The sequence below is a fragment of the Acomys minous genome (assembly GCF_964271855.1).
Source record: "Acomys minous genome assembly, chromosome: 12".
Classification (NCBI taxonomy): domain Eukaryota; kingdom Metazoa; phylum Chordata; class Mammalia; order Rodentia; family Muridae; genus Acomys; species Acomys minous.
This window is the reverse complement of record NC_140493.1, coordinates 36501840-36607211: the sequence shown is the minus strand read 5'-3', so window position 1 is coordinate 36607211 and position 105372 is coordinate 36501840. Positions and strand designations below refer to the sequence as shown.

Sequence of the window (105372 nt, the reverse complement as noted above, 5' to 3'; positions counted from 1 at the left end):
TTCTAACACAAATGTGAAAGGTGAGATAATCTGTCTAAATTTGCCGGGTGTGGTGGTGCATGCCTTTAATCCCAGCACTCGGGAGGCAGAGGCAGGCAGATCGCTGTGAGTTCGAGACCAGCCTGATCTACGAAGTGAGTCCAGGACAGCCAAGGCTAACACAGAGGGACCCTGTCTCCAAAAACCAAAAACCAACCAAATAAAAAAATCTGTCTAAGCTTCACGATTAGAGAGTTATGCAGTCCTTCAATGCTTATCCTACAAATTCTCAAGACAGGCTCTGCCATAGTCCAGGAAGGAAATAATGCCCCTTAACAAAATATCTTAGTACCAAGAAGAGACTTGATACCCTATGAGCATATAAAGGGGGAGGAATTCCCCCTCAGTCACAGTCATAGGGGAGGGGAGTAAGGGGAAAATGGGAGGGAGGGAGGAATGGGAGGATACAAGGGATGGGATAACCATTGAGATGTAATAAGAATAAATTAATAATAGAAAAAGGAAAAAAAATCTTAGGCAATTCTTTGCCAAAAGAGATTATTTAAGCTTATTAACTTTTTTTTTAAGGTTTTTCAAGACAGGATGTCTCTGTGTAACAGTCCTGGCTATGCTGGACTCACTTTTGTAGACCAGGCTGGCCTCGAACTCACAGGGATCCACCTGCCTCTGCCTCCAGAGTGCTAGGATAAAAGGTGTGTGCCACCACGCCCAGCATATTAACTTTTATAAACAGACAATATTTTAAAAGGTGGCCCAAGAGACACAGGTTTTAGTTTCATGTGATTCTAAGAGCCCCGTTCTGTTAGTATAAACATCGAGTAACAGGTAGATGGCCTAGATTTAATGAGAGTTACAGCTGTCTGGTTTTCTTGTTGTTTTGTTTCCCAAGACAGGGTTCCTCTGTGTAGCCCTGGCTGTCCTGGGAGTCACTCTGTAGACTAGGCTGACCTTGAACTCAGAGTCTGCCCGCCTCTGTCCCCAGAGTGCTGGGATTGCCGTCATGCGCCACTGTACCCAGCTGTTGTTTCTCATGTCTTAAGTCTTAAAGCTTGTCATACTTAGTACATAGAAATTTGAGGTTTTTTTTTTTCCACAGCTGTTCCACTGAGTCCTGCAGTCTTGATCCCTCATCTATCACTGTCAAGTTTACTCTTTCATGCCAGTCACTAAATCGCTTTGGTTCTCAATTCTCTTTTGGTAAAACAGGAAGAGTCATTCTTTCTAGGGATGGTCTGTGACACTCATGAAATAACAGTTCAACTAAATAAAGTTTTGAAGATCCATTTTAATAACAAAAAATGTGTACACTTATGATTTAAAAAAAAAATCCCCACACTTTAAGGCTAAATATTTTCAGATTAGGGCTGGAGAGATGGCTCAGAGGTTAAGAGCACCGGCTACTCTTCCAGAGGTCCTGAGTTCAATTGCCAGCAACTACATGGTGACTCACAATGAGATCTGGTGCCCTCTTCTGGTGTGCAGGAAGAACACTATACTTAATATATATATTAAATATATATATATCTCACTTTGTAGACCAGGCTGGCCTCGAACTCACAGCGATCCTCCTGCCCCTGCCTCCTGAGTGCTGGAATTAAAGGCATGCGCCACCACACTGGGCTTTAAACTTTCATATGATACATGGAATAGATCATACTCAACTGCAGAAAATACTCTCTTAACTGGGACATTTGGGGGAACTTAGTGCTGAGGGCATTTAAGCACTGATGGCTGTGATTGTGAGTCCTGGAGCAATTGGTTCTGAAGAGACTGTACCTGTGGCACTGCTGTGACAACTAACCCACCACCAAGAATTCAGGAGAGCTGAGAATCCCAAGAGGCTTCTACTTGAGAGCTGATTACCCTCTCAGAGTGGTCTGTTCTCGGAGGGGAAGGTAATACACCATCAGCCTCATCAGTGATTTAGTAAATCATTGCAGGTGGAAACTAGCAACCAAGAAGCATCTTTTCCAGCTCTCCTCACTCACCCCTGTTATGCCTCCTGGATGTTTTATGGCAATAGCAAAGTTTGGATGAGGAAGGTCCAGCTGGGTGTGTGTATATGATTCCAGGCCATCAAAGTGTAATATTTTAGTGGGGGTAGGGGTGGGGGTGGGGGAGGCATGCTCAACTCCATCCAAACCATATGGACGCAGGTAGACAAAGCACACTCTGTAAAATTGCTGTGAATGTTTCTTACTGATTTCTCTCAGTAGCAAACATGTATCTCCTTTTTCATTTAGGCTAATGGCCACTCAGTGGTCACCTGTATTTTGAACAGTGCTGGTTTAATGAGTTCTTCCTCCAGGTGAGTCACAAAGTCAAGAGAGGAGCTTGCATTCCTGAAAAAGTGAAAGTATAGTGACAGCCATAAAGCCTAATGATAGGGTAGGGGTTAACTGGGCTTGGGGCTACACACTCAAATCCTAGAAAAGAGGTGAGTAGTTCAAAGTCAACCTTAGCTACTTAACAAGTTCAAGGTTAGCCTGGAACACATGCTATCCTGTCTGAAAAACAAACTGACAAAACACTATTGCTGTTGATTTTTTTTTCCCTTTGGTTTTTTGAGACAGGGTTTCTCTGTGTAGTCTTGGCTGTCCTAGACTCCCTTTGTAGACCAGGCTGGCCTCGAACTCACAGAGATCCACCTGCCTTTGCCTCTTGAGTGCTGGGGTTAAAGGCATGCGACACCACGCCCGGCCCTTGCTGTTTATTCTAATGGCCTGTTTGTCTTAATGAGGTGACAGCTTCTGGAGTCTGTTCTCAGGCTTGGCATCCAGTGCCTTTACTGGCTAAGTCATCTCCCCACCTCCTGAATATACATCTTCTTATAAACGAGTTAAGAGTATTCTCAAATAATAATGGGAAGGAAGCTGTTTCACCAGTTCAGCCTTCCCTACGGCCCAGATTGTTTAACATATTGGTATGTGCTGCCATCTGCTGGTTACTTATGCAATGACTAAATGATTGTGAATTGCTTATGGAGAAATGGCTGCCTCCCAGAGTTTCTGTTGGGACATTTACAGTGTATTACATTTTTTTGGGATGATACTGGCCCAAGGTACTAGATGCTGCATATCACACTCCCCTAGGACAATAAGTCATAAAGAATTAGGTTATCCCACTGTCTTTCTTAGGAGGTAGTTTTTAACAAAAACCAGAATGGTCAGGAATGTTGTCTATTGTGTGTATTGACAAAGAATTGTGCCTTGTGCTGTTACAGTCTTAATCATTTTGCATTTGGGCTAAATGACTCTCTTTGCCATTTGTATGATATACACAGGGCAAACAGTACTTCAGTTTGCATATGGTAGCTGTAGCATGCAGCAAGATTGTATCTATGCTAAAGTGTGTGTGTGTGTGTCTAGAGAAATGGTCCAGTGGTTAAGAGCACATATTGCTCTTGCAGAGGACCAAAGTCTGATTCCCAGTACTCACTTCGGGTAGCTTCCAACCACCCAGCCCCAGGGGATCTGATGCTGTCTCTGGGCTTCTGCAAGCACCTGCACTCACATGCACACATTCACACAAACATGTACATCTGTGAGTTCGAGGCCAGCCTGGTCTAAAGCAAGTCCAGGACAACCAAGGCTACAAGAGAAACCCTGCTCAAAAATCAAAACAAAACAAAAGGAAGACTATTTATTGCCAGGCATGGTGGCATACACCTTTAATCCCAACACTCCAGAGGCACAGGCAGGTGGATCTCTGTGAGTTCAAGCCCAGCTTGCTCTATTAAGTGAGTCTAGGATAGCCAGGGCTGTTACACAGAGAAACCTTGTCTTGAAAGGCCTAAAACAAAGCTGGGGGGTGGTGGCGCACGCCTTTAATCCCAGCACTCATGAGGCAGAGGCAGGTGGATCGCTGTGAGTTTGAGGCAAGCCTGGTCTACAGAGCAAGTCTAGGACAGCCAACTCTACACAGAGAAACAATGTCTTGAAAAAAAAAATGAACAACAACAACAACAACAGAAAAGAATGAAAGAAAAGAAGAAGAACCTAAAACAAAGAAAGAAGCAAATATCCATAAACATATCGGTCTGGGCTGGCAAAGGTCCTTACTGCCAAGCTTAGATTCTTGCTTGAGTTACTGCTGGGTTCTATGATGACTTCAGAACCTACATTGCAGAAGGAGCGAACTGATTGCTGCTACTTGTCCTGATTCCAGGCCTCGTGTGGGCCCACACACAAATACAAATACTAATTAAGTAAAGAGCTTTTATATATTTATATTTATATGTATTTTGAGTTGAGGCAGGGTCTCATTGTATATTCCTAGCTGGACTGGAACTTAATATGCAAAGCAGACTGTTTTCAAACTTGCAATGATCTCTCTGCTTCCCAAGTGCTGGGATTGTAGGTATATTATCCCACCACGATAGCTCAGAGCATATTATTTAGTCAAAATTTAAACTGTCAAATAGAAAGAAACAAAACGTGGTTTTTAATTCTCTTAATCTAAAATTATTTGAGACACAGAGAAACCGTGTCTCAAACAACCAACAAAACCAAACCAACTACATCATGAAGCCTTATTTCATTTTATTTGTCTATTTTTAAAAAGATTTATTTATTATGTATACAGTGCTTTGCCTGCATGTATACCTGCAGACCAGAAGAGGGCATCAGAGCAGATTGTAGATGGTTGTAAGCCACCATGTAACCACATGGTGAGAACTGAACTCAGGACCTCTGGAAGAGCAGTTAGTGCTCTTAACCTCTCAGCCATCTCTCCAGCCCTATCTGTCTATTTTTGGTTTTTGTTTGTTTGTTTGTTTTCCGATACAGGGTCTCTCTGTGTAGTCTTGGCTGTCCTAGACTCACTTTATAGACCAGGCTGGCCTCTAACTCACAGCGATCCACCTGCCTCTGCCTCCCGAGTGCTGGGATTAAAGGCGTGTGCCACCACCGCCCGGCTTAAAATTGTATTTTTTGTTTTTATTTTCTTTATTTATTCTATGTATATGAGTGTTCTCCCTGCATGTATGTCTGCAGGCCAGATCTCATTATAGATGGTTGTGAGCCACCATGTGGGTGCTGGGAATTGAACTCAGGACCTCGTAAAGAGCAGACACTGCTCTTAACCTCTGAGCTATCTCTCCAGCCCCTATTTTAACATTTATATCTTATTAATTATTTAGGGCTCACACATCACACACTTTGACCTTGCTAATCTCCCAGTCCCCCCATGTCTGTCCCCTCCCCCAAGGCTCCCCCCACCAAAAAAAAAAAAGACTCCATTTTTTGTTGTCCATATGCTCACTGGAGCATGGGCAAGCTCTTCGTGGCCAGCCTCCCAAGGGAAGCTGGGCCCATCTCCACCTGCACATCCACCAGAAGCCATCAACTGTGGAGAGCTACACCTCACCAACCCCAATACCTCTCCACGTTGCAACGTCACTATCACTGCCTGCTGCAGGGAGGGATGGGCATAGCTGTTATGCCTATTTTGCTTCTTTGTTTATTTACTTGTTTATTTGAAATAGGTTTTTACTTTGTAGCCCAGGCTAGCCTTGAAATTGTGACCTTCCTGCCTCAGCCTTCTGACTATGGAATGCTAGGCATGAACTACCATGCCTGGCAGAGATGTGTTGTTTAATTAATTTATTTGTTAGAATTTTTTTAACATTCTGTTAACATTTTAACAGTCAGAGGACAACTTGAAGTAGACAACTCTTTTTTTTTTATTTATTTTATTTTATTTTATTTTTTTTAGGATTTTTAGACAGGGTTTCTCTGTGTAGGTCTGGCTGTCCTGGACTCACTTTGTTTTCTTAACACAGGATAAAGAGGGGGCATCCTCTAAGGCAGGGATATCACAAGCTCCAGGGCTGCCTGGACTCAGTGGGTTTAAGCCAGCTCCACAATAAAGTCCTCTCTGAGGGTATGAAACACCCGGTACCAACCCTCCCCCCCCCACACTCCCCCACCACACCCCCATAATCCCCCCACCCCCGCACACCACACCACCGGAAGCTGCACTGGTCTTCCAAGATCTACCTAAACTCATTCTTTGCCTATTGTCACCATCCTACATTATGATCCTCTGTTTTATTTTGAGACAGGGATGTTACTGTGTCCAGATTGGCCTCTAGGTCACTCTGTAGATCAGGCTGTTCAAACGTGTGTCAGTCCTCTGGCCTCAACCCCTGAGTACTGGGATTTCAGATGGTTTTGTGGTTTTTTTTAAAAAATAAGATTTATTTATTATGGATACAGTGTTCTGTCTGCATATACACCTGCATGACAGAAGAGGACACCAGATCTCATTGTAGATGGTTGTGAGCCACCATGTGATTGCTGGGAATTGAACTCAGGATCTTTGAAAGAGCAGACAGTGCTCTTAACCTCTAAGATATCTCTCCAGCCCGGTTTTGTGGGGTTTTTTTGTTTGTTTGTTTGTTTGTTTTTTTGAGGGGTTTTGTTCTGGTTTGTTTTTTGGTTTTTCGAGACACAGTTTCTCTGTGTAGCCTTGACTATCGAGGACTCACTTCGTAGACCAGGCTGTCCTCGAACTCACAGCGACCCGCCTGCCTCTGCCTCCTGAGTGCTGGGATTAAACATGTGCGCCACCATCGCCCGGCCTTAGTTTGGTTTTTCAAGACAGGGTTTCTCTTGGTGTTTGTTCTAGCTGTCCTGGACTCACTCTGTAGACCAGGCTGGCCTTGAACTCACAGAAATCCACCTGCTTCTGCCTCCCGAGTGCTGGGAATAAAGGCGCATGCCACCACACCATGCTGGGCTGTCAGGTGTGAGCCACTCTGCCCAGCTAGTTAGGGTCTCCAGCACAGTGTGAATCAGCTTCCCCCCTCTGTTCCTGCTCAGTCCATCTATGTTATAAGTGAACTTACGGTCCTCATCCTTCACTGCGGTTTCTTCACCCGAGTTCAAGGCCCAGGAAATGCACTTCAAGTTGAAGGCATATTACAGTTTGCTTTCCAAGTGGAAAAAAAGCATCAACTAAGATGCTATTAGATCTCTCTCCCTTCTTTGCTGACAAGAGATGGCCTGGGAAATTGTTGCGTTTTTATATAAGCAAGCACTCGTGCACTGTAAGGTTCTGTGATGCGCAGAAGAGTTCTCTCAATAGATACTCTGAGCAAAGGGAAGCGTAGAGCCTTCCGGTTGTTGACAGTAGAAAAGGCATCATATTTAAGGCCTGGCGAAGAAACTCAGCTGTCAGTGTTTGCTGAGGATGCATGAAGCCCTAGATTTGATCCCTAGAATCATGGTACTCATCCTGCCTGTATTCCTAGCACTTGGGAGGCAGAGGCAGGGGGATCAGTAATCCATAGTCATCCTTGGCTACATAAAGAGTGCGAGGCTAGCCAGGGCTACGTGAGACCCTGTCCTAATATTTAAAACAAAACAGATATAAAGCCAGTGTCATGAATGTAACAGCTGCAAGTAACGCTGCCTTTATCCTTGTCCTTCCACATTCAGCAGGAGTCTGGGGGTTGTCACGTATTCTCCCAGGACATTTGGCTCCTAGAACCCAGAAGTGCATGCTCCAGGGTAGAAAAGGCGAAGCCAGGGTCAGGGTACCAGAAACTGGAGCCAGGAGGCAAAGAGGGCCCCCGGCCTGAGCAGCTGGTAATGGAAGAGGCTTGCTCAGAGAGAGGCAGAGGCAGGAGCCCCCCCTCACCCCCCCCCCCACCCCCGTTTTGTCCAGGCAGACAAAATGTCTGCTTTCAGAACAGCCATCCACTTGCTCCTACAGAGAGGCACTGTGGTGGGTGGCGCTGCACTAGACAGATGGTGGCAGCGGTTGCTGACACACTGGTGAATGGCAGAAACTTGTGGCTGCCCTGGGAGTCCAGTGATGAATTCTTCTTCAGGGAGAAGGGGGAAGCCCTTCCTTCCTCAGAATAAACGAGTATCAGGTGATCTTTGATGAAACAGATGGGGCTGGCCCCTTTATATTTTGTGTGAAACAGCGATTTATAAACCTTGGGCAGTGGGAGGGGTTTTGAGTGTGAATGTGTGTGATTCGCTGGGCCTAGGGGCATGGGGATACTTCGTGTACAACACAGCTCTATCATAAGAGGGGCAAAGCAGTACTTAATCATCCTGTGGGTGGAGGTGTAGGAACCAGGCTTGACTGGGCTGCCTGCCTGTCTTGCTGTTTCATGTCCTGTTTCTAGCAGCTTCCATGTCTGTGTTTATCTTGGTTAGCTAGTCATGTTTACTGCTCTGAGAATGCTCCCCTTCCTTCCTCGAGACTTGTCCTCCTGTGTGCAATCACCTCTTGAGGGATTTCACCTGGGAGGAGGATTCCTGTTTGGCTGTCTATAAGAAGGCTCTTTGGAACTCGGGAGAATTCCACTGCCACGGCTGCTGCTGCGGCTGCTGCTCTCTTAGCACGAAGGACCTGCTGTGTACTGTGTGTGTGTGCGTGTGTGTGCATGAGTTAAATCCGCAGTCCCTTGCCCTCGACTCGGTACCGCGGTGGTGCAGGCGTCACTTGGAGGCAGAACTCCAGGAACAGTTAAAGGTCATTTGCTGAAAGCTAAGGTCTCATTAGCATAAGGTGGGTGTTTCCAGGAATCCCCAGGTGCACACAGAACTAAGGGTTGAGCTTGTAATCTTCCTGAGGCCTATGTGACACTCCTTAGAAGATCTGAGTCCTCCACATCAGGTAGAGAGGGAACCCAGCTGAAAAAGGGAGTCTGTCCTCTTATACTGAGCTCAGAGGCTGTCTGGAAATGCCAGACTTTCTTCTTAATAGCAATCTCCCACAATTTTAACAAGTCGTTGTGAAATCCTACCTCATGTGTTTTATAATTAATTGATTAAATTAAATTATTTCATTGAAAGAGCTTCACGAGGGCTGGGAAATATAAGACCAGTGGAAGAATAGCTGCCTAGCTTGTGTGACACTTGGGTTCAGTGTTCACTCAAAAACAAACAAAACAAAGGGAAAAACAAACACGGCAGAGAGTAAGCCAAAGTGATGGGCTCAGAAGCAAGTTTCTTTTCCTGTTGATTACTCCTCATTTTCTATCAAAAGTGAACTTGAAAACCAGAATTCCTCTTCTCCAAAGCGGGTCATGAAAACTAAGACCCCACCCCCTACCTCCAAATCCAGCCACAAAACCTGGGAACTTGGCTCTAATTCTGCCCTATCTTTCTGTGGGACAGCTACACATGAAGTATTCTCTGAGGCTGGAAAGATGGCTCAGCTTTAAGAGCACTGGGTGCTCTTCCAGAGGACTTGGGTTCAATTCTTAGAACCCACACGGTAACTCACAACTGTCTGTAACTGTAGTTCCAGGGTATCTGGTACACAGACATACACGCAGGCAAAACCACCAATGCACATAAAATAAGATTTTTTTAAAAGAAAGAAAGAGCTGGGCTTGGTGGCGCACGCCTTTAATCCCAGCACTCGGGAGGCAGAGGCAGGCGGATCGCTGTGAGTTCAAGGCCAGCCTGGTCTACAAAGTTAGTCCAGGACAGCCAAGGCTACACAGAGAAACCCTGTCTCGAAAAACCAAAAAAAAAAAAAAAAAAAAAAAAAAGAAAGAAAGAAATTCTCTGATCTCACTTGTTCAATTGTAGGCTGCCATTCTAGCAGGCTGGAAGATGGATTCTCTGTTAAAGTGTTTGCTATGCACGCGTGAGGAACCAAGTTTGATCCCCGGCACAGAAGTTCAGTGAGAGACTCTGCCAAAAAATAAAGTGGAAAGTATTTGAGAAAACAATATTAATATCTGGTCTCTGCATACAGACACAGAGACACAAAGAGAAGAGGGGAGAGATCGTACAGCCCCGGTGAATTCACACACACATGCATTCATCCTAATACGATTTGCACTAAACTGGGCAGAGCGATTTTGGAGCCAATATAGACTAAGCTGGATCCAGGCTGTGCCACCACTGGCAAGCATCCTCTTTCCTTTTGCATGAGGGGATCACCAGGATCCCTGAGTTACGGCAACGGGTTAAAGAAATTCTGCACGCAAATAGCTCATCACATGATCCACCACAGCAGGCAAGAAGAGAGCTTTGGCGGGAAAGAAGGGGGGCGGGCACAGAGCAGCGGAAGGGGTGGGTGCAAGTTCCGAGCTCGCAGAACATCTAACACGACCTCCCTGGAGTCCTAAGCGGGAAACCGTGTTACCCCTCAGCAAGCTGGGACTTGCTGCAGTGAGTCCACTGTCCAGGCACTCAGACAGCGCATCCGGACGCTTTCCGACTTTCCCGGGACACGCCTCGCTCCGCCCCGGAAACCGGCTCCAGTAGATTTGGCGCGCTTTTAAAGTCCCGGGAGTTCGGGTCTCTTCGGGCGAGGACACGCCCCTCTCGGCGCTGCGGGATGTCCCCGCCGTCCGCTCCACGCAGGACCCGGGAGGAGGTGGACGCGACGCTGCAGGTCGCCAAGATAAACGCCGCGGAGCTGCTGCCCACCGTGCACTGTCTGAGCTTCAGCCCCGGGACCAGCGGCGCGGCGGCCGGCGACTTCTGCCTGCTGGAACTGGAACCCGCACTGTGCCAGCAGCTGGAGGCCGGGCATAGGTGAGCGGGGATCCCGGGGCTCGGGATGCGGGGACCCCGAGCCTCGCCCACGCCACCTAACTGCGGCGTTTTGTAACCAGAGGAACTCAGAAAAGTGGAACTGGTCCAGAGAGGTGCTTTGATTGGGCCCTACAGGCTGGTGGGCGGAGGCTTAGCTTGCTGTCGTCGCCCGCCAGGAGGAATCCATGCCTCTGCTAGACTGACTTGTTAGTAGGATTCCGCTGAGCTTGGAGAGGGGTGCCAGCGGGAGAAAGTAAAGAGGGGCGCTCCAGGGCGTTTTGAAGGCCTTAGTAGTGATGCTAGGGACTCTACAGAACACTTAGTTTATCTCACAATACAGTGCAGTATCTATATAAAGAATTCCTGCCTGTCACTTGGGTAGGTAGGACATATGCGACAAAAGGTTAAAGCCCAATGAAAACTTGGTTGGGGCCACATACTAAATTGTTTATTATCCCGGTTCAATTACAAATTAATGCCCAAAACCTTGGATTTTAAAACCGGGGGGCTCTGGCTGGGAACTGGTCTGGGTTTAGTGGTAGAGTGTTTTTATGTTGTAGGCGTCAAGCTGTAGGCTGGATCCCCAGTCCTGCGGGATGCTGGGAGAAGATGAAAACTGTGGGCTGCCTGAAGAGATGAATCATATAGTTAAGAGTACTTGTGGAAGCTGATAGGTGGAGGCGCACACCTTTGATCCTAGCAGATGCAAGCAGAGGCAGGCAGCTCTCTGAGTTCAGGCAACCTGGTCTACAGAGTGAGTTTCAGAACAGCCAGGGCTACACAGAGAAACCCTGTCTCGAAAAACAAAATGTTGTGTATAGCTTATTTTACTTAATAGAAAGGGGAAGATGAAAGAGAGATAAGCATGTTTTTTGTTTAGCTCACAAGTGGGGGGATGAGAAAAAGACTTGTGAGAGAGCAGGTGATGTTTATCCCCTAAAAAGTCAAACCACTGGGGGTGGTGGTGGGGGGAGAGATTGGTTGTTAACCAGCTGAAAAACATCCTTGAACAAACTCTAAGAGGAGATATAAATGTGAGCCAAAAACAAGAGGCTGCGCTTTTGGAGACTTGGGATAGTTTTGGCTGTTCATCACTCCACTTAGAGATGCTCCTAGAGAGAACCGCTCAAGGGAAGGCTTCAGGCGGTTCCAGGTTCTAGTTGCTCCAGGTTCCAGGAGAAGAAACCAAGCTGGTTACCACAGGAGAATTGTTCCTCGGAACTGGTATCCTAAAGGTTTCATTATTGTATTCTTTTTTTTATTAATTTATTCAGATTACAACTAAATTGTTATCCCATTATTGTATTCTTTTTGTTGTTGTTGTTGTTGTTTTGTTTTTCGAGACAGGGTTTCTCTGTGTTAGCCTTGGCTGTCCTAGACTCACTTTGTAGACCAGGCTGGCCTCGAACTCACAGCGATCCGCCTGCCTCTGCCTCCCGAGTGCTGGGATTAAAGGTGTGTGCCACCACGCCTGGCCTCATTATTGTATTCTTTAATCTTCTTTTCCTATTGTTTAGGTTAGTCGGTTTATAAGTGAGGTACTCTCTGTTAATATGTTTGTAATAAAATATATTTGCTGAGAAAATTGAGCCTACAACAAAACAAAACAAAACAAAAAGGTACTTGGAGCTAAACGAGCCTTCCTCCTCAGCTGGTTTTGGATTAAGAAAAAAGAAAAGAAGGACTTCAAGTGTGAAGGATATTTTCTTTGTTCGCTATCATTTTCTTTCCTTTTGCTATGTTTGCTTGTTTGGTATTTTGTTTCATCATTTTAAGAAAGGATCTTAAGTCGATTGGGCTGACCTCATCCCCACCAGGTACCATTACACTGTGTGGCTGAGGATGGCCTTGAAACTTCTGATCCTTCCTCCCTCTCCTAATGCTAGGATTGCTAGTGAGTGTCACCGTGGGCCCTTCAGACAGCCGAATGCCCCAGCGTCATGCCTAAAGCAGCTGGATAAATCATCTTCTGATTTCCTCAGCATGTTTGTGGTGATATTTGGCCTCCTGGTCTCCTTGAGTCTTTCTTGCGTGTATTTAGTTATTTGTCCGTGGTTAGGTACCAGATAGACAGACAGCTCTCTCTCACATGCCCCCGTTATTCTACGGAGTCCATCATTGTACGGTGCAGACCTGTATCGGTTTCTTTGCTCTTCAGCTTATAGAAGGAAAAGTGTATTTGGGTTTATGGTTCCAAAGAGGTAAGAGTCCATCATGGTGGAAAGTATGGCAGCAAGCTGCAGGCGTGCGGTGGGAGGGGGGAGTTGAGGTTACGTCTCTTATGGGAAGCACAAAGGTGAGAGAATGAACTGGAAGCAGGCAAGGCTCTGCTCACCCGCAGAGACATACTTCTTCCAGCAAACCTACACCCGCTAGGCCTTCTCAATTATCATCCCCAACTGGGGACCAAGGGATCAAATGCCTGAGCTGTGTTGGGAGTTGGAGGATGGGTGGGAGATATTTCTCTTTTAAAGCACTGTAGGAGCAGCCTTAAGGCTTAGTTTTAAATCAAGAAGCCAGAAGATTTGGGAATTATTTAAATCGAGATATCACATCCACTAGAGTCTCAATAAGCTGCATCTTCCCCACCCCCACCTCTCTTTACCTGTAGTTTTGTCATTCGAGGAGATAAAGATGAACAAGCTGTGTTGTGCAGTAAAGACAAGACCTACGACTTGAAGATAGCGGACACGTCCAACATGCTGCTTCTCATCCCTGGCTGCAGAACTGCAGAGCAGCTGAATCGGGAGGAAGCAGAGAGGACCATTGTTCACACCGAGGTAACTGTACCTGAGTCTGAGAGTGGCAGTTGCGGTTCCAAGCTTGCCTTTGGGCTAAAAACTTCCGGTGTTACGATTATGTGCTAGCATGGGGGAAATCTAAAACTCTCTTTACTGAAGTTTGAAGTTTCTCAGCATTGTTTTAGTTTTGTTCGAATTTGTGGATTCTCTTTTATTTTTCCACTTTGCCTTTCCCTGCCTCTCAGACACATCCGACTTTTCTCTTAATGTGGTTAAGTTGGCTATGAAGTATTCGTTTTTGTTTTTATTGTTGTTTTCCTTTGCTTTCATTTATTTATTTTTTTTTTTAGGTTTTTCAAGACAGGGATTCTTGTGTATTCTGGGCTGTCCTGGGCTCACTTTGTAGACCAGGCTGGCCTCGAACTCACAGAGATCCACCTGTCTCTTCCTCCTGAGTGCTGGGATTAAAGGCGTGTGCCATTACACCAGGCTTCTTCTTCTTCTTCTTTTTTTAAAAATAAGATTTATTTACTTAATTTTATGTATATGAGTGCTCTACCTGCATGTACACCTGCATGCCAGAAGACAGGGTTTCTCTGTGTAGTCTTGGCTGTCCTGGACTTGCTCTGTAGACCAGACTGGCCTTGTACTTACAGAAATCTGCCTGCCTCTTCTTCCCGAGTGCTGGGATTAAAGGTGTGCACTACCATGCTGTCTAACTCATTCTTTTTAAAAAACAAAATTATTTTGTTTTTTTATTTTGTAAAAATTTTATATGTGGGCGTGTCTTGCCTGCATGTATGTCTGTGAACCATGTGCATGCAGCACCCTTTGGAGAGCAGGAGAGGATGTCAGATCTCACTGGAACTGGACTTGAGATGGTTGTGACCTGCAGCATGTTCTGGCAATCAAACCTGGATCCTCTGGAAGAACAACCAGTTCTTTAACTACTGAGTCATCTCCCCAGACCTAAGTGACCCCTTCTTAAAGTTTCACTTATTTTTAGTAAATTATGCTGCAGATACGTTTTGAAAAATGAATCCCTCAAACCATTACATTTGGTAATATTTATGAGGTAGAGAAATGAAAAAATTTGAGGTTGGAAGGAAATTTCTTTCTTTCTTTCTTTCTTTCTTTCTTTCTTTCTTTCTTTCTTTCTTTCTTTCCTTTTTGGTTTTTCGACACAGGGTTTCTCTGTGTAGTCTTGACTGTCCTGAACCAAGCTGTCCTCTAACTCCTAGAGATCTGCTTGCCTCTGCCTCCCGAGGGCTGGGACTAAAGGCCTGCACCACCACACAGTCGGGGATGCGTTTCGTTCCTTTGAAGTTAGGTTAGTTTGTTGGTACAGAGGCAAGGATAACGTTCATTATTTTGGAGAATGCTGAAGGTGTTAACAAATAAGAGTGTCCAGCCTGTCTTGGGTGTCACACACACCAGAGGTGAAGCACGGCCCTTAATTCTCTCAGGTTAGCTACTTCCTAAAAAATACAATCGGGGAAGACAGAACAGAATATGCTGGGAAGTTTTAATGCCTTATGTGGTGCTTGAAGAGAGGAACTCTCAGTAAATTTCATGTATATTTGTGATGTATTTGTGTGTGTGTGTGTGTGTGTGTGTGTGTGTGTGTGTGTGTGTGTGTAATGGAGTATCATGTAGCGTCATGTAGCCCAGGCTAGTCTTGAACCTTATATAGCTGAGGATGACCCTGAACTTCTGTCTCTCCTCCTCCCAGCTCCCAAGTGCCGTGATTATAGGCATAGACCACCAAGCCACCACCAAGCTAGTAGTGGCTCAGGGTCAAATCCAGGGCTTTCTTGCATGCCCAGCAAGCACTCCACCAACTGAGCTACCTTCCAGCATACTGTTTTAGAGTTTTGTTTTTGTTTTTTAAGATTTAATTATTTATTAAGTATACGATGTTTTGCCTGAGTGTACACCTGCATGCCGGAAAAGGGCACCGGATCTCACTATAGATGGTTGTGAGCCACCACGTGGTTACTGGGAATTGAACTCAGGACCTTTGGAAAAGCAGGCAGTGCTCTTAACCTCTGAGCCATCTCTCTAGCCCTAGAGTTGATTTTTTTTGAGACAGACTTTCTGTGTAGTCCACGCTGATCTTGAACTCTTGATCATATCTCATCCTCTTCCAAGTGCTAGGACTAGGCAAGCACTTTACTACCTGAGATATATCCCTAGCTGTAGTTGGCTACTTTTATTCCCTTTTTTTTTTGAGACAAAGTCTCACTATAGATCCCTGGCTGTCCTGGAACTCTATGTATAGACCAAGCTGGCCAGGAATTCATAAAGAGCCACTGCCTTTTCTCTCCTAAGTGCTGGGATAAAAAACATGTGCTTCCAGGCCAACCCTGTTTTCTTTTTCTGTTTGTTTGTTTGCTTGGTTTTGGAGGTTTTATTTATTTTTATTTTATGTGTATAGGTGTTTGCCCTTTATGTATTCTATGCACCACCATGTGTACCACCAGGCTTGGCATTTCTCTTATTTATTTTGTTTTTGGTTGTTTCCATCTAGTTGGTGGAATTGTCACCATCCCACTAATTTTTTTCTGGTAGTTTTACAGTTTCTAGAGTATTCTTGAGACATGATGTTCAGGTATTGATCATCATTTTGTTGGGAGGGCTTTTTCTTTTTCTTTCTTTGTTTTGTTTTTTGTTTGTTTTTGTTTGTTTGGGTTTCTCTGTGTAGCTATGGCTGTCCTGGACTCATTTTGTAGACCAGGCTGGCCTTGAACTCACAGTGATCCACCTGCCTCTGCCTCCCGAGTACTGGGATTAAAGGTGTGTGCCACCAAGCCGGGCTGTTTTTGTTTTTTGAGACAGGGTTTATCCATGTAGCCATGGCTGTCCTGGACTCACTTTGTAGACCAGGCTGGCTTTGATCTCACAGCAATCCACCTGCCTCTGCCTCCCTGAGTGCTGGGATTAAAGGTGTGTGCCACCACTGGGACCACCTGCACCACCGGGCTTTTTCAAAGTAGTTGAAATGGCTGGAAATGTCTCACAGCTTCCTTTTGTGTGTTCTTGAGCAAAGATGGCTCTGTAGGGATATTTTATCTTTTGCAAAGGTCACTAAAGGCTTGTGTTGCATTGCAATTTCTAGATCTTCGGTTTCTCTAATAATTATTGGGAATTAAGAAGATGCAGACCTAAATTAAAAAAACTAAAGAAACTTCTAATGGAAAATACCTACGAAGGCCCTGACAGCCATAAAGAAGAGGATTCAAGCCGCTCAAAAGTAAGAAAAGTATTTCCTGGTTTTATTTGAAATTTTAAAATGTAATTAATTTTCGTAAAAACTTGCTGTTGGGGGACGGGTTAAGAATCTTGCTGTGTAGACTTGACAGGCCTGGAAGTCACGGCCATCCTCCTACCTCTGCTTCTTCACATGCTAGGCTTATAGGTGTGTACTACCATAACTTGTTGTTATTGGTAACAGTTTTAGGTTTGTTTGTTTGTTTGTTTTAGTAGCACTAAGTTTGTGCTATAAAAGATTCAAACATAAAGCAATCTGGCTAGATAGAAAGTGACATGCGGTCCAGGGCTCTGCCATTTCAATGTCCTCCATTTCATGTGACCTCTGAAGAGGAGGCCTGGACTGGCCCTTGTGATCCCAGTCTCACCTTGAGTGGATTAGAGTTTACCAGGTCAAAAAAAGCTGAGCAGGGTTGGTCAGGTTAGTGCGTGGATGGGAGACCACATGGGACTAGGGCTTTACGCAAGTATGTCAAGTGATACATCACTGTGGTTTCAGCATCCGCTTCCTCCTAAGTAGTGATGCTCACATCTTTCTTGTTCTGTCTTTTTTGAGACGAGATCTGATTGAGCACAGGCTGGCTATGCTATGTAGCTGAAGATGGCCTTGGAATTCCGATCCTCCATGGGGCACACGCCCCACCCCCACCCCCACCCCCCAGAGCTTCTCTGTGTAGCCTTGGCTGTCCTGGACTTGCTTTGTAGATCAGGCTGGCGTGGAACTCACAGAGATCCGCCTGCCTCTGCCTCCCTGAGTGCTGGGGTTACAGGTGTGCGCCACAGTGCAGTTTATTGGGTACTGGAGATGGAAGGCAGAGCTTCATGCATGCTATGAAAACATTCTTCCTGAGTTGCACCCCTAAGCCCTGATTGTCTACTTTTGTCTGTTTTGTTTTGTTTTTGTGTTTTGGAGATTTTATTTACTTTTATTTTATGGGTAGGGGTGCTTTGCCTGCATATCTGTCAGGGCACTGTGTTTGCAGTACCCATGGAAGCCAGAAGAGGGCACCATAGATCCTGAGAAACGAGTTATAGACAGCTTTGTGACCCATCATGTATGTGGGGGCTGGGAATTGAATCCTGGGTGCTCTGGAAGAGCAGCCAATGCTGCTTTTGTTTTGTTTTTGAGACTGGGTCTTTGTTTGTAACCCCAAGTTAGTCTTTCTACCTTAATACTGTTCCTGAAGGCTAGGATTTTAGGTGTGTGCGCTCAGCTTTATTGACAATTTATGTATCTTTGGAGAAGTGTTCATTCAATTCTTTTTCCTCATTTTTAGCTGTGGTCCTTACTTGTCTTTCATATAAAAAGGAAGGATATAAGCTAGGCACAGTGGTGTACACTCAGGGAGGCGGAGGCAGGTGACCTCTGTGAGTTTGAGGCTAGCCTGGGCTAGAAAGAGAGTCCAGGGAAACCAAAAAGAAGAAAGAGAAAAGAGAGAAGAAATAAAATAAAATAAAGGATATATAGTCTCTCTTGTTTTGTTTTTGTTTTTGTTTTTGTTTTTTGTTTGTTTTTTCAAGACAGGATTTTTCCGTGTACCCTTGGCTATCCTAGACTCCCTTTGTAGACCAGGCTGTCCTCGAACTCACAGAGATCTGCCTGCCTCTATCTCCTGAGTGCTAGGATCAAAGTCCTGTACCACCACTGCCTAGCCTAGCCTAGAACTCCTGGTTCCCCTTCAGAGGACTTCAATCACAGGTGTGTAACACCATAACCAGCAACAGTATTCTCAACTACAAAATGTTTATTTATTTATTTTTTGAGACAGCGTTTCTCTGTGTAACAGCCCTGGCTGTCCTGGACTCACTTTGTAGACCAGGCTGGCCTTGAATTCACAGTGATCCACCTGCCTCTGCCTCCCGAGTACTGTGAACTAACTACAAAACTTAATTTTTTTTTTTATATATAAAGTCTTGTTTGTGACTCTACTCTTTATCATCATTTTCTTCCTCCTATTTTTCTTGTTCTTTCTTTGTTTTTTAGTTAGGATCCCACTGTATAGCCCAGGCTAACTCAAAATTTTCTTCCTTTAGCTTCGAAAGTGCTAGGATTACAGGTGTCTCCCACCACACCTGACTATATCTTTTCTTTTGTTGTGTTTTTAGTGTCCTATTCAAGAACCCATTTCCAAGAGCAATGACATCAAGATTTGCCCCTGTTTTAATACATATTTAAATTTTGTATTATGATAATTATGCATTTACAAAAGAAACTATTAGTGCTTTAGCCAGCTCTATTTATTTATTCTCCAAAACTCAAAAAGAAAACTGAGAAAGTTATAGGTTCCAAATCATTAAAAATATGTACCTAGGGGCTGGTGAGGTGGCTCAGTGGTTAAGAGCACTGTCTGCTCTTCCAAAGGACCCAGGTTCAATTTCCAGCATCCACATGGCAGCTCACGACTGTCTGTAACTCCAATCCCAGGGATTCTGACACCTTCATACCAATGCAAATAGAATAAAATTAAGTACATTATTTTAAATGTATGTATCTATTTTGTTTGTTTCAGTATACAACTGAAGATTTACTTGATCAAATTCAGGCAAGTGAGGAAGAAATAATGGCCCAGTTACAAGCCCTAAATGCCTGTGAGATTGGAGGTAGTGTAACTATTGCCGTGCATAGTGATGGAACTATATCGTATGCAAGGGAGAAGCTTGGGGGACCATTCGCCATGTTGCATGCTTGTTTAATTTCCTTTCAGCCTCAAAGGTAATAATGTTAGAAGCAGAAGAGCACTTGCTGAGTAAGCATGAGGCTTCATGTTTTTATCTCACCACATAACCACACCACACGTGTGCGCGCGTGCACGCGCACACACACACACACATACACACAGGCACACCCTCACCTCACAATGATATTTGCCTTTCGGATATAAGATAGACTATAAGATGATCCTTACATGAGGTCAGTCTGTCCGTGTGTCAGCAGTGACATCTTAACTCCTCACTACATTCCCTTTAAAGGTTCTTAAATATCAAGTAATCTGATCAATTTTTAAAATAGGTAAGAAAATTAAGGCCTAGCAAGGCGGTGGGGTGTGTGTGTGGAGTTAGTGACAGTCATGACATCAGAATTGTCATTTCTCCTGTGAGCTGGCCTCCTCTTCCTCCTTCTTCTTCCTTTGTGTGTGTGTGTGTGTGTGTGTGTGTGTGTGTGTGTGTGTAGGGGAGGGGAGGTAGAAAGTGCAAACAAGGAAAGCCTAAAACTTTATTTTGATAGAAAAAAGAATTTTGCCGTGCGAGCACGTTGTTTTCAGACAGCTGCGATCGGAGGAGAGTTATGGTCAACAGTTTCACACCACCACCGATGACGTCAGGCCATCCCTCGCAGAGGGTCTCTTCCCAGGGGACTCTAGATTGTGTCTAGTTGACAATTTACAGTAGTCACCACAATGTCTTATGGGTAACCTGGGTGTTACTGCTTTATTTATTGACTGTCTAACCACGTCACTTCAGTGTCCTTTGGTAAGTTTGATATTTGGAATTTGTAGGTTACTGGAGGATTCTTGAATTTGATTATGAGATCAAACTTTTGAATCATGTCACTCAGCTTGTGGATTCTGAGTCTTGGGCTTTTAATAAAGTTCCCTTGACTGTATGCCTGCAGGAGCTTGGACCTTTGGAGCCAGAGTGAGTATTTTCATCATTTGTATCTGTAGACTTCTTTCAGACAATGGGCATTTTTCCCCCGCCAGACTAGAAGTAAACTGAGGGCATAGTACTTACACTGAAGTCTGATGTAGAAATTTTGGGGGCAGGGGATTTCGAGACAGGGTTTCTCTGTGTAGCCTTGGCTGTCCTGGACTCGCTTTGTAGACCAGGCTAGCCTCAAACACACAGCGATCCACCTGCCTCTGCCTCCCGAGTGCTGGGATTAAAGGCGTGCACCACCACGCCCGGCTCAGAAAATTTTTTTTAAGTCATTATTTTTGTTTTATGTGTATGAGTTTTTGTCTGCATGTATGTGTGTGCACTGTGTACATATCTGTTGCCTGCACAGGTCACAAGAGGGCATCAGATCCTCTGGAGTTGACTGATGGTTCTGAGCCACAAAGTGGGTGCTGGGAGCTGAATCTGGTAAAAACATCAAGTGCTCTTAACCTCTGAGTTGTTCTGTAGCCTCGGGCAGGGGGATTGGGGTGGGGAGATTAAAACTAGAAAGGACTGGGGACTTTTGATCACTGGGGTGAAAACCTCTGCATTATCTTTTCAACTTTTTATCTTGGTCACAAAAAAATTAATAGTTGTATTTGAGCTATTGATAACAACAATATGAATATGAATTATGACTACAAAAATTCATGCAAAAACTATAGAACAAGCCTTGCCATATAGCAGTTTCCAGAATATTCAAATTAATTCTTTTTTTTATTATTTGTTATTTATTTATTTATTTATTTTGAGGCAGGGTTTCTCTGTATAGCCTTGGATGTCATGAACTCCCTTTGTAGACCAGATTGGCCTAGAACACACAGAGATCTGCCTGCCTTGTGCCTTCACGAGTATTGGGGTTATAGGAGTGTGCCATCATGCCCAGCTTTTAATTAGTTCTTAAGTATTATTTGCCATCAAATTAATTTGATATTTCAAATTCTTAATTTATATCTAAGTTTATAGTTGGCAACTGGGTTTAAAATATCTATAAAATGTTTTCTTGTATGTTTTAAATTTTCAGGGAAATGATAGAACACTGTCTTAAGTGCTATGGAAAGAAATATGTGGACAACGGTAAGAACAGGAAAGTATTCTGATGTGCATGTTAAACTGTGTGATGAACCACTATGTTGGTGTTAATAAGAGCCATGGGACTTTGCGAGGGGAGCAGAGACACGTGATTCCTTCCAAGGCACTCTGTTGTGGTCAAGGAAGTGCTGATAGTTTACTGGAAAATAAGGAGATAAAGTGTCAGTGAGATGGCTTAACCAAGCCTGATGACCCGAGTGTTATCCCTGGGACAAAGTGAAAGTTGTCATCTGACCTCCACATTCATGCAGTGGCACATGCAAGCCCACACATATATATGCATGTACACACAAATAAATAAATATGCCATTGAAGAAGGAGGAGGTTGGAGAGATGGCTTAGAGGTTAAGAGCGCTGGCTGCTCTTCCAGAGGTCCTGAGTTCAACTCCCAGTGACCACATGGTGGCTCACAACCATCTATAATGAGATCTGGTGCCCTCTTCTGGCCTGTAGGTATATATGCAGACAGAACACTCATATACATAAAAATAAATAAATAAAAATTTTAAGAAAAGAAGAAGATGCTGTCTGAACCTGCCTGACACCATTTCCCTAGGTGAAGTCTACTTTGAATTGGATGCTGACAGAATCTGCAGAGCGACAGCAGAGATGCTGCTGCAGAATGCTGTGAAGTTTAATCTCGCCGAGTTTCAGGAAGTGTGGCAGCAGAGTGTTCCCGAGGGAATGACAACCCGGCCTGAGCAGCTCAAGGTAAGGTTGTTAGGGATGGTACCTGGGGTTCCAGGAGAGGAGGGTGGTGGGTGGGTGGGTGGATGTCTGACTAGTGGCGTGATTCTTCTGGAGCTGACTGGGGAGCTGCTTTATTTTCCTAGTCACCCCTTAGGGGTACAGTCTCCATTTGCTCCATCACAGAGTCGTCTAATTCCCCCAGTACTTAATAGAGAAATACTTTTACTGGGCAAAGTATCACTTTAGTTGTTCTGAAGCAAAGTTGGGAGTTTATTGTACAGACACATTCACTTTATTTTTTATTTACTTATTTATTAGGCAGAGCTTTATGTATCCCAGGCTAGCCTTGAACTCTCTATGTAGCCAGAGGTAGCCTTAAACTTCTGATCTTCCTAGCTCTTCCTCCCACACATGGGCATGTGAAGCCACTCCTGGTTTTAAGCAGGGCTGGGGATTGGATGCCGGGCTTCGTGAATGCTACCTAAGCACTCTACCAAAAGTTGGAGTTATGAAGAAAAAGGTGTTCGCATAGATTTAATCACAGGTGGGAAGGGAGAAACGGGAGCGTGTGGCTGAAGCAAAGGACAGTTGCTGGGCTGCCAATAGCATAGTCAGTAGAGTACTTGCTTACTATCCACGAAGCCCTGAGTTCAATGCCCAGCACCTCATAAAAACATCAAGCATGGTGGTGCATGTCTGGAACCCAGCATTTAGTGTAGAGGCCAGAGGATTAGAATTTCAAGATTATCCTTGGCTATATGGTGAGCTTATGTCAGCCTGGGCTAGAGAAGACCCTATCTAGAAAACAAGCAAACAAGCCGCAAAGAATACTGGCCAAAGAGATAGATGAATGGGGGAAGATGTGTGAAATGGCACAAGAGATAAAAGTGCTTGCCACCAAACCGAACGATCAGAGCTTAATCTTTAGGACTCACGTGATTGGAAAAAGAGAAACAACTCTCTTAATTTGTCGTCTGATTTCTACCTGTGTGCTGTCACATGCATATGTCCCTTCTCACACACACACACATACACACACACACAGAGAAAGAGAGACAGATGGACAGATAGAGAGAGACAGACAGAGACAGACAAGAAGAAAATGTAAAACAAAACCAAAAAAGAAGTAGATAGTGGGTGAAGGGTAGGGAAATCCCAAGGCTTTAGCATCTATAGGGATTCCTGACCACTTAGATACAGGTTTGAGTACCAGAATCTAGGTTACCTAGGTTTCCTGCTTCCCCAAGGCAGTGAGAGTGGAGCAGGTATCCTCTGTAATGTGGGTCTGGGCCTCAGAAGAGGCATCTGAGTAAAAGATGCAAATGTTACAGTCATGAGCAAGGGCACCGAAGGCTGTAGGGTGAGGTTACCCAGGATGGGAGAAGAAAAAGGTAAGAGGATTGGGTGGAGATCTGGGTAAGACAAAAGAAGACAGTTATGTCAGAGGTGGAGGCTGATGAGGAAACAGCGATGGACATTAGCAAGAAAATAGGGCTGGTAAGGCCATGCCAAGAAGCCAAGGAAAGGGCTTTCTGCATTTGGCTATGACTGGCCATTGGTGACATTTGGCACTCAAGCTATCTTGGTTAACTGGGGGCAGTGGCAGCAAACGGCTAAGAAATCACAGCTTAAAGGAACCCTTTTGTTTGTTTGCTTGTTTTTCAAGACAGGGTTTCTCTGTGTAGCCTTGGCTGTCCTAGGCTCACTTTGTAGACCAGGCTGGCCTCGAACTCACAGCGATCCACCTGCTTCTGCCTCCCAAGTGCTGGGATTAAAGGTGTGCGCCACCACACCCGCCTAAAGGAACTCTTTTAATGAAGAGAGCTGCCTGTGGGTCTCTGGATTGAGTTCCTGTAAAGTTTCATGGAGGTGGTATTTTAAATTCACTGGGCTAAGCCTAATGGTAAAAGAAATATTTAAATTTGAGATCATTACTTTAGCTGCTTTTTCCCCCCCAAACTTGTCTCTTGTAGGGTTTAGCACTGGTGGATAGAAATTCAAGGCCAGAAATCATATTTTTACTCAAAGTAGATGATTTGCCTGAGGGAACACAGGAGCGCTTTAATAGTCTGTTCTCTCTAAGAGAAAAGTGGACGGAAGAAGACATCGCTCCGTATATCCAGTGAGTAATGCATGCAGAGCAAGGGATGACGGTGTTTTTTTAAAATGTGGTGTGGGGTTTCAGATGTGTGACCAGTACACGGCCCTGCTGTGTATTCTCTGAGGACACTGTGCTGTCCCTGGAAACTTTCTCAGGTGGTTTACTCCATCACTGTCTGATATCTCATCCTGAAGGTGGAGTAAATGTTATCTTTTTCCCTTAACATTCCTCTTAATCATTTCTCTGCTCTCTTTCCTAGAAAATTGTCATTTTTGGAGGGTAGAAAAAAATATACCTTTGTCACAAAGGGAAACACCTCTTGTTGATTGTCAATTCCTGTTGGCTCTGTTTATTAACAATTAAACTTTATTAAACAACCCAACTAGTATATACAAGAAGGAAAAAAAGGTTAAAGGGAAAGAAGAGTAAACCTCTTGGAATCCGTTCGGCAGGACGGGTCCTTAGGTGTCTCTGTCTCATGAGCTGGTCTAGTCTCTTCCTTTTTCTCTGGGCCTTTTCCTTCTTTTTTTTTTACCTCTTGTTTTTTTCCTCACCACCTTTCCAGTCACATGTAAAGGGCGGTCTCCTCTTCTCTTTGAGGGTCAATTAGGAAAACAATAGCCATGGTGGGGTTTCTAGGTAGGCTTCCTGAATTTTAAGCCCAGGAAGGCTTCAAACAGTCTCTCACAAGGTATTTATGGTGTGTCTCAAGGGTAAAGCCCACCAAGACTGTTTTTACCTGTGACAAAGCTTAATCTTTCCCACACAACATTCCTCTTAATCATTTCTCTGCTCTCTTTCCTAGAAAATTGTCATTTTTGGAGGGTAGAAAAAAATATACCTTTGTCACAAAGGGAAACACCTCTTGTTGATTGTCAATTCCTATCTTTCCAGCTGCCTAAGTCATCTGTTTTTCATTTCTTTCTTCTCTTTTCTTTCTTTCTTCTTCTTCTTTTTTTTTTCCCCCAAGATATGGTTTCTCTGTGTAGCCTTGGCTGTTCTGGACTTACTTTGTAGATCAGGCTGGCCTCAATGCACAGAGATCTGCCTGTCTCTGCCTCCCCGAGTGCTGAGATTAAAGGTGTGTGCCATTACACCCAGCTTGTTCTTTTCTTCTTTATTGGTTATTTATTTAATTATTTATTTAATATTTTGTATGTGGGGGTATATTTGTGCACGTGTGTGTGTGTGTGTGTGTGTGTGTGTGTGTGTGTGTGTGAGAATGCCAATGCATGTATGCTACAATCATGTATGGAGGTCAGAGAACAGCTGGTCTTCACCTTCTATTTTGTTTGAGACAGGTTTTTCTGTTGGTTTTTGTTTGTTTTCTTTTCCGTTTCGTTGTTTGTTTGCTGCCTAGGCGAGGCTAGCTGGCCGAAGTGATTCTGGAGATTCTCCTGTCTCCGTCTGGGAGTGCTGGAATACAGACCCAATGCTATGGCATCCAGCTTCCTGTAGCTTCTGGAGATTGGAGCTCAGGTCCTCCCATTTGCACAGCAAGTACCTCACCTACTGAGCCATCTCCTCCCTAGCCTTGCTTTGGCATTTTGAAGCTCGGCCCCAAATAGCTCAGGCTGGCCTTCAGTTTGCTTTGTAGCTGAGTATGACTTTGAACCCCTGATCCATTACAGCTATGAGCTGCCATACCCATCTGCTGCCTCAGCTTGGTATAATTTTATTATTTCATTTTAGTCTCGAGACAGGGTCTCATCTGATAGCCACGGTTGGCCTCAAACTCATTATGTAGGTTGGATAGGTCTGAAGTTCATGATCCTTCCGCCTCGACCTCTCAAATGCTGGGACTGTGGGAGTGCACCAGCACACCTAGCTCTGAGTTATTCTTTAATGCCATGGTAGAGTCCAGATTCCCGAAGAGCAAGTTAGCCTTGATGTCTCAAGTTGGCCACCCCTCTCCCCGCCCCCCCCCCCAAATCCACTGAAAGGACAGTCGCTGTTGGCTCAGACCTCGCAGGCCATCTCTCTTTTCTCTACATAGGTTATGTTGTTGTTGTTTTGTTTGTGTGTGTGGTTTTTTTCTTTTTGTGGTTTGTTTGTTTGTTCATTTGTTTTTTGTGACAGGGTTTCTCAATGTAGCCCTGGCTGTTCTGGACTCACTTTGTAGACCAGGATGGCCTCGAACTCACAGAGATCCGCCTGCCTCTGCCTCCTGGGCACTAGGATTGAAGGTATGCGCCACCACTCCTGGCTTATTCTGTGATCTCTGTATCTCCTGTGTACATCTTCCTCCTCGATTCTCTCTCCCTCTTAAGTAAACCCTACTTTTTGCTGACTCTATGACCTACATCAGTAGCTGAAGTTCCTGGAGAAAAGTCTCCAAGGAGATCATCACACTTACACAGACTTTAGCCCAGGTCCTGGCCTGTCACTGACTCTCATGAAACCTTGCTACCCTCACACTTTCATACCTTTATCTTTCTATACCACTAATACCCTATTTTATCTTCAATCCCCTCACGTCTTATATACCCCTGTATGGTGTATAAGTTGTACCCCCTTTTCGTCTTAGGGTGCATTTGTATTTATCTGTGTGAGGGCGAGGGTGCATGTGCACACAGAGGCCAGAAGAATCAGACGTCTTCACCACTCTCTGCTTGTTCCTCTGAGACAGAGCCTCTCCAGGAACCTAGCATTTATCTTGGCTAGGCTCGAAGCTAGCAAGTAGTATGGAGTTTGCGACCCCTGGGAAAAGCCCATAGACTCAATCCAATTATAACTGAAAGATTTATTGATTGGCTGCTAGCAGGATGAACAATCTCTGAGCCAAATGTGGGTGCCCATGAAGGTGGGGTATGGGGAGGAGGACTTCTAAAGGGGGAAAACCACTTGGAGACCTCCAGTATCTATGCAAGCCAGCAAGACCATTCTGTTCTGCGAAGTTAAGTGATTAAGGCATCTCAAAACAATCTGTGGGTATCTGGCTTAGCACATTACAAAAGAAAAAAAATGCAGTTAGACATACGACAAGTAGATAATCATGGTTGTAGATTTTTGGTGGATGTCACTGAGTCAGGGTTTTGGGGAACTTATCGTCCAGGGACTGGAGTCAGAGACAAGCAGCTGGTACATACAAAGATGGGTGTGTAGCGTGAATTTGGAGCTTTAGTCATTACACAAACTCTGTCCATCTTCCTGTATCTGTCCTCTTGGAGCTGGGATGTTTGGGGAACCATTGGGTTGATATCATGAGTGTTGTGATCTACATTCCACACCTCATGTGTTGTTATAAAGAAAGAAAGCCCCAAATGTTCAATTTTACCATGAAGACTGAGGAGCCAGATGCAGGGGTGAAAGCCTGCTTAGCTCAGCGAAGCAGAGAAAACAGCCAGCTGACCTTCCTACTCAGCTAACAGCCCAGAAGGAAAAATCCTGTTCCTACTCCACTTGTGTTCCAGAAGGAAAAATATGTCTTAAATACCCTTCAACTCAATGTCCCTCCTTTCTACTTCCTCTATGTCTCTCTTGTCTGTCCTCTGGACCTCCTCTCATTTCTATGTTTTTTTCCTTGTTTACTTCCTGTCGATCTGGGTTGCCTGTTCTGCCCTTTGAACCAGGGTTAACTTTTATTTAATCATTTTTACAGAAAGCTCTTGGATTAAAGGTGAGTGCTAGGCCTGAGCCACATTACAAGCACTTGTTTACTGTAAACAAGAAGCTCTAGGGACAAAGGCTGAGCCACACCACAATTAGAAACAGGTTTTTACGGTTCCCAATCTCGGGGTTCACAATGGGATTACGTATCCTGCAACACTCATGATTGTGGAGCAAGTGCTGGGAGCCACTGAGTCATCTGCCCAGTTCCATTGTCCCTTCTATTGAGCCCAGTCCCCCCTCTGCACTAGAGCCATCTCTTCTGGCCTTTTCCAGAGTTATCTCCTTTCTCCCATATTGGGTCATCCTCATCACCCATATTCTGTAGTGTCACCCAGACTGTAAAGCAGCCCCGTGTTCTTTTCTCTCTATTGTAAGAAGTTTCCTGATTGAATTAGGCAAGTGCTCCACCGCTGAGCTATATTTTTAGCACTACTTATTTATTTATTTTATCTGGGGTAGAGGGAGAAGTGTGTGCTGTGGCTCATGTGTAGAAATCAGGTGACAATTTTTATGAGTTGGTTCTTTCTTTCTATGATATTTAATCCCAGGGATTGAACTCAGGCCATCAGGCTTGGTGGCATATGCCTTTATCTGCTGAGCCATCTCGCTTGCCCTTGTCCTTTTAAAACTTTCTTTCTTTCTCTCTCTCTTTCTGTCTTTCCTTCCATTCTTCCTTCCTTCCTTTCCTCCTTCTCTCTCCCTCCATACCTCTCACATTTGAGACAGACTTTTAATAGGTTGCTTTGGTAGGCCTGGAACTCATGCATATTTTACATAGAACCTCAATTCCTTCTGCCTCAGACTCCCAACAAGCTAAGGTTACAGAATTACAAACCTGTGCCACGTGGCCCAGCTATATTCTCTCTTTTGTTCATGTTTCTCTGGGTGCTTTTATCCCAGCCTGAATAAATGAAGTGACTTCCTTACTCTATCTTCGCAGTTGATGTTTTCCATGACTTACCGATTGTTAAGATTGAAAAGTAACAATATGGGCTGGAGAGATGGCTCAGAGGTTAAGAGCACTGGCTGCTCTTTCAAAGGTCCTGAGTTCAATTCCCAGCAACCACATGGTGGCTTACAACCGTCTGTAGTGAGATCTGGTTCCCTCTTCTGGTATACAGGTGTACATGCAGGTGTACATAATAAATAAATAAATCTTAAAAAAAAATAGTAACAATATAATGACTCTTCCTTGTTCTCACTGCCCAGCTTTCATAGTCACTTTGCCTCCATTGTTTAAAACTCAGGTCATATTATGCTTTTTCTGTTGTTTAAAATACTAATTCTAGGGGCTAGAGAGAGAGAGAGCTCAGTGGTTGAGAGCACTGTCTGCTCTTCCAGATGTCCTGAGTTCAATTCCCAGCAACCACATGGTTGCCCACAACCATCTATACTGAGATCTGACGCCCTCTCTGGCATGTAGGTGTACATGCAGGTAGAGCACTCATATACATAAAATGCGGCTAGTTTTGCATAATATTAACAATTAAATCACAAGCCCCTTCTGTGTACTTTATGGCCCTCTGTATCATCTCTTCCCTACTTAAATTATGCTTCAGTTTTATGTATATGAGTGCTGTGTCTTCATGCACACCAGAAGAGGGATGCAGATTCCATTACAGATGTGAGCCACCATGTGGCTGCTGGGAATTGAACTCAGGGCTTCTGGAAGAGCCGCTAGTGCTCTTAACCACTAAACTATCCCTCTAGCCCCAAAGTAGTCATCTTTTTTGTGGTACATAGAAAGTTCAAGAAAGGCAGACAGCCTAGACAAGCTCATGCTTGGCAAGCTTAGGATACAAGTTCGTTGACTCTAGATTCCTCCGTGTCACATTGCTTTTACTTCGAATTTAAGGATTACATGACATAGTGCAAATAACAGGGGACTTTGAAGTCATACACATGTGGTGGCAAAATCTGACATTTACTACCTGAGTTTGTTTCTTCATGTAAATACAGGGTTAACTGTCTGATTACACCTATTGTGAAGGTTAAATAGAATGACAGATGTATCTTCCTAGTTCAGTTAAGACTGAGACGCAGTTGCCACTGTTCTCACATATTAAGAAGATGGCTTTGGGGGGTAGTGACTGATGAAGTAAGCAGCATTGTATCATATCATGTTCCCTAAAATATTCATGGCATTTATTTATTTTTATTCCACAGAGATTTGTGCGGAGAGAAGCAAACTATAGGTACATTGCTTACTAAATATTCTCGATCGTCAATGCAAAATGGCATAAAGGTTTATAATTCAAGAAGACTCATTTCTTAAAAGAATGGCACGCTTTTTGAAGGGACTGAATTACTTTATAAAGTTGCTGGATACAGTAAAAAAAAAAAAAGAGATTCTTTTGCATGTTGTTATCCCTGTCTTTTTTAAAAATAAAAATTTACTTCTGGTTATTATGTATGTACATGATGTGTGCGCATGGGTATGTATGCTACTGTATGCATGTAGAGATCAGAGGACTTCCTTGTATTCATTTTCAGCTTCTTCCTTTCAGATTCAGGGATCAAACTCAGATTGTATTTTGTAACTGCCTGCATTATTTCTCAAATGCAATAGGATATTTTCATATCCTTCAGGTTACATTTATACAAAGCTCACTATATAAAAAATAAAAGCCGGGTGGTGCTGGTGCATGCCTTTAATCCCAGCACTTACAAGGCAGTGGCAGGTAATTCTCTGAGTTTGAGGTCAGCCTGTTCTATAGAGTGAGTTCCAGGACATCCAGGACTACACAGAGAAACCCTGTTTTGGAAAAAAAAAAATTCTGTACTTATATTTTGAAGTCTATAAAAATTCTATATGTACAAAGTTATGGTTTTGTTTTTGTTTTTAGTTTGTTTTGTTTTCTCGAGACAGGGTTTCTCTGTGTGGCCTTGGCCACAGGACCTTTGGAAGAGTAGCTGGTCCTCTTAACCTCTGAGCCATCTCTCCAGCCCTAAAAGCCATTTCTAAATCAAGGGGTATATTAGTCAGGATTCTCATATATACATACATATATGTATATGTATATATATACATACACACATATACATATATATGATATATTAGATGTATTTATATAGATGCAAATATATTTATTATTAGAATGGCTTACAGGCTGTGGTCCAGTTAATCCAACAATGGCTGTCTACCAATGGAAATTCTTAAGAATCCAGCAGTTGTTCAGTCCACAAGGCCAGATGTCTCAGCTGGTCATCAGTATCCTCCAGAATCCCAAAGAAGTAGGCTCTAGTGCCAGTGAAGGAATGAACTTGCCAGCTGTATTGAAAGCAAGCAGGCAAAGAGCAGGAGCTTCCTTCTTCTGCTTTCTTTATATTGGCTGTCACCAGAAGGTGTGGCTCAGATTAGAGGTGGGTCTTCCCACCTCAGACATTTAATTAAGCAAAGTCTCATAGGTGCTCCAAGCTGCTTAGATTTTAGTTAATTCCACATGAATCAAGTGGACAACCAAGAACAGCCATCACTAGTGGGAACTTTTTATCTGAGTAGTTTACATTGTTGAAATTGCCTTAACACTGGCCTCTCTTGATAGCACTGTTGATGAAGTGGGCCTTTCCTACATCCTACATGAAGAATGCTGGTGTGTAGTGCAATCCCTTGCACAGGTAAAACTCACCAAAGAACTGTATTATCATTTCTATTTTGATAATTCCTTCCTCCTGTTCACTGATTGCCCTGACTCTCACTGAGGCAGCATGCTCTGTGAAGTCCTAGCGCTCTCTGTCTGGTGTGCCCTGGCTGTGGCTTTCTCCGTTCTATACATAGGAGCAATCGCTGACGACTCACTAGACCCAACCCGTGAAGACCTACTAGATTCAGCCACTGACCTACTAAACTCAACCAGTGACCAACAGGAATCAGTTGCGGTCATGTTAACAGTTGGTCTAGAGCAGTGGTTCTCAACCTTCCTATTGTTGTGGCCCCTTAATATGGTTCTTCATGTGGTGACCCTCAACTATAAGATTATTTTTGTTGCTACTTCCTAAGTGTAATTTTGCTACTGTTATGAAGTGTATAATTTTTTCCCCCAAGACAGGGTTTCTCTGTACCTTGGCTGTCCTTGTCTCTCTCTATAGACCAGGCTCTCTTCGAACTCGCAGAGATCAGCCTGCCTCTGCCTCCTGAGTGCTGGAATTAAAGGTGTGTGCCACCACTGCCTGGCTCCCTAAAGTTTGATATTGTTAGGATTCTGCCCCACTCTGCCTAGCAACCTGTGATGTCATGTCTGCCTGCCACTAGGCGTGGCCCTGCACAGCACTATATAAGAGGACAAACCTACCTACCTCTTCCTCTCTTGCCTCTCCCTTTTGCTCTCCCTCCTCCACTCTTTTGCTCTTTTCCTCTATTCTTGTCTCTTCTTTCTCTTTTCTTCTCTTCCTCTGTCTCTCTCTCTCTGAGTGGGGGCGGGGCTTTACTTCTCTCCCCATGCTCATACAATAAACTCATCCATATAATATCTGTTGTGTGGCATGTTTCATATTTTATATCTCACATCTCATTTGGTATTTAAAAGATATGCAGTAAACGAAGATGTGAAGTAAATGTCTGATATGCAGATGGTCCTAGGCGACCCTGGTGAAAGGGCCATTCAATCCCCAAAGGGGTCACAATCCCCAGTTTGAGAACCACTGTCTAGAGGTTGACACCAACAGCAATTCAAACACTGACCTTGACCAGACTACAGACCTCATGTCATCACATATACGTGTACCTGGAAAACACAGACTTTTGTGTCCTGTACTAATCTTGAAACAATCACCTACAGCTTTCTGGAAGAAGCCAGTGAGACCACGGATGGTTACAATACTTTCCAGACAGTTTTGAGCAGACTGGCACTTTCATGGAAAGAGGTGAATTCACTTCAGTGGCTTTTTGTTTGCTTTTGGTTTCTTGTTTTGTTTTGAGACAGGGTTTCTCTGTGTAGCCCTGGCTGTCTTGGACTCACAGTGATCCACCTGTCTTTGCCTCCCAAGTGCTGGGATTAGAGGCATGCACCACCATGCCCAGCTTCATTGTATCTTTTTTTTTTTTTTTTTTTTTTTTTTGGGTTTTTGAGACAGGGTCTCTCTGTGTAGCCTTGGCTGTCCTGGACTCACTTTGTAGACCAGGCTGGCCTTGAACTCACAGTGATCCACCTGCCTCTGCTTCCCAAGTGCTGGGATTAAAGGCGTGCGCCACCACGCCCTGCTCTTCATTGTATCTTTAAAACAGCAAAGTTTCCACCAGTTGTGACTATCACTGCCCTCTCCTCCAGTCTCTGAGAAGACTAAACACACCTGCTGCTATCCTTGTGGGTATTATATCATTGTAGAAAATGACCTAAATCTGAGGATGCTCCCAGCAAATGAGAAAGAATGAGGTGGTTTGCATGAGCACTGTCACATAAGGCACTCATGAGCTCTGACTTTACCTTGTATGTGTTTAATAAATAAATGTTCACTGGGAAAATTTTTTTAGCTTTGGGACATTTGATAAAGCCATGGCAATATTTTCCTAATTGGTTTTGTTTAGACCAAAGTACAAATTAATTTAAAATCAGCTAATATCAGCAGAACCATTAGAAAGGGTAAGCAAGAGCCGGGTGTGGTGGGGCACGCCTCTAATCCCGGCACCTGGGAGACAGAAGCAGAGGCAGGCGGATCTCTGTAAATTCGAGGGCAGCCTAGTCTACAGAGCGAGTCCAGGACAGCCCGGGCTACACAATAGAAACCCTGTCTCAAAAAAAAAAAAAAAAAAAAAAGAGAGAAAGAAAGAAAGAAAGAAAGAGTGGTGGTGGTGGTGGCAGGGCTGGAGAGATGGCTCAGCAATTAAATGCACTGTCTGTTCTTCCAGAGGTCCTGAGTTCAATTTCCAGCAACCATATGGTGGCTCACAACCATCTATAAGATCTAGTACCCTTTTCTGGTGTGCAGGCATACATGCAGGCAGAACACTGTATATGAAATACATCTTTAAAAAAGAAAAACAGGAAAGAAGGGGTAAGCAAAGTTAAATATGTGCAGGTAGAAAAATGTTAATGGGCAAATGGCAGTTGGCAGAGAGTTAACAAACAAAGAGTTTGCCTCTTTGACTCTCAAGAACAGGAAATGCAAATACAATGGCATCAGAATGTCTTTTAATAAAATTTTCTGCATTTATGGATGTGATTTTATGTCTGTTGATTCATTAAGATAAATACCTTGTGACTTCGGGGCTCGAGAGTTCCCTAATTACACATTTGTAGTTTAAATCACAGGGTCCAAATGGGTGAGTGTGTTATTGACAAAACAAACGGTTTGGTTTTAGGACCATTACTTGCTTCCCAGGCCCTCGCCCCTTACCTCGGTTACACTATGCTCCTGTCCTGAACACTTAACCAAAGCATGATTCATCTAACACTTATCCCTTTCTCCCTTCCCTATCTTCTCATCCAGTAAATCTCTCCTCTGGTCTCCTAATTTCTAGAAATGTTCTGAACATTTCTAGAAATTAGGAGCGGAAGGGAAAAGCCCGCTTTAGCGTGCAGGCCCCGCCCACTGACGTGCGGACTCATCTAGCTTCTGGGTTCTGCCTCCCCCGTGGCGTCACTTCCTCTGACGTCACCGGTCAGAGGGGACGGGCAAGATGTCGGGTGGCGGTGGCAGTGGCATTGGGAGACTGTAGAGCGTCTCATCTTTGTGACAGGGACCGGGCTGAGGCCGCCAGGAGTGGTCGGGGAGGGGGCGCGAGGCCGAGGCCGAGTGGCCGGGTGCTCAGGGTGCACGGGCCGCTAACCGGGAATGCGCTGCTGTCCCCCGAGCAGCCGGGAAGGCGAGCCCCGCCGGAGCGCTTCATGCCGCCCACCGGCATAGAGTCCTCCAGAATGAACAGGAAGAAAGGAGACAAAGGCTTCGAAAGCCCACGGCCGTACAAATTATAAGTACCTTTTCAACTCTTCCCGCCTATCTCGCCCCTCTTTGATATTGTGTTCATTGATTCTGTGACTGACTTGAGCCTAGCAAACTAGTGGGAAATTAGAGTCCAGTTGACAGTGATGTTTGTAGGGTGAAAACTTTTTGAATTGACAGTATTACTTAGCAGATTTAGCGCACCCGCCTTCCATACAGGCTCATAAAACCTTTCTTAAAGTACTGCTGTATTTTTGTCAAGACAAACCTTTTCATGGCTGATGCTAGATTTAAAATAAGCAGATTACTCATTTTGTATAATTTGAAGATGCAAACTTCTTGTGTTGGTTTTGAGCGGCTTAAAACATAGTCCTTATTTGTACTTGAATAGAGTTATGCTTTCATTTAATAATAGTACTTTTCTTTCTTTTTTTCTTTTTCTTTTTTTAAAAATATACAACCCATCAGGTCGTCTGTATCAACAACATAAACTTCCAGAGAAAATCTGTTGTGGTAAGATCATTCCCGGTCATCATAAACAGTTTAAGTGTGCTTTTCACAGTTCTAGGGGACTCTATAATCTTCCAGAAATTAAAAGTTCAAGTCTGTTTGTCATATTCTTTTGCTATACGCGTTGCCTCAGTTCTCCCTACCTCCTCTCCTGACTAAAATGTGTAATATAGTAAGTGCGTTGTGGAATTGGAATAGGAAGTCTTTATAATCAAGCACTTTCACATTGTGCATGAGACAAGAATAAGCCTGTAGTCACAGCAGTCTTAGAATTTTAGATTTATTTATTTATTTATTTATTTATTTATTTGGTTTTTTGAACGGAGTTTCTCTGTGTAGCCTTGGCTGTCCTGGACTCACTTTGTAGACCAGGCTGGCCTTGAACTCAAAGCAATCTGCCTGTCTCTGCCTCCTGAGTGCTGGGATTAAAGGTGTGTGTGCCACCACGCCCGGCTGAATTTTAGATATATAAAGAGCCTAAGAAGAGTCAGTGGATCAGCTGCTCACTTATGGAATTTCTTCTGTAGAATTCATCACAGATTGCTGTTTATTTTGAATTTTGGGGGATAGAAGATGTTTAGGTGGATCTTGTAGAGAATGTGGAAGAATTGGGGAGTATATTTAAGTGATATAGGTCTCGAAGCTTTACGAAAGTCGATTGGAGTCAGCATGATTGATTGAATTATGGTGAACGTTAGGTGAGTCGTCCTTCCTGTCTGTTAAGACATCCCTTAGGTGTGTGTATGTTAACTCATCGGACCCTCACTGTAACCCCTTGGGCTAGTTAAGGTTTCAGTCCCGACTCCATAAACGAGGGAGCCGAGAGCAGAGAGGTTCAGCGGAAGGTAGGTAAATGAAGGAGTAATAGAAGAGCAAATCTCCTGCCTGTATGTCGTTTAGCAGAAGAACCCCTGGTGGGCGTTGCTCAAGTTTGTGTACCATTGCTTTTCTGTAGTCTGCACGGGATGATCCCGTTGCTTGGACTTGGTGCCCTTGAATAGAGACTCGAAGAGAAGGGCGGTAAAAGGAGAAGTGCTATGGACACCCAAATCCATGGTGTTGGTATCCGCAGTGTGGAGGGGCCTTCCGGATTCTGATACTGACTGTCCTCCTGGAATGGAGGCGCTCTTGTTGATTTAGCTCAAGGAGCTTGAAGTCGGTGTCAGTAGGGTGTTTGGCCTCTGCCACCCGACTGCAGGCGTTATAGGCGTGTGCTCCATGCCAGATAGGATCATATAGGTACCAGGTGGTGCATCTAGGACTCAAATACAAGGGCTGTTGACAGAGAGTGTGCATTTACCTACAAGCGACCGCTGTCCTGGTTTTGGAGTATTTACTACATTCAAGCTGATGAATAGCCAAGAAAGAGCAGCAAGACTGCCTGTTTCCCTTTACTCTAGTTTAATCATAAATGAGAGAATAGGCAGCTTCTCTCAGACCTTCAGGAGATAGTTCATTTAAAATACAGTAAATAAAGAGTTTTCAGAAAGACTAGAAGACATGGGGTAGCTAGTTATGAAGTGCTGGGGAAAATAATGGGCGGAGTAATTGTGAGATGCTGGGCGATCTGAGGATGTCAGTCCTGTCGGCGGCAGAAGCTTGTGAAGGTCAGTGGGTCCGATTGGTGCATGCAGGTTAGGGCCCTATGCCGTTAGGGAACTGTTACCCCAAAATACACTCCCTTCATCTTTGTATTATCAGCATCAATTTAGAAAACCAGTTATACTGTCTACAGGTAACTGTTGGTTATTAGCTCTTTCCATAACCTTTTCTAATTCACTTTTCTTTTTTGGAATCTTGACACCATATTACTCAGGCTGTCATCAAAAGTTACAGATCTGTCATTTTTTGAGACAGTGTCACTATGCAGGTCCTGGGTTTCTGAAACTCACTCACTCTGTAAACCAGGCTGGCTTTCAAACTCACAAAGATCCACCTCTGGCTGCCAAGATTAAAGGCATGCACCACCACTCTCAGCACCAGATTCAGTTGGTTCTACTTGCTGGTTTTCACTTAATCTGAGTTCATTTATTTAGGGTGGTCATTGGGTGATTGGCAGGGTAATTTAGGACAGTTTTGGGCAAGGCATGGTGTCACACAACTTTAATCCCAGCGCTAGACTCAGACATTGGAATTTGAGGCCAACTGGATCTCCATGGAGAGTTCCAGCCCAGCTAAGACTACATTGAAGGAGGAAGGGAGGGTCTATGTATTTTGGCCTTCCTGCTATACCATCTCATGGTTTACACCTTTTGGGTTTTGTAGGCCATGCTGGCTACAATCTTGTGGCCATCCTCCTGTCTTCACTTCTCAAGTCCAAATGTCACAAGCATGTGTCATAAACAGCTTATTTTGTACTTTAAAATACAAAGGTTTTTTTTTTCCTCACAATATTCTGGCCTTTGCTTTCACATCTAAATTGTTGATTTAAGTTGATGGTTTGATTTAAGAGTATGTGCCTCTTCTTTTGGAATTGGGAGCTGAGTGGCTGTAAAATTGAATGTTTTTGAGCAGTTGGTCTAAAGGTTATACAGAAAATATTCATGAACTTTATTTAAAATCATTGTGCCCAGAGGAGTATAGACTAGTAGAAACAGATAGATTTAGATCTAGCTAGTATTTTTTTGTTTGTTTGTTTTGGTTTTTTGAGATAGGGTTTCTCTGTGTAGCCTTGACTGTCCTGGACTCGCTTTGTAGACCTGGCTGGCCTTGAACTCACAGCGATCTGCCTGCTTCTGCCTCCTGAGTGCTGGGATTAAAGGCATGTGCCACCACGCCCAGCCTAGCTAGCATTTCTTACCTTAATAATTTGTGTATAAAAGTTAACACTTAATATACTTTGCAGTAGTACATATCTCTAGGGCTTTTGTGTAAAATATTTCAAGTAGCACTTTTTTTCCTTAGAGTTAGTATCAGGATTAGAGAGTACCTAAGAAGGTAGTGTAGCAATTGCCTGATGTGTAGGAATTGCGTCATATCCAGTCCTCTATGTGGACTGTTTGATTGCTTGTAGATACGCCTGTTAGAACCTTAAAATCCTCATACTCACTATATGGCATTTGAAACATTTTGTGCCCTCCCATAGTTCATACATAAGTATAACGGTTTTCATTCAAGCCTATAGAAACCACTGGACATGCATTCTGTATTTCACCTGTGTTAATGCCTGGCTGTGGCTCTGAGAAGGTCCAGAGCCTTCTGGGTAGGGTATCTGGGGTAGGATGCAGGTTCCCTTCCTGTTCGCTTCACCTCTTGGGTCACCAGAACTGATGGCTCAAGCAACTGATCAGGATTGAAAGAAGAAAGAGGAAAGGGAGCCCAGGTTTCTTCTCTAGAGACTAGCTGTTCTGTGACCAAGGAGGGAAACTTAAACTGATCACAAATTTCCTGTAGCTGAGGCTGTAAAAGTGGCTTCTAACTAGAAACTGCAAGGGGGGGGGGTCGTAAAAGGAGGCTCACTGATCTGTAGGCCTCTTTGCAGAGATCTCCAGTAAGCTAATATAAACAGGCCTGCTAGCCCTAGAAGGCTGATGGTAAAGCCCTGAGTCTGCTAGCTTATTTGCCAATCTACAGGGAAATAAGAAATAAGAGAGAGATAGGAAATAAACCACTCACACCCACACATACATTCAAGAGAAAAGGTGGATGAAGTTAGGCATCTTAACTTCAACTGAAGTTAAGCTTCCCAATTTCAATGCCATTTATTGTTGGTTACCGTTCTTATACTTCTGAGAAAGGTAAATTACCTCATAGTCAAAAAGAGCAATTAATCACAAAAACACATGAATTAAAAAATACAACACGTTACATGTTTTAAAGCTAAACATTTCTTATCTATGTATCCATTTCATAAGTTCACAGTGAGTTCAGAGTGACAGAGGTTGACAAGGCCTAAAGGTTAACAGGGTCTAAAGCTTACAAGAATATATGGCTTTTCAATTAGGACTGATCTAACTATACATTATCCAGCTATTTCTCAGTTCATAATGAGTTTAGGACAATAATTTTATCTGTCTTTCATTCTAAGAAACAGTAAATTTAAAATGACAGCACACGATGCCACAAAGTAACAAGGTATGAGGAATTAGAACAGTTTGTATATTTAGATATTAAGGTTTGTGCTTAATTTAGACATCTCTAGGTAGCCCCCCGTTACATTTTAGGTTCATGGAAAGTTTAAACCAACTTGCCTATAATTATGGTGAATACCAGGATTCGTTGTACCATCTGGAGTGAAGATTTATCTGAGGCCACAAATCTGCTTCCAGGATATCCCTTAGTGAGGCATTTGGAGGTCCACAAGAGTGTTTATTGCAGCCATAAGCTCTCATATTGTTTTAGACGATCTAAAACAATTTAACTTTTTAAACTATTTGAATCAAATCAGGAATTCCATAATTAGGGATGAATTCATCTGGACAACAGTACACCTTCAACAAGATCTTGTAGGAAATTTCCTCAGAGCTGGGCAATATTCAGAAAGTGACAGTTCACACCAATGCCAGATGTTTTTTCTTTTTGGTTTTTTGAGGTAGAGTTTCTCTGTGTAACCTTGGCTGTCCTAGACTCACTTTGTAGACCAAGCTGGCCTCAGACTCACAGTAATCCACCTGTCTCTGCCTTCCTGAGTGCTGGCATTAAAGGCATGCACTACTATGCCCGACTCTAGTGCCAGATTTTAGAGAGATGCAGCAGTGCACAGTTGACAGGGTTGTCAGAGATTGGAAGCAAATCTGGTGTGCATCATGGTACAGACCTTGCAAAATACTGGATCCCTTCCAGAGATCTCTCATGCCTACTGAACTTCCCCAAATCAATGGCTCTTGACAATATGTCAGAGACTGGAAGCAGTTCTGGGGGTGCATCACAGTACAGACCTTGCAAAATACCGGATCACCTGAAACACCCACGTGCCTAATGAGCTCCTTTAACAGGATGGCCCTTGGCACACCTCTCTGTCCCATTTGAGTCAATGTAGAAAGTTGGTCGGAGTATGTAGCTGCCAGTTGTATAGTAGTCTCTGTAGATGGACTGCACGGCCTTCAGGTAGAAGGCATGGTAGAAGTGTATATGACATGGGACTCGTTGGCAGGGCGTCGGTCAGCATTAGGAAGGACTGCTGCCCCTGCCTGCCTCCTGCCTGCCTCCTGCCTGCCTCCTGCCTTTGTTTTCTCTGGCAGCGTTTGCTGCTATGTATTTCTTCACTTAATGAGTGCAAGGAGACTCACACGCATTAGCTTCAGTAGTGAAGGCTTGGTTGCTTTGTTTTGTTTAGATTTTATTTATTTTATGTGTATGAGTACTTTATCTGCATGTATACCTGCATGCCAGAAGAGGGCATTTGAGGGTATAGATGGTTGTGAGCAACCATGTGGTTGCTGGGAACTCAGGACCCGTGGAAGAGCAGACAGTGCTCTTAACCACCAACCCATCTCCCCATCCCCCAATAGTGTAGTTTTTAAAGCTGAAGTTGTTTGTACCAACAGATTCTTTTACATTAACCTCCTGGTTGTAACTTTCTCTTCTATCATTTTTTGGTCCTCTAGCCTTTTTCTTGGTTGCAGTCTATCTAGGAAGTCTTGTATTTGACACTCTGAAATGTTTTTGCTTTTCTAGTCAACAATGGCTTCCTTACCACGAATAGCACAGATGAAGGAAGCACCAGGCTGGTAAAGATAAATTGTATGCATTCAGTTCAGTCACTGGTACAATTAGTATGTGAAATTAAGATTCTTGGCAAACACATGTATGTAGCTATTTGTGATTTTATCTTTGGAGGCAACATATATAAGTAGTAATTAAAGAAATATACTCTAAAATAGTAAAGCGTTTATAACAGCTGTTCTTTATCTTTACAGGGATTTGTGGAGCTGACAATATTTCCTACAGTTGCAAACTTGAATAGAATCAAGTTGAACAGTAAACAGTGTAGAATATACCGCGTCAGGATCAATGACTTGGAGGCTGCTTTTATTTATAATGATCCAACCTTAGAAGTTTGTCACAGTGAATCAAAACAGTAAGTTATACATGTATAGACGCTGATGTTTAGCTGGGTGTGGTGGTGCATGCCTAAAATCGTAGCGCTCAGGAGGCAGCGGCAGGAGGGTCTCTGAGTTCAAGACCAGCCTGCTCTACAAAGTGAGTCCAGGACAGCCAAGGCTAAACAGAGAAACTCTATCTCAAACCAAAAAGAAAAAAAAGCAAAGAAAAGAAGCAGCAGCAGCAGCAGTAGCTGCTGATGTTTTTAAGTCATTCTGTTACTGTTTTTAGAGATTGGGTTAACGTTTTCAAAATCGTTTTCCATTATTGTTATAATAGGCCTATTTGTTGTATTTCTGTTGCTTTTACTGTTCTGCAAATTTTGCCCAAGATTTTCCAACCTTTGTCTAACATAAGAAGTAAATTTCCCTTCTTCATACTACAGTTTTAAAGAAGTATTATCTGGAATTTTTCAGAATATTTATTTTTGGCAAGTTATTTTAACGATGTTTCTGTTTTAATATTTTTATGTGTTTACTTCATAAATATCAAGAAATTGTTTTAATGAATTGGATGGTCACCATCATCTTCAGACTAGAGACACTTTTAACTATTTTCACTATTTTAAAGTATCTCATGCAATACTATATCCACTGTCAACTATATTTGACGGCATGTAAAAAAGCCTTGATAGCATTTGGTCATATTATTTCCGTGATTGTTGGTGGTTTGTAGCAGGATGCCAAACTCAGTTGTAAACTCTTCAGTCAAGATGGTACTTTACTTGAGAGGCAGAGGCAGGCGGATCACTGAGTTCGAGGCCAACCTGGTCTACAAAGTGAGTCTAGGACAGCCAGGGCTACACAGAGAGACCCTGTCTTGAAAAACAAACACACTAACAAACAAAAGATGGTATTTTAACTAGCCCAGGATATGTCATATTGCTTTAAAGCGGCAGTTCTCCAGGCGTGTTCTCAGACAAGCTACATTAGTATCATCTACGAACTTCTTAGGTTTGCACATCTCACGTATTTGCCAAACATACTGAGTCGGACAGGATAGGGTGCCACAAGTTGTGCTTAGTAAGCCAAGGGGATTTTAATATGATTGGAAGCTTTATACTATCAGAAAAGTAGTGATTTTGACATTCTAGAGTTAATGAAGAATGTTAACACAATGATCACTTTAATAGTTTGTTTTTGTTTTTTCGAGATGGGTTTTTCTGTGTATGTAGACTTGGCTGTCCTGGACTTACTCACCTTGTGGACCAGGCTGGCCTCGAACTCATAGAGATCTGCCTGCCTTTGCCTCTCGAGTGCGGGATTGCAGGTGTGTACCACCATGCCTGACTTTAATAGTTCTTTTTAGCTTCTTTTTTTCTTTTTCTTTTTTCTTTTTTTTTTTGGAGACAGGGTTTCTGTGTGTGGCCTTGGCTGTCCTGGACTCACTTTGTAATTGTAGACCAGCTCACCTTGAACTCACAACAATCCACCTGCCTCTTCCTCTCAAGTGCTGGGATTAAAGGCGTACGCCACCACCGCCCTGCCTACCTATCTTTCTTTCTTTCTTTCTTTCTTTCTTTCTTTCTTTTCTTTCTTTCTTCTTTTTAGCTCTTTTCTTTTGTTTCTTTCACTCATTCTTTCCTTTTTTCAATCTTTTCCTTTTCTTCTTCTCTCTTTCTTTTCTTCCTGTTTTGAGCTCAGGGTGTCCTTGAATTCACAGAGATCCTCCTGCCTCCAGAGTGCTGGGATCAAATATGGCTCCACCATGCCCGTCATGTTAATAGTTCCTAACATGGTAAACAGCATAAGGAGTAGTTAACTTGGCTAAAAAAATATTCTTACAAATTGTATAAGACATAATACTTAGAAATAATTGATACCCATTGATATTAGAAAGATCTTGGTGAAATGTGTGGCTTACTTTTATTACAAGTTGGCTTTTTATCTCCCTAGGAGAAATCTCAATTATTTTTCCAATGCGTATGCAGCTGCGGTTAGTGCTGTTGACCCTGACGCGGGGAATGGAGAGCTCTGCATTAAGGTTCCGTCGGAGCTCTGGAAGCACGTCGATGGTAAAGGCCCAGGAATGTATCACACTACTGTGAAATACATCCTGTTAGACTTGGAGGCCAGAAAGTCAGTGATGTGTAAACTAAACCAGCCAGTGGAAATGTACAAAAGACGTTGGAAAATTCTTTCTTTTAGGGTCCTGGGTTAATAGGTGTATGGTGACTACAGGCTGTTACAAAATTAACTGGTTTCACTGTTTCCGTAGTTCTGGGAAACCACTTTGTGGATGGTAGGCATGTTCTCTGTCATCAGGCTATGCCACCAGCTCCTTTCATTTTTTGTTATTTGTTTTGAACTTGCCTGCCCTGGAACTTGCTCTGTAGACCAGGCTGGCCTCAAACTCAGAAATCCATCTACCTCTGTGTCCTGAGTGCTGGGATCAAAGGCATGTGCCACTCCACCCGGCTGTATTTTGTTTGTTTGTTTTTTTTTTGTTTTTTAATGAAAGGCACTTTAAAAATCATTCAGCTAGAGCATGTGTCATGCAGTGTCAGATCCGTTTGGAATAGCAGCATTTTTGCAGCATTAGCAGTCCTGGTTCCTTCGCCCTCAAGTCCCACAGGTCAGTTCACTGAGCTGATTTGTGGTAGAGCAGGGCTGCCACATGCCCCGAATACTTTGACTTTAGCCCTTATAAATTTTCATTATCCTTTCTTTAAAAATGTCGTTATTACAATTGCTGTTTGAATACTTCCTTCTCTTCATTTAGCCTTATAAAACCCAAGGAAAGAAAAAAGAAAACACTTTGTTTTGGTTTTATTTTCAGTGTGTTTCGGAGCAGGTGAGAAAATAGTTGTATCGCTCAGTTCAGAGCATGTGTAGAAGCTTATCATTGCATGTGCAGGCACTTGTAATATCAAGGAAAATTAAAATAACTATTTTTAACCTAATTCTAGCAGGGCATTTTGTTTTGTTTCGTTCTGAGACAGGGTTTCTCTGTATAACAGCCCTGGCCTTCCTGAAACCTGCTCTGTAGACCAGGCAGCCCTCAAACCCAGCCAAGTTCTGCCTTCCAAGGGCTGGGACTAAAAGCATGCACCACCACACCTGCCGAGACGTTTTTACTATATAGAAACAAACTATAATTTAAAAACATAGTAGATGATACAGTTTTGTCAGTAATCCCTCCACCCTGCTTGCCTTCCTTTACTCTCCAAAGTCAAATACAATTGACAGTTTGGGATAAAAACTTGAAAAGTAGAATTACAGTTGGATTTAACAGGTCTTAAAGTATCATATTAGGGATTTTGACTTTTTTTCTGACAATATTATATGCTGTCAGAAATGTTGAGAAGAGACTATGCTGTGAGTGATACTGTGTTTTGTGAGAGACTGCAAGCAGCAGTTGATAGATGGGAGGCAAGCCATCAACCAGTGTAAGTGGAAACATGTAAAAGCCTATGCTGTGGAAGTGGTACAGTGTCTTTGTTTCCTATTTTGGCTTTTTTGAGACAGGGTTTCTCTTCGTAGCCTTGGCTATCCTGGACTTGCTTTGCAGACCAGGCTGGCCTCGAACTCACAGAGATCCACCTGTCTCTGCCTCTCAAGAGCTGGGATTAAAGGTGTGCACTACCATGCCTGGCCAGTGTCTTTGTTTCTATGTAGTAGGATTTGGTCCCAGGCTGCTAGCATCTAGACAAGGGCCCTACCACTGGGCCCTACCTATCCCAAGCAGCTCTTTGATTCCTTAGTATAATGCTCAGGCTGGGGCTCTCATTGTAGCATCTCTATTATATAGGTTACTGTTGCTTATTTATGTGTCAGTAAATGTATATATTTATTTATTGCAGAGTTAAAGGTCCTGAAGATACATATTAATTTTTCTTTGGATCAGCCAAAAGGAGGTCTTCATTTTGTGGTACCCAGTGTAGAGGGGAGTATGGCAGAGAGAGGTGCTCATGTCTTCTCTTGTGGGTATCAGAATTCTACAAGGTAGATTATAAATCATATATTTCAATTAATTTTTATAATTGCATTTGTATGTATTGAATATATAGTGCGTTCATTTAGGATGGCAGGCATATGCTTATCCGTCCCCGTCCTGTCCCTGCTCCAAGCTGCTTCTGAATCATCGCTTGTTCCTTCTCAGTCATCTTTTAGGGGAAAGCTTTGAAATAATCTATCACCTTGATTGTTTACCTTCATAGTGAAGTTCAGCATGCATACAGAAAACTGTACAACATGTAAACACAAAAAGGTAGTAACTTTTCATGAGTGAACAAACCTACTGAGCTCACACTCAGATCAACACAGTAGCATCAGCATCCTCCTCAGCTCCGGTCAGCATTCCCCCCTGGTGTTCTGACTGCTTGCCCTGTTCCTGAAGTAACTCGATTGTGCTTGGTTTTGAACTTTACGTAAATGGACTCATTCATGTGATGTGCTCTTTATAGCTAGCTTTTTGTTGTCGTTCAACACCCAGAAGTGTGCATAAAGACCTGTATCTTTATGTGAAAGTATAGTCCACTCATTCTCATGCTCTGTAGTTCACTAGATGTTACTGAAGTATTTTATGAGGGGAGTGTTGGCTTAGTTTATTAACAATTAAACTTTATTATACAACCCAACTAGTATATATCAGAAGGAAAAAAAAAGGTTAAAGGGACAGAAGATTAAAACCTCCTGGAATCCGTTCGGCAGGACGGGTCCTTAGGTGTCTCAGTCCCACGAGCTGGTCCGGGCCTTTCCTCTCTCTCTGTGCCTTCTTCCTCTCTCCTCCTACCTCTTCCCAGTCATAAGCAAAGGGCGGTCCCTTCTCCCTTCGAGGGTCAATTAGGAAAACAATAGCCACGGTGGGGTTCCTAGGTAGGCTTCCTGAATTCCAAGCCCAGGAAGGCTCCAAACAGTCTCTCACAAGGTATTCATGGTGTGCCCCAAGGGTAAAGCCCGTCAAGACTGCTTCCACCTGCGACAAAGCTTAATCTATCCTACACCTCACCCTTCTCTAAAAAATTAAGAACTATATACACATATATACATATATACATATATACATACTTATCAGGAATCAAGAACATAACAAAGTCCTTTTATACTTGTTATCCTAAGGGAAAGTATACCACTATCCTACCAAAGAGAGTCTTTTTCTTTCATGAGAAACTGTAATTATTAATCTACTAAAGCTTCTAGTAACACTGTGGCTATCTAGTCTTCAATCTCATCAGAGACCCAAGAAGGAAAATCTATCTAATAAAGGAAGTGCTGGCAGGCAACTTCCAAGTTGCAGAGTACAGAGAGAGCAGACTGCCTGGATAGTCACCGAATTCTCTCCTTCATTGGGGCAATCAGTCTTCAGCCTTTCGGCCCAAAACATCCAACGAACTGTTTTTTGAAGTAGGAAATCCGACGGTCTGGTCCATCTATTTTCTTTAAAGCTGGACAGTCATCTTTCCAGCATCATTGTTGATCGTTGCAGACAGTCAGCCTGTCATCAGCCGTAGAGATAAGAGCAGTAGCAGAGCAGTTTTTTCGTCTAGTGACCATTTTGTCACCAGCGTCTTTTGAAGCCCCCATCTTCAATGATGTAAATGGAGAGGCGGCCAGGAGCGGATGTCTCTCTCTGTCAGGAAAGCCCTCATCATTAAATGCCATATTTTGTGGATCTCTGAAGAGTTTGAAGAGCAAATCTATCTATTCTTACAGTTATCAATCTATTCCTTTGAAGACATAGACAAGCTATTAAACAAACCTGCTCTATAACAAAGTGAGTATCTAATAGGATTTCTACGTAACTAAATACCAACTTTTATCCCCGATGATTCCAAACAGTTTTTTATAAGACATTAGTGGTACATGAATAATACATCAAATAAACATTGAACAAAAAGAACGTAAATTTCTGACATACAATATACAATATTTTGTCAACATAAAACATACAATACATAAGGCAAAAATGAATGGAGTATACAATTTAAGTTCATATCAATGTGAAGCAAAAGTTGAAGTCTTAAATTTCCATCAATCAAAAGTCTTAAATTTCCATCAATCTACAATACCAATGTAGAAATTTTTAAGTTAGTAGATTCAATAATCTACCTTTTATTCTACAATCTTGTATCCTCCCTTCCTTCCCCCCTTTTTTTTAATATTAAAAGGGATAGAAAGTAAGAGAGAAAGAAAGATAGAAGAAAGAAATCCCCAAATGAACTTTTATTAATTGTAAATAACCCCGTTAGGCAAAGATGAGCATTGGTAACCCACCAAAAACACACATCCCACCTACTGGGAATGGGGGCGTCGTGTTCTCAAAATTACTTGATGTTGTTTAAGAGAAAAATATTTTTTGGGTACCCAAGAAAAATAATATATTGGCCAAGCGCTGGAAAAGCTAGCTGTTTTTTGTCCAGTCCTTTTGGGATCGATCCTTTCGGCTAGCCGATTTATTGTTAATATGTATGCAATTTTTGGAAGAAGCAGTAGTGCCAGAGGCAGAAGTTCGATCTTCATAATTGTCCTGTTTTTTGCTCTGAAAGTAAGCAGACTTTATAAATCATTAGTACAGGTATGTTAGTACATATATAATTTTTAAGGGAACATCATTTGAGGCATCTTGCTCGAGGTGCCAGAGGCATGCTTTTGGGGTTAAATCACCCATGTTGCCTGTTGTCTTCAGCATTGTCCTGCTTTTTGCAAATACAGGGCTCTACCTGCATATACACCAATAGGACAGAAGAGGGCATTAGTTTTCCAAGCTGTAAGGAACAATGTCAAGCTGTTAAGAACCAGGTAGCTCTTAAGATTCACTTGTTATATGGTTAGATCTAATCTTTATAAGTTTAGTTGGTAGCCATATATTTTCATTTCCTGTGGAAACATACGCATACCCACGACCCCATCTCAAAACTACTGTAGGTTTCCATTTCATACTTTCCAAGTCCTTGAAGAATATTGGTTGCCCCAATTTTTCAGTTTTTTCTATTATCCAATGTCTCTTCGCAGCTGACGTCCCTTCATCATTCACATTAAGAAAATTTAGAGTCAACAAAGCATTATTTAATCGATCCCTGGGTGTCTTTACCCTTCCCTTTTGTTTAATAAGCATTTCTTTTAAGGTACGATTAGCTTTTTCCACAACTGCTTGTCCTGTGGGATTGTGAGGTATACCAGTAACATGTTTTATATTATAATACATAAAGAAGTTTTTCATCTTAAGGGACACATATGCAGGAGCATTGTCAGTCTTAATTTGTGCAGGTATTCCCATAAATGCCATTATTTCTAGTAAATGAGTAATCACACAGTTAGCCCTTTCAGAACTTAAGGCAGTTGCCCATTGAAAACCTGAATAGGTATCAATGGTATGATGCACATATCTCATTTTTTAAAATTTTGCAAAATGAAACACATCCATCTGCCAAATTTCATTCTTTTTGTTACCTCTAGGGTTAATTCCAGCAGGTAATGGTAGTTGACTATATAAGGAACATGTAGGACATTTATTAATTATTTCTCTAGCTTGTTGCCAAGTGATAGAAAATCTTTTCTTCAACCCCTTACCATTGACATGATGTTTTTCGTGAAATTTGGAGGCTTCGAATACATTACCTATCAATAATTTGTTGATCTCTTCATTTCCTTCTGCCAATGGACCTGGTAAACCTGTATGGGATCGAATATGAGTAATATACAAGGGATAATTTCTGCTTCTGATGACCTGTTGCAGCTCTATAAATAAAGTAGTCAATTCTGTGTTATCAGGAGTAAATTTAGCAGTTTCTATATGCAAAACAACCTTTTCAGCATATTGAGAGTCAGTAATTATATTAAGAGGTTCAGGAAAATCTAACAAAACCATAAGGATAGCATATAATTTTGATTTTTGAACTGATGTAAAGGGGCTTTTAATCACCTTGGTCATTTTCTCAGACTTATAACCAGCCATACCTGATTTATTTGCATCAGTGAAAAAGGTGGGTGCCCCTGAGATTGGTGACCTCTTTACAATACTTGGAAGGATCCAATTAGTTCTTTTTATAAACTGTATACGTTTGTTTTTTGGGTATCTATTGTTAATGTTTTCCAAATAATTATTACAAGCTTTTTGTCAATTTTCATTAATTACCCATAGTGACATAATCTCAGAATCAGTAAGAGGCACTACAATTTTCGCCGGGTCCATCCCTGACAGTTGACGCAACCTTATTCTTCTCTTTGTAATCAATTTAGAAATTTTTTTTATATATGTTTTTAATTTTTTGCTTTGTTTATTTGGCAGGAATATCCATTTTATAATCCGGTCTTCCCTTTGTATGAGAAGCCCAGTAGGAGAATGTTTTGAAGGCAAAATAACCAAAATGCAACCAAGTTCAGGATCAATTTTATCCACATATGTCTTTTGAAGTTTTTGTTCCACCAGAATTAACTCCTTTTTTGCTTCAGCAGTTAAACACCTAGGACTGTTTAAATCCGAATCCCCTTGTAAAATTTGAAACAAGTTACTTAACTCATAGGTAGCTAACCCGATTGTAGGCCTTAACCAGGTAATATCGTCCAATAATCTCTGAAAGTCATTAAGAGTTTGTAATTGATCTCTACGGATCTGTACCTTTTGTGGTCGAATTTTTTGTTCAGTTATTTTATAGCCTAAATAGGTAATTGAATCTCCTTTTTGTATTTTTTTTTACCGCAATTTGTAATCCCCAGCATGGCAGAATTTTTTGTGCTTCCTGAAACATTTTTTTTACAATACTAGGATCAGAATCAGTTAGCAGAATATCATCTATGTAATGATATATGATAGATTGAGGAAACAGCTTACGAAGTATTTTTAAAGGTTGTTGTACAAAATACTGGCATAAAGTTGGGCTATTTAACATTCCCTGTGGAAGTACCTTCCAATGATATCTCTTCATTGGAGAATTACTGTTTAGAGTAGGTACTGAGAAAGCAAACCTTTCCCTGTCCTTCTCGTGTAGAGGTATGGTAAAAAAACAATCTTTTAAATCAATTGTAATTATATGTCAAGACCGAGGTAATAAGGAAGGCAAAGGAATTCTAGGTTGAAGCGAACCCATGGGTTGAATCACCTTGTTTATGGCCCTCAAATCTGTTATCATTCTCCAACCACCTGATTTCTTTCTTACCACAAACACAGGGGAATTCCAGGGACTGGAAGATTCTTTGATGTGTTGAGCCTCTAGCTGCTCTTGCACTAAACCGTGAAGCGCCTGTAACTTTTTTTTTGTTAAGGGCCACTGCTCCTGCCATACAGGTCTGTTTGAAATCCATTTTAGGGGCAAGGCGGTTGGTATCTCAGCAGTGGTCCCTCTTATAAATTTTGACACTCTAAACCTGAAGAATTTTGAGGTTGGACAATGGGCATAGCTGGTGGTCGCCTCTGATCACTTACATTAATCTCTTCCCTAGAAGCGCATACCAATTCACCCATTGTTTCAATCTTTTTTATCCCAGTATTTGTAGGAATAGTAATCTGAGTACCCCATTGCTGTAAAAGGTCTCTTCCCCATAGATTTATAGGAATGTCAGTCACATAGGGTTTCAGCCTCCCTATCTGCCCATCTGGTCCCACACACTCAAGCCACTGTACACTTTGTTTTATTTGAGATAACTTGCCAATTTCTACAATTTTTGTATAAACCTTCTTAAGTGGCCAAGTTTGGTTCCAAGACTTCTGGCAAATGATGGAGACGTCAGCTCCACTGTTTACCAAGCCTTCTATTTTAATACCATTTAATTGTATAATTAACTTAGGTCTCTGATCATTAATTACTGTTTGCCAGAACACACGGGTCCCTGTGCTCCCGAACGCACCAGTCCTTTCCACTGGAGCGGCTTTGTCCTTAATGTAAGGAAACAGTAGGAGTTGAGCAATCCTATCCCCGGCATCAATTTTCATCTCCTTTTTCACACATACCAAGATTTTTATTTTCCCTTTAGAATCTCCATCTATAATACCAGGATGCACAATAAAACCTTGAGAAGTCAGCCCGCTTTTTTCCAGAACCAATCCTACTGTGCCTGAAGGCAAAGGTCCAAAAACACCAGTATTTAATTTGTAACATTCAACCTGAGGAGTTAGGGTAAGAGACATATTTGAAGCCAGATCCAAGGCTGCACTGCCTTCAGTAGCATGCATTAGATCGCTAACACTCAGTTCCCGTTTTCCTGTGGGTTTGTCACTTTCTGACTGGCCAAAGGAATTCGGCTGGCATTGTTTACGGGGGCCCGAGCCGATGGCCCCCTCTTGTCGTTTTCCGTCGGCAAGATATTGTCTTGTACATCTCGCTTAGATTGACAATCCTGAGCCCAGTGTTTCCCTTTTCCACAGCGACTACAGTACCCTGGGAGTCTTGGTACCTCATTACCATCATAACCAGAACCCCCCTGTTTTTTTTTATAAGTTACGTTTTTTTCTGGGTTAGTGCGCCTTCTATTTCTACAGTTTTTTTGCACATGACCGATTTGACCGCAATTAAAGCACCGAGTATTATGATATCTGGGCTCTCTGACTAAAGCTTGTCCCACAATATTATTCTGATATTCCTGAGAGTTGATATTAACTGTCTCCTTTACCCAGTCATCTAATGGAGCGCCTCTTTCCTTTAATGGTCTAAGCACCTTCTTACATTTAGCATTTGCATTTTCATAAGCCATGATAAGTTTTAATGCCTTTTTGTTATCAGAATCTGGCATCGCCTTATCCATAGCAGATCCTAATCTCTGCAAAAATTCTGTAAAGGGCTCCAGAGGTCCTTGGAACACCTTAGTAAAAGAAATAGTTGTTTTCCCAGGTTCCTCTACCAGCTCCCAAGCTCTCAAGGCTGTCTTACGACATTGTTCAATCACTCTATCGTCAGTTTGAATTTGTTCTCTCATGTTAGTATATGGTCCATCACCAAGTAACTGATCTCTATTAATATTTATTCCCTGTGTGATATTTTCTTGTTCTATTTTTATAGCCTCTGTTCGCCACCATGATAACCACTGTAACTGTTGTGCTGCTTCCAATACCGCTGAAACTAAATTTTTCCAATCTTGGGGAACAAGTCTATTCTGATAGGCCCAGCTGTTTAACGTTTGTTTAACGAAGTTAGAATGCATACCATATCTGATGATGGATTCCTTAAAATGTTTTAAATCCATCATGTCTACAGGACACCAGGCTATTTTGTCATGACCCTCAGCACCATTTGGCTCGATTACATGTCTTACAGTGACTGGAAAAGCTGAAGGTGCCTGGGTGACTGTGGAAGTATCCTCCACTGGTACATTTACTTCCAAAGACCTTTTGGTCGGTCTGGCTTTCTTTGCCTCTGGTTTCTGACCTTCTCCACCCTTTTTAACCAAAGGTGCCTTCTGCTTTTCCAGCCCTTCCACTTTTCTCTGTATTTTGCCTATTTGTTCAGTCAAGTCAGTAATTCTTTCCAAAAGGATAGAGCTTATTGACTCTTCCTGATTTTTCTGGCTTTCCGGTCTCTCTATTTTCTGTCCTTCATCACTACCAAATGCCAAAAATTCTATCCGTTTTCCCATCCCTTCATTTTCATACCTCAGCCTTTCTATCTGTCCAGTCAAGTCTGCAATCTTTTCCAAAAGGATAGAACTTACTGACCCTTCCGGCTTTTCTATGCCATTAGCCTGTCTTCTAATCCTTCTAAGCATGAAATATTGTAATAAAAGGACAATGAGAAAACAAAGAATCCCCTCTAAGTATAATGCAGGAAAGAGTTTTGCAACAGCAGTTGCAATTTTGCCAATACCCTGAAACAACATTTCTATCCCGTGGAATACTGAATCTTCCCTCATATCATTAGGGATTGTGGAACCCATCGGGCCCCACGTTGGGCGCCAGATGTTGGCTCAGTTTATTAACAATTAAACTTTATTATACAACCCAACTAGCATATACCAGAAGGAAAAAAAAAAGGTTAAAGGGACAGAAGATTAAAACCTCCTGGAATCCGTTCGGCAGGACGGGTCCTTAGGTGTCTCAGTCCCACGAGCTGGTCCGGGCCTTTCCTCTCTCTCCGTGCCTTCTTCCTCTCTCCTCCTACCTCTTCCCAGTCATAAGCAAAGGGCGGTCCCTTCTCCCTTCGAGGGTCAATTAGGAAAACAATAGCCACGGTGGGGTTCCTAGGTAGGCTTCCTGAATTCCAAGCCCAGGAAGGCTCCAAACAGTCTCTCACAAGGTATTCATGGTGTGCCCCAAGGGTAAAGCCCGTCAAGACTGCTTCCACCTGCGACAAAGCTTAATCTATCCTACAGGGGAGTACTTTCCTCAGATTATTAATTTGTCTAAGCCAAAGATTGTGTTGTAGAACTGTTTATATTTTGGTGCTGTGTACTGATTCCATCATATAGCAAGACTTGACCTGAGATTTTAAATGTAAAGTATATTCTGTACTGTTAATATGCTTGTAGGTTTTGGTTCCCGTGTGTTGATTCATACTCTGAGTTGTGTACCTGGAAATTAGAATTTACAGTAGACGCTGCAATGGTGGCCGTGTCCAATGGAGATTTGGTGGAGACGGTGTATACTCACGATATGAGGAAGAAGACCTTCCATTACATGCTTACTATTCCTACAGCAGCGTCCAATATCTCCTTGGCCATTGGCCCTTTTGAAATACTTGTGGATCCATATATGCACGAGGTAAGTCATTTTACTTGTCTTGTTCTCTCTCCTCTGTACTTTTGCTCTTTAGGAAAAAAAGGCACAGAAAAATAGTATTACTTTTAACTGTCAAGAATATCACTAAAAATAAAGTGTTTCACATCACATTCATTTGGAAGAAAACACATTTTAACAGGCTTTTTTACTGGGATTCTAACCATACCTCAGTATGCAGAAGTGAGAATAAATCTTACTATTTATTACTTCTTTTCTTTAAAAATAAGGTCTCTCTGTGCTGTAGAACTGCCCTTGAAGTCTGTGCCTGCCCTTTAATTTCCAAATTGTAGTTTCTCAGCATCTAGAGATGAGGCTCAGATGAAATTAATAATAACATTAATTTTAGAAACCAGCCTACACTCTAGCCAGCCTCTACCTCACCGAGTGCTGGGATTACAGGCATGCATCACCAAGCCCCAGCTTATAACAGCTATTTTCAACATTATGAAGTTTATTAAAAGCTAATATGTCCTTCCTTTGAGTTGATTATTCTTTTATTTTCAGGTTACTCATTTTTGTTTACCTCAACTTCTTCCATTACTTAAACATACCACATCTTACCTTCACGAAGTTTTTGAGTTTTATGAAGAAATTTTGACTTGTCGCTATCCGTACTCCTGTTTTAAGACTGTCTTCATTGATGAAGCTTACGTTGAAGTGGCTGCTTATGCTTCTATGAGCATTTTTAGGTTAGTGTCTCTTCGAATGGGGAATACCTAAATTAAAGTAATGATAAAAAGAGAAGCTACTGGCCGGTCACTTTTAAGACTGGTTTTGTACCTTAGATGTGATTGAGTTTATAGATTTGATATTTTTTTAAATGATGTATGTAGCTTCTTACAAAAGGAAGTAAAACATCATAGTACCTTCTTCCACAATTAACATTCACATTTCCATTTCTGGTTTAGTTATTAATGTTTGTGAATGCGTAGCTTATATATTGTACAGGTAACTAGTATGTTTTTTTGGTAGCACTATGAGAACGTACCAGTATCATCAATTTGTCAGATTACGATTTTTCCCTCTTTGTTTTAGCCCCCATCCCCACCCCCACCCTTTTGGGGAAAGTTCTAAATTTGTAAGTTATATGAGTCAGGGCAGTTGTTTTACTTTCCTGTCCCTCAGAGGTCTCATGTGTAATGTGGCATGCTAATACTATATATTCTTTAGTGCACATTAGGAAAAATTGAATGGAGCAGTGTATTTAGAGGTAAATAACAGAGTGCTACCAGGAAATTTAAGAGCTACCAGGAAAAGAGTTTTACTTTTGTTACTAGTTTTCTGGCTTTTGGAGACTGTGAGCTTCAGGCTTTCTGTGCCCCAGACTGCAAAAGATTTTTCAAATTAACCCCATTGTATTAGGATTCATTTTTTATTAACACACTACTTTCTCATTATTCAAAATGGTGATTTATATTTTTTATGAAAATTAACACAAAACACTGTGCTCCTTGCTTTAAGCAGATTGTGAATTTCAGACAAATTTTGAAGAGATTAGACTTTGGGGAGACTATTCATTTGTTTCTTCTGTGTTGAACTGGAACCTCAAGCTGTATTGCTTTAGGAATTCAGTCTCTGTACTCTGGCTGTGCATCCCTTGGTCCTGAGTTCCTCTCACTCTTTGGTTTTCAGCACAAATCTTCTGCACAGCTCCATGATCATAGACGAGACGCCGCTGACCCGACGGTGCTTAGCACAGTCCTTAGCGCAGCAGTTCTTCGGCTGCTTCATATCCAGAATGTCCTGGTGAGTAGCTTCAGCATCATAGACTGAGCCTAAGGATCGGGAAAGCTGCCCCAGCCCCTTGTTCTTTGACAGAATCTCTGTGGCTCATGCTGTCCTTAAGTTTCCTATGTAGCTGAGTCTGTGGCGCTCCTGCCTCCACCTCCCAGGGCGTTGGCTGGTATGTGCTCCTGTCCTTTTCTTTTCCTGCATTATATGCTGACAATTGCCCATAGTCCATAAATGTTGAGGTTATTTTGAGAGACTGGAAAAAATTAATTAAAATTAATTAAATTAAATTAAATTAATTAAATCAGTATAATTAGCAGGGTGTGGTAGCACATGCCTTTAACTCCAGCATTCAACGGTGGATCTCTGGGAGTTTACGGCCATTCAGGTGTATGTAGCCAGTTGAGATGAAATCCCCACTACATGGTGAGACCCTGTTTCAAAAAAATAAAATGAGAAGCTGGGCGTGGTGGCACACGCCTGTAATCCCAGCACTTAGGAGGCAGAGGTAGGTGAGTCTTTGTGAGTTCTAGGCCAGCCTGGTTTTACAAACCGAGTCCAGGGCAGCCAACGTCTACACAGAAAAATCTTGTCCTCAAAAACCAAACCAAACCAAACAACCCCTTCCCCCCCAAAAAACCAGTAGTTACTTATATAATTTACCATAAAAAATAAGAATTCTGAAAAATGTCTTAGCTATATAGAATACAGATTTGAATATATAAAAAACGAATTAGAATTCTAATGTCAATGTTCAAATAAGGAAAAATATTTGAGATGATTTTTTTGTTGTTGAGAGAGGGTTTTCTGTGTAGCCTTGGCTGCCCTGGACTCGCTTTGTAGATCAGGCTGGCCTTAAACTCACAGAGATCTGCTTGCCTCTGACTCCCTGAGTGCTGGGATTACAGGTGTACGCCACCACACCCTGCTGTTTATGATTTTTATAGTACAGTAATTATCTTCAACAGCAGTAATAATGGCGTAGGAATTTGCCTTTTAGTTTAAAATTTTGCCAGTTTTCTAGAAAGCAGAGAAGGGGAAGCGCATTTGGAGCTGGGTGCAGCTCGGAGGTACAGTGCTTTCTTGTAGATGCCTGGCCCCAACACTGAAAAAAGAGACAATCTTTATTTTCTTTAACTTGAGATAAATTTTATATTTCTGTCTGTTTTTTATGAAGGGGGTCTTACACTATAGTTATGCCTGGCTTAGAACTTAACAATGTAGACCAGGTTGGCCTCAAACTCACAGACATTTGCCTGTTTCTAAGTGCTAGGATTACAGATGGAACTCGACACACTTGGCTACTTGAGGTTAATTTATAGCTGTGTACGAAATTTCCTTGAGATTGTAATTCCTTTTATATTTTAATGATGTAGGGCTTCACTTCTTGTTTCTTACAAATTTAATGTTATTGTGTGTATATGACAGATGTATGTCAGTAAATGAGTGGTTGGTGCCAATTGCCTTTTCCCGGGAGAAAATACAAACAGTAAACAGTTCAACTTAAGCGTACTGTAAAACCTGAGTTATGAAAATTACGTGGGATTGGAGTTTCCAGGAGTACAGGGCCTTGCATATGCTAGCTGAGCACTCCCACTGAGACTTATTCCCAGGCCAAGAGAGTGCGTTTTGTTTTGATCGTTTGAGATAGCCTCTTACCTAGCCTGAGATGTGCTAGAACACAACCATCTAAGGGTAACCATGAGTCCTTGACTATGCTGCCTTGGCCTCCAAGTGTGAAGGATGTGCCAGCACAGCCAGCAAATGTGCACTTTGGAGTTCAGCAGTACTGACGCTGGGCAAGTACTTCTTTAGTGGCAGACGGTTTCAACAGTGGTGTGGAGAGAAGCCCCGCTGTCAGAGTAAGGGCATTGCTAAACTTTAGAGGAGACGGTAGAACACTGTGGGCTTTTGCTTTTCTCCTGTACTAAAGATCAAGCCCAGGACGGCAAGCATGCTGGGAAATCACTGTCACTGAGCTACAGTATGGGCAGCTTAGCCTAAAGCATTTGAGGAGCCTGATAATATGTCAACAGCCTGCGTGTCCCTTACAGCAGCGGGTGGCACACGTTGCACTGAGTCCTCTAGTCTCTTTGATCCTGCTTGGACAGGCTTTTATGATTAAAGGTTTTATTGCTTTTCCTTAGGTCTGATGAGTGGGTGCTGAAGGGAATCTCAGGCTATATTTATGGACTCTGGATGAAGAAGACTTTTGGTGTTAATGAGTACCGCCACTGGATTAAGGAGGTAAGCAAGTGCTAGGTTTCCTCTTATAACTCAGTAATCTATTGCTAGAGTTTCCCTGAAGTCCAAGTCTTCTGTCCTTTATCTCATTCCATTTGTTCATTTACTTTGTGTGTTGGGGCAGTGCACATGCTAGGGTGCATGTGTGGTCAGAAGACAGTTTACTGGAGCTGTGTCTCTCCTTTTACTGTGAGTCCTGGAAATCAAGCTCAGGTGCTCAGGCTTTTGGGGAAACTCTTTACCCACTGAACCTTCTTGCTAGCTCTCTTGTCCTCTCTTTTACTGATTGTAAAGTACTTTTAAAATATCATTTGGAAAATAGCTAACTCTTTAAATAAAATGAAAATTATATCACCAGGAAAAAAAAAAGATTGTAGCTGTGCTTGGTGAATTTGTTCCATATCTTCTAACTGGTAAGGATGCTGTAGTGGCAGTGTCTGCTCCCCTGGGCATAGTGGCACCTTACTCATGTAGTGTGGGTGGGGCTTTGCACAGAGTAGCTACTTATATGCCAGGTAGCCTTCAGTAGCTACCTTATGTTCTCTGTCATTGACACATATTTTCCTGTTATTTAAAGATGAAGAAAAAAATGTATTTTGTATATCGATTTCTCATCATCACATAGATACTTTAATGGTATCAATTAGATTTGATTAGATCCTTAAATTCATTCTTTTCAGGAAGATAAATCCCTACCTAAATATCATTATTAAATTAATGGTAAACAGGTTATATACGTAGCACTGCTAGAGCCCATCTTCATTTTAGAAGAGGGAACTAACAGTGTGTAATAAAACAGTATTGATTATCTCAGTTCTGTTACTAACCCCACTTTACATATGAAGAAACGAAGGCACATAGAGGCTAAATTATTTAGTAAAGTACGTGGCTAATCAACTGTCTTGCTAGGATCCAGTTAGCTATTAGCCATCTTCCCATGCTGTTTATTTTCTGTCTATGTTATTTAAACTGTTCATGAATGCCCAACATAGTTATTTTTATTAACTTTAATATGTATTATATGTTACAGAAGAACAGAGGAGTTTTAAATTGATAGCTTAGTTCAATGTCACTTCTTTTTAATTGCCTTAGTCTTCAGAGGCAAAATACTGAGAAGGGATAAATCAATTTAAAGGACAAATCAGAGAGACTAAGAAGAGCAAGGAGGAGACATTGCTGAGCTGCTGGCAAGCCCCGAAGTCACAAATGGAGTTTTGGGTTGTAGCATTAAGCCAGCGTGTATAGCTTGTTCTGTTTATAAAAATACAGACCTCCAGATACTGTTTGCTTATCTGACATTTACATCTGATTCCAGGAAAGCAAATTTATGGTCTAGTAGTACTGAAGATTGCTGCATGAGAAGAAATTTTCATTGACTCTTACTTTTGTATCTTTTTTAGGAGCTAGATAAAATAGTGGCCTATGAACTGAAAACTGGGGGAGTTTTGCTGCATCCCATATTTGGTGGTGGAAAAGAAAAGGATAAGTATGTATTATTCTGAGGTGATATTATAATCCTCATTTAATGAGCTACTCTTAAAGAATCAAGTATTTCTTGAGGCCAAGTAAGGCCAGAATCATAATGATAGTGTGACAGCACAAACTGGCAGTGTTGTCCGAGCCCCTCGTTGCTTTTCTGTTTGGTCACATGAGAGTACTGTAAATTAACTTAAACATAGAAATGTAAGGTTTTCCTGCTTGACATGCTCAGATTCTAGCTCATCTTCATCTAACTCATCATTCTAGTCATGTGAGAACTTGCAGTCTGTGCACGTGCCTGTGTGCTTCTTGTGGCAGCTAGTCTCACTTGTCAGCCTGCTTCACCTGAGAGACGCCCAGAGGTTAGGAAGGAACATCTGCAAGTCTCTGAAGATGGTGCAGGAAGACTGAGCAGACAAGAAGAGCCTTGAATGTGGGTCACTATCCTGTCGCTCTAAGAGGCAGAGGGCTAGATGCAATGACAGAGGAGGAACCCTGCAACCATTTCCTCCCTGCTCCCTGGCTTCCACGAGACGGTAGCTGGGCTCTGCCATGATCTTCCCCTCAAGAAGGACTGAAACTGAGCTGCAGGAAGTCTTCCACTTCCCAGTCATTACTGCCTCGAAACTAAACCAAGGTTCCTAAGCCTTTGGAATTGAGTTTGAAAGTAATTTGGAACCATTTGGAGATGTGGGCTTTGGTGTCTTTAGAGTGCTATAAGTTAGTGGACAAATCCATTGGGAGCTCAGAAGACCAAATGCCAAAAGAAATGGAAAGTAAATGGCAACTCAGGAAGTTTATGATATAACTAAAAACTCTACGGGGAGCTGGGCTAGAGGCCATGCATGTCAAATTATACTAAAGAACAGGCCTACGTTTGTCTATTCTGAGATTTCAAGGTAACCAATTTTGTAAGGTTTGGTATGGATTTCACTGGCTGCTTTTAAACAGTTATACTGTGAAAATTGTGAGCAAAAAACTTGTTTGGCCAGAAAAGAAACAATCAGGGCAAAGGGAGGTGGCTGCCGAGAGATTAAAAGCATTAAAAGAAGCAGTCCTGAGTGTAAGGAAAAAGATTACAGTTCACTAGAAAGGGTTTGATTTGAGGAGAAAGCTCTGGAGCTCCCTGAATGAGCCTGGCTCCCCAAAACGTGCTTCCTGAGTTTAGCCATATGGGTACCCACAGCTGAATGCAGGAAGTCTGGGCTGTTTACTGATTGAGCAGGTAGCACACCTTGATGTCAGCTGCATGATGGCTTTACAGATATGTGGTGTGCAGGAGTTATACGCTCATAGAGACCTGAACTTAGATTTCAGTGGAAGACCTGGGAAGCTGAGCAGTGTGTGGCAAATCAAGGTCCCTTAGGTGGCCTCTGAGATGGCAGTGCATAAACTGTGGGAACGAAGCCACAGATGTAGTCAGCATCCCAGGAGGCTGCAGATGTGAGCAACCTGCGAGGAAAAGCTGCAAGGAACCTCACCCGCCCAAGGCAGAAACCATTGTGTACTATCCAAGGGAGGCAGCACATGCCAGGCTGCGTAAGAGGTTTGGGACCCACACCTGCCTCTTAACAATAAGTGCTAGATGCTGGGCATAGAGTGATAGTGCGTAAGTGTTCCTCTGCTGTGCTTTGGTTTGTTTTGGTGCCGTTCTGTGCCTCTGTTTAGGGATAAGAATGTTTCCTTGACCATTGTATCTTCAGGGTGTTGGCACAGAAACACAGCTCTGGCCTCAAGAGGCAATATAAGAGCCAGAGCCAGATAAGTGTGCTTGCTCATGGCCCAGAAACACACATGCAGCTTTCCCAGATACCATATTTCAGTGTAGCAGCAGTTTATGAAGGTTTATGTTAATGGAACAAAGAAAGTCATACATCAACATACTTTTCAAATCCATTGTTGGTACTCAGTGGCAAACCCAAGGATTCTCGCATGTATTACCAACCGAGCTGCTTGGATTTTTTCCCCCTTTTTTAAAAAGTTATTTTATGTTTATGGGTGAAATAGAAGTTGGAGGGAATACTACACCGACATTGATTGGGAGAGTACAGTTGGTACACTTTGGAAAGGTAATTAGTTAGAGCCGACCAATTTTAGAATGGGTTCTGTTAAGGTAACAGCAGTTCTTCTGTCTGTGTGGGATCATAAGGAACTGCTTTTAGGTATTTGTTGCTCGAAAGAATTTGTGTAAAATTTGCCATGTTGTTTTGAAATAATGGAAAATTATGAGCAGCTTAAATTGTTTACATTAAATGTAAAGTCCATGTTTTGTATTTCTTTTTGTCAGATAAGTGAATGTACTTGTTTTTCAGCCCTGCATCTCACCTCCACTTTTCAATAAAGCATCCGCACACACTGTCCTGGGAATACTATACTATGTTTCAGTGTAAAGCTCACCTTGTCATGAGACTGATTGAAAACAGGATCAGCATGGAATTTATGCTGCAGGTAAGTGCTGACGTTAACAACTGAGCAACATTAAAGGGAGTGGAGTCTTTTCAAACCCCAGAGCCTGTTCCTGGTGGCCCACCACCTCCAGCAAGGCACACTTCCTAATCCTGAAACAGCTGTCTACTGGTGACCAAGTATTCAAATGCTGGAGACTCATAGAGGACATTTCATTTTTAAGGCACCACATTATCCTCTGTCTCCCAGAGTTCTGTGGCTGTATCATCATGCAGAACATTCCAGCCCAGTTTCAACAGTCGCTGCTGTCCGTCATAGTCAAAGTGGCTGTTTCAAAGTCCAGAACCGCTCCTTAATTATAACCCTCTGTAAAATCAAAAGCAAACTCCATACTTGTAACAGACAGTGACATACGATATCTGTTACCATTCTAAAAAGGAGGAATTGAGGCATAGTGAAGAAATACTGGACTAAAGCGAACTTGAAACCCAGGAGGGTCTTAGGTCCCTGTCCTGTTTAAGGGCTTAGCTGCCTCTGTACTTCAGCTTTGATGCCTTCAACACACCTCTGTCTCTTGGGCTCACCTGGTGATGTCATGGCTCTGGCACCTCCAGCATCTTGAGGTCTCCGATACAACTCAGGCTTCAAGCCAACAGCTTCGCGAAATGGCTTCTGAAGGCTTCTGTGTAGGAGCTCTGCCTCACGTCCGACCTCAGGTGCTCCACTTAACACGAGGGAGATTCCGCAACCTGATACTTTGTTGTTATTACATTTTGCTATATTATAAAGTAAGTTATATAAATAAATAAGTATATGTTTGTGTGTAATTATATGTATACACACATACATAAGATAAAATAGTAGAATCAAAATAGATGGATTACTTGTATAAGTATATATGCTTTTTGGCCCCTCCTTTCTTTTTCTCCATTCTATTCAGTTCTGACTTTCCTTTTTTTTTCTTTTTTGAGATGCTGAGAATCAAATATATGATCTTGTACTTACTAGAGAAATGCTGTACCACTGATAGATGTATTAAAAAAAAGTTAACTGTCCCCTCCCCCCTATTGATAACATTCTTCTTCTTTTTTTTTTTTTTTTTCAAGACAGGGTTTCTCTGTGTAGTCTTGGCTGTGCTGGACTTGCTGTAGACCAGGCTGGCCTCAAATTCACAGAGATCCACCTGCCTCTGCATCCCAAGTGCTGGCATTAAAGGCGTACACCACTTCTGTCCAGCTGATAACATTCTTAAAGACCGTCTTAAAATAAAAACTTAAAAATAATTTATTTTTGTTGAGGATGTAGTTCATTAGAATGCTTGCTTAATGTGAATGTGGTCTTGGGTTTTGTTATTGTTTTTTTTTTTTCTGGTTTTTCAAGACAGGGTTTCTCTGTGTAGCCCTGGCTGTCCTGGAACTTACTTTGTAGCCCAAGCTAGCTTTGAACTCACAGAGATTTGTCTGCCTCTGCCTCCCAAGTACTGGGATAAAAGGTGTGCACCACCATACCCAGCCTGGGGCCATGGGTTTAATCCCTGATGTCATAAAAATGGAATTATAACTTTTCTTTAAAGATTGAAGAACAAAAACAGAAAACGAGAAAACTGAGCCATGAGAGGGCATTTATACTTCTTAGAGTAGTTCAGATTTAATTAGTATTGTCATTTATGAATTTACTTTCGTAGTGCTAACTAGCTGTGATACTTGCACATGTGCTAGGTAAATGCCATCCCACTGAGTCACACTCCACGCTTCCCTCCTATTTCTTTTTTTTAAGTGGAAGAATACATGAGATTTATGACATGTCTGACGTGAGAGTACTAGGCTCCTAATGAGTCTTCCTAGTTTTAAAGTCCACTGTAAAATTTGGCAGGTATTATATTTTGTATTTCATATTCTTTTTTTTTTTTTTTTTTTTGAGACATGGTTTCTCTGTGTAGCCCTGGCTGTTCTGGACTTGCTTTGTAGACCAGGCTGGCCTTGAACTCACAGTGACCGCTTGCCTCAGCCTCCTAAGTGCTGGAATTAAAAGCATACACCACCGCGCCCATTACTAGCATTCAGTAATGTTTCTATGAACAGTGCTCTTACATCCTATTTAAATAATTGTGTGTTTCTCTTGCTTTTGTAGTATTTAACCTGAAAAATGTGTATGTTATGTAATTGCTATAGTCTGTAAATGGTCACATGAAGTTGCAGTGCAGACTAGGTGCAGTGTACAGTTGGGAACACTGTTATATGTGCTTCTGTCCTTGCAGGTTTTCAATAAACTGCTAAGTCTGGCCAGTACTGCTTCATCTCAGAAGTTCCAGTCACATATGTGGAGCCAGATGCTGGTTTCTACCTATGGGTTTTTGAAGTCCATTTCCAATGTCTCTGGCAAAGACATCCAGCCCTTAATAAAGCAGTGGGTGTATCCTTTTCAGCAGCAGCTCAGCAGCGTGGAAGGGGGTAGGCTGTGTGGAAGATGGGAAAGAGGGAGGGGATCCATCGATAGTCTTAAGAAGTAGAAATAACTGAGCTGTGACTCATACCTTCTAAAGATCCTTCCAAAGACGGAGTATTCATGTGTAAACACTGATGTTTCTATTTATAAAATTTGGCATGTTTTGGACTTTTTAATATGAGCAGAAAGGTAGATTCCATGATAAGGTAAATACTCTAGCAGACAGACTTACAGCATTACTTGGAAGATGAAATGGTCTGGTGACTTTGAAATGTGCTCAGGGCTTGGCACAACTTGAATGGTATCTTGGAACTTGGCAATTTTGAGTTTTTCACTTCAAGGTACTATTAATAATCCAGTACAGTGGTGTTACTTTCAAAACACAAGCTTTTCAGCATTTCAGAAATTTTAATCTGGGAAACATTTTTCAAAAGAATTTTGAATATTTTGCCACCTGGGATATAATGAAATACACTTTAAGACTTTGATTTAGTGAGAATACATTGAAAATTATTAATATATTAGATTTTTTTTTGCTTTTTATATTTTTTTGGCACATTTTATTTCAGTATGTAAAATTTCCTTTACAATTCTTCAGAGACCAGAGTGGAGTGGTAAAGTTTTATGGAAGTTTTGCATTTAATAGGAAACGAAACGTTTTAGAACTAGAAATAAAGCAAGATTACACATCTCCTGGAACTCAGAAGTACGTGGTAAGTGCTTTTCTAGAAGAGTGTGGTGCACTGTTGTCTCTAGTTTCTGTAGAGGTGGCTCCTGAGCTGTGGTGACTAATGAGTCTGTCGTAAGTACTTGAGGGGAAGCATCTACAGACAGATTTCAGAGCATGTAGCTTTGCACTTCCCTGTCCTGACACCAGCTGCCATTGCACGACTGTTATATGTGTGTGTGTATGTGTGTTTGAGACATGGTTTCTCTGTGTGACAGAATCTTGACTGTCCTGGACTAGCTTTGTAGGCTGGCCTTGAACTCAAAGATCCACCTGCCTCTGCCTCCCCAGTGCTGGGATTAAAGGCATGTGCCACTATGCCCAGCTAAGTGTATATCTTGATTTATCTGTCTAAATGTAAGGATATATATTGGGCATTTTCGATGAGTCTTTAAATGATAAGTTGTTGTTGTATTTTTTGTTTTTAAGGGACCACTTAAAGTAACAGTGCAAGAGTTAGACGGATCCTTCAACCATACCTTGCAAATTGAAGAAAACAGCCTTAAGCATGATATCCCCTGCCACTCTAAGAGCAGAAGGTAGGCACTGTGTCACCACTTCCATATGCTAAAGAGGAACTGCAAATCCCACATGTAAAAATGCCTAAGTAAAACTACAGCAAAATGTTACCTGCTAGCTTTTTCTTGTATGCTACTTCAAGGTAGCATTTACAGTGTGATTTTGTTGTTGTTTCTGAGACACATTCTCATGTAGCCTGCTAGCCTTGATCTTCTTACTTCCACCTCCCAAATATTAGAGTCACAGGCATGTATCCACCTGCCCCCACCCCAACACATACACCCAACTCTTTCTGTTGTTGAAGCACCTTTGCCTTTGGAATCAAGTATTTTTTATATTTATTTGAGTTATTTTTAGGACAGAGTCTTCAGGCTGTGCTAAGGGCATTTTTGTGCCTCTGCCTCCCAAGTACTGGGATTATAGGCTTGTGCTACCATGTTTACCTAGAAATAACTTTTTTTCTTTTGAGAAGAGAGTCTTATGTATCCCAGGCTGGCTTGCTTTCCATTAACCTTTAATAAGAAAAAAATTCAATATTTATATTCTGTAGCTTCAAGGTTGATTTTGTTGTTTTAAAGCTCCATTTCATTGTATACTTGTCTTTGGCATATCTTTCAGTATTTCATGAAACCTTTTATTTGAACTTTGCCTACTCGATACCTGCATTCTGATTTGGAAGATCCCAGTTTTCAGTTTTACTTTTCTTTAAATATAGGAATAAGAAGAAAAAAATCCCACTGATGAATGGGGAAGAGGTTGACATGGATCTTTCTGCAATGGAGTAAGTTACTTAAAAGTATGTAATTATCTTTGAAATGCATGCTTTTAAAACCATTTGAAGCCAAGAGAAACTGTTAGAAAAAATTTAAATAAAATCATGACTCATTAATGATAGAAAATTACGTTGAGACTAGGTTAATGTTCAGAAACATTACAAGGAAATGCAGTAGTACAGGCATGGGCGCAACCGTAATCTCTTGGTGGCTTCTTGACTAGTACTTCTCAAACTGATAGGCCTGTGACCCGTGTCACATTTCAGATTCATTACGTTATTTGTGGGCCTGAAGATGTTTCAGGTGAATCCCAAGTGTTAATGATTGTGTTTGGGACAGTGTTGCAGAGCATGTTGAGACTACCTTGTGTTTCAAACTGTCTGAGCACCACTCTTCTGAACTTAATTTTTATTTTTGGTCTCTTGAGACGAGGTCTCTTATAACCCAGTTAGTTTTCCTTAGCCTGTCCTTTTTTTTGTTTTAAACTTGCATTTTTGTTTTAATTTTAACTTTATATTTTGCATGTTTTGTTTGTGTAGATATCTGTGTATGACATGCACACCTGGTGCCTGTGGAGGTTAAAAGTGAGCGCCCACTTCCCTAGAACTGCAGTTATAGACTGTTGTGAGCTACCCTGAGGGTGCTGGGAATTGAACCTGGGTCCTCTTTAAGAACAAGAGTTCTTAACCACTGAGCATCTCTGTTGAATATTTTTATAATAAGTACTTCATGAGCACACAGTATTGAAGTGAATTAGTATTATAAAGTGGTATTATTTTAATCAAATACTGACATAGACTTGATTTTTGGTTTGTATGTTACTTGACGCATACACGAGAATAAATCAGTGGGTGGTCAAATTATGATTTCAGCTTTCTTGACAAAAGTAGTCACAGTACTTAAATATCAACTAAAATTAGTTCAGTAAAATAAATGCTTTCTTTTTTTTATTTCTTTTTGGTTTTTAAATAAGGGATACTGTTTATTCTAGCCATTTATTAGCTTATAGAAAGTTAAACAAAGAAAGTTTGTGTCATTTGTGTTTTGACATTTCATAATTGCAGGTAAAAATGCCCAGAATGATGTTTTCAGTAGAATATTTGGAATGTGATATTTTATGTGACAACTCTTCATATTGTTAGAGATCTTATTAGTAAGATTGTAAGAAAGTTAGCATACCAGTGAAAAGTTTGTTGGGGTTTAGTATATGGCTATAATACTGCACAGCAGCATGAGTTCAGCCTTGTGAAAGTTTTAAAATTGTATTTATTTTCTCTCAGCGCCGATTCCCCTTTGTTGTGGATAAGGATAGACCCAGACATGTCTGCCCTGAGGAAGGTGGAATTTGAGCAGGCTGATTTTATGTGGCAGTATCAGCTCCGCTATGAGAGAGATGTTGTTGCCCAGCAGGAGTCCATCTTGGCGCTGGAGAAGTTCCCCACCCCGGCATCACGTCTCGCGCTCACTGATACCCTAGAGCAGGAGCAGTGTTTCTACCGGGTGAGGATGGCAGCGTGCTTCTGTCTCGCCAAGGTGAGGGTATACACGAGACGGGAAGCCTGCGGAAGACTGCTGGCCACTTTATACAAGGCCTCCAAGACTGAATTAAACTCACCTGAGTCTCTCTGTTTTTTCATGGTAATGCTTCCTTTGAAAGCTTGTACCAAATGCTTCTAATAACACTGATTTGAAAGAAACATATTTGACATAAAGATAGATATGTACAAAAAGTTGTATTTGTCAAACTGAAAACTAAGGAGAATTTTTCCATTTTTAAATTGCCAACCATATTTCAAGACTAAGAAAAATTTGGATAGAAATATTATTGGGAGCTGGAGCAGTGGCTCAGCGGTTAAGATTTCTGGCTGCTCTTCCAGAGGCCCTGAACCCAATTTCTAGCCACCACATGGTGTCTCACAACCATCTATAAGTGGCATCCAGTGCCCTCTTCTGGCCTGCAGGCATAACGTGCCTAAATAAACCTTTAAATAGTGAAACAAAACTGATTGTAGTGTTTTTATGTAAGAATACATAAAATTAACAAATTTTAATTGTTCCATTATAGCAGTTACATTATTTTGGTGTAAGAATTAAACTTAGTGAGGACTAATCTACATTAATTGGCTCTATAATTTAACATTCTAGAAGAAGTTAATTTATCAAAAAACAGCCCCCCCCCCCTTGGTTTTTCAGGTCAGGGTTTCTCTGTGTAGCTCTGGCTGTTCTAGAATTCACCTTCTAGACCAGGCTGGCCTCGAACCCACAGAGATCCACCTGCCTCTGCTTTCCGAGTGCTGAGGTTAAATGTGTGCACCACTGCCACCCAGCAAAAAACAGTCTTTAGATTGAAGAAGAATCTAGAACCAGAAAAATGCAGACAGAATGTTGACCAGAAATACTGTCTAGCAAGTGTTTATTTTTTGTTATTTAAAGCATCTGGATGATAGGTTTATTCCCATTTCAGTGCGTTCTAGTGCTTTCTGTTTGTTTTGTCTTTAGTAACAGCATGCAGTTGACTTTCTCCACTCTCAGATATTAGGTAAAGACTGAGATTATTTGTTAGGGATATATTTCATTGGTACTCTGAAGTCATAGCAGAACCATAAAGCTACAAGATATAGTATTTACTCACAATTTCCTTTATTTCAGATTTTTTTATATGCCCTAAAAATATTAAGGGGGGTTTTTCTGAGGCACTTTTTCTTCACTATTTAAATAATTTTTATTAAAGCAAGAAATTTAACAACCTATATTATGTGTCCTTGTTCAGCTATCAGTTCTGTTAGTTAATTGTTAACTGTCAGTTCCGTTAGTTAAAACAGAACCACCATCCTAGCTTTTCCACGGCACAGAATTAAGTGGTTAAGGGAAGGAAAGCTTTAACATTCTGTACTTTGATGAGCAACCCTTTTCCTGGAGTCTTTAATACATTAATTTGTTTTTCTATTTAAACATTTTTGTGAATTTGTTGTTTTGCATCAGGTAATCTAGGACTAGCCTTGCTTACTTAAACATAGCATTTGCTTGACATATAAAGTTCAGTGTTTCTTTTCCTTTATTTTTATCTTTTGTAACTTTTTAAATTGTGTCTAAATTTGAGGTATTTATTTATTTTTTTATCTGTGAAGCATGGTTTCTTGTCATGTACCCAGATCAATGTAAACCGCCAGAACCCCAGGGGCTTTCTGGGCAGCTGCCACAGCTTGCAGGAACTGTAGCCTCTTCAGCCTTGGAGTGAGACACACAGGAGACTCCAGCTATGAACCAGCTCTGGGCTAGCAGTCTCCAACAGCATACCAGTGATTTGCCTACAAAAGTAGGGTACCTGGCTTGAATAAGAAAGAACACCCTCGGGAGGCAGAGGCAGGCGGATCACTGTGAGTTCGAGGCCAGTCTGGTCTACAAAGCAAGTCTAGGACAGCCAAGGCTACACAGAGAAACCCTGTCTCGAAAAACAAACAAACAAACAAACAAAAACAAAACAAAACAAAAACAAAAGAAGAAGAAAGAAAGAAAGAACACCGCTCACTCAGCATTGGCTTGCTCTTGAGTAGTAGGAAGCACTTAGAGGCTCTGGGGCCTTGTACATGGCCTGGGGTTGGGATAGAATCTCTTCCGTACCCTAGGCTGGCCGGGAACTTACATTCACCATGTCATAGCCCTGCCTTGGCAGTCTTTAAATAAACAATACATCATATTTGGCTTGCTTTCCAAACAGTAATGTTTTAATTCTGATAAGGTTAAAAAAATAGCAGAGAGTTACAGCTACCTAACTGGATGTGGACAAACCCAGTCAGAGAAGCTTTGCAAGCATGTTTTTCTTAAATACAAGCGGATGCTGCCACTTAGAAACTAACTTGTGTAAAACAACCATGAGTGCACACAGTGGGGCCAAAAGCCCCCATTGTGTTTATTTATTTATTTATTTTTGGTGGGTGGGTTTGTATGTTTTCTTGGAAGTGGGTGATAAAAGACCAAATTGTATCAATTTCCAAATGTAGTGTTGGCTTTCAGAAAGCTGTTCTGTCTTCCATGTGTATTTAAACGGTGATGGGAAGTCCTTCATCTTCTGGTTGTTTACAGATTGCAAACTCAATGGTGAGCACATGGACGGGGCCACCAGCCATGAAGTCCCTCTTTACGAGAATGTTTTGTTGTAAAACTTGTCCAAACATCGTGAAAACAAACAACTTCATGAGTTTTCAGAGTTATTTTCTACAGAAGGTACGCCTTATTTCTCTTTGTTCTTATGATCTTTTTTTTTATCTTTTATATTAACCTAACTTAATTGATGCTCGCCTCATATGATTTTTTAATCCACAAACTCATGTGTCTGTTTAACTTGTAAACTGCATATTATAGATGTGTATTTCTTACAAGTCAGCCTCTGCTCTAAAGCTTATCTGAAATTTTAAGTGATCACTGATTTTTATCAGCTTTCTACAAATCATATGCACATTACTTGTAACATGCCGAGAAGCAAATGGCTGCATGACACCTGCCTCCATGCAAGCTAGCCAAGCCGTGGCACTGTGAGGTGGGCAGCTCCTGATTCACATGGCTGGCTAGGAGAAAGGCCTGCGCATACTCCATACCTCAGTTCCCCATGCAACCAATCAGAGGCCATTCATTTCTCCCTATAGCCTATGCTCTTCTGGACTTGCTGTGTGGATCAGGCTAGCCTCAAACTCACAGAGATCCCCCTGCCTCTGCCTCCCTCAGATACTGGGATTACAGGCATGAGTCATCTCACTTGGCTAATTATGAGACTCTCTTGGTTTTACTTTTGTTGTCTGTACGTATTGCTTCCAGAATGTGTTTGTATTGCTTCCAGAATGTGTTTGTATGTGTATTAGTTTGCAGTGAGAAGTTTATTTCTTACTGTGGGTTGAAGTAAAACTTGGGAAGATGATGCCTTTAGTCCTATTGACTTTTACATAACACTTCAGTTTGGCAGAAGAGAAAATTAATGACTAAATCAATCATTTAAATATGCCTTGCAAAAGTGCAAATAGGAGGGAGAACAGACTCTTCTGTGGGGAAAAGGAACTTTCCCCTAGTTTTTCCTACAAAATTAACCCTGACTGCATCAGTTCCTGTTCTCATTGCTGTGACAAAGGCAGCGGAAGGAAATAGGGTTTTTCTGGCTTACAGCTCCAGGGGACCTAGTCCATCCTGGCTAAACAAGCATGGCTCAGAGCACGAGGTGGCTGCTCAGTCAGGAAGCAAAGAAATGAACCCTGTCTCTCAGCTCACCTTCTCCTTTTTATTTGTTGTGGCACCTCAGTCCATGGGATACTGTCACCCATAGGGTAGCTCTTCCTGACTTCCAGCTAGACCACTCAAACTGTCACACCACTGTTGCCTCTGAATACTGCCCCTTTTTACTTGAGACAAGGCTCTGGCTCTGTAGCTCATGCTGGCCTGGAATTCTTAATCATCCTGCGTCTATCTCCAGTGTGCTGGAATTAACAGGAGTGTACCACCATTCTAGCTGCTCCTCTTTTAATCAAATTTTAAAACGAGCCATTTCTTTTTTGATTGTCCAGTTCAAAAGGGAAAGTCTTGATCTCTTCCATGTCCCAAGTAGGACTAAGATTTCTGTGCATCTCCTCTTCTCTCTAGGGCTTAATTGGCTTTATTTCACCGGCAGATTTTACTGTTGTGTGTCTTCGTGTTTACACTAACAGAAAACTGCTTATGAAATTTTAGAAAGAAAAAAGGTACGCTGAGTATTAGATTACTGTCTGTTGTTAGTCTGTGGGTTGGTGAGCTGTGCTGTTGGTTTAGTGTCTCTCACCAGCGGATCCTTGAGCCCGGAAAATGATTTTGAGGAAACAAGGCAGTAAGAAACCAGTCAATGCTTATCTAGAGTAGTAGATAGTGAAGGTGGGAGTTAAAAATGAACCAGTGCTGAAATTGTATGCTCTTTCTACCATATCTCTTAGAAGTGAAGTGCTATAATTTACATAATACATACTTTCTTCTAGCAAGTGAGGGCTAAGGCACATAGCTTGTAGAATGTGTCCACTAATGAAAATATTCCCTGATTTCTTGCTCATTTCAATAGTAAGGCTTTTAGATATGTCTGTAGTGGGAGCACATGGGACATGGGGTATTGAAGTCTATCTAGGTATCTGTGTTAACCCCAGTGTAATTCTTTCTGGAGTACACATTACTATAGAAATAAGTTGTTGAGTTATTTGCTTAAAACTCTTTCCCTTTTTTTTTGTAGACTATGCCAGTTGCAATGGCTTTGTTAAGAGATGTACATAATCTTTGTCCCAAAGAAGTTTTAACATTTATTTTAGACTTAATCAAGTACAATGACAACAGGAAAAATAAGGTAAGGTGCTTTTCTCAATGAATATTGCAAAGTACCCAGTAATGTTTGTTTTTAGGATAATATATGGGGCCTCAGCCTCCAGGACAGCAATAAAAGAAAGGAAAAAGTACTTGTTTCTGGAGTCATTTGTGAGCCCATAGTACTTTCTAGAGCAAGAGGCATTTGGCATGGTTTTATTAGAATAATCAGTGGATGGAGGCCAAGATTAACTGGTTCTTAAATGCTTCTTGAAACCCCTATAGTGCAGAGAGACTAATGCATCAAATTGGGGGAGCCAGCTGGAACTTGGTTTTATGAAGCCTAACAGCACAATTTGATTTTGTTACATGTGTGTGTGGTCTGTGCGTGTTTGTGCATGTGAGTCTGCAGGGGCTTGACCTGTGGGATGATGGGACTGTGAGACTTTGTGCATGCCTCTATATGTGTGTGTGCACACGTGTGTAGGCCAGGAAGCTTCTGAAAGAAGTTAGAATGTTGAGGCAGCTGCAATCTGAAGAGTGGAAGAGGAAGAGGAGGAATGCATAGTTGTCATTATTCTGTGCATGTTTCTTTTTAAAAATAGTATTATGTTGTTGGAAGGAAGATGATGTTACTGATAGGTTTGACTTTTTATTTTTTGATCCTCTACTGGGATTTTCTGTTCTTTGAAATACATGTTTTGTCTAAGTTGCTTTTCTTTAAGGGGGCTCTTTGTTCCTTTTTCTGTCTCTCTTTCTTACTCTTTCTTCTTTTCCCTTATTTTATATACATGTGTATGTGCAGGGCCATGCACCTGTGTGACCATGCGTGCATGCTTCTGTGTGTGTGTGTGTGTGTGTGTGTGTGTGTGTGTGTGTGTGTCTTGTTTGCATATGTACCCTGTGCAGGAGGCAAGAAGAGGGTCCTGAACTTAAAGGTGGTTGGGAGCCTGCATAGGAACCAAACTCCAGTCCTCTGTAAGAGCAGTAAGTGGCCTTAAACTCTTGAGTCATCTTTAGATGTGTTTTGTTGATACTCAGAGTGTTAGTTGATTGGAAGCTTTGTATTGATTTCAGGATCTGTAGACTGTAATTTTTTTCTATGTGTATGTGTCTGTGGTATACTTATATGTGTGTCCATATGTGTCTAAGAGCATCTGCATGTGGGGTTGCATATACATGTGTGCTCCCCTTCCTGCCTACAGAGACCTGGGTTGGTCTTTCTTTTTTTCTCTTTCATTCCTTCTTTTTTCCTTATTCCCTTCCTCCATTCCTTTCTTTTTTTTCTTTTCTTTCCTCCTTCCCTTCCTTCCTTCCTTTCTTCCTCTTTCTTTCTTCTTTCCTTCCTTCCTCTTTTCTTTCTTTCTTTCTTTCTTTCTTTCTTTCTTTCTTTCTTTCTTTCTTTCTTTCTCCTCTGATACAGGGATTTACTTGTTGTCCTAGAATTCACCCTGTAGACCAGGTTGGCCTCAAACTCAATGAAAGCCACCTGCCTGAATCCCCACCACCAAGCTCAAGTGACCTTCTTGTTTGTTCTCCACTTTATGTATTGGAGTATTGTTTTCCACTTGAATCCAGAGCTTGCCAATTTGGCTAATCTAGCTCCAGCTTGCTTCAGAGATTCTGTCTCTGCCTACTGAGTGCTGGGCCTACATGTGGCTCCCATCCCCACCCAGGTTGTATGTGAATGCTGGGGCCTAAACCCTGGCCCTCATATCTGATGGCAAGCACTTACCCACTGAACCATCTCACCAGCTCCTAGTGGACTGTAATCTCTATAATCTCTTTGTTGTCTTTCTTTCTCTGTTTTTTTTTTTTACTATAATAATTTGGTTAGATCATTGTAGGAGGATCATACATATGGTGAGTGTTTAATATACTAATAGATCGCTGATGAATATAGCATTTTCATTTTTTTCTAAAGCATAATTCTATACAAAGAACAGGTTGGCATTACTGGAAAACTTGCCATTAGAGAGAGAGAGAGGAGAGAGAGAGAGAAAGAGAAAGGGAGTGTGTGTGTGTGTGTGTGTGTGTGTGTGTGTGTGTGTGTGTGTGTGTGTGATGCTGGTGATGAACTCATACTAAAGTACTCTACTTCTGCTGAGCTGAAATGATTTGAAGTTATATGTGTTATGTTAGCATCTCATGAAAAGGCTTAGTTATATCTTCTCTTAATTGTTCTTTGGCTTAGTTTTCAGATAACTACTATCGTGCAGAAATGATTGATGCCCTGGCTAACTCCGTTACACCTGCTGTCAGTGTGAATAATGAAGTCAGAACTTTGGATAACTTAAATCCTGATGTGCGACTAATTCTTGAAGAAATAACTCGGTTTTTGAATATGGAAAAACTTCTCCCAAGTTACAGACATACTATCACTGTCAGGTGGCACTCAGTTCTTTGCTGCTTCTTTAAAATTAATCATTTCTATGAAATTAAATGGGGAAAATTAAAAATAGGAAATTTAAATTTTCTAATACTATCATTGCCTAGCAAGATAAATTGTTAATATTTGGAAACTATCCTTTATAATTTTCCTCTTTGTAATGGAATCAGTTTTCCTCATATGTTCTAATTTTCTAAGAAAATATTATTTTGTATTTTTGTGCATGCGGGCATGCCCACATACATACAAGCACATGGTGATGTGTGTGCAGGTCAGAAATCAGCTTCGTGGACTTGATTCTCTTTCCACCTTTATGTGGGCTGGGCGTGGAGCTCAGATTCCCAAGCTTGCGTATGTCAAGAGCCTTCACTGCTTAGCTAACTCACCAACCCTAGAAATTCTTCCTAAGAAAAATATTTTGATGTTAGGATCATTTTTTTTTTTTTTACTATCAGTCACTATTGTGTAAACAACCCATTTTGGGTTTTTTGAGACAAGGTCTCGTGTAGGTCATCAGTCTGTGTAGCCAAGGATCACCTTGACACACCTCCTGGTCCTCCTGCCTTCACCTTCAGCTGCTGAAGCCAGCTTCAGAGGACTTTCTGGTTTTCTCTTTGCTTTTGTGTAGGGGTCCAAAGAGTTCTGCTTATTTTTTTGAGTTTGCTAAAAGTTGATTACTGATTATAAAAAATTTTAGCCTTCCTTTTTTTTTTTTTAATTTTTAATTTTTTCTTCTAATTTTCAAGACAGGATTTCACTATGCCTTTTGGGCTGTTCTGGAACTCACTCTGTAGACCAGACTGGCCTCAAACTCAGAGATCCGCCTGCCTCTTGTCTCCTACCCTTGTCCTCCCTCAACCAAGTGTTGGATTAAAAGCTTGCCACCATGTCCAGCTAGTCTTCCATTTTTATAGTGACAGAATACAAGATTTCTGGAGAAAGTACTCTATTTAAATTATATTTTTACTAAGTACTTAGTTCTTTTCTGAGATATGTTTTTGTTGATATGTATGTAAATCTGAGTTTACAAGTATGTTTTGAGATTTGTTTTCATATTATTTAGATATTAATATTGAAATTTTATCATAAAATTGAACATTACATAATTGAATATGAATTCAAATTACAAGTTTTTAAAATTTATTTTTATTTTATTTTGATGCCAGGGACCAAACGGCCCGTGGCTATATGTGTGAGTGTTTTGCTTGCATTTATATCTGTGTGCATGGGCATTGGATCTAGGACTAGAGTAAGAGACAGTTGTGAGTCACCATGTGGGTGCTGGAAATCAAATCTGGGTCCTCCAGATGAGCAGCCGATGTTCCTAACTCCTGAGGCATGTCTCCAGCCCCATGAAAGAGGATTTTAATTGACTGACAAATGGCTCCCTAACACCTACCGAACGAATTTTGTTCATGAGATAGAAGAGGAAGTAATTAGCTTCTCTTCTCACTAGTTGCTTAAGAGCCATACGGGTGCTTCAGAAGAACGGACACGTGCCAAGTGACTCATCTCTGTTCAAGTCCTATGCCGAGTACGGCCACTTCGTGGACATCAGGATAGCGGCTCTGGAGGCTGTTGTTGATTACACGAAAGGTAATGCTGTCCAGGGGGGGCTTGCTCCTTGGAAGCACATCTCAGAGCCACTCTTCCTTACCTTTGTAGTACACGCACTACAGATGTTTTAATGGTTTCTAATTTCTTTTTATTCAGCATACAAAGTAGTAGGTAGATTTCACCATGATGTTTTCATACATTATCTATCCTTTATTGTTAAGGATAGATTTTCCTTTGGGAGTTTGTTACATGGGGGGCTGGAGAGAGAGCTCAGCAGCTAAGAGCACTTACTGCTCTTATAGAGGAGTAAGACAGGTCAGTTCCCAGCACCCATATCAGGCCACTAATTCTAGGGGCTTGCCTTACTGACTTTTAGTTGGTTTTGTAATGATAGGAAAAAAAAAAAGAAATTACAGATGTTTTTAATTCATGGGAGAAGACAGCAAATTCCACAAATCTAATTTTATGTTATTTTAAAAAAGAAGAGATTCGGGAAGAATACCTAAGGGTTCAAGGAAATAGTTTACAAGTGCATAAAATGTATAACTATGCAAACAACACAAGAGCCAATAACTTCAACAGGAAAATTAGATTAGGCCTCAAGTTCAAAGAAATAAAAAGTATGACAGTGAATAAAATAGAGGTCAGAGAAAATAATGCAGGACATAGTGCAATACTCTGGAAAGTGTAAATTAAAGTGGCATCAGCTGCTTCTACTGCAATTTTAATTTTTTATTTCTTAACTTCCTAGATATATCAGAACCAGGATGTTGTACAGAGTTCAAAGATAGTGTATAGGACTCTGTTGAAGCACCACCTGTCCCTGTGTTAAAGTTTCTTTATAATTCCACTTTGCTTCATGACTCATTCTGCAAAGAAAGATGCTATAGTCTCCAGTTATAGATTATGAAATCAAAAGACCATAAACAACACAGCCATTGCCAAGCTGTCACGTGTGGAACTTCCCAGCCCATGTATAATTAATTAAGTCTTACAACTAAGCTTTATAAATTTCAACAGAAATGCCTACAGACAGAAGGCAAAGAGAGTAGTAACCATATTGTGTTTATATATGTATGTTTGCCTTGATTCTGAGGCACTGCCGTTTATGTCCTTTCATTTATGTGTGACTTGCTGTTAAGTGAATTACTTGACAAACAGTAAACATAAATAACTCTGTGTCTCTATATCTGTTTTGATATTTTGCCACCTTAAATCTGGACTTTTTGAGATCATCTGATTTTTTAGTATGCCTAACCTTCTTTTCTAAGATAGATGAAGGATAATGTGTCTTAGAAATAGGAAGAATTCATACTACCCAAAATGAAATAGAATACTAATATGTTTCCAAACGAATACTAAACTAATACATATAGTTTAAAAAACTGGTACTTACGTTTGAGCCATGACTTCTATAGTTTAAAATACTGGTGTTCATATTAGAAGATGAGAGAATGAAAATCTGTTGTGCATAAAATTGTGTCACCATAGCTTCTCAGTTCTTAAAAGTATGTTGGAAAGGCAGTGTGTGAATGGCAGTAGTATCTCTGTCAGTTTCAGTCATAAGGTGTATTGTCATTGCCTTTCTTTCTTGGGAAGAACCATGTGGGCAGAAACATGTTTATATTTAAGATACTGTTGTGTGTCAAGCATTTAAGCATTTAATAAGTTGGGCAGATTTTGTCCAAGCAATTGTGTCTCATTTAGGGCTTTTAATGAGTTAGTTGAATTTTAGTATGAACTATATCTGGGCACTATATTTTGGTACTACTTTGTATTGATGTTTGGCTGAATGCATACTGAGTACTATTTTTGTTCTTGGTTGCATATAGCATGACATTTGTGAAAGTTACAGCTGGCCTTGTGCATACAAAGTTTAAAAAAAATGCTGATTAGTTATTTAGACTCTTCAACTGTATGACAGTCCAGCTAAGAATCTTACTTATGTAATGTCCCTACTTATCACTTGTTATTTCATTTGTTGTAATTAATACTATATTATTTACTGATATTATACTATTTACATATATTAACTATATTGTTACTATTTTATTTTCAGTGGACAGGAGTTATGAAGAACTTCAGTGGCTACTAAATATGATTCAGACTGACCCTGTCCCCTATGTAAGGTTAGTTTATATATTTAACATCTTGATTATAGACCTGAAATGAGTTAGAACATGGATGAATATTGTATATGGGAAAGATTTTTTTAATGTGGGAATAGGGCACTGGGTGGATGGTAGTGCACACCTTTAATTCCAGCACTCAAGAGGATCTCTGTGAGTTTGAGGCCAGGCTGGTCTACAAAGCAAGTCCAGGACAGCCAAAGCTACACAGAGAAACCCTGTCTTGAAACAACCCCCCTCCCTACCTCCCACCGCCACAAAAAATGGGAATAGGTTATGCATTTTTAAGTCTTTTTCTTATGTGACTAAAAAATATATTATTAATAGTTTGTTTTAATTTGAACTCTTCTTTTTTAACTTGTAACAGTTTGTAGTGGATAGGAATGACTAACTTGTGTCTATGTGTGTGCATGCACATGGACCGCAGACGCACCTGGAGGCCAGAGGACAGGGCCTTACCATGGAGCCATAGCCCGGCTCACATTTGTTCATTCAGTTCATTCAAACCCTTACATTTTAGTTGAATTAATTGTTTTTTAATCTTAAGAAACTAGAGGATTGCACTCTTCATGTGCAATCTACCTTTGTGTTTGTAGCAACTGCTTTTATTCATGCTTTTTTCTTTTTTTTTTTTAACACAATGGGGCAGGTTTTTTTACAGAATTAAATCTAACCATTTCTAGCCAGGCGTGGTGGCACATGCCTTTAATCTCAGCACTCGGGAGGCAGAAGCAGGCGAATTGCTGGGAGTTCGAGGACAGTCTGATCTACAAAGCGAGTAGTCCAGGATAGCCAAGGCTACACAGAGAAACCCTGTCTCAAAAAACTAACAAAACCAAACAAACCAAACAAAAAATTTCTGTCTTCCTTTCTTTGTACATTGTAGACACTCAGATTTTTATTTGATTTGATATTATGACTTTATAGAACAGAATGTTAGAGTTGAAGAACATTTCATGTAGCAGCAAGGACTTAGACCCAGAGGCCTTAAATGCCTTGTTCAACTTTCCACGTCATTTGTCTGAAGATATTCTTGACATTAACTCAGGGGCTGGAGAGATGGCTCAGAAGTAAGAGCACTGGCTGTTCTTCCTAAAGATTCCGAGTTCAGTTCCCAGTAACCACATGGTGCCTCATAACCATCTATTATGAGATCTGGAGTCTTCCTCTGGCCTGTTGGCTCACATGCAGGCAGAATAGTGTATAAATAAATAATACATACTCTTGAAAAAAAAAAAGGATGGCAGAGTGCCTTATTAAAATGACATAAACTCTGCCTGCTCATCTTTGAAATGCCTCTGAGTGTGAGCAGTCTGCTTAAGAGTTGAGGCATACCCAGGCAGGGGTGTGCACCTTTAATCCCAGCATTCAGGAGGCACAGGCCAGCCTGCTCTACAGGTTCCAGGACAGCTAGGGCTATACCAAAAAAACCTGTCTTAGGGGGAAAAAAGATCTTGGGCATTTTATAACAGTGACTTCTTGGTTAGATAACTATATATTTCAATGTCTTAAGTAATGTCACAAATTTTTATATAAAATTTTGTCAATATTTTAATGTTCTTGATTTATGATCGGTATTGCGGTTTGAGTAGTCTGTCCTTGTGAATGATATAAAGTTGAAATGCAGAAATAAATCTGATAGCTTCCCATTTTAAAGTACAGACAAGGAATCCTCATTCCTGTGTCTAAAATGATGTATGAAGTTAAGTCTTTGGTAGCAACTGGGAACAGAAACTATAAATGCAGTACAAATAACTTAACCGTTTGTTTTGAATCACTTGTTGCTTAAAGCTTAATCATTTGTTTTCAATTTACATGAATAAAAAAATTAACATATGTACTTCTTACAGCTTATTTTAAGGAGTAGATACTTAACATCTGTTTCAGAGAGTACCTTGGGACGCATTGTCATAGCTGTTGTTACTGTATTACACATTGGTATATAATAACTATTGATAAATAATGACTATTGAAATTATTGCATTACACACTGTATCTCTACTTGAGTGCTTTTGAAATGTAGTTTCAGGCTGTTTTGTTCATTTAAATGTCAAGAACCCTATTTACAGAATGCACTGAAAATCCATTTGTAAGTATGCTTAATGACATGAGAGAAGACAAAAACTGATTCCTGCAAGTTGTCTTCTGGCCTTTACACACATGCCATGGCACACACACCCCACGACCACATCTCCACATCATGACACTGAGTGGTCACAGAATAAAACACAGTGATTGCTCTCTCAGTGGTGTTTTATTTTGTTCTAGAAAGGGTCTGACTATGTAATCTTGGCTGGCCTGAATCTCTCTATGTAGGCCAGTCTGGCCATGAATTCACAGAGATCCACTTGGCTCTGTTTCCCAAGTGCACCTGGCTGTGCTTTAATTCATTTCCCTTTATTTTATTTTTTTCCAATGGGCGTTGTGGTGAAATGGTATAGATTTTCAATTCCTGTTTCTGTGATGGGATCCTTCAGAATGTGCTTTGGTAAAATTGTGAGGGTCACCCAGAAGTCAGAAGCAAGGAGAGCTCACATGACTGCACTTTAATCTCCACTGTAGCAGGAAGTGTGACATCTACAAAGATCTCGCCCTGGACTAGGGCAGTTCCCTCAAGTCCTGTTCTCCCCTAAAATCCCACAGTCCTGTTGCGCTTAAGCATATAAATACTTACATACATGATGTTAACATCAGAGCTTGGTTATTGGTCATGTTTGTCACTTCCACTGCTGTCACCCCGGAAAGTTCCGGATCAGATCTTTTGCCACTGCCTAATCCATGGCACATTAGATAAAGTTAGCTAATTGCATATGAGTTCCACCCATTTCTTTTCTCCTTGTTTATACTCAAGATTCCCATTCCTCTTAATTCTTACATTTTTGCTTACTCTAGTCCTGGCTATATCTTTTCACTAAGCACTAGGCTCCCACCAGAGCTCTCCCCTCCTTTTCTATTCCTCTTTCTATGCTCATAGCATCAGATATTTTCTTCTTAAGACTTTGTCTTATTCATTGTACCTTATCTCCTGTAAAAACTGCCTTGTGACTAAACCTTCTGCCATGGAGTTTAACAGTTACTTCTGAAAATACTTTGCTTACTTGCCTCTTTCCATTATTCAGGTTTTAGGTTTGTTTATTTATGACAGTGTTTTGCTATAAAACATAGCCTGGCCTTGGACTCACCTATTCTTTTGCCTCAGTCAGAGTGCTCAGACTGATGTGCCACTATGGTTTACTCAAATGCAGCATATTGTGAAGACACTCCCTGCCCTCCTTTTTTGTGTGTTGTATTATTAAAATGTAACTGCATGCTTCCATGCTTTTCAGGGATGCTTTGATAAAGTTTGTGTTAACTTGGACTATTGACCCATGTTTGAATTTTTTTGTTCTATTGTCCTATTTTAAAGATTAAAAAAAAAAAGAATTTTCATACTTCACCACCAGGCAGTTGGTTGGTTTGATTGCTTTTGTTTTCAATACTCTTAAAAAATGAATAAGATGAGATGAGCATAGTATTGCACACCTCTAATCGCAGCACTGGGGAGGCACAGGGAGGTAGATCTCTGTGAGTTCGAGGCCAGCCTGGTTCAAGTTTCAGGACAGCCAGGGCTACACACAGAAAAACTCTGTTTCAAATACCCCTTTCCCCCAACAAAAGAATGAGATGTTAAGATTTTATACTCAGATTGTAGAAGACCTTGTTTTTAGTCTAGATAATTGAAAACAATCCATAAGACATTTTTGGTGAGAAAATGCATGATAAATATTTAGGATTCATCATAAAGAACTTAGAAATGGAACTAAACACAAAAGTAGACATAATGGGAAAGGAGACTAATAGTTTTGTTATCTCCTATAATGTGTTTTATTCCTAGTACCAGTCAGCAAATGGTCAGTAAACAATCTTTTTTTTTTTTTTTCATTTTTGCAGGCATAAGATTCTAAACATGTTGACTAAGAATCCGCCATTTACAAAGAACATGGAGTCTCCTTTATGCAACGAAGCCCTTGTAGATCAGCTCTGGAAGCTCATGAATTCTGGTAAGAGAGCAGTGGCTTTTTTTCTTTTTAACTTTGTATTGACTCTTTGTGAGTTTCACTTCATACACCCCAGCCCCACTCATCTCCCTGCCCCCTCTTACCTACCCTCCACCCTTGCAACCTCCCCCAAAAGAAAGTAAAAAGCAAACAAAATAAAGAAAGCAAAGCATAGTGAACATCTGGCTTGGAAGCTGTTGTGTGTTACAGCGTACCCCACGGCATACCCCTCTGTCCACACATCTTCACTTGTAGGTGGTCATTGCAGTGAGTCGTTGGTCTGTTTCCAGGACACCAGTGAGTTTTTAAAAATTATTACTTACTTTCATTTTATATCAGATTTTCAAGGATGAGAGAGAAAGGGGGCGGGAGAGGAGGGAGAGAAAGAGACAGACACAGAGACAGAGACAGAGAGGAGAGATAAAGGGAGGGAGGGAGAGGGAGGGAGAGAGAGAGAGAGAGAGAGAGAATGAATAAACTGGAGCTTGCTAATTGGCTAGATTGGCAGGCAGCCTGTTGGTGTCTGTTTCCAGCTCCCTAGTGTAGGAAGCAGAGGCGCGTGTCACCACACCTGGCTTTCATATGGTACTAGGATCAAACTCGGGTCCTGAGGTGTAAGTTTCATGCCTTCTACTGTGTGACCCACTCTAGCTCCTCCTCCCATACTTCTTTAAAATAGGTTGTCACATTTTCATCGTGAGGTTATAACATTTGTTAAAGGATGTGTTCACTTTATGTAGAGATGAAAAATACCAATCTCACAAGTTTTTCAGGTAGTTAAAGGCCCATAAACATGAACCTAGTCTTTCTGCCTCTTCTCTGTGGCCTCCCAGTGGCCTTCTTCAGAGATAACTAATTTCTTTTTTATTTTTGCAGAATAATGAGCGAATGTAGACTATCAGATAACCTTCAGTTTTACAGACTACACACTGTTTTACATCTCGGAGGGCATGCCATCTTATCATAGTGTGAGTCTCCATCCTTTTGAGTGAGGTCAGGGAGTGGAAGGACTCAGGATGAAGGAGTACTTGAACAGGTTGCTGAGCTTACAGTCCAGCTCAGTTGTACTCTTTGTATAAGTAGCCTAACTCTGCCATATAAAAAATGCAGGCAGTTAAACTTGTGCCTGCAAACTGAGAAGTAAACAACTTAGTGTTGTAAAGCATGGTGTCTGCTGCACATTAAACATTCAGTGTTATGTTTCCTGTATAGCTGAGCTTTGTGTATAGTTAGTTTTTTCCTTCTGTGTTGGGGAATCAAGTTCAGGATCTTGATTAGGTGGCTATACTTTCAGCAGCCTCGGTAGTAACTTATCTGTAAGTCATTTTTATTTAATGGGGATACTAAATCTGTGAATTTATAAATGCCAAATATATTGAAAGACAGTTTTTGTTTTATCTCTTAAAAGATTGAAATTGTTATGCTGCTTTTCCTTGAAAGGTTTAATTGAAAGCTAGGCTGAAGTTATTTTGCTTAAACACTTGTTGCAAGTAGAGGGAGACTAGTGGGTATTTATTCTAATACTTAATTTTTATTTTCTAATACTTTAGATTTTTGAGTATGCTACTTTATTGCCTCTCTAGAATATGGAAATAGCTTACCATGCTAACCCCAGTGCTAACTCATTGAGTTACAAATTCTAAATCCTGATGTTTTAATTTTTTTTACTTGGTTTACTAATACTGAAATTCTAAGGACTATATAACTCCTATCCTCTCGTTTTTAATAATTGTACAGTAGCCATGGGAAATATACCAGTATTGCTATTTTGAAGAAATGTTAAAGTAGAAGTAATATGAAAGAAAAAGGAAAGTAGATGGCCCTTGTCTTCACAGAAATAAAAGTAATTGGGGGGCACACTTAGAAATGGCATTCTGCTCTGTAGAGTCCAGTGCAAACATGAGTCTGTGGTCAGCTGGAAATGAAAATAAAATCATTCTTTCATCTCAGAGTTTGTGAAGCAGTGAACTAAAGAACCCAGCACGTGGCCGGGATGTAGCAGTGCAGCAACATCTTGTTTCCATTTTTTAGTATCCTTGTTATTCTAGCAAACTGTACATCATACAATATTTCTTTTTTTAATTATTTAATTTTAATTTATGTGCATTGGTGTAAGGGTGTCAGATCTTGAAGTTACGGACAATTGTGAGCTGCCATGTGGGCTATGGGAACTGAACCCATGTTCTTTGGAAGAGCAGGTAATGCTCTTAACCACTGAGCCATCTCTTCAACCCCATAAAATATTTCTTAAAAATGCAAAAACTCCGGATTCAGGCAGAGCTCATGTGTGCTGTATTGTATTTATGTTGTAGTGGTGGTAAGGCTTTACTGTGCTGGGGATCAAGCCTAGGATCTGGTGGATGATCTTTGCGAACTGCATACTAGCTACATCCCAGGCACAAACATTTTAAAGTAACACCTGGCATTTTCTAACTCTATGTGTCATCACCTTTTTTTTTTTAAAAGGATTTATTTTTTTTAATTATGTATACAATAGTCTGTCTGTATGCCTGCAGGCCAGAAGAGGCCACCAGGTCTCATTATAGATGGCTGTGAGCCACCATGTGGTTGCTGGGAATTGAACTCGGGACCTCTGGAAGAGCAGCCACTGCTCTTAACCTCTGAGCCATCTTTCCAGCCCTGTATCATCATCTTAATGATTGTTATTTTATGAATGGAGGCATATTATAAGCAAAGATGTTAGATCATTTCCTAAGTCACTAAGTCTTGCTGAATCCTATGGGCCTTTTCTTGTTGGGTCTTCTGGGTTATCTGGTAGCCATACATAAATTTATATCAAGAACAAATAAACTGTACTGGGGTTGTGGCTCAGTTGTTAGAGTGCTTGCTTAGCACGCACACAGCCCTGCTCTTTATCACTGGCACCTTATAAACTTGGTACCTCTCTAGCCCTAAAACTGTATCAGAGGGCGCTGTATCAGAATCAGGGTAATCCCTCAGTCAGCTCAGGCGAGCCCTGGCAATGGTTTCAGTGTGTAGACTTTTAAATATTGGTTCCATTTAAAGTCTGTAGATGAGAGCATCATAGCCATTAAGGAAAAAATACGTGAGGCAAGATTGCCTTAACTGATTTCAGAAACTTTAATAAATATTTCATGCAACAATGTGAAGATATTTAACAGAATATTTTCTTCCTATACAATAAATCCACATTTAGAATTATGTTATATCAAGAAGTTGTACATTTTCATACTATACTTTTTTTTTTTTACTTCATTTAGTGACTTTGTATATGAGTGTAAGTGTGATGTGCATGGGTGGAGGTCAGAGGACAACTTGTGCGGGTCAGTTTCTCCTCTTCCTCTATGGTCCCAGGTGGTCGGGCTTGGTGGCAAGCACCTTTACCTGCTTAACCATCTTGCCATCTTTAAAACATCAAGTTAGTAAATGTCCAGGTCGGATGTATGTTTTAGTAGTTGCTTACTAGTGTGCCAACAAGTAGGCAGAGAATGAATGCATGTGGGATAATTGCTGAAGAGGAGGAATGGAAAGAAATAGAGTCAGAGCAACACTCCTGTTTAAACAGCAGGTTTTCACTTTAGCCTGGCAAGGTGATGTGGCAGATGAAGGCTCCTGCCACCAAGCGATGATTGAGGGTTGACCTCTAGGATCCACATGATGGAAAGAATTGATTACTGAAAATTGTCCTCTGGCTTCCACACATACACTATAGCACCTATACACATACATACATACATGCATACTCAGCTAATAGACTTTTTAAGTTTCTGAATTGATTTTGTAAGATTAATGGTGTGGTGATGGATTTCTTTGCCTTGTAGGTACTGCGCATGACTGGAGGTTGCGCTGTGGGGCTGTGGACTTGTACTTCACTCTGTTTGGCCTCAGTAGGCCTTCCTGTTTACCCTTGCCAGAGCTTGGGCTTGTTCTCAACCTAAAAGAGAAAAAGGCCGTCTTGAATCCCACCATAATTCCAGAAGCTGGAGCAGGCAACCAGGACTCTGCGAGTAACCCGGGCTGTCATGCACAGCTGGCTGGATTTCAAAACCCTGTGAGTGTCGTTTTAGTACTGAAGACAGCCTCACTACCCAGCACTACCTGAGGGGACAATGTCTTCTGTGAATCAGTCAGTTCTCTAACCTCAGGTCACTGCCATTTTAACCGCCAACTCATGTTTGCTTAGCATTTTACAGTTCATAAGATAAGACTGTCATCACATGACTACATGTAACAAATGTGCTCCAGTCTACGTATGTGATGATGTAAGATTCTTTTGGACCACAGGATTTCTCCTCTGCATAGTACAAAATAAGACTGCACACAGATTCAGTTCACAGAGCCTGTTGCACATCAGCCTGTCTTGTCTGTGTGTACCAATGGCAACTGGCAGGACCCTGTCTTTAAGCTGCTTGCTGCACAGGATAAGCACATAGCAAATATGAAAATGAATATAAATGAAAATAAATAATGAGTAATCTGATGATTTGGGAGGAGATGATACATTACATTTTAGAATTTATATATATATGGTTTGCCTTTAGAAAACCCTTTCTTTCAAGCTCTGCATTGTAAATTTCCAGACTCTGTAAAAAGAGCATGTGTAAATCATTTCACTATAAAGAGATTTTTCAGAAATGACTTTCATACTGGTGAAACAGTGTCTGCTGTACTCCAGCCTTCTGTTTTCAGCAGTATTCAGACCAAACTGCTATTAGCCATTCCCTACTGATGTTTGACACTTGAAACGCAGACTCCGTTTATGATTATCTGGAGTATAATCACATTGATTGTAAAGTGTGTCCTAAGGTTTGGGTTGCGGAGAAGTAACAACAACCCTTTTGTGGCAGGAAAAAGTCCTCTTAATAAAGAGCTTGCTGCCCCCCACCCCCCCTCAGCATCGTGCACTCATGTGCGCTCATGTCAGGTGACTCACAGTAGCCTCTGACTCTTGCCCCACGGGAGCCAATTCCCTATGTTGGTGTCCCATCACTGCACATGTGTGAGTATTCCCCTATACACACAGATACATACGTAATTTTAATTAAAATAATAAAGCTGGCTGGGTAGTGGTGGCATATGCCTTTAATCCCAGCACTGGGGAGGTAGAGGCAGGTAAATCTTTGAGGCCTACAGAGTGAGTTCTGGGACAGCCAAGGCCACAGAGAGAAACTCTGTTTGAGAAAACCAAAATAAATCTTCAGAGAAATATGAAGTTCATTTTGGGGGGGAAAAATCTTTAAAAGTTGACAGACATGACTGGCCTCACAAAAGACAGGAACAACCTAAACGTTTTCACACCAATTCCTGATAACTTTCAGTCACTGCACATGCTGTTCTGTGTGGTTGTTTCAGCTGTTCAGTTTTTAGCTGTGCTATGAGCTGCTTGTTTGCAGAAATCTAATTTTGGCTGTAAGGGTTACCACAGGAAGAGGATCACATTGTAATAAGCATGCTGTGTTGTGAGAGGGGGGACGAGGGGGGCTGGCTCCCCGGGGGTCACCACTAGAACCCGGGTGTGTACTGGAGAAGAATGAGGCTAGCGCTGAAGGCAAGCTCACCCTCCGAGCCGGAGGTGGTTACTCTGTTAGCTGTGTAGACCTTCCTGGAACCCTACTCAATACTTGCAGTAGTTTTCCCTTAGCAGGAACACATTGGAAAGACCAAATCATTAAAGGACTGAGTCTCCTAAAGCATTCCATTCAGCTATTTAACTTACTGTGCATTTCTTCACATTAGAGCAAGGAGCTATACACGTGTACATTTCCACCGTAGCTTACTAGCTCCTACACTTTACAGGCTTTAGTTGCTATTCACAGTAATTTTTGGTTTGATTTTTTTTTTGTTTGTTTGTTTTGTTTTTTGAAACGGAATTTCCTTGTGTAGCCCTGGCTGTCCTGGACTCACTCTGTAGACCAGGCTGGCCTTGAACTCACAGAGGTCCACCTGCCTCTGCCTCTGAGTGCTGGGACTACAGGTGTGTACCATCACACCTGGATCACAGGAATATTTTTCTTTCAGTAATTTTTGAAGGCAAGACATTATTTTTCTTTTTAAGATTATAATGGGTCTATTCTTTGGCCTCTCTTCCACTTGTCCTGAAAGATAATATCTGGCCGTAAAGTGATGCCATGACTCTCTGTTCTTTTTGTGTGCACTCTAGTTTTCAAGTTCTCAAGATGAAGAAGAGGTTGATATGGACACTGTTCATGATAGTCAGGCCTTCATTTCCCATCATCTGAACATGCTTGAAAGGCCATCCACCCCCGGTAAGGATAATGCACTGTGGTCTTGGGGGAGATGGGGAGTGTTCTCCTGTATCTGTTATAAGGTCTGTTGGTTTACTTTTAAATGAGCAAGTGTAAAATTGAGAAACACTGACAAAATAATAAATTGTAGAAAATAACTTCTTGGAGGTTTGGCAAGATGGCACGGTGGGTACAGGAATTGGTTATACAAGACTGGTACCCTGGAACCCTCCTGTAAAGATGGAAGGAGAGAACCAACCTCATCCATCTGTGTATTATAACATGTGTTTGTATTTGTGTGCACACACAGACACACACAGATATACAGACACGCACACACACACACACACACACACACACACACACACACGAGCACGCACGCATGCACAAAATTAACAAGTGCTTCTTTCAGTTGGTTGTATTATGTCAGTTCTCTACATAGGGACCTCCAGGCCAGCCAGAGCTACATAGTGACGCCTTGTCTCCCCCTCCCCCTAAAACATCTGGATCTTTGTAAGATACTTATTTGGCTAGAGTTACATTTAAAATAGTTTTTAAAAGATTTATTTATTTATTAAATATACAGTGTTTTGCTTGAATGTACACCTGCACACCAGAAAAGGGCACCAGATCTCGTTATAGATGGTTGTGAGCCACCATGTGGCTGCTGGGAATTGAACTCAGTACCTTTGGAAGAGCAGCCAGTGCCCTTGAGCCATCTCTTCAGTCGTCCCCCCCCGCACCATTTTTTAAACTAAAAGCGTTGTGTTCCATTATACTACTTTTTTGATCTGCTCGTTTCATATAATTTAATATTATAGATTTTCATCTATTTTTCAACTACCATATCTTTTGTTGGTTGTGCCATCTTGGTAATAACTACAGATGATAAACTTAGGTCTATCTCTTCCATTCTGCATGTATACAAATATGTATGTATAGGTTCATGTGTGGATACACACATGGATGGAGATCACAGCTCTGGGTGTCATTCTTCAGTCACCGTCTACCCTGTTGAGACAGTGAGCTTCCAGGGTGTGCCTGTCTACCTCCTATCTAGCCATTGCTAGAATAAAAACATGTGCCATTGGACCAAGTCCAAACTGAGGTCCTTGTACCTGTGAAACAAAAGACTGATCCATTTTCTCAGCTTGGATTTGTTCTGAGTTTTCCCCCCCTCTTATGAGTTTGATACCCCCCCTTTTTCCCCCTTGAGTACTTCTGTTCTTTTTTCTGATTATATGAAAATCTTAAAATGGGTGGTAGTAGCAAATGCCTTCAATCCCAGCACTCTGGAGGCAGATGTAAGCAGATCTCTGAGTTCAAGGCCAGCCTTTTCTACAGAGCAATTCCAGGACAGCCAGGGCTACAGAGTAACCCTGTCTCAAAATAAACACACACACAAGAACATCCTAGTCCTGGCCTGCACTTTTTAAATGGTCTTTATGTCCCTGTATTAATCTGTTTTACAGGCACTTTTTGTTGTTTAATGCATTTCAGTTGGAAGCCTACATTGACAGGTGTCACAGAGCTACATCAGCCTGTTTGCTTGATAGAGTGACTTCTGTACTATGATTCTCAGTGAGTGAATGTCTGCTAGTGAGATGTGTTTCTTGGAGAAATCAGTGGCTCCAAGTTTTTTAGTCTAATCATCTAGTTTTCCTCTCTTTTTAATTTTTATTTATTTTGACATTTTTATACATATGTACACAGTATCGTGATTATGTTCATCCCGTTGTCTTTGCGTCCCCTTTCCTTTCCTTCTGACTCTTTTATGTGTCCTACCTAGTACTCCAGTGGCTGTGCTGTTAGCTAATGATCCCCCTCCTTAAGCAATCATTAAAGTCTTTACAAGAAGAGGTGGGGCCTTACAGATAACTCTATTCATGAGGAAGTGTGCAGATGTCTCTAACTGCTGCTGTTCATGATCACAGTGGCAGTGATGTGCCTTGGGTCTCTTACTGTAAGCTGAGCCTTCCTCTGTTATTCATTCTCAGCACTTTGGCCAGATAGGAATCTACATTAATTGTCATGTTCTCCAAAAAAAGTTTCGCCACCCTGGCTGAGAGCCACAATGGTCTTAGAATAAACATGAATATTTAAAATGCAGTTTGACGTTTTCAACAGTGATAGTATGTGCTCCAGTTGGGCCGATACCCTCTCAGCCATAGGCTTTGACCAGGTTTATAGTGTCAGGTGTGCATTCTCTCTTGTGAAACAGGCATCAAAACCAATCACAGAAACATTTGCTATTCCACAAATAGTTGTGCCACTGTTGCACCAGTAGGCATACATTACCTGGCAGGTCAGTATTGTAGCACACACTAGTCCGCAGCTGTGTGAGACCATGGATCCTTACCAGCAGCCTACATTGTACCTTTCACACTGTAAACACTAGTAAGCCGAGAGGGAGTATCCAGTCAGTTCTATCTTCAGTTCTTTGTATCCTGTAACCAAGGTGTATGGTGTAGTCAGTAAAAGGGCTTAACATCTAATTCTAGTGTGCATCCTAGAGCACTGACAACAGCCTGCCTTCTTTTAATAAGATTTACTTTTATAATTGCTCTTAGTGTGAGTGGCTTGGGGATGGTGGTCAAGTAAAAGCCAGAAGAGCATGTCAGATTCCTTTGAGTTAGAGTTATAAAAGTTGTGCCTCTTGACATGGGTGCTTGGAACTGAACTCAGGTCCTTTGGAAGTGCAGCAGATGCTTTTAATTGCTGAGCTATCTTCCATCCCTATAGCCTTTACTCTTGGCCTGTCTGCAGCCTCCGTGGCAGACAACTCGTGCTGCACCTGGCAGCGGTGTTCTTCCTTGAGCCCATACCTTCTAGAAGAGCATTATCTGTCCAGCTTTCTTCTGTATGTGGTATTCCTTTACATGCCTTTTGCCGTGTTTGTTTGCTCACCATGAGTCATCTTAGTTTGACATGTTTTGAAATGTCTGTTTCTCTTATTAATTAAAAAATATTTGTTGACTTCAGCATTCTTGGTTAGCAGCTGTTTTCTTTCGGGGTTTGAGTGTGGTCTTGCCATGTTTTTCTGGCTCTTGGGGTTGCTGATGAGAGGTCAGTTGCTGTTCTGATGCATTTATCTTTGTAAATGTGTTGCTGTATTTCCCTTGTAGCTTTTAAAAATTATTTACTTTTTAATGCTAGGTCTTCTGTATCACAGGCTGGTCTTGAACTTTCTGTGTAGCTAGAAGTGAGCTTGTTATCTTCCTGCCTTTCCTTCCTCAGTCCTGGGGTTACAGATGTTCATCACCCATGACAGGTCTTGTTCTAGGCTGGAGACTGAGCCCAGGGCTTCATATATGCTAAGCAAACACTGTCAGCTGACTACATGTCCAGTCTCTTCACAGCTTTCAATGTTCTTTGTTTGCTCTGTATGTTTTAAAATTTCCCTGGTACATATCATGGAAAGGCTCCTCTCCACTCCTGTCTAGTTGAGCTTCTAAATGCCTCTTGTGTTGGGAGGTTTTATTTCTCTAGATTTGAGAGATTCTCTGTTATAATTTCTCGAGACTCTGTCTTTGGTATCAGTTCTTCCTTCTAGCCTGTGGATAGATAGTCTTCTAAGCGTTTTTCTGTCTTTTGTTTGTTTGTTTTTTGAGCCAGGGTTTCTCTGTAATCGCCCTGGCTATCCTGGAACTCACTTTGTAGACCAGGCTGGCCTGGACCTCAGAGAGATGCACTGGCCTCGGCTTCCAGTGCTGGGATTAAAGGTGTGCGCCTGCTACAGCCTTAGGTTTTATCTCTTGATTATATGTCAGAGCTCTTAGACAGTGCAGTCATGCTGTGTAGCTTTTTTCTTTTTCCCCCTCCTTATTTATTAGTATTTGAATTCAGTATTTATTTTCCTTGTGGTGTATGTGTGTGTGTATCTGTCTGTCTGTCTGTCTGTCTCTGTGTGTGTGGTGTGTGTGTGTGTGTGTGTGTGTGTGTGTGTGTGTGTGTGTGTGTTTGTGTGTGCCTCAGTACACATATAGAAGTTGTAGGGCACTTGTAGGAGTCATTTCTTTCCCTTCTCCCATATGGGTCTCAGGAACTGTAGTCAGGTTTTTAGGCTTGGCAGCAGGACCATTTTCTCCATTAACCTCGCCTTCCATCCTGATACTCATTTTCTGCTTAGCTGAATCTGTGAAAACTTCACTGTAGTTTTTATTTAGTTCATTTTTTTCATTTCCAACAATTTTTTTCTCAAAAATTAATTTCCTTCTTGAAATTTTTTTCTACACTGATGATTTTTTTTTTAAATCCATATTACTCAATTCCTGTCTGCTTTTCCAACTTTCTTCTCTGCGTTGCTGAGTGTCTCCATCTACTTGTTCATAACATTCTTGAGGCCACTCATCATTTTTATTAGGTGGAGTTTAGGTACTTTGGTGTTCAGTAGGTGAGCAGGTAAGCTCTTTTGGAGGAGACATGTTGCCTTGCTTTCCACATTTTTTGGGTCTCTGTGTTGCAGTTTATGCCTCTGTTGGTCTGGACACTTCTGGTTTTATTATTGATCAGCCCAGTCTTGAGGGTTCAGCCACTACTGCCACTGAGAACAGAAAGCAAGCTACTGAGCCAGTAACAGCAAGCTGTAAAGAACACAGGAGCACGTAGATCAGCTAAAGCCTGCTGACACACACTAATGACTTGGAGAGGAAATGGGGAACTATTGTGTTACTGTTAGCACGTTTGTGTGTAAGTTTGGGACTAGAATCTGCCCTCTGGGTTCTATTATAATCCTATTTTATGTTACACCATTAATACTACTTCTTGCTTTAAATGCTTTTGTAATTCCTAAGTTATTTTGATGTATTGAATAAGTTTGATAATTGAAATGTTTTTAGGAAATTTTACAAACTATACACAAAAGCCAAATAAATAATAACATATAGGAAGTTGCTCCAGAAGCAGAGTATAGGGTCTAATTTATGTGTTTGGCAAGTTGTTCAAGTTTATTGACTCTCAAGTGTGAATTTTCTCAGATTGAGGCAATAGGACAAAGGATTAAATTACTTGTGATCTTTAGTAGCCTTAATATTGTATTGTTTTTATGATTAGAGTTTTGCTAGGGTTGAACTACTTCAGGTTCTAAAGCTAACATGTGAAACCTGTCGAGCTTTTTCTGCTTTTTGGAAACAAAGAAATATGCTTTCCTTTTTTGATCTTTTAGGGCTTTCTAAGTATCGGCCATCCAGCTCCAGATCTTCCTTAGTGCCCCAGCATTCGTTAGTCTGTGACATCACACCAACCACTAAACCCCAGTGGACTATGGAACTATCTCGAAAGGGAGCAGGTACAGCTAGTTGTTTTTTGTTTATTTGTTTGTTTGTTTGTTTTGTCTCAAGAAAACCTAAAAGTCAGAGTTAATGTATTAATTAAAACATACTGGAAAGATAGAGAACTTAATCTTCTTGCAATAGAGTGGGTTTATATTATGTAAATTCAAAGACTATTTCAGATTAGTATTTATCTGTTTAAAAATTTGTGTTTGTGTTATAGAACCTTTGTAATTAACAAAAAATGATGAGAAAGAAATCCTCCTTCATCATGCTGTTGTGTACCCATTGTAATAACTATCTGCTCTTGCCTTGCCAACAAGTGTTCACCTCAATACAAACCTTAGTCCTATGGTTTATGTCCTTAGTGTATGTCCCTATACTTTCATACAATCACAGAGGAACCACTTGTATCTCACCCAGTGCTCAGGATTGCTGTTTCATTCATGAAAGTGTAGTACTAGACAGAGACAACTTGTATTTAAAGTGTCTCATACAGGGCTGGCAAGATGGCTCTGAGGGAAAGGTGGGCCCTGCCAAGCCAAGCCTGACAACCTGAGTTTGATGCCTAGAACCGTGATGGAAGGAGAGAATTGAAGTTGTCCTCTGAGCTACACACACACACACACACACACACACACACACACACACACACACACAAACACAAGTTTAAATTAGTCCATGCTAACTAGGCTTGCCTAGGAAAGGAAGCTCAGCTGGGTTGTCCTTAGTACTTAGTTACCCATTGTACATGATCTTCTGCTTCTTATGCTCCTCTGTTGTAATAAAACAAAGGCTGGAAGCCAAATAAATAGTGACTGTCAGATGCTATGAACTACCAGGAAACAAAAGATTAAGGTTTCAAATATTGAAGGAAAGGAGTAGGAAAGAAAGCCACACAAGCAAGGTGCTTCTGAAGACTGGGTTTTCCAAAAGTCGATAGTAGACCTTGAACACGTACAGACTTCTGCTTATGTTTCAGCAGGTGGGTTTTTGCTTGGGTAATGTATGCCTTTGTATGATATAAATGAAAGAGTAGTATTTATTGATTGAAGAAGGAGCCCAGGGACTAGCTGTGATTTATAGCAGGCTTCAGCCAAAAGCAGCAGCTCAGAATACATGAGTGCTAAGACCATAGACAGTTGTCTGCCAAAAGCTTTTGTAAGGTGCACACATTCCCTGTAATAGACGCACGTGCTCAGTGCGTTCACGAGTCCAGCTGGGGCTTTGGCTTGTATCTCCACGAATGGAGAGTCTGAGAGATGGGTTCTTTTGCTCCTCCTCCCACTTCACTCTTCCTCACTTCTCTCACCTCTCTTCTTGTCCTTTTCCCTCACTTCTTCCCATGTGTGTAGTTGTGTGCATATCTGTGTCTGTGTTGTGTGTTGCTGGAGATGGAACCCAAAGCCTCTACAAGCTCTAGATCTCTTCTAAACTATACTCCTAACTTCTGTATGCTCTTGACTTTGGTTTGCTCTAGTTTTGCAAAATTGTTATACCTATTAAACTTTCACTACATATGGAGAGTTTTTACTCATCTGGAGTTACAGCTTATGCTGTTTCAGACTTCTTAACATTACTTTGAAAGTGATTCTTTGACCTTCTCCTTACCTGTGTAAAAGTCAGTTCTGCATTTTCTAGAGTCAAGTCAATTGCTGTTCCAAAAAGAGTTTGAATACATTTGTTTAAATTGTCTTAATGATGTGGAACATGAACTATAAAAAACAAATTTTTAATATCTTCCTGTGTAGTTTTGTATTATTGCTCTGGTATTACTTTGAAAAACAAGTTTTCAGCTTTATTTAGTTGCTTCTTCATGGTATTACCCAGTGTCATCATCTGGGAAGATCATGGAAAGCTAAAAACAGACCTATAGGTGGGAATAAGGGAAGCCTAGAAAGTTGAGACTTAGCTGTTAACCATGGTAGGGCACAGAATACACAGCTAAATGGACTAATATGGTAAGCTTTAATATGGTTTTAAAAAATTGTGTTGCATTTGTAAGTGTGTTTGTGTGGCTCGCTGTACTGTAGCCTGTGTGTGGTGGGTTAGAGACAACTAGAGGGAGTTGGTTCTCTCTTTCCCTCCAAGCATGAAACTCCAGTTGCTAGGCTTGGTAAAGCACCCTGCCCACTGAACTGGCCTTCTGACCCTTCAGTTGTAATTTTTGATGTTTATATAGCATTCCTTTATAACATCCATTAACTATGGTGATGCTGTTAGTTCCTTATGACTTTGAGCAACAATTAGACATTTAGAAGACAACTTAGAATTTAGAAGGCCTTTGTTTTACAAAGGGCAGAATTCTAAAGGTGTGTGTGTGTGTGTGTGTGTGTGTGTGTGTGTGTGTGTGTGTGTGTGTGTGTTTAATTTCAAACATAGCTTTTTCCTAACATTGATACACTGAAAAAAGTAATTTTGTCTAAACACAAGAAAAGGTCTTAACAGACTATAAATAAGCAGTAGAAGTGTCAACCTACTTCCTTTCTCATTTGTACATTTCTTTATTTTTGTCCGTGTATATGCGCTTATATCACATTGCACATGTAGAGGACAGTTTGCAGGAGTCAGTTCTCTCCTTTCACCAAGTGGGTTCTGGGATCGAACAGGTTGTCAGCTTGGTGGTAAGCATCTTCAACTGTTGAGCCATTCTGCTGGCCCCAAAGGGAAGAAGTGTCACTCCTGGCTGGTGTAACGGTATTTCTGTAGGAGCATCACTCAGACCATCTTTTGATTTGTCAGAAATTCAGTGTTAGTCTAAACCAAGAAATATCAGATAAGTTGGTAGCAAAGGGGAGTTCCTCTCTTTTGCCTCCCACCAGAGCTGGGGATATGTAGGAGCAAGATCTGTCTGTGCCCAAGTTTGGTCCCTGAGAGAAAGAACAGCTATGTCCTCCCTCTGCCTGTGGATCTAGATTAAAAAGCTCATGGGGGTTTTGTAGAGTCATGTCCACCTGAGGTCTCTCATTCATACTAGCTAAAACTTGTTTAAAATTTTTTGCTCTAGTTGACTAAAAATGGAGAGACTGCACATAAAAATCTAGTTGACTTGCAGCTTTTCTTAAAATATTTAAATAAAACTCCTTTTAGCAGTGCTCCTTTACTCTTTTATGTTTTTCCTCAGGGTCAGGGCTGTTGAGTGTGTGTCCCTTCTTGCTCTGCTCACAAGGTGAAGTGATGTCTCATATGTCTTAATGACTTAGAGCCAAGGGGCCAGATGGTGTTCAAGAACATAACTGTGTTACAGGTCTCATCTAGGAGGGGTACAAATAAAGCAAGACACACCGCGGTAGGCAAGGTGAAGAAAGATGCATATTTTGTTAGTAGAGGACAGTGATGACGTACTTTTAATACCTCCTACACACACACACACACACACACACACACACACACACACACACACACACGCTCCTTCTGTCTTCCTGTATATGAGGGTAAAGATATTAGAGTGTGATTTTGTGAAGGCAGTAGGTCTCAAAGGATAACAAAGGAGAGGTGTGAGAGTGGTTCCCTTCAGTACCGTTGCCTTCCTGTCCTGAGGTAAGACTAGCCAGGAAGAGCTGTGTGGTTCCATGGGTGACAGGCTTGAGCTTCGCACAGCCTTTCCCTCTCTACCACAAGGTGGAGGCAACAGGGCTGCCTGCAGGTTTATGTAGTGCTGTCAGGGACAAAGACAGCGGAGGAGTGACTGTGAAACAGATGGAGTTCCCCAGTGGTTTGGAGGGGAAGGCTAGAGCCCCGCAGCTGCTCAGGGCTGCTGGGTTATGTAATGCCTTCTTGCATAATTCAGAAAGCACAAGTCTAGTACTTGAAATCTTACTTTGAATTAAAACAGTTTGTTTTACAAAGCTTGGATGCTTTCCCCAGAGATCTTTCTTTTGGAACTCAAGATGAAAAACAGACTGGATTTTTTTTTTTGTTTGTTTTTGTTTTTAATGTTTAAATTACAATGATATATTCTAACATCTTTTTAAAAAATTATTTATTTAATCTAAAGAACCAAAGAACAGAATTCATGTCTTTTCTAACAAACTACAGGCTTTGTCTTAAATATGAGTATATACCTACCTAATGTAACTGAAGTCAATAAAATTAGCAGATTGTTCACTGTTGCTCAGGCATTCTTATCAGATGGCCTGCCGAGCTTGCAAGTTAGGCTTCTGTTAAGTAAGTTTGTTTGTTTCACATATGTTAAGCTTCTTTGCCTGTGTGTTTGTTTGTTTGTTTAAATTTGATCTTTGGAAAGATTTTACATTGGGCAGAACAATTCAGAATATCTTTTGTATAACAGAAATGAACAAATTACAGTATTTGATTATATGTATCTCCTTCCTCTACCATATCTACTACTTAAAATTAAAAAGACATCTCAAGTCGCTGACAGGGCTTTGCTGGCTTAAAGGTGACTGCTACTGAGCCATGCTGCGCCTTCTCTATGGCTCTGTTTTTATTTTTAGAAGCATTTGTTTAAATCTGCCCACAGAAAGTCCACTCTGCATTCCTCTCTCATTCACCTTTCTACATTTGTATTATGGTCTATATCTTTTTCTCCCTCCACCCTGCAATGAATCTGTTAAAGAAATCATTTTTATCTGTGGTTTTCAGGTGTATATTTTGCTGTTTATATGTGGTGCAGTTAACACAATACAGTTCAGTTTAATTTCTGTAAAAGTAGAACCCTGTCTAGACCGACAGTTGGATTCAGGCTTGTAAGTGGAGTGTATCTCCATTCGGAAGCTCCTGATAGCTGGTTGGTTCTTTCGTGAGGTTAATTATTGTGGATGTTCAGGGTCTAGATGCATTAATTTGTGCAGAATTACAAAGTAGTGTTATTATAATTAATTTTTCTATTTTTATTTATAAGATGTATTATTTCTGTAAAGCTAAATTCCTCTTTATTATTGCTCACTGGTATGAGTCATGTAAGAAAGCCTAGATAAATGCCTAATTCTCTGTGCACTTAATACTTTTCAAAGCAATGAATGCATTGACCAGCATTTATAGTGGTGCTCAGTTTCAGTTTATAGCATTTATTATCCAGGATTAGTTTTGAAGCCGCTGTTGTCTTTGGAAATCCTTAAAGGCTGACTCCTGAGTCACTCGGGCAAGTTCTTTGTTCTTTGTTGTTGTGTCTGATGCTTCAGGCTCATCCTATAAATATATTCCGGCTCAAACTGGACCCCGTGTTTTATCACAGGAGCTGTAGATCCTGTCGCCGAGATTCGTAAAGCTAGTTAACTTTCTGTGTTCTCAGAAAATCAAGCAAAAGTCAAGAGTTTTAGTCAAGGTATCCTGTTGAGAGCTCTAAGGCCTGCAGGTGAAGATGGATTCACCTTCAGTGTGGCTGTAGGTAGTCCCTGGAAAACAGCGAACTCACAGACTCGTATTTGACCTTTGCCTCTGCTGGAAAGCATGGCTTCAGGATAGCTGTTGGCTTTCCTGAAACCCAAGCTACTTGGCCAGTGTTTCTGAGTGATGATGAAAGTGCAGCACAGGACCCGAGACCTGAGAAGTGCAGAGAGTTCGTTAGCTTAGGCGGTTGCCAAGCAGAGCTGATGGAGGATGGCAGGTGACAAGCTGGGAGCTCGGCTGTTTATATGACTTTATCATTGTCCCTTTTCCCTGTTACCTGGCTGTTTATGACTTTATCATTGTCCCTTTTCCCTGTTACCTGGTTGTTTATGACTTTATCATTGTCCCTTTTCCCTGTTACCTGGCTGTTTATGACTTTATCATTGTCCCTTTTCCCTGTTACCTGCCTGTTTTGTCAGAGATGAGTCTGATTTTCTGTATTTCTAGCATGAGGAACATACTTAGTTCATTCAAGATTGAAGTTAAGCTCGTAATAGCACATTTTGTGACTGTTACAGTGTCCTTGGTCAACAGGTTATTAGAACTGAAGGGAGCGTTTGAGGACACTGAGTCACTTTGTAGACGAGATACAGTACATACTAAAGGCTGACTGGACAGCGTGATCTAGAACGTGGTCTCGTGAGTTTCAGTCCTGCCTCTTTTACTGACACAACTCTTTGAGAGCGTTTCCCTTCATAGCCTCCCCCACTTTTCTGGGCCTTTATTGTATGTTCCGAGTCTTCCAGAAGAGTTTACCTTTACCTGTATATTCCCAGAAGTCATCGAGGGAGTGAAAGGAGCATTTAATTTTCACTAAGATACCATTATAAGTAACTAGCATAGTGTATTTGTATATTAATAATTTTCTAAGTGACCCAATAAAGTCCAGCCCCCTCCATATTAGTTCAGAGCAGAGCAGTATTTAAAGGAACTATACATTCCATTGGCCAGTATAGGTTTTGGTATATAGCACACAGATAATCATTGTTTGATCATAATCCTTTAAAAATTAACATTCAAAGGATGGTTTGCTAATACACTAGCATATACTATAATTTTTTTGTAGGCCACATGGACCTAAAATTGTTAATTGCCAGCCAAGATGCTGGCGGTTCTGTTGAACTAATTAGCTATTGTATTTGGGTAGCCTATGAGACTGTCATCACCTTCCTCTGAGGATAGCTGTACTTACTATCAGCAGACCCTCACTCGGTGTTTTCATCTTGAAGGTAAAGAGCAGCCTTTGGAGATGAGTGTGCATCCCATGGTCGCGACTCCGCTCTCGGTGTTTGCTAAGGAGTCTATGGCCTCCAGACACAGTGAGCACCATCACCACCATCATCACGAGCACAAGAAGAAGAAGAAGAAGCACAAGCACAAACACAAGCACAAGCACAAACACGACGGCAAGGACAAGGACAAGGAGCCCTTTGCCTTCTCCAGTCCCGCCAGCGGCAGGTCTGTGCGCTCCCCGTCACTCTCGGACTGAGCCCTGCCCAGGACGAGGGCCTGGAGCCTGGTCCACTATATAGAAAGACACCAGCGGGGAGTATGGAGAGACCAGGGCACACTGGAGTTCTGCATTTGGTTCCTGCTAGTTTACAGTTGGGATCTAAATAGGAATGCATGTTTTGGTTCCGGATGAACTGCTTCTTCCCTCGATTCTTCCTGAAAACACAGAGTGACTTCTTTTTATAAAAGCCTTCATCTGCACTGCAGACCCATTCACTTGCTGGCCTCCTGTGGACTGTCAACGTCAGGTGAGCTGCTTGAGAGCCTTCAAGGGCTGCCATGGGCAGAAGGACATTTTCAGCAGAAGGAACTGCCAGATCTGTAGTGCCCAGCGTTCCCAGAAGTGCTCAGTGACACCAACTTGGAATTGCTGGGCCGAGTGGCTCTTCTGTGGGACCCCTCCCTCTCACCTGCTTTTTGTGTTAGCCATAGAAACTAAGCACCATCGTTTACGGGCAAAGAATCTTATATTTCCTTTTACCCAAAATATAAAAACATTTTGAACAAAATTATTTTTTAAAAAATTTAAAGTAACTATCTTTTGATAGTACCTTTGGTGATCGTGCTGTTGCGGTGCCGCAGAACCGTCAGAGCCACCATTATCCTCAAATCAAGATGTCTAAATTACGTTTTGTTTTGTCTCCACTGAGTATAAGCAGATGTATTCATATGACAAATATGTTCTGCTGAATGTGGACAGTTTACACACCCAACACATACTATTTCTAAAATGACCCTGGACATAAGCCAGGGTTGGTGGAGCATGCTTGCCGTCCCAGCGCTTGGGAGGTAGAGACAGGAGGATCATTGAAGACCAGCCTGAGATACATGAGACTCCATATCAAAAAAGCAAGTAACAAAAGTTACTCTATATAGCAACCACGGTATTTTGAAAAGGTGTGTTTCTTTGTTGTTTACTAGCTTGGACATAGAGAATCTGGCCCACACTGGAGTCTACCAGCTGCAGTTTAAGACACAAGTCCGGTGCTTTGGTTTCATATTTTAACAGTTCTGTGGTTTGTTTTGTTTTGGCTTTGTTTCTTGTTCTGAATTTACCAGCTTCTATGTTAAATATCTATTCAGTTTTTATCATTTACCTTGTCACACATGTTTGACTAAATTCTTGATCTCAGAATAAATATTTTAAATGGGATCTAATAATGCTGGACTTTTAAATATACTCAGTTGTATTTAAATTGTTTAATAAATAACTTTTTAAGTTGAACATTCTGCCTTCGTATCACTTTATCATTTTTGTAACCCTCTTGAGTGTGTGTAGATAATATGCCTGTTCACATTTCCAGAGCTTTGAAATGAGTGGGATTTGAACTCTCCCCAGTATCAGAGTAATTTCGGTAGACAGAGATGAGGTTAAGGTCTGTGCAGAAGAAACAGTATCTTCAAAGCAGGGTTGTGTGCAGGAATTAGAAAACAGAGCACTTGATCTGAACTGAGAGTACAAAGGAAGTGCAGTCAGGTAGTGTTTGTTTGAGTGGGGCTCTCACTGTGCTGTTCTTTCTGACTTGGAACTCACTGTGTAGATCGGGCTAGGCTTGAACTCAAAGGTCATCTGTGCCTGCCGAGTGCTGGGATTAAAGGTGGGTATCACCACATTTAGGCCTGTGATCAACCTGTAAAATGGCCTAAAGTTCGCCTTCTTACAGATTTAAATTAACTGAATGTTGGCCAACTCCAGTTAGTTTTGAAAAATGGAAATTTTGGTGTATAGTAACACTGTATATAGAAATTAGAACCTTGGCATCTCAAAGGAATTATTTCTGTCATGGGCTGAAGAGAGTCACACTAGCTAGCTGCTATATAAGAGCCCTTCTGAACATCAGGTACAGCACTCGGACTTGGATCCATCTGTGCAGTTCTAAGCCAGGTAGGTACTCAGGAGGATCACACACTTCTTGGAAGGAACATATTTATGGCGGGCTCCAAATTACTTACGCTGCTGATTCAAAGTAGACAAAAAACATTATCTCAGGGCTGGAGATTTAGCTCAGTGGTAGAGCATTTCCCTAGCAAGCACAAGGCCCTGGGTTTGGGCCCCAGCTCTGGGGGGGGGGGGGGGGGACAAAAAACCATTATCTCTGGATTTGAAAATTGTTGATCATACATAGTCAACACAAACCTTAGTGTATCTCGGTCCTTCCTCAGAAGCCTTGTTAAAATCATTTTATTCCTTGGAGCTGGGCACACACATTTACATGCATATAGACACACAGTTGCGTTTTAAACTCATGATAGCAGATGATACACACTTGCAGAAGTTGTTTGTTTTTATATTTACTGATGGCTTCAAAACCTTTATGTCATAGTAAGCAGGTTTATTACTCCATGATTCTAGAAGACTTCTCTCTCTTTTTTTAAAGATTTATTTATTAATTTTGTGTATCTGCGTGCCAGAAGAGGGCATTATATCACATTATAGATGGTTGTGGGCCACCATGTGGTTGCTGGGCATTGAACTCAGGACCTCTGGAAGAGCAGACAGTGCTCCTAACCTCTGAGCCATCTCACCAGTCCCCGAAGATACTTTGTTGTGTAAAATACTGTTTAAATGTTTCCAACTTCTCTTTCATCCAGAGAGGGTTCACCTTAAACTTATTTTGATGAAAGGTGCTCTTGGCTTCCAGGATGCTACTCAACACTGTGTATTCCAAACTACATCTCCTTGGATTTCCAATGTTTCATGCTAAACTTTGTAGATTCTGGTCTGCTTTTAGACTGTGGATCTGTCTACTGTGGTAGGTTTTCATATGCTAGAGCTGATCTTTTACTTCTTTTTAGAGTTAGCGTATAAGATATTTCTTTTCCTTTTTAGCTTGTAACTTACATATGTACAGTTACTTTGTTGTAGTTTATGTTCCTTAGCATTAACAAATATTTAGATGACATCCCACGATCACAGCCCCACCACGCTCAAAATACCCTTCACCCCAAATTGCCACTCACTAATTTCTGTCCCTGTAATTTTACCCTTTAGCCACTGCTGATTTATTTTCTGTCCCTATAATTTCACCTCTTACATATCAATTTTCTAATTTTTTAAAATTTTAGGCAGAGTCTCCCTATCGCAGTGGCTCTCAACCTTTCTATGCTGCAGCCGTTTGATACAGTTCCTCACATTGTAGTGTCTTCCCCCCACATACATTTGTTTTTATTGCTACTTCTTAACTAATTTTGCTATTACTGCGAATCATAATGCAAATATCCGTGTTTTCCTGTGGTTTCAGGTGACCCATGTGAAAGAGTTGGATGACCCCCTTCCCCTGCCTCCCATCCCGCACACAGATTGCAACCCACAGGTTGAGAACTGATGCCTTGACTGGCCCATAAGTCACATAGATCTGCCTGCCTGTGCCTCCCACGTGTAGCCTCTCCTCACAGTTGTTTTTGTGGCTGACGTTCAGCAGTGGTTTTTACTATCTTAATGTGGTTATTCTTTTCAGGGCTGTTGCTTTAACTAGTACTACAGTTATTTCTTTTAGCATTCATGATAGGCTAGTTTATCATTTACAGTCCTCCTGTGGTTGTGCATGCCTGTAACCTTGGAAATGGGGCAGAAGATCAGAGCTCAAGGACAGTCTTGGCTGCAGAGTGAGTTTGAGGACAGTGTAGACAACAAAGCAGAAGAGAGCCTAATGAACCTCATTTAATTATGTAAATCATCTCTGTTCCATTGTGTGGTTGTTCTTTTCTTTATGCTAATTTTGTGCCTGGCTACTGTACTGATTGCTCATTTGCAACTTTCAAAGGCATTATTCTATTAAATAATGCTAACTTTATGGCTTTTTATACATGCACTTTTCTATTTCCTCCTTTTGTGTGATTTCACTCTCTTGCTGAACGAGAGCAGCCAGGCTGGGCATCCACTCAGCTGTGTGTGCGCCATTTACCTTCTGCTTAGTTGGCAGCCCTTTCTCGTGTGTTGTGGGTTGGAGTTTCACATTTTTCTTTGTTTCTGGGAAATTGGCATTTACAGTTTTGCTTCTTGTTCTTATTTGGATGATTCTTAAAAAGAGCAGAAAGGCTAGTTACTGTCATCAAAATCTCACGGATTATTTAAAAGGACAGCTCAAATCGAAATGCACCGAAGTCCTTGCTGGGAAAACTAGGCAGCTATTAGCTACCCATGACCGTCTGCTCTTCTCTTCTGTCTTCAATTTGTATTGCAGGCCAGTGAAATTCCTTCAGATCAAATGTACACTCACACAGATTTTTTTTCTGGCACCAATGACTTTTAGTTTAGCCCAGCCTTAGTGACTTGCTTCCAAACAATAAAATATGGAAAAGGAAAAACAGTGACTTTACCATACGGAATGCTGGCAGCTACCACCCAACCATGGTAAACAGCAGTGATATGCTGTGTTCACGCGCCTTCCATGTGGCTGGAGAAATTGCTCAGAGGACCTGGGTTTGGTTTCCAGCACCCACATGGTAGCTCACACCTGTCTGCAACTCCAGTTCTGTGCTCCCCAGCCACTGCACACATACACACAGGCAAAAC

General features: G+C 41.4%; 2 protein-coding genes across 3 annotated transcripts; both read left to right on the top strand.

Annotated features, from left to right (window-relative positions):
* Positions 1-9912: 9912 nt before the first annotated feature.
* DSCC1 (DNA replication and sister chromatid cohesion 1) lies at positions 9913-30097 on the top strand. The gene is made up of 9 exons (XM_084803022.1): positions 9913-10517; positions 13129-13297; positions 16377-16511; positions 19039-19129; positions 20026-20164; positions 21210-21262; positions 21834-21988; positions 23941-24089; positions 29847-30097. Exons 1-9 carry the CDS (start codon positions 10318-10320, stop codon positions 29953-29955), a joined length of 1200 nt encoding a protein of 399 aa, XP_084659148.1. The 5' UTR covers positions 9913-10317; the 3' UTR covers positions 29956-30097.
* A 4151-nt stretch (positions 30098-34248) lies between these two features.
* On the top strand, positions 34249-102081 carry TAF2 (TATA-box binding protein associated factor 2). 2 transcript variants are annotated; one of them, XM_084747904.1, is made up of 26 exons: positions 34249-34588; positions 35019-35072; positions 40928-41088; positions 43007-43125; positions 44914-45055; positions 53507-53738; positions 54261-54445; positions 55389-55502; positions 57635-57734; positions 59132-59217; positions 61523-61658; positions 63874-64028; positions 64660-64774; positions 65218-65327; positions 66023-66088; positions 67361-67613; positions 70164-70304; positions 72316-72426; positions 74578-74771; positions 76229-76368; positions 78389-78458; positions 82389-82498; positions 86299-86528; positions 88638-88743; positions 93887-94009; positions 99190-99598. In XM_084747904.1, the coding sequence occupies exons 1-26, from the start codon at positions 34505-34507 to the stop codon at positions 99228-99230; spliced, it is 3378 nt and encodes a 1125-aa protein (XP_084604030.1). In that variant the 5' UTR covers positions 34249-34504; the 3' UTR covers positions 99231-99598. The 2 variants fall into 2 exon arrangements, with proteins under 2 accessions (XP_084604030.1, XP_084604029.1); XM_084747903.1 differs by lacking the exon at positions 99190-99598 and adding an exon at positions 100574-102081 and having other exon boundaries at positions 34250-34588.
* Positions 102082-105372: the final 3291 nt, after the last annotated feature.

What these genes read in the sequence shown, in the direction of transcription:
- DSCC1 (XM_084803022.1), top strand. Translation starts at nt 10,318, where the DNA reads ATGTCCCCGCCGTCCGCTCCACGCAGGACCCGGGAGGAGGTGGACGCG. An exon ending in GGACCATTGTTCACACCGAG is followed by an intron (nt 13,298 to 16,376) that starts GTAACTGTACCT and finishes TGCAATTTCTAG; the next exon opens with ATCTTCGGTTTCTCTAATAA. An exon ending in AGGATTCAAGCCGCTCAAAA is followed by an intron (nt 16,512 to 19,038) that starts GTAAGAAAAGTA and finishes TGTTTGTTTCAG; the next exon opens with TATACAACTGAAGATTTACT.
- TAF2 (XM_084747903.1), top strand. Translation starts at nt 34,505, where the DNA reads ATGCCGCCCACCGGCATAGAGTCCTCCAGAATGAACAGGAAGAAAGGA. An exon ending in GCTCTGGAAGCACGTCGATG is followed by an intron (nt 43,126 to 44,913) that starts GTAAAGGCCCAG and finishes TATTTATTGCAG; the next exon opens with AGTTAAAGGTCCTGAAGATA. An exon ending in GCATGGAATTTATGCTGCAG is followed by an intron (nt 61,659 to 63,873) that starts GTAAGTGCTGAC and finishes CTGTCCTTGCAG; the next exon opens with GTTTTCAATAAACTGCTAAG.